Raw genomic sequence first — 144,179 nt, forward strand, 5'->3', positions numbered from 1 at the left:
TTTTGTAGCCTAATTTTATTTCCTACTTTCTTATTATTCTCTCTTTTTTTTCCACTCCATGTGGCTTGCAGATCTTGGTTCATGAACTGGGGGTCAGGCCGAAGCTCCTGCAATGGGAGCTCAGAGTCCAAACCACTGGATTAACAGAGAACCTCAGACCCCAGGGAATATTCATTGGAGTGAGGTCTCATGGAGGTCCTCATCTCAGCACCAAGACCCAGCTCTACCCAACAGCATACAAACTCCAGCGTTGGAAGCCTTAGGCCAAACAACCAGTAAGACAGGAACACAATCCCACTCATAAAAAAAAAAAAAATGAAAGAGCAAAAAATTATGTCACACATGAAGGAACAAGGTAAAAATCTATGAGACCAAATAAATGAAGAGGAAATAATAGGCAATTTACTTGAAAAATAATTCAGGATAATGATAGTAAACATGATCCAGAACATTGGAAAAAAACGGAGGCACGGATTGAGAAAATACAAGAAATGTTTAACAAAGATGTAGAAGAACTAAAGAACAAAGAAACAGAGATGAACAACACAATAAATGAATAATACACTAGAAATGAATAATACACTAGAAGGAATCAATAACAGAATAACTGAGGCAGAAGAACGAATAAGTTAGCTGGAAGACAAAATGGTAGAAATGACTGCCAAGGAGCAGAATAAAGAAAAAAGAATGAAAAGAATTGAAGAAAATCTCAGAGAACCCTGGGATAACACTAAACGCACCAACATTTGAATTATAGGGGTCCCAGGAGAAGAAGAGAAAAAGAAAGGCTCTGAGAAAATATTTGAAGAGATTAGAGTCAAAAACTTCCCTAACATCGGAAGGGAAATAGTCATCCAAATCCATGAAGCACAGAGAGTACCATACAGGATAAACCAACACACATATTAATCAAACTAACAAAAAGTAAATTCAAAGATAAAATATTAAAAGCAGCAAAGGAAAAGCAAAAAATCACATACAAAGGAATCCCCATAAGATTATCAGCTGATTTTTCAGCAGAAACTCTGCAGGCCAGAAGGGAGAGGCAGGATATACTTAAAGTGATGAAAGAGAAAAAGCTACAATCAAGATTACTCTACTCAACAAAGATCTCATTCAGATTTGACAGAGAAATCAAAAGCTTTTCAGGTAAGCAAAACTAAGATAATTTAGCACCACCAAACCAGTTTCACAACAAATGCTAAAGACACTTCTCTGGTGGGAAACACAAGAGAAGAAAAAGATGCACAAAAACAAACCCAAAACAATTAAGAAAATGGTAAAAGGAACATATATATCGATAATAACCACGAATGTAAATGTATTAAATGCCCCAACCAAAAGACACAGACTGGCTGAATGGATACAAAAACAAGACCCATATATATACTCTCTAAAAGAGACCCACTTCAGACCTAGGGATACATAAAGACTGAAGGTGAAGGGATGGAAAAAGATATTCCATGCAAAGGGAAATCAAAACAAAGCTGGAATAGCAATACTCGTATATGATCAAATAGACTTTAAAATAAAGACTACTACAAGAGACAAAGAAGGACACTACATAATGATCAAAGAATCAATCCAAGAAGAAGACATAACAATTATAAATGTTTATGCACCCAACGTAGGAGCACCTCAATACATAAGGCAAATTCTAACAACCATGAAAGGAGAAATCGACAGTAACACAATAATAGTAGGGAACTTTAACACATCACTTACACTATGGACAGATCATCCAAACAGAAAATAAATAAGAAAACACAAGCTTTAAATGACACAATAGACCAGATAGATTTAATTGATATTTATAGAACATTCCACCCCAAAATGGCAGAATACACTTTCTTCTCAAGTGCACATGGAACATTCTCCAGGATAGATCACATCTTGGGTCACAAATCAAGCCTCAAAAAATTTAAGAAAATTGAAATTGTATCAAGCATCTTTTCTGACCACAACACTATGAGACTGGAAATCAATGACAGGAAAAAAAAACTGTAAAAACCACAAATACATGGAGACTAAACAGTGTGCTACTGAATAGCCAAGAGATCACTGAAGAAATCAAAGACAAAATTTTAAAATACATAGAAACAAATGACAATGAAAACATGATGACCCAAAACCTATGGGACACAGCAAAAGCAGTGCTAAGAGGTAAGTTTATAGCAATTCAATCTCACCTCAAGGAACAAGAAAAATCTCAAATAAACAATCTAACCCTACACTTAAAACAGCTAGAGAAGGCAGAACACAGAAAACCCAGTCAGAAGGAAAGAAACCATAAAAATTAGAACAGAAATAAGTGAAATAGAAATGAAGAAAACAGTAGAAAAGATGAATAAAACTAAAAGCTGGTTCTTTGAGAAGATAAACAAAATTGATAAACCCTTAACCAGACTCATCAAGAAAAAATGGAAAAGGATGTTAATCAATAAAATTAGAAAAGAAAAAGAAGAAATCACAACTGACACTACAGAAATACAAAGGATTATGAGACTACTACAAACAACTATATGCCAATAAAATGGACAACCATGAAGAAATGGACAAATTCTTGGAAAGGTACAATTTTCCAAGACTGAACCAGGAAGAATTAGAAAATATAAACAGACCTATCACAATTGATGAAATTGAGACCATAATTTTAAATCTTCAAATAAATGAAAGTCCAGGACCTGAGGGTTTCACAGACAAATTCTATCAAACATTTAGAGAAGAGCTAACATTGATCCTTCTCAAACTCTTCCAAAAAATTACAGAGGGACAAACACTCCCAAATTCATTCTATGAAGTCACCATCACCCTGATGCCAAAACCAGAAAAAGACATCACAAAAAAAGAAATTTAGAGACCAATATCACTGATGAAGATAGAGGCAAAAATCCTGAACAAAATACTAGCAAACAGAGTCCAACAACACATTAAAAGGATCATACAACATGATCAAGTGGGATTTATCCCATGGATGCCAGGATTCTTCAATATATGCAAATCAATCAAAGTGATACACCACATTAACAAATTAAGGCACAAAAATCATATGATATACCAATAGATGCAGAAAAAATCTTTTGACAAAATTCAATACCCATTTATGATAAAAACTCTCCAGAAAATGGGCATAGAGGGAATCTACCTCAACATAATAAAGGCCGTATATGACAAACCCACAGCAAGCATCATACACAATGGTGAAAACTGAAAGCATTTCCATTAAGATCAGGAACAAGACAAGGATGTCCATTCTCGCCACTCTTATTCAACATAGTTTTGTAAGTCCTAGCCATGGCAATCAGAGAAGAAAAAGAAATAAAAGGATTACAAATTGGAAAAGAAGTAAAACTGTCACTGTTTGCAGATAACATGATACTATACATAGAAAATCCTAAAGATGCCACCAGAAAACTACTAGAACTAACCAATAAATTTAGTAATGGTTCAGGATACAAAATTAATGCACAGAAATCCCTGGCATTCCTATACACCAACAATGAAAATTCAGAAAGAAAAATTCAGGAAACAACCCCATTTACCATCGCACCAAAAAGAATAAAATACCTAGGAATAAACCTGCCTATGGAGGTGAAAGGCTTGTATGCAGAAAATTATAAAACACTGATGAAAGAAATCAAAGATGACATAAACAGATGGAGAAATACACCATGTTCTTGGATTGGAAGAATCAATACTGTGAAAACGACTATACTACCCAAAGCAATCTACAGATTCAATGCAATCCCTATCAAACTACCAATAGCATTCTTCACAGAATTAGAACAAAAAATTTTACAATTCTTATGGAAAAACAAAAGACCCCGAATAGCCAAAGCAATCTTGAGAAAGAAAAACGGAGTTGGAGGAATCAGGCTCCCCGAATTCAAGCTATACCACAAAGCTACAGTGATCAAGACAGTATGGTGCTGGCACAGAAACAGAAATATAGATCAATGGTACAGGATAGAAAGCCCAGAGATAAACCCACGTACAAATGGTCACCTAATTTATGACACGGAATGCAAGAACATACAATGGAGAAAGAACAGCCCCTTCAATAAGTGGTGCAGGGAAAACTAGACAGCTACATGTAAAAGAATGAAATTAGAGCACTACCTAACACCATACACAAAAATAAACTCAAAATGGATTAAAGACCAAAATGTAAGACCAGACACTATAAAACTATTAGAGGGAAACATAGGAAAAACACTCTTTGACATAAATCACAACAGGATATTTTTTGACCCACCTCCTAGAGTAATGGAAATGAAAACAAAAATAAAAAATGGGACTTAATTAAATTTAAAAGCTTTTGCACAGCGAAGGAAACCATAAACAAGACAAAAAGACAACCCTTAGAATGGGAGAAAATATTTGCAAATGAAAAAACAGACAAAGGATTAATCTCAAAAATATACAAACAGCCCATGGTGCTCAATATCAAAAAAACAAACAATCCAATTAAAAAATGGGCCAAAGACCTAAATAGACACTTCACCAAGGAAGACATACAGATGGCCAAGTGGCACATGAAAAGGTGCTCAACATCACTAATTATTAGAGAAACACAAATCAGAACTACAATGAGGTATCACCTCACGCCGGTCAGAATGGTTATGGTCAAAAAAATCTACAAACAATAAATGCTGGAAAGGGTTTGGTGAAAAGGGAACCCTCATGCACTGTTGGTGGGAATGTATATTGATACAACCACTATGGAAAACAGTATGGAGGTTCCTTAAAAAACTAAAAACAAAACTACCATATGACCCAGCAATCCCACTCCTGAGCATATACCCTGAGAAAACCCTAATTCAAAAAGAGACATATGGGGCTTCCCTGGTGGCGCAGTGGTTGAGAGTCCGCCTGCCGATGTGGGGGACGCGGGTTCGTGCCCCGGTCTGGGAGGATCCCACGTGCCGCGGAGCGGCTGGGCCCGTGAGCCATGGCTGCTGAGCCTGCACATCCAGAGCCTGTGCTCCACAACGGGAGAGGCCACAGCAGTGAGAGCCCCGCGTAACGCAAAAAAAAAAAAAAAAAAAAAAAAAAAAAGAGACATATGCTACAATGTTCACTGCAGCACTATTTACCATAACCAGGACATGGAACCAACCTAAAAGTCCATCAACAGATGAATGGATAAAGAAGATGTGGCATATATATATATACAATGGAATATTACTCAGCCATAAAAAGAAACGAAATTGAGTTATTTGTAGTGAGGTGGCTGCACCTAGAGTCTGTCATACAGAGTGAAGTAAGTCAGAAAGAGAAATTCAAATACTGTATTCCAATGCATATATATGGAATCAAAAAAATCGGTACTGATGAATGTAGTTGCAGGGCAGGAATAAGGATGTATACATAGAGAATGGACTTGAGGAATAAAGATGTAGACATAGAGAATGGACATGAGGACATGGACTTGAGGACGTGGGAGGGGGAAGCTGAGGCAAAGTGAGAGTAGCATCAACATATATACACTACTGAATGTAAAATAATTACCTAGTGGGAAGCAGCCGCATAGCACAGGGAGATCAGCTCGGTGTTTTGCAGTTACCTAGAGGGGTGGGATAGGGAAGATGGGAGGGAATATTGGGACATATGTGTGCATATGGCTGATTCACTTTGGTGTACAACAGAAACTAACAGAGTATTGTGAAGCAATTATACTCCAATAAAGATCTATTTAAAAATTTTAAAGGAAAAAAAACACAAACAACAGAAAACAATGTTGTGTTAGTTTCAGGTGTACAGCAAAGAGATTCAATTATACCTATACGTGTATCTATTCTTTTTCAAATTCTTTTCCCATTTAGGTTGGTACATAATGTTGAGCACAGTTCAATGTGCTATACAGTAGGTCCCTGTTGGTTATACACTTTAAATATAGCAGTGTGTACATGTCAATCCCAAACTCCCTAATTATCCCTCCCCACACCCTTCACCCTTGATAACCATACGTTCTCTAAGTCTGTGAGTCGGTTTCTGTTTTGTAAATAAGTTCATTTGTATCATTTTTTTAGATACTGCAAATAAGTGATATCATACAATATTTGTCTGACTTACTTCACTCAATATGACAATCTCTAAGTCCATTTATGTTGCTTCAAATGTCATTATTTCTTTCCTTTTTATGGCTGAGTAATATTCCAGTATATGTATGTACCACATCTTCTTTATCCATCTGTCAATGGACATTTAGGTTGCTTCCATCTCTTGGCTATTGTAAGTAGTGCTGCAATGAACATAGGGGTTCATGTATCCTTTTGGACCATGTTTTTCTCTGGATATATCCCCAGGAGTGGAATTGCAGGATCATATGGTAGCTCTATTTTTAATTTTTAAGGAAACCTCCATACTGTTCTCCACAGTGGCTGTACCAATTTACATTCCCACCAAAAGTGCAGGAGGGTTTCCTTTTCTCCACACCCACTCCAGCATTTATTTTGTTATAGTTATTTTAAATACTTTGTCCTTTAACCTTTATACTAGAGTTAAGTGATTAACACACCACCATAGTACAGTATCAGAGTAGTCTGAATTTGACTGTATACTTACCTTTACCAGTGTGTTATATATTTTCATATGTTTCCATGTTTTTAATTAGCATCCTTTCATTTCAGCATTTCTTATAATGCAGGTCTAGTGGTGACAAAATCCCTCACCTATTGCTTGCTTAGCAAAATCTTTATCTCTCCTTCATTTCTGAAAGACAACTTTGCCAGGTAAAGTATTCTTGGTTGGCAGCTTGTTTGTTTGTTTTGCTTTCAGCACTCTGAATATATTATGGTATTATCTGCTGGCCTGCAAGCTTTCTTCCCTTATATGTGAAGAATTTTCTTCTCTTGCTACTTTTAAGTTTTTTTTCTTTTTTCTTTGATTTTAGACATTTTTATTATAATATGTCTTGAAGAAGATTGCCTTGGGTTGAAATTTTGGCATGACCCATTATTTTCATGAACTTGGATATCCAAATCTCTCCCCAGATTTGGGAAGTTCTTGGCTGTTACTGCTTTAAATAAGCTTTTTCATTCTTTCTTCTCTCTTCCCCTTCTGGGTCTCCCATAATGCATAAGATGTTTCATTTAATGCTACCCTGTAATTCAGGTAGGTTTTGCTCACTCTTTCTTCCTCTTTTTTTCTTTTTGCAACTGTGACTGGATGTTTCAAATGACCTATCTTCTAGTTCACTATTTTTTTCTTATGTTTTGTTGAATCTGCTGTTGTCTATTAAAATTTTCAGTTTAGTCATTGTATTCTTTAACTCTAGGATTCTGGGTCTTTTTTATGGTTTCTATGTCTTTTGTTGAACTTCTCATTTTGTTCATGCATTGCTTTCATAATTTCAATACTTTGTCTTTTAGTCTTTGTACTAGCTTATTTAAGTGGTCAATCCTCAGCCTTTACTATGTATTTGCCTTTACCAGTGGGATTTATTTCATTCCTGTAGATACTTACTTCTTGTTATATAGCCTTTTCTTTTCCACTTAGAGAAGACCCTTTAACATTTCTTTTAGGGTTGGTTTAGTATTGATGAACACTTAGTTTTTGCTTGGCTGAGAAATTCTTTATCTCTCCTTCAATTCTTTTTTTTTCTTTTTTTTTATTTTACAAATTTAATCAGTTATACATATACATATGTTCCCATATCCCCTCCCTTTTGCGTCTCCCTCCCACCCTCCCTATCCCACCCCTCCAGGCAGTCACAAAGAACCGAGCTGATCTCCCTGTGCTATGCGACTGCTTCCCACTAGCTATCTACCTTACGTTTGGTAGTGTATATATGTCCATGCCGCTCTTTCACTTTGTCACAGCTTACCCTTCCCCCTCCCCATATCCTCAAGTCCATGCTCTAGTAGGTCTGTGTCTTTATTCCTGTCTTACTCCTAGGTTCTTGATGACATTTTTTTTTCTTAAATTCCATATATATGTGTCAGGATACAGTATTTGTCTTTCTCTTTCTGACTTACTTCACTCTGTATGACAGACTCTAGGTCCATCCACCTCATTACAAATAGCTCCATTTCATTTCTTTTTATGGCTGAGTAATATTCCATTGTATATATGTGCCACATCTTCTTTACCCATTCATCCGATGATGGACACTTAGGTTGTTTCCATTTCCGGGCTATTGTAAATAGGGCTGCTATGAACATTTTGGTACATGTCTCTTTTTGAATTATGGTTTTCTCAGTGTATATGCCCAGTAGTGGGATTGCTGGGTCATATGGTAGTTCTATTTGTAGATTTTAAGGAACCTCCATACCGTTCTCCATAGTGGCTGTACCAATTCACATTCCCACCAGCAGTGCAAGAGTGTTCCCTTTTTTCCACACCCTCTCCAGCATTTATTGTTTCTAGATTTTTTGATGATGGCTATTCTGACTGGTGTGAGATGATATCTCATTGTAGTTTTGATTTGCATTTCTCTAATGAGTAAAGATGTTGAGCATCCTTTCATGTGTTTGTTGGCTGTCTGTATATCTTCTGTGGAGAAATGTCTATTTAGGTCTTCTGCCCATTTTTGGATTGGGTTGTTTGTTTTTTTGCTATTGAGCTGCATGAGCTGCTTATCAATTTTGGAGATTAATCCTTTGTCAGTTGTTTCATTTGCAAATATTTTCTCCCATTCTGAGGGTTGTCTTTTGGTCTTGTTTATGGTTTCCTTTGCTATGCAAAAGCTTTTAAGTTTCATTAGGTCCCATGTGTTTATTTTTGTCTTTATTTCCATTTCTCTAGGAGGTGGGTCAAAAAGGTTCTTGCTGTGATTTATGTCATAGAGTGTTCTGCCTATGTTTTCCTCTAGGAGTTTGATAGTGTCTGGCCTTACATTTAGGTCTTTAATCCATTTTGAGCTTATTTTTGTGTATGGTGTTAGGGAGTGATCTAATCTCATACTTTTACATGTCCCTGTCCAGTTTTCCCAGCACCACTTATTGAAGAGACTGTCCTTTCTCCACTGTACATTCCTGCCTCCTTTATCAAAGATAAGGTGACCATATGTCCGTGGGTTTATCTCTGGGCTTTCTATCCTGTTCCATTGATCTATCTTTCTGTTTTTGTGCCAGTACCATACTGTCTTGATTACTGTAGCTTTGTAGTATAGTCTGAAGTCAGGGAGCCTGATTCCTCCAGCTCCATTTTTCGTTCTCAAGATTGCTTTGGCTATTCGGGGTCTTTTGTGTTTCCATACAAATTGTGAAATTTTTTGTTCTAGCTCTGTGAAAAATGCCATTGGTAGTTTGATAGGGATTGCATTGAATCTGTAGATTGCTTTGGGTAGTAGAGTCATTTTCACAATGTTGATTCTTCCAATCCAAGAACATGGTACATCTCTCCATCTATTTGTATCATCTTTAATTTCTTTCATCAGTGTCTTATAATTTTCTGCATACAGGTCTTTTGTCTCCTTAGGTAGGTTTATTCCTAGATATTTTATTCTTTTTGTTGCAATGGTAAATGGGAGTGTTTCCTTGATTTCACTTTCAGATTTTTCATCATTAGTATATAGGAATGCCAGAGATTTCTGTGCATTAATTTTGTATCCTGCAACTTTACCAAATTCATTGATTAGCTCTAGTAGTTTTCTGGTAGCATCTTTAGGATTCTCTATGTATAGTATCATGTCATCTGCAAACAGTGACAGCTTTACTTCTTCTTTTCCCATTTGGATTCCTTTTATTTCCTTTTCTTCTCTGATTGCTGTGGCTAAAACTTCCAAAACTATGTTGAATAAGAGTGGTGAGAGTGGGCAACCTTGTCTTGTTCCTGATCTTAGTGGAAATGGTTTCAATTTTTCACCATTGAGGACGATGCTGGCTGTGGGTTTGTCATATATGGCCTTTACTATGTTGAGGAAAGTTCCCTCTATGCCTACTTTCTGCAGGGTTTTTATCATAAATGGGTGTTGAATTTTGTCAAAAGCTTTCTCTGCATCTATTGAGATGATCATATGGTTTTTCTCCTTCAGTTTGTTAATATGGTGTATCACATTGATTGATTTGCGTATATTGAAGAATCCTTGCATTCCTGGAATAAACCCCACTTGATCATGGTGTATGATCCTTTTAATGTGCTGTTGGATTCTGTTTGCTAGTATTTTGTTGAGGATTTTTGCATCTATGTTCATCAGTGATATTGGCCTGTAGTTTTCTTTCTTTGTGACATCCTTGTCTGGTTTTGGTATCAAGGTGATGGTGGCCTCGTAGAATGAGTTTGGGAGTGTTCCTCCCTCTGCTATATTTTGGAAGAGTTTGAGAAGGATAGGTGTTAGCTCTTCTCTAAATGCTTGATAGAATTCGCCTGTGAAGCCATCTGGTCCTGGGCTTTTGTTTGTTGGAAGATTTTTAATCACAGTTTCAATTTCAGTGCTTGTGATTGGTCTGTTCATATTTTCTATTTCTTCCTGATTCAGTCTTGGCATGTTGTGCATTTCTAAGAATTTGTCCATTTCTTCCAGGTTGTCCATTTTATTGGCATAGAGTTGCTTATAGTAATCTCTCATGATCTTTTGTATTTCTGCAGTGTCAGTTGTTACTTCTCCTTTTTCATTTCTAATTCTATTGATTTGAGTCTTCTCCCTTTTTTTCTTGATGAGTCTGGCTAATGGTTTGTTAATTTTGTTTATCTTCTCAAAGAACCAGCTTTTAGTTTTATTGATCTTTGCTATCGTTTCCTTCATTACTTTTTCATTTATTTCTGATCTGATCTTTATGATTTCTTTCCTTCTGCTAACTTTGGGATGTTTTTGTTCTTCTTTCTCTAATTGCTTTAGGTGCAAGGTTAGGTTGTTTATTCGAGATGTTTCCTGTTTCTTAAGGTGGGATTGTATTGCTATAAACTTCCCTCTTAGAACTGCTTTTGCTGCATCCCATAGGTTTTGGGTCGTCGTGTCTCCATTGTCATTTGTTTCTAGGTATTTTTTAATTTCCTCTTTGATTTCTTCAGTGATCACTTCGTTATTAAGTAGTGTATTGTTTAGCCTCCATGTGTTTGTATGTTTTACAGCTCTTTTCCTGTAATTGATGTCTAGTCTCATAGCATTGTGGTCAGAAAAGATACTTGATACAATTTCAATTTTGTTAAATTTACCAAGGCTTGATTTGTGACCCAAGATATGATCTATCCTGGAGAATGTTCCATGAGCACTTGAGAAAAATGTGTATTCTGTTGTTTTTGTATGGAATGTCCTATAAATATCAATTAAGTCCATCTTGTTTAATGTATCATTTAAAGCTTGTGTTTCCTTATTTATTTTCATTTTGGATGACCTGTCCATTGGTGAAAGTGGGGTGTTAAAGTCCCCTACTATGATTGTGTTACTGTCGATTTCTCCTTTTATGGCTGTTAATATTTCCCTTATGTATTGAGGTGCTCCTATGTTTGGTGCATAAATATTTACAATTGTTATATCTTCTTCTTGGATTGATCCCTTGATCATTATGTAGTGTCCTTCTTTGTCTCTTCTAGTAGTCTTTATTTTAAAGTCTATTTTGTCTGATATGAGAATTGCTACTCCAGCTTTCTTTTGGTTTCCATTTGCATGGAGTATCTTTTTCCATCCCCTTACTTTCAGTCTGTATGTGTCTCTAGGTCTGAAGTGGGTCTCTTGTAGACAGCATATATATGGGTCTTGTTTTTGTATCCATTCAGCCAGTCTGTGTCTTTTGGTGGGAGCATTTAGTCCATTTACATTTAAGGTAATTATTGATATGTAAGTTCCTATTCCCATTTTCTTAATTGTTTTGGGTTCGTTATTGTAGTTTTTTTCCTTCTGTTGTGTTTCTTGCCTAGAGTAGTTCCTTTAGCATTTGTTGTAAAGCTGGTTTGGTGGTGCTGAACTCTCTCAGCTTTTGCTTGTCTGTAAACATTTTAATTTCTCCATCAAATCTGAATGAGATCCTTGCTGGGTAGAGTAATCTTGGTTGCAGGTTTTTCTCCTTCATCACTTTAATTATGTCCTGCCACTCCCTTCTGGCTTGTAGAGTTTCTGCTGAGAGATCAGCTGTTATCCTGATGGGGATTCCCTTGTGTGTTATTTGTTGTTTTTGCCTTGCTGCTTTTAATATGATTTCTTTGTGTTTAATTTTTGACAGTTTGATTAATATGTGTCTTGGTGTATTTCTCCTTGGATTTATTCTGTATGGGACTCTCTGTGCCTCCTGGACTTGATTAACTATTTCCTTTCCCATATTAAGGAAGTTTTCAACTATAATCTCTTCAAATATTTTCTCAGTCCCTTTCTTTTTCTCTTCTTCCTCTGGAACCCCTATAATTCGAATGTTGGTGCGTTTAATGTTGTCCCAGAGGTCTCTGAGACTGTCCTCTGTTCTTTTCATTCTTTTTTCTTTATTTTGCTCTGCAGCAGTTATTTCCACTATTTTATCTTCCACCTCACTTATCCGTTCTTCTGCCTCAGTTATTCTGCTATTGATCCCATCTAGAGTATTTTTTATTTCATTTATTGTGTTTTTAATCGATGCTTGATTCATCTTTAGTTCTTCTAGGTCCTTGTTAACTGTTTCTTGCATTTTGTCTATTCTATTTCCAAGATTTTGGATCATCTTTACCATCATTATTCTGAATTCTTTTTCAGGTAGACTGCCTATTACCTCTTCATTTGTTAGGTCTGGTGGGTTTTTATCTTGCTCCTTCTCCTGCTGTGTGTTTTTCTGTCTTCTCATTTTGCTTATGTTACTGTGTTTGGGGTCTCCTTTTTGCAGGCTGCAGGTTCATATTTCCCGTTGTTTTTGGTGTCTGTCCCCAGTGGCTAAGGTTGGTTTAGTGGGTTGTGTAGGCTTCTTGGTGGAGGGGACTACTGCCTGTGTTCTGGTGGATGAGGCTGGATCTTGTCTTTCTGGTGGGCAGGTCCACGTTTGGTGGTGTGTTTTGGGGTGTCTGCAGACTTTTTATGATTTGAGGCCACCTCTCTGCTAATGGGTGGCATTGTGTTCCTGTCTTGCTAGTTGTTTGGCATAGGGTGTCCAGCACTATAGCTTGCTGGTCGTTGAGTGAAGCTGGGTGCTGCTGTTGAGATGGAGATCTCTGGAAGATTTTCGCCGTTTGATATTGTGTGGAGCTGGGAGGTCTCTTGTGGACCAGTGTCCTGAAGTTGGCTCTCCCACCTCAGAGGCACAGCACTGACTCCTGGCTCCTCAATTTGGGATGATTTGTTGTCTATTCATGTATTCCACAGATGCAGGGTACATCAAGTTGATTGTGGAGCTTTAATCCGCTGCTTCTGAGGCTGCTGGGAGAGGTTTCCCTTTCTCTTCTTTGTTCTCACAGCTCCTGGGTCTCAGCTTTGGATTTGGCCCCGCCTCTGCGTGTAGGTCGCCGGAGGGCGTCTGTTCTTCGCTCAGACAGGACAGGGTTAAAGGAGCAGCCTCTTCGGGGACTCTGGCTCACTTAGGCAGGGCGGGAGGGAGGGGCACGGAGTGCGGGGCGAGCCTGCAGCGGCAGAGGTCGGCGTGACGTTGCACCAGCCCGAGGCGCGCCGTGCGTTCTCCCAGGGAAGCCGCCCCTGGATCCCGGGACCCCGGCAGTGGCAGGCTGCACAGGCTCCCGGAAGGGCGGTATGGACAGTGACCTGCGCTCGCACACAGGCTTCTTGGCGGCGGCAGCAGCAGCCCCAGCGTCCCACGACCGTCTCTGGGCTCCGCGCTTTCAGCCGCGACTCGCGCCCGTCTGTGGAGCTCCTTTACGCGGCGCTCTTAATCCCCTCTCCTCGCGCACCAGGAAACCGAGAGGGAAGAAAAAGTCTCCTGCCTCTTCGGCAGCTCCGGAGTTTTCCCGGATTCCCTCCCGGCTAGCTGTGGCACATTAGCCCCCTTCAGGCTGAGTTCTCGCCGCCAGCCCCAGTCCTCTCCCTGCGCTCTGACCGAAGCCCGAACCTCAGCTCCAGCGCCGCCCGCCCCGGCGGGGGAGCAGACAATCCTCTCGGGCTGGTGAGTGCCACTCGGCACCGCTCCTCTGTGCGGGAATCTCTCCGCTTTGCCCTACCCAGGTATGTGGGGAGTTTCTTGCCTTTTGGGAGGTCTGGGGTCTTCTGCCAGCGTTCAGTAGGTGTTCTGTAGGAGTTGTTCCACGTGTAGCTGTATTTCTGGTGTATCTCTCCTTCAATTCTAAATGATAAATTTGCTGGGTAGAGTATCCTAGTTTGCAGGTTTTTCCATTTCCACACTTTAAATATATCATGCCACTCCCTTCTGGTCTGCAAAGTTTCTGCAGAAAAATCAGCTGATAGCTTTATGGAGGTTTACTTGTATATGACTTGTTTTTCTTTTGCTGTCTTTAGAATTCTCTCTTTTATCTTTAACTTTTGCCATTTTAATTATGATATGTCCTGATGTGGGTCTCTTTGTGTTCCTCCTGTTTGGGATCCTCTGTGTTCTTGTATCTGGATATCTGTTTCCTTCTTCAGGCTTGGGAAGTTTTTGGCTATAATTTCATTAAATACATTTTCAACCCCCTTCTTTCTCTCTTCTCCTTCTGGGATCCCTATAAAGTGAATGTTGGTATGCTTGATGTTATCTCAAAGATTCCTTAACCTGTTTTGTCTTTTAATTTTTTTTTCTTTTTACTATTCTGATTGAGTGATTTCCATTATTTTATCTTCCAGATCACTTATGCTTTCTTCTGTATCACCTAGTTTGCTGTTCATTCCCCCTAGTGTGTTTTTCATTTTATTTATTTTATTCTTCGGTTCTGACTGTTCCTTTTTATATTTTCTTGTTCTTTGTTAAAATGTGTTCATCTATTCTTTCCCCTAATTCAGTTTCTTATTCTTATTACTAATGCTTTGGACTCTTTGTCTAGTAAATTGTTTATTTCTGTTTCATTATTTTTTTCAGGGTTTTCTCTTGCTCTTTCAATTGAGGCAAGTTCCTCTGTCTTCTCATTTTGCTAATCTTTGTCTGTCTCTGAAATTAGGTGAAACAGTTGCCTATGATGATCTTGAAGGGGCGTTTTTTTTTTTTTTTTTTTTTTTTTTTTTTTTTTTTTTTGCAGTATTCGGGCCTGTCACTGTTGCGGCCTCTCCCATTGCGGAGCACATGCTCCGGGTGCGTAGGCTCAGCAGCCATGGCTCACAGGCCCAGCCACTCCGCGGCATGTGGGATCTTCCTGGACCGGGGCACGAACCCGTGTCCCCTGCATCGGCAGGCGGACCCTCAACCACTGTGCCACCAGGGAAGCCCTTGAAGGGGTGTTCTTATGTGGGAGTATCCCTATACAGTCTGTGTGTGCCTAGTGGCTTTGGTGGGAGTGCTGGATTTGAAGTGAACACAAGTCAAATCTTTCTTCAGGGAGCTGGCAGCTATCACCTTGGTAGATGGTAGGGCTGGAGATAGAAGGGCTGGAGCTGGAGCTGGGTGTGAGATCGGGCTTCCCCTCAGTGGCCATCACCACCCTACTGGGGGTGGGGGCTACTCCCAAGTTGCTGGAGCAGAAGCCCTGAGGGTCGGGTCCAACCTGGCTCAGTTCCCTTTAAATGTGTGCTCTTTCCTGTCCCAGCACCAGCGCCCTTAGCCCCAGAGGGGAGCAGTGCTAGAGTAAGAGGGGCTGGTGTGGGTATTCAGCAAGGGTCAGGGTGTATGCTGTGGTGGTCTGGCTGCTGTCAGAGATCTGCCCTGCCTCTGATGCACTGCCTGTACAATCACCTGTCATGGCGTCCCACTTCCTGCTCAGCTGTTTCTTAGGGTTTGAGCTATCACAGCATCTCATGGTTGGTCATGGTTGCCCATGCTCCAGTGTGGAGCTGCAATGCAAGGCAAATCGTGCTGGAGGGTTTGTTGGGCTCAGATTGGGGTGCATGCTGGGGGGGTCAAGGGAAATTAGTCAGCCAGATATATGGTTTCTATCTGCCCTTTCCACCCTGCTTAGAGAGCAAGCAAGCATTTGTGTGTTCCTCTTTAGCAGAGTCCAGGATTATTCTAAATTCTTTGTCAGACAGCTCATAGATCTCCATTTCTTTAGGGTAAACTGTCATAGTTTTATTAGTTTCCTTTGGTTGTGTCATGCTTCCTTGATTATTTACAATCCTTGTGGCCTTATGTTGGTGTCTGTGCATTTGAAGAAGTAGAGATCTCTTTTGGTCTTTACAGACTGACCTGGGCAAGGAAAGCTCTTCACCAATCAGCTCATCCAGAGATTCTGCGGGGTTCATCTAGTGTTGTCTATAGGTAGGCTTTCCCCTGGAGTCCTTGGGTGGGCAGGTCTGGTGCCTGGGTCAGCAGGTGGGACATTCTGTTGCTTAGTTCCATGGGGCTATGTGAGAACTTTCTTCTTTGTTAATGTAGGCATTTGCCACTATATACTTTCCTCTTAGTACTACTTTTGCTGCATCTCATATGTCTTGGTATTTGTATTTGTTTTCATTTTCATTTTCCCCAAGGTATTTTATAGTTTCCCTAGATTTCTTCTTTGATCCAGTGGTTGTTCAAGAGTATGTTGTTCAATTTCCAGATATTCGTGAATTTTTCCATTTTCTTTTGTTACTGATTTTTAGTTTCATTCCATTGTGGTTGGAAAAGATACTTGGTATGATTTCAATCTTCTTAAATTTGTTAAGACATGTTTTGTGGCCTAGCATGTGATCTGTCCTGGAGAATGTTCCATGCACTTTAGAAGAATGTGTATTCTGATGCTGTTGGGTAGAATGTTCTATATATATCTGTTAAGTACATTTGGTTTATACTGTTGTTCAAGCCTGCTTTTTTCTTATTGATTTTATATCTGAATGATCTGTCCATTATTGTAAGTGGGGATATTAAAGTCTTCTACTATTATTGTGTTGCTGTCTATTTCTTCCTTTAGATCTGTCAATGTTTGCTATATATACTTGAGTGCTCTGATGTTGTGTGAGTATATATTTGTAATTGGTTTATCTTCCTGTTGAATTGACCTTCTTATCATTATGTAATGACCTTCTTTGTGTCCCATGACAGTTTTTTAACTTAATGTGCTTTTGTCTGTTATAATTAGAGCCACCCATGTGCTCTTTTGGTTACAATTTGCATGGAATATCTTCTTCCATCACTTAAATTTCAGTCTATGTGTGGCCTTAAATGTAAAGTGAGTCTCTTGTAGACAGTATATAGTTGTTTTTTTTAAATCCACTTAACCATTGTATATGTTTTTTTTTATTTTTATTGAAGTATAGCTGATTTACAATATCATGCTCATTTCAGGTGTACAGCACAGTGATTCAGATATATATATATATATATATATATATAATATATATACATATATATATATATATATGTGTGTGTGTGTGTGTGTGTGTGTGTGTGTGTGTGTGTGTATACACACAAATTCTTCTTCAGGTTATCTTCCCTTATAGGTTATTACAAAATATTGAGTATAATTCTCTGTGCTATACAGTAGGTCCTTGTCAGTTATCTATTTTATGTACAGTAGTGTGTGTATGTTAATCCCAAATTCCTAATGTATCCCTCCCCCCACCTTTCTCCTTTGGTAACCATAAGTTTGTTTTTGAAGTCTGTGAGTCTGTTTTGTAAATAAGTTCATTTGTATCATTCTTTTAGATTCCACAAACAAGTGATATCATATTATATTTGTCTTTCTCTGTCTGACTTACCTCACTTAGTATGATAATCTCTAGGTCCATCCATGTTGCTGCAAATGGCATTATTTCATTTTTTTATGGCTGAGTAGTATTCCATTGTATATATGTACCACATCTTCTTTATCCATCTGTCGATGGACATTTAGGTTGTTTCCATGTCTTGGCTATTGTAAATAGTGTTGTGATGAACACTGGGGTGCACCTATCTTTTCAAATTATGGTTTTCTCTGGATTTATGCCCAGGAGTGTGATTGCTGGATCATACGGTAACTCTATTTTTAGTCTTTTAAGGAGCCTCCATACTGTTCTCCATAATGGCTGTACCAACTTATATTCCTACCAACAGTGTAGGAGGGTTCCTTTTTCTCCATACTCTCTCCAGCATTTATTGTTTGTAGGCTTTTTGGTGATGGCCATTCTGACTGTTGTGAGGTGCTACTTCTTTGTCATTTTGATTTGCATTTCTCTAATAATTAGCAATGTTAAACATCTTTTCATGTGCACTGTATATGTTTTAATTAGTGACCTTAATCCATTTACATTTAAAATAATTATTTTAAGGACTTACTATTTATCTTCAGGTCTCATACTCACCACCCCTATTTTCTTCTAGACCTATAACTAGACTGAAGTCCCAGCAGGGCCCTAAAGATGAGGTACAATGTGTGATCCATGAGAAAGTGCACTACACTCCAAAAGAACTATATGATTTTTCCAATATATACAGACAAAAATCTGTGGAATATGTGTGGGAATGGATATTAAGGGTGTACGGCAATGGAAGGAGAATAAAATTTGATGGCTTAAATTTATTGATATGGGCTCACTAAACAGAGATTCTAGATTTAATATTATAGCTTAAGGGGTTAGAAAGGACTCTAAAAGTCTGTTTGTTTGTTTGTTAGTTTGGCTGAAAAAAGGACCAAAAGGTCGCCTACACTAAATGAAGTTGAAATGCCAGGCCTGCCTTGGTATATTATAAAAGAAAGAATCCTAAGGCTTATGAATACTGTAATGTTTGTAGTGTTAGAGTGAATTTTTCATTTAAGACCTGCTCACCCACCCTGGGAGGGTACAGAACACACATCTTTTACCACGAATGTGAGAAATAAATTTGTAAGAAGAGCCCCAGCATCCTTGAAGTGCTCTGTAGGTCTGAAATTACAGTGGGAACTGCTACCACTGAGTTGAGTTACCTAAATACAACAGAAGTAATTACATCCAAGTGTGGCAGGGGCCAAGAGGTGGCGCTTAATCATCAAAGGCAAGGTGAACATGATTACTGTAATGGGCTGCAGAATCAAAGCAGCAATCAGAATAGTATGACTAGAAAAGACCTATGGCATTGGCTAGGTGATCATCGTATTCCTAGAAGTGAAATAGATGGGAAGACTACTAAGTTCTTACTTGATCTGTATAAGCAGAAGAGTTCTAGATCAAGTGAACAATTTTAACTTGAATCATAAAAACAATGTCACAGCCCCTCAATCAATTCCCAGATTTGAGCCAGTTTATAGACTCCGAACCCCTTAAACGAAGGGGAGGCTGGGTTCCCTTAAGGAAAGGCCTAGGTACACTGCCAAAAATTTATACTGTTTATCTTTCTCCTAGCCTTCCCCAAAGGGATCTATGGCCTTTTACCAGGGTGACTTGCGTATTGGGGAAAAGGAAATAACCAGACCTTTTGGGAATGACTGAACATGGTCTCTGAGCTGATACTAATTTCAGGAGGCCCAAAATGTCACTGTATTCTACCAGTCAGAGTAGGGGCTTATGGACATCAGGTGATCAATGGAATGTCAGCTCAGGTCTATCTTATAGTGGGTCTGGTGGGTCCCCAAACTCATCTTGTGGTTCATATTTTCCCAGTTCTGGAATACATAATTGGAATAGTCATTTTCAGTAGCTGGTAGAATCCCTATATTGGCTCTTTGACCTGTGGAATGAAGTTATTATGATAGGAAATGCCAAGTGGAAGCCATTAGAACTACTTCTACCTAGTAAAATAGTAAACCAAAAGCAATACTGCATTTCTTGAGGGATTACAGAGATTATTGCCACCATCAAGGACTTGACAGATGCAGGGGTTGGTGGTTTCCACCACATACCAATTCAACTTGTCTATTTAGCCTGTGAAGAAAACAGATGGATCCTGGAGAATCACAGTGGATTATCATATGCTTAATCAGGCGATGACTCCAATTGCAGCTGCTGTACCAGATATGATTTCACCACTTGAGCAAATTAACACATCTCCTGGTATCTGGTATGCAGCTATTGATCTGGAAAATGCTTTTTAAAAATCCATACCTATTAAAAGACCACCAGAAGCAGTCTGTTTTCAGCTAGCAAGGCCAGAAATACACCTTTACTGTACTACCTAAGAGGTAAATCAACTCTCTAGCCCGTGTCATAATTTAGTTTGAAGGAGTCTTGATCACCTTTCTCTTCCACGAGACATCATACTGGTCTGTTACATTGATGATACTATGTCAATTGGACCTAGTGACCTGGAAATAACAACTACTCTAGACTTATTGATAAGACATTTACATGTCAGATGGTGGGAAATAAACCTGACAAAAATCAGGGGGCTTCTACCTCAGTGAAATTTCTAGGTATCCAGTGGTATGGGGCATGTCGAGATATTCCCTTTAAGGTGAAGGGTAAGTTGTTCCATCTGGCCTCTCCTACAACCAAAATAAACAAATAGGCACAATGTCTAGTGGGCCTCTTTGGATTTTAGAGACATTTTCTGCATTTGAGTATGGTACTCTGACCCACTTACTGAGCCATCTGAAAAGGTTTTAGTTTTGAATGGGGCCATAACAAGAGATGGCTCTGCAACAGGTCTAGGCTGCCATGCAAGCTGCTGTGCTGCTTGGACCATAGGATCCAACAGATCCAATAGTTCTTGAAATGTCAGTGGCAGAGAGCAATGCTGTTTGGAGCTTTTGGCAGCCCCCCATAGGTGAATCAGAGCACAGGCCCTTAGGATTTTGGAGCAAAGCCCTGCTATCCTCTGTAGATAACTACTCTCTTTTTGAGAAACAGATTTGGCTTGCTAATGGGCAGCCTTAGTAGAGATGGAATGCTCAACTATGGGCCACAAAGTTACTCTGAAACCTGAGATGCCCATCATGAACTGAGTGTCTGACCCACTAAACCATAAAGTTGGGCACACACAGCAGTACTCCATTATCAAATAAAAGTGGTGTATATTAGATAGGGTTCAAGCAAGCTTTAAAGCCTTATAAGTTACATGAAGAAGTGGCACAAACGCCCATGGTTACCACTCCTGCTACACTACCATCTCTCTCTAAGCCTGTACCTAGAGCCTCATGGGAAGTACCCTATAATCAGTTGACAGAGGAGAAAAGACCTGGGCCTTGTTGACAGATGGTTCTACATGATACGCAGGCACCAGCCGAAAGTGGACAGCTGCAGCACTAGAGCCATTTTTGTGGGACATCTCTGAAGGACCGTGGTGAAGGGAAATCTTCCCAATGGGTAAAATGTCGAGCAATACACCTGGTTGTTCACTTTGCTTGGAAGGAGATATAGCCATACATGCGATTATATACCGATTCATAGGCTGTGGCCAATGGTTTGCCTGGATGGCAGGGGACTTGGAAGGAACATTATTGGAAAACTTATGACAAGAAAATTTGGGGAAGAGGTATATGATAGACCTCTCTGGCAAAAATCTTGAAGATATTTGTATTCCATGTGAGTACTCACCAAAGTGTGACTCCAGCAGAGGAGGGTTTTAATAATCAAGTGGATAGAATGGCCTGTTCTGTGCATTGTCAGTCTCTTTCTGCATCCACTCCTGTTATTGTCCAATGTGTTCATGAACAAAGTGGCCTTGGTGGCTGGGATGGAGGTTATGCATAGGTTGAGCAACATGGACTTCCATTTACCAAGTGACCTGGCTACAGCCACTGCTGAGTACCCAATTTGCCAGCAGCAGAGACCAACACTGAGTCCTGATATGACACTATTTACCATGGTGATCAGCCAGTTACCCTGTGGCAGATTGATTACATTGGACAACTTCCATCATGGAAGGGGCAGCATTTTGTTCTTAGTGGAATAGACATTACTCTGGATATGGATTTGCCTTCCCTGCATGCAATGCTTCTGCCAAAACTACCATCCATGGGCTTACAGAATGCTTTATTCACCATCATAGTATCCCTCACAGCATTGCTTCTGATCAAGGGACTCATTTCACAGCAAATGAAGTGTGGCAATTCGCCCATGCCTGTGGAATTCACTGGTCTTACCATATTCCCCATCATCATGAAGCAGTTGGCTTGATGGAACAATGGAATGACTTTGGAAGTTAAAGTGCCAGTTAGGTGGCAATACTTTGCTGGGCTGCGGCAAGATTCTTCAGGATGCTGCATATGCTCTGAATCAGCACCCAATATATGATGCTATTTCATGAGTCCAGGAATCAAGGGGTGGAGATGGGAGTGGCACAGCTTGCTATTACCCCTAGTGACCTACTAGCAACATTTTTGCTTCCTATCCCTGCACCTTTATGCTCTCTGCTGGCCTAGAGTTCTTAGCTCCAAAGGGAGGAATGTTTCCACCAGGAGACCCAACAATGGTTCCATTGAACTGGAAGTTAAGACTGACACCTGGTCACTTATCAACAGGCAAAGAAAGAAGGAACTTACTGTGTTGTCTAGGGTGATTGATCATGATCACCAAGGGGAAATCAGACTGATACTCCATAATAGAGGTAGGAAAAGGATGCCTGGAATACAGGATATCCCTTAGGGTGTCTCTTAGTATTACCATCCCCTGTGATTAAGTGAACAGAAAACTACAATAATCCAATTCTGGCAGGACTACTAATGTCCCAGACCCTTTAGGAATGAAGGTTTGGGTCCCCCAAGTAAAGAACTACAACCAGCCAAGGTGCTGGCTGAGTGAAACGGGAATATGGAATGGGTAGTGAAAGAGGGTAGTTATAAATACCAGCTATGAGTACATGACCAGTTACAGAAATAAGGACTGTAATTGTCATGAGTGTTTTGTTATGAATATGTTTCTGTGTGTATATATACACACACATATATATAATATAATAATATATTTTATATATATATATATATATATATATATATATATATATATATATATAATGGTTAAATTTATGTGTCAACTTGATAGGGCCATGAGGTGCCCAGATACTTGGCCAAACATAATGAGATTAACATTAAATCAGTAGACTGAGTATAGCAAGCTTCCCTCCTTAATGTGGGTGGACCCCATCCCATCAGTTGAAAGCCTGAATAGAACAAAAAGTTCTCCCTGAGGAAGGGAGAGTTCTTCCTGACTGACTGCTTTTGAACTGGGACATTGTTTTCTTCTCTGCCTTTGGATTTGAACTGAAATATCATCTCTTCCTAGGTCTAGAGCCTATCAGTCTTCAGATAGGAAAGACAACTTTGGTTCTCCTGGTTCTCAGGCCTGTGGATCCAGATTAGAACTAAACCATTGGCTCTTCTGGGTCTCCAGCTTGCCAAGTCACTCTGCGTATTATGGGACTGGTCCGCCTCCATAACTGTGTTATTTCCTTATAATAAACCTCTCTATATATTGGGTTGGCCAAAAAGTTTGTTTGGGTTTTTCCGTAAGATGTTATGGATGTTGTTTTCTTCCCTCTCTTTTTCCCTTGTTATATAACATAAGATATATTGACTTTACAACATAGTATTTAAGTATTATTGTTAACTTTATTCTTTTTCCAGTTTTATTGAGATGTAATTGACATATAACATTGTATAAGTTTAAGGTCTACAGCATAATGACTTGATGATATATGTATATATTGTGAAATGATTTCCACAGTAAGTTTAGTTAACATCCATCACCTCACATAGTTACAACTTTTTTCTTGTGATGAGAACTTTTTAGATCTACTCTCTTAGCAACTTTCAAATATACAATGCAATATAACAATAGATGTCATGCTATATATTATATCAGAACTTATTTATCTTATAATTGGAAAGGTGTACCACCTCCCACCCCTAAATATTGTTAGCTTATATCATAGTATTTAAGTTACAGGATATAAAGGAGAAGAGTGCACATCATCACCCAAATATTTTGCTTCCTTTTCTGGGGAAAGGGTTAGTGCATTTTTGGTTGTATGCAGATTGGTTGTATCATGTTAGGCAGAACTATGACCTTGTTCTTGTCATTATTTGGAGATTAAGGAGATTTATATGGGTGCCAAGTTGACAAGGGCTGGACATATGATGGCCCATTTTATGTGTCAACTTGGCTAGACCACAGTGCCCAGATATTTAGTCAAACATCACATATCTCAGTGAAGGTTTATTTTTATTTATTTTTTTTTCCGGATGTGCAGGCTCAGCATCCATGGCTCATGGGCCCAGCCACTCTGCGGCATGTGGGATCTTCCCAGACTGGGGCACGAACCCATGTCCCCTGCATCAGCAGGCGGACTCTCAACCACTGCGCCACTAGGGAAGCCCTGAAGGTTTTCTTTTTAGAAGAGATTAACATTGAAATCAGTGAACTTTGAGTAAAGCAGGTTATCTTCCATAAATGTGAGTGGGTCTCATCCAGTCAGTGGAAGGTCTTAAGAGAACAAGGCTGAGGTCTCCAAGGAAGAGGGAAATCTGCCTCTAGACTGCCTTCAGACAGTCTGCTGCAGCATCAACTATTTCCTGGGTCTCCAGCCTGCAGACATGCAATCACATTGGCCAATTCATTAAAAATTATTTTTCTTCCTCTCTCTCTCCCCCCTCACCCCTGCCATCCCACTCTTCACTCTCTCTCTCTCTCTCTCTCTCTCTTCATATACACATATGTCCTATTGGTTCTGTTTCTTTGGAGAACAGAATACACAGTATATAAATATACTGTAAGGGGAGTATACAGTGGATGAGTTGCCTGATCACATCAGCCACTTCACCTGGGATATTCCACTTTGTACTTATAGGAAGAGTAGAGAGTTCCATTACTCAGGGCAAATAAGCTTTACAGCAACTTATATCCAGCCCATGTGGCTAACTGTTTCCTTGGAATAACCTACTGTATATCTGTATCACGTACAGTTGTATGTGATTGTTCAATAGTGAGCTGTGAATCCTGTATCAACCCGAACATGCTCTTTCACTCTGCAGCATTCAAAGCAAAGACACCACCCCTAAATTAGTAACAATACACAGTCTACTCTAGTGAAGGTTCTTCAGGAAACTGATGATACTGATCCATAAAATGAAAATTCCTTCACACTATATCCCCTGTTTTCAGTAGTTTTTTTGGTTTGCCTTCCCTCTACCTGGACTACTTTCTTAGTGACCAGAGGTCATAGACAACCAGAAGACTATTGGTTTTCTTAATAAAAATTTTCCATTTGGGGGCATCTCTGAGGCTAGCATCTTAGCTCAAACTGATGAAAATCTGAGGTTGGCCCAGTGTCAGGGTCTACCCCAGCACTCTCTTTTACTTTTACTTTAATCATTACAGATGACAGTAATCAAAGAATCATATATGTAGTGTGTTTCCTTTTGTATCTAGTTAGCCAACTCTTTGAAAATTGAGTCTATCATTTCTAGATTCCATTGGTAAGTGTTATCTTTAGTAACCAGTAACAGTGCAGCTACAGTTTCCTGCCTTGCGTGAATAGGAAGCCGTCCAGGGAGGTTTAGAACCAAGATGACGGAGTAGAAGGATGTGCTCTCATTCCCTCTTGTGAGGACATCAGAATCACAACTAGCTGCTGGACAATCATCGACAGAAAGACACTTGAACTCACCAAAAGAGATACCCCACATCCAGGGACAAAGCAGAAGCCACAATGAGACATGTACCAAAATGTTCATTGCAGCTCTATTTACAATAGCCAGGAGATGGAAGCAACCTAAGTGTCCACTATCCAATGAATGGATAAAGAAGATGTGGCACATGTGTACAATGGAATATTACTCAGCCATAAAAAGAAACAAAATTGAGTTATTTGTAGTGAGGTAGACGGACCTAGAGTCTGTCATACAGAGTGAAGTAAGTCAGAAAGAGAAAAACAAATACCATATGCGAACACCTATGCATGGAATCTAAAAAAAAAAAAACTGGTCATGAAGAACTTAGGGGCAAGACAGGAACAAAGATGCAAACCTACTAGAGAATGGACCTGAGGATACGGGAGGGGGAAGCGTAAGCTGGGACAAAGTGAAAGAGTGGCATGGACATATATACACTACCAAACGTAAAATAGATATGTAGTGGGAAGCAGCTGCATAGCAACGGAGATGAGCTCGGTTCTTTGTGACCACCTAGAGGGGTGGGATAAGGAGGGTGTGAGGGAGGGAGATGCAAGAGGGAAGAGACATGAGGACATATGTATATGTATAACTGATTCACTTTGTTTTAGAGCAGAAACTAACACACTATTGTAAAACAATTATACTCCAATAAAGATGTTAAAAAAAAGACACAGATGAACAACACAATAACTGAAATGAAAAATACATTAGAAGAAATCAATAACAGAATAAGTGAAGCAGAAGAACGAATAAGTGAGCTGGAAGACAAAAGGGTGGAAATTACTGCTGTGGAACAGAATAAAGAAAAAAGACTGAAAAGAATTGAAGACAATCTCAGAGACCTCTGGGACAACACTAAATGCACCAATATTCTAATTATAGGCGTCCAAGAAGAAGAAGAGAAAAAGAAGGGTCTGAAAAAATATTTGAAATGATTATAGTTGAAACCTTCCCTAATATGGGAAAGGAAATATTCACCCAAGTCCAGGAATTGAAGAGATTCCCACACAGGACAAACCCTAGGAAAAGCACTTAAAGACACATAATAATCAAAGTAACAAAAATTCAATTCAAAGAAAAAATATTAAAAGCAGCACGGGAAAAACAAAAATGACATACAAAGGAATCCCCATAAGGTTATCAGCTGATTTTTCAGCAGACACTCTGCAGGCCAGAAGGGGGTGGCAGGATATCCTTTAAGTGGTGAAAGACAAAAACCTACAACCAAGATTACCCAGCAATGGTCTCATTCAGATTTGACAGATAAATCAAAAGCTGTTCAGACAAGCAAAAGCTAAGAGAATTCCGTGCTACCAAATCAGCTTTACAACAAATGCTAACGAAACTTCTCTAGGTGGGAAACATAAGAGAAGAAAAAGATCCACAGAAATGAGCCCAAAACAATTAATAAAATGGTAATGGGAACATACATAATAATAACCTTTAATGCATATGGATTAAATGCCTCAACCAAAAGACACAGACTGGCTGAATGGATACAAAAGCAAGACCCATATATATGCTGTCTACAAGAGACTCACTTCAGAGCTAGGGACACATACCGGCTGAAAGTGAAGGGATGGAAAAAGTTATTCCATGAAAATGGAAATCAAAAGAAAGCTGTAGTAGCAATATCCATAGCAGATAAAATAGACGTTAAAATAGACTGTTACAAGAGATAAGGAGGGACACTACATAATGATCAAAGGATCAATCCAAGAAGAAGATATAACAATTATAAATGTTTATGCACCCAACATAGAGCACCTCAATACATAAGGCAAATGCTAATAACCATGAAAGGAGAAGTCGACAGTAACACAATAATAGTAAGGGACTTTAACACCCCACTTACACCAAAGGACAGATCAACCAAACAGAAAATAAATAAAGAAACACAAGCTTTAAATGACACAATAGACCAGATAGATTTAATTGATATTTATAGAACATTCCACCCAAAAGTGGCAGAATGCACTTTCTTCTCAAGTGCACATGGAATATTCTCGAGGATAGATCATATCTTGAGTCACAAATCAAGCCTTGGAAAATTTAAGAAAATTGAAATCATATGAAACATATTTTCTGACCACAACACTATGAGAATGGAAATCAACTACAGGAAACAAAACTGTAAAACACAGAAATACATGGAGGCTAAACAGTGCACTACTAAATAACCAAGAGGTCCCTGAAGAAATCAAAGAAGAAATAAAAAAAATACATAGAAACAAATGAAAATGAAAACATGACGACCCCAAACCTATGGGACACAGCAAAAGCAGTTCTAAGAGGGAAGTTTATAGCAATTCAATTTCACCTTAAGAAACAAGAAAAATCTCAAATAAACAATCTAACCATCTACTTAAAACAACTACAGAAAGAAGAACAAAGAAACGCCAAAGTCAGTAGAAGGAAATAAATCATAAAGATCAGAGAAGAAATAAGTGAAATAGAAAAGAAGAAAAGAGTAGCAAAGATCAATAAAACTAAAATTTGGTTCTTTGAGAAGATAAACAAAATCGATAAATCCTTACCCAGACTCATCAAGAAAAAAAGGGAGAGGAAACAAAGCAATAAAATAAGAAATGAAAAAGGAGAAATCACAACTGACTCTGCAGAAATGCAAAGGCATTAAAAGACTACTGCAAACAAATATATGTAAATAAAATGCACAACCACAAAGAAATGGACAAACTCTTGGAAAGGTACAATTTTCCAAGACTGAACCATGAAGAATTAGAAAATATAAACAGACTTATCACAAGTAGTGAAATTGAAACTGTGATTAAAACATCTTCCAACAAACAAAAGTCCAGGACCAGATGGCTTCACAGGCGAATTCTATCAAACTTTGAGAGAAGAGCTGACACTGATCCTTCTCAAACTCTTCCAAAAAATTGCAGAGGGAGAAGCACTCCCAAATTCATTCTATGAAGCCTCAATCACCCAAACACCAAAACCAGAAAAAGATATCACAAAGAAAGAAAATTATAGACCAATATCACTGATGAACATAGATGCAAAAATCCTCAACAATATACTAGCAAACAGAATCCAACAACACATTAAATGCATCATACACTATGGTCAACTGAGATTTATCCCAGAGATGCAAGGATTCTTCATTATATGCAAATCAGTCAATGTGATACACCACATAACAAATTAACACAAAAAAAAATCACATGGTCATCTCAATAGATGTAGAAAAAATTTTTGACAAAATTCAACACCCATTTATGATAAAAAATACTCTCCAGAAAATGGGCATAGAGGGAACCTAACTCAACATACTATATCTCATATAGGACAAACCCACAGCAAGTATCATTCTCAATGGTGAAAAACTGAAAGCATTTCCAATAAGATCAGGAACAACACAAGGATGTCCACTCTCACCAACTAGTAGAACTAATCAATGAATGTGGTAAGGTTGCAGGATACAAAATTAATGCACAGAAATCACTGGAATTCCTATACATCAACAATAAAACTCAAAAAGAGAAATTAAGGGAACAATCCCATTTACCATTGAAACAAAAAGAATAAAATACCTAGGAATAAACCTGCCTAAGTAGGGTAAAGACTGGCACTCATAAATCTGTAAAACACTGATGATAGAAATCAAAGATGACATAAACAGATGGAGAAATATACCATGTTCTTGGATTCGAAGAATCAACATTGTGAAAATGACTATCCTACCCAAAGCAATCTACAGATTCAATGCAATCCCTATCAAACTACCAATGGCATTCTTCACAGAATTAGAACAAAAATTTTTACAATTCTTATGGAAACAAAAAAGACCCTGATTAACCAAAGCAGTCTTGAGAAAGAAAAACGGAGTTGGAGGAATCAGGCTCCCCAACTTCAAACTATACCACAAAGCTACAGTAATCAAGATGGTATGGTACTGGCACAAAAACAGAAATATAGATCAATGGTACAGGATAAAATGCCCAGAGATAAACCCATGCACATATGGTCACCTAGTTTATGACAAAGGAAGCAAGAACATACAATGCAGAAAAGATATCCTATTCAATACATGGTGCTGGGAAAACTGGACAGCTACATGTAAAAGAATGAAATTAGAACACTTCCTAACACCATTCACAAAAATAAACTCGAAATGGATTAAAGACCTAAATATAAGAGCAGACACTATAAAACTCTTAGAGGAAAACATAAGAGAAACACTCTTTTACATAAACCACTGGAAGATCTCTTTTGACCCACCTCCTAGAATATCAGAAATAAAAGCAAAAATAAACAAATGAGACTTAATTAAACTTAAAAGCCTTTTAATAGCAAAGGAAACCACAAACAAGACAAAAAGACAACCCTCAGAATGGGAGAAAATATTTGCAAGTGAGACAACAGACAAAGGATTAATCTCAAAAATATACAAACAACTCATGGAGCTCAATATCAGAAAAACAATCCAATTAAAAAATGGGCAGAAGACCTAAACAGACATTTCACCAAAGAAGACATACAGATGGTCAAGAGGCACATGAATAGATGCTCAACATCACTAATTATTAGAGAAATGCAAATCAAAACTACAATGAGATATCACCTTACACCAATCAGAATGGCTATTACCAAAAAATCTAGAAACAGTAAATGCTGGAAAGGGTGTGGTGAAAGGGAACCCTCCTGCACTGTTGGCGGGAATGTAAATTGATACAACCACTATGGAAAACAGTGTGGATGTTCCTTGTAAAACAAAAAATGGAACTACCATATGACCCAGCAATCCTACTACTGCGCATATACCCTGAGCAAACCATAATTCAAAAAGAGTCATGTACCACAATGTTCACTGCAGCACAATTTACAATAGCCCGGACATGGAAGCAACCTAAATGTCCATCAACAGAGGAGTGGATAAAGAAGGTGTGGCACATATATACAATGGAATATTACTCAGCCATAAAATGAATGAAATTGAGTTAATTTTAGTGAGGTGGATGGAGTATGTCATACAGAGTGAAGTAAGTCAGAAAGAGAAAAATAAATACCATATGATAACACATATATATGGAATCTAAGAAAAAAAATGGTCCTGATGAATGTAGTTGCAGGGCAGGGATAAAGATGTAGACATAGAGAATGGACTTGAGGGCACAGGGTGGGAAGGGGAAGCTGGGGCAAAGTGAGAGTAACATCAACATGTATACACTACCTAATGTAAAACAGTTAGCTAGTGGGAAGTAGCAACATAGCACAGGGAGATCAGATCGGTGCTTTGCGATGACCTAGAGTGGTGGGATATGGAGGGTGGGAGGGATGTTAAAGAGGGAGGGGATATGGTGACATATGTATGCATATGGCTGATTCACTTTGGTATACAAGAGAAACTAACACAGTATTGTGAAGCAATTATACTCCAATGAAGATCTATTTAAAAAAAAAAGAGTGGAGTCTCTTTCCCACAGCCCTCTGTCTGTCCTGAAAATAAGCCCTGTTGGCATTCAATGACGGATACCTGGGGGTTTGTCTTCCCAGTGCAGGACCCCCAGGCTTGGGAGCTTGATGTGGTGCTCAGACTCCTCACTCTTTAAGAGAACCTCAGCAATTGCAACTGTGGGTCGCCTACCCAGGGGTATTGGTCTTGACCATATTATGTTTCCACCTCTCCTACTTGTCTCATCGTGGTTCCTTCTTTATCTTTAGCTGTAGAAGTTCTTTTCTTCTAGTCTTCAGGTCACTGTCATGGATAATTGCTCTGGAAATAGTTGCAATTTTGGTGTGCTTGTGGGAAGAGGTGAGTTCAGGATCTTCCTACTCTACCATCGTGGTCACTTTCCCAAGAGCCAGTGTTTTAGTTTTAGTCTGAAGGCAGGGAAAAAAACGCTGTCTCAGATCAAAGGGAGTCAGGCAGGAGGAGTTCCCCCTTTCTCAGCCTTTTTGTTCTATTCAAGTCTTCAACTGATTGGGTGAGTCCCACCCATATTAGAGGGGACAATCTACTCTACTCAGACAGTTCAAAATATTAATTTCATCCACAAATACCCTCAGAAATATACCCAGAATAATGTTTGACAAAATATCTGGACACCCTATGGCTCAGTCAGGTTGACACATAAAATTAACCCTCATACTACTGAAAGCAATCTATAGATTCAATGCAATTCCTATTGAATCTCAATGTCATTTTCTGAAGAAATAGAAAAAAATTCTACAATTCGTATGGAATCTCAAAGGATTCCAGACAGCCAAAACAATCTTGAAGAAGAAAGTTTGAGGACTCACAATTCTTTGTTGTTGTTGTTGTTGTTTCTGTGGTACGTGGGGCCTCTCACTGTTGTGGCCTCTCCCGTTACGGAGCACAGGCTCTGGACATGCCGGCTTGGTGGCCATGGCTCACGGGCCCAGCTGCTCTGCGGCATGTGGGATCTTCCTGGACCGGGGCACGAACCCATGTCCCCTGCATCGGCAGACGGACTCTCAACAACTGCACCACAAGGGAAGCCCCAGGACTCACAATTCTTGATTTCAAAACTCACTATAAAGCTACAGTAATCAAAACAGTGTCATATCATCATAAAATCAGACATATACACCAATGAAGCAAAATAAAGTGTCCAGAAATTAATCCTCATATATATAGTCAAATGGTCTTTCACAAGGGTACCAATATACAATGGGCTCCCAACAAATGGTGTTGGGAAAACTAGATATCTACACCTGAAAGAAAGAAGTTGTACACTTACCTTACATCATATGCAAAAATTAACTCAAAATGGCTTAAAGGCCTAAACATAAGGCCTAAAAGTATAAAACTCTTATAAGAAATCATAGGAGAAAAACTTTATGACATTGGATTTGGAAATGATTTCTTGGATATGACACCAAAAGCATAGGCAACAGCAACAACAAAAAATAGACAAATGGAACTACATCAAACTTAAAAGCTGTTTATCAAAGGAAATAACAGAATAAAAAGGCAAACTATGAAATGGGAGAACATATTTGCAAATCATATATCTGATAAGGGGTTAATATCTAGAATATAAAAAGAACTCATGTGACTCAACAACAAAAAATAACCCCATTAAAATATGGGCTACAAAGAAGATATACAAATGGCCAACAACAAGCATATGAAAAGATGTTCAACATCACTAACCATTAGAGATATGCAAATCAAAACCACAGTGTGATTGCCTTATTAGGATAGCCACTATCAAAGACTGACAAACAAACAGAAAATAACAAGTGTTGGCAAGAATGTGGAGAAATTGGAACCCTTTTGCACTGTTAATGCTATATAAAATGGTGCATCTGCTATGAAAACAGTACAAACATTCCTCAAAAAATTAAAACTGGAACTACCATACAATCCAGCAATCCCATGTATGGGTATTTAACCAAAATTAATTGAAAGCAGGATCTCAACAAGATATTTGCATACCCATGTTCATTGTAGCATTATTCACAATAGCCAAGAGGTGGAAGCAACCCAAATGTCTACTGACAGATGAATATATAAAGAAAATGTATTATATATATGCAATGGAATATTATTCAGCCTTACAAAAGAAGGAAATCTTGTCACATATACAAGATGGATGAATCTTGAGAACATTATGCTATGTGAAATAATCTAGTCACAAAAAGACAAATACAGTATGATTCCACTTATATGGGATAAAGTAGTCAAATTCATAGAGATTGAATGTAAACAGAAGGCCCCTGGTGATTTCTAGGGTCTGGGAGAGGGGGAAAGGGGGAGTTGTTCTTTAATGTGTGTAGAGTTTCAGTTTTGCAAGGTGAAAAAGGTATGGAGACTTATTTTATAACAATATATTTAACGCTACTGAACTATACATTTAAAATGGTTAAGATGGTAAATTTCATGTTCCATTTTATCACAATTTAAATAAAAAAATTTAAGGAACTTATATTGTTCTATGAAGAGTCACTATGGAGGTGCAGGGGGTCTTGACACCCCCAAAGGAGCCCAGACTTAATTGGCATATTGTACAATTATATTGTTGGGGGTTGGCCTTTGGGTTAGAGAGGGATAGTAAAACTTTAATCCTGGTGGAGTTTTAATTTTAGTTTTGTTATTCATGGGTAATATAGAATTAATGTGTTATCAAAAATAAAGCTCAAACCCCTTTAGAATTTATTATTAGAGGATCATGTTTAATGGTATTCACCTTTGCTTTCAATCTAGCCTCATTTTTAATGGGATGGGATAAGATTGAAACTGTGGAAATTTTATTGAGTCCTTTATTCAAGAGCCTAGCATTTTGTATTTTGTCAGACGGTAGGTTGAAATATGAATCATTTTTCACTGTATATTAGGAAAACACAATCCATTTTATAATGCTGTTTTTATAGGAGACTAACCCATTAGCACAGCACAGGAGTCAATAAAAGGTGTGGACAAGGACCATGGATACCCAAAGCATTTTCTGGTACTAAAACAATAGCTTGTAGTTCAGCTAACTGAGCTGACCCTTGGTTCCATACTTGGTCAGGGATGTCCCCATGAAGGGATAGAAAACAGCTGTCTCCAGTGCGCTCTATCACTTGTGATAGTGACTATACCATATTTAAATTTACAAACTCCTTTTCTTGTAGGGAGGAAGATGATCTCCACGTCTTACTCCTCACCATCTTGAAGGTCTCCCCCTAGTTGACTTTAAAATAGGGAGATTATTCTGGAGTATCTGAGCAAGTCCTTTGTAATCACAAGCATCCTTAAAAGTCAAAGGGGTTGGCACTAGAGAGGTCAGAGTAATGTGAGGATGTGAGAAGTACTCAATTATTATTTTTTACTTGGAAGATAGAGGAAGGGGCCACCAGTGTAGGAATGCAGTGGCCTTTATAAGCTGTAAAGGCAAGGACGTGGAGTCATTTCTAGAGTCTCCAGATGGGAAGACAGCCCTGCCAATACCTTGATCTTAACAGTGAGACCCATTTCAGACAAATCTACAGAACTGTAAGATGATTAGTTTGTCTTGGTTTAAGTCATAGTTTGTGGCAATTTGTAGCAGGAGCAATAGAAAACTAACATAGTGGGAAAGTGAAGAAGAAAACCCAGAATAATATCTGTATATTTATGTGTACATTTTCTTATGTACATTAAATGATCCCATCTTTTCTTTTGTGTCTAGGATTAGCTCCCAAACGTATATTACACAAATCCCCTTAATAAGAACAATGCTGATCAAAGGTATTAAGGCAGTCATATACACAGCTGTTTCATAATGACAATGATATTCTACTCCATAGAAGTAATCAACTATGGCATAAATTATTCCAGATTCATAGGCAAGATTATACCACAATAAATATATTCTAATTTATTTAAGCTCCCATTAACTAATATAATAATTCACTAGTGGTTTTTGCCACTATAATGGATGTATTACTTCTACATGATCACCAAACCTGTTATGTTCACTGTTTTTTAATCAAGGTTTAGTGCAGTGTCATCAACATATTGTTAATGAAGGTAATTAAAAACTTTTGTGCACCTCAGTATCAAATACATTAAAGGAGAAATATTACACCTACATAAGAAATCTTATCTCTCTCCTATGTAAGGGCTTTCCTTTTCAAATCTTTTGTAATTCAAAGGCCCGAGAAATATATAAAAGGAGCTGTCTAGAAATTCTATATCTAGTCAAGTAGATGAGAGAGGTTAAACCTTTTAGGATGATTGTTTTCAAGTAAGAAAAATAGATGATGATATGATCGTTCAGAGCTTTATTTTTAGCTGCTAAGATTCAATTAATTTGCAGTGTCTATATATATATATATGTATGCTTTGATGATTAAATCAATATATTCATTTAGGCTGTTTGTCATTATGGCTGGTGAAGAATTCTAACAGTGGCCAGCATGATGTGATGAAGAAAGTCCCCTGGAAAGCTTAGTAATTGTCTCAAAGGAGGCCTTGCATTTTGTTTGGTTGTTTGTTTGTTTTGTTTTCCTTTTTTAACATCTTTATTGGAGTATAATTGCTTTACAATGGTGTGTTAGTTTCTGCTTTATAACAAAGTGAATCAGTTATACATAAACATACGTTCCCGTATCTCTTCCCTCTTGCGTCTCCCTCCCTCCCACCCTCCCTATCCCACACGTCTAGGTGTTCACAAAGCACCGAGCTGATCTCCCTGTGCTATGGGGCTGCTTCCTACTAGCTACCTATTTTATATTTGGTAGTGTATATATGTCCATGCCACTCTCTCACTTCGTCTCAGCTTACCATTCCCCCTCCCCATATCCTCAAGTCCACTCTCAACTAGGTCTATATCTTTATTCCCATCTTGCCCCTAGGTCCTTCATGACATTTTTTTCCTTAGATTCCATATATATGTGTTAGCATGCGGTATTTGTTTTTCTCTTTCTGACTTACTTCACTCTGTATGACAGACTCTAGGTCCATCCACCTCATTACAAATAGCTCAATTTTGTTTCTTTTTATGGCTGAGTAATATTCCATTGTATATATGTGTCACATCTTCTTTATCCATTCATCTGATGATGGACACTTAGGTTGCTTCCATGTCCTGGCTATTGTAAATAGAGCTGCAATGCACATTTTGGTACATGACTCTTTTTGAATTCTAGTTTTCTCAGGGTATATGCCCAGTAGTGGGATTGCTGGGTTGTATGGCAGTTCTATTTGCAGTTTTTTAAGGAACCTCCATAGTGGTTGTATCAATTTACATTCCTACCAACAGTGCAGGAAGATTCCCTTTTCTCCACACCCTCTCCAGCATTTATTGTTTCTAGATTTTTTGATGATGGCCCTTCTGAATGGTGTGAGATGATATCTCACTGTAGTTTTGATTAGTATTTCTCTAATGATTAATGATGTTAAGCATTCTTTCATGTATTTGTTGGCAATCTGTATATCTTCCTTAGAGAAATGTCTATTTAGGTCTTCTGCCCATTTTTGGATTGGCTTGTTTCTTTTTTTTTGATATTGAGCTGCTTGTAAATTTTGGAGATTAATCCTTTGTCAGTTGCATCATTTGCAAATATTTTCACCAGTTCTGAGGGTTGTCTTTTGGTCTTATTTATGGTTTCCTTTGCTACGCAAAAGCTTTTAAGTTTCATTAGGTCCCATTTGTTTATTTTTGTTTTTATTTCCATTTCTCTAGGAGGTGGGTCAAGAAGGATCTTGCTGTGATTTATGTCATAGACTGTTCTACCTATGTTTTACTCTAAGAGTTTGATAGTGTCTGGCCTTGCATTTAGGTCTTTAATCCATTTTGAGTTTATTTTTGTGTATGGTGTTAGGGAGTGTACTCATTTCCTACTTTTACATGGACCTGTCCCGTTTTCCCAGAACCAGTTATTGAAGAGGCTGTCTTTTCTCCATTGTATATCCTTGCCTCCTTTGTTGTACATTAGTTGACCATAGGTGAGTGGGCTTATCTCTGAGCTTTCCATCCTGTTCCATTGATCTATATTTCTGTTTTGGGGCCAGTACCAAACGATTACTGTAGCTCTGCAGTATCGTCTGAAGTCAGGGAGCCTGATTCCTCCAGCATCATTTTTCGTTCTCAAGATTGATTTGGCTATTCGGGGTCTTTTGTGTTTCCATAAAAATTCTGATTTTTTTTTGTTCTAGTTCTGTGAAAAATGCCAGTGGTAGTTTGATAGGGATTGCATTTAATCTTTAGTTTGCTTTGGGTAGTACAGTCATTTTCACAGTATTGATTCTTCCAATCCAGGAACATGGTATATCTCTCCATCTATTTGTATCATCTTTAGTTTCTTTCATCAGTGTCTTATAATTTTCTGCATACAGGTCTTTTTTCTCCTTAGGTAGGTTTATTCCTAGATATTTTATTATTTTTGTTGCAACGGTAAATGGGAGAGTTTTCTTGATTTCACGTTCAGATTTTTTATCATTAGTGTATAGGAATGTTGGAGATTTCTGTGCATTACTATTGTATCCTGCTACTTTACCAAATTCATTGATTAGCTCTAGTAGTTTTCTGGTAGCATCTTTAGGATTCTCTATGCATAGTATCATGTCATCTGCAAAGAGTGGCAGCTTTACTTCCTCTTTTCTGATTTGGATTCCTTTTATTTCTTTTTCTTCTCTGGTTGCTGTGGCTAAAACTTCCAAAACTATGTTGAGTAATAGTGGTAAGAGTGGGCAACCTTGTCTTCTTCCTTATCATAGTGGAAATTGTTTCATTTTTTCACCATTGAGAATGATGTTGGCTGTTGGTTTGTCATATATGGCCTTTAATATGTTGAGGAAAGTTCCCTCTATGCCTGCTTTCTGCAGGGTTTTTATCATAAATGGGTTTTGAGTTTTGTCGAAAGCTTTCTCTGCATCGATTGAGATGATCATATGGTTTTCTCCTTCAATTTGTTAACATGGTTTATCACACTGATTGAATTGCATATATGGAAGAATCCGTGCATTCCTGGAATAAACCCCACTTGATCATGGTGTATGATCCTTTTAATGTGCCATTGGATTCTGTTTGCTAGTATTTTGTTAAGGATTTTTGCATCTATGTTCATCAGTGACATTGGCCTGTAGTTTTCTTTGTGACATCTTTGTCTGGTTTTGGTATCAGGGTGATGGTGGCCTCGTAGAAGGAATTTGGGAGTGTTCCTCCCTCTGCTATATTTTGGAAGTGTTTGAAAAAGAGAGGTGTTAATTCTTCTCTAAAAGTTTGATAGAATTCGCCTGTGAAGCCATCTGGTCCTGGGCTTTTGTTTGTTGGAAGAATTTTTATCACCATTTCAATTTCAGTGCTTGTGATTGGTCTGTTCATATTTTCTATTTCTTCCTGGTTCAGTCTTGGCAGGTTGTGCATTTCTAAGAATTTGTCCATTTCTTCCAGGTTGTCCATTTTATTGGCATAGAGTTGCTTGTAGTAATCTCTCATGATTCTTTGTATTTCTGCGGTGTCAGTTGTTACTTCTCTTTTTCATTTCTATTCTATTGATTTGAGTCTTCTCCCTTTTTTTTTCCTGATGAATCTGGCTAATGGTTTATCAATTTTGTTTATCTTCTCAAAGAGCCAGTTTTTAGTTTTATTGACCTTTGCTATCATTTCCTTCATTTCTTTTTCATTTATTTCTGATCTTTATGATTTCTTCCTTCTTCTAACTTTGGGTTTTTTGTTCTTCTTTCTCTAATTGCTTTATGTGCAGTGTTCGGTTGTTTATGTGAGATGTTTCCTGTTTCTTAAGATAGGATTCTATTGCTATAAACTTCCCTCTTAGAACTGCTTTTGCTGCATCCCATAGGTTTTGCTCATCATGTCTCCATTGTAATTTGTTTCTAGGTATTTTTTACTTCCTCTTTGATTTCTTCAGTGATCACTTGGTTATGAAGTAGTGTATTGTTTAGCCTCCATGTGTTTGTATTTTTTACAGATGTTTTCCTGTAATTGATATCTAGTCTCATAGTGTTGTGGTTTGTAAAGTTACTTGATATGATTTCAATTTTCTTAAATTTACCAATGCTTGATTTGTGACACAAGATATGATCTATCCTGGAGAATATTCCATGAGCACTTGAGAAGAATGTGTATTCTGTTGCTTTTTGATGGAATGTCCTATAAATATCATTTAAGCCCATCTTGTGCAATGTATCATTTTAAGCTTGTGTTTACTTATTTATTTTCATTTAGGATGATCTGTCCATTGGTGAAAGTGGGGTGTTAAAGTCCCCTACTATGATTTTGTTACAGTTGATTTCCCCTTTTATGGCTGTTAGTATTTGCCTTATGTATTGAGGTGCTCCTATCCTGAGTGCATTAATATTTACAATTGTTATATCTTCTTCTTGGATCGACCCCTTGATCATTATGCAGTGTCCTTCTTTGTCTCTTCTAATAGTTTTTATTTTAAAGTCTATTTTGTCTGATATGAGAATTGCTACTCCCGCTTTATTTTGATTTCCGTTTTCAAGGAATATCTTTTTCCATCCCCTCACTTTCAGTCTGTATGTGTCCCTAGGTCTGAAGTGGGTCTCTTGTAGACAGCATATATATGGGTCTTGTTTTTGTATCCATTCAGCCAGTCTGTGTCTTTTGGTGGGAGCATTTAATGCATTTATATGTAAGGTAATTATCAATATGTATGTCCTAATTTCCATTTTCTTAATTGTTTTGGGTTCGTTATTGTAGGTCTTTTCCTTCTCTTGTGTTTCTTGCCTAGAGAAGTTCCTTTAGCATTTGGTGTAAAGTTAGTTTCGTGGTGCTGAACTCTCACAGCTTTTGCTTGTCTGTAAAGGCTTTTATTGCTCCATCAAATCTGAATGAGATCCTTGCTGGGTAGAGTAATCTTAGTTGTAGGTTTTTCTCCTTCATCACTTTAAATATGTCCTGCCACTCCCTTCTGGCTTGAAGAGATTTTGCTGAAATTTCAGCTGTTAACCTTATGGGGATTCCCTTGTGTGTTATTTGTTGTTTTTCCCTTGCTGCTTTTAATACGTTTTCTTTGTATTTAATTTTTGATAGTTTGATTAATATGTGTCTTGATGTGTTTCTCCTTGGATTTATTCTGTATGGCACTCTGTGCTTCCTGGACTTGATTAACTATTTCCTTTCCCATATTAGGGAAGGTTTCAACTATTATCTCTTCAAATATTTTCTCAGTCCCTTTCTTTTTCTCTTCTTTTCTGGGACCCCTATAATTCAAATGTTGTTGCATTTAATGTTTTCCCAGAGATCTCTGAGACCATCCTCAGTTCTTTTCATTGTTTTCTCTTTATTCTCCTCTGCTGTAGTTATTTCTACTATTTTACCTTCCAGGTCACTTATCCGTTCTTTGCCTCAGTTATTCTGCTATTGTTCCCTTCTAGAGAATTTTTAATTTCATTTATTGTGTTGTTCATCATTGTTGGTTTGCTCTTTAGTTCTTCCAGGTCCTTATTAATCATTTCTTGTATTTTGTCTATTGTATTTCCAGGATTTTGTATCATCTTTACTATCATTATTCTGAATTCTTTTTCCGGTAGACTGCCTATTTCCTCTTCATTTATTAGGTCTGGTGGGTTTTTTACCTTGCTCTTTCATCTGCTGTACGTTTTTCTGTCTTATCATTTTGTTTAACTTACTGTGTTTGGGGTCTCCTTTTCAAAGGCTGCAGGTTCATAGTTCCCGTTGTTTTTGGTGTGTGTCCCCAGTGGCTAAGGTTGTTTCAGTGGGTTGTGTAGGCTTCCTGGTGGAGGGGACCAGTGCCTGTGTTCTGGTGGATGAGGCTGGGTCTTGTCTTTCTGGTGGGCAGGTCCACGTCTGGTGGTGTGTTTTGGGATGTCTTTGACCTTATTATGATTTTAGGCAGCCTCTCTGCTAATGGATGGCGCTGTGTTCTTGTTTTGCTAATTGTTTGACATAGGGTGTCCAACACTGTAGCTTGCTGGTGGTTGAGTGAACCTGGGTCTTGGCTTTGAGATGGAGATCTCTGGGAGATGTTTGCCATTTGATATTATGTGGAGCCGGGATGTCTCTTGTGGACCAGTGTCCTGAAGTTGGCTCTCCCACCTCAGAGGCACAGCACTGACGCCTGGTTGCAGCATCAAGAGCCTTTCATCCACACGGCTCAGAATAAAAGGGAGAAAAAATAGAAAGAAAGAAAGAAAGACGATATAGTAAAAATAAAATAAAGTTATTAAAGTAAAAAATAATTATTAAGAAAAAATAATTTAAGTAAAAAAAAAAAAACGGACTGACAGACCCCTAGGACAAATGGTGAAGTCAAAGCTATACAGACAAAATCACACACAGAAGCACACACATGCACACTCACAAAAAAGAGAAAAAAGTGGGAAAAATAATATATCTTTGCTCCCGAAGTCCACCTCCTCGTTTGGGATGATTCATTGCCTATTCAGGTATTCCACAGATGCAGAGTACATGAAGTTTATTGTGGAGATTTAATCCACTGCTTCTGAGACTGATGGTGGAAATTTCCCTTTCTCTTCTTTGTTTTCACAGCTCCCGGGGCTCAGCTTTGGATTTGGCCCTGCCTCTGCATGTAGGTCGCCGGAGGGTGTCTGTTCTTTGCCCAGATAGGATGGAGTTAAAGGAGCAGCTGGTTCGGTGGCTCTGGTTCACTCAGGCCGAGGGGAGGGAGGGTTACGGAGTGTGGGGCGAGCCTGTGGCAGTAGAGGCCGGCAGCACGTTGTACCAGCCTGAGGCACGCCGTGCATCCTCCCGGGGATGTAGTCCCTGGATCCCGGGACCCTGGCAGTGGCGGGCTGCACTCCCTGGAGGGGAGGTGTTGATAGTGACCTCTGCTCGCACACAGGCTTCTTAGTGGCGGCAGCAGCAGGCCCAGCGTTTCATTCCCGTCTCTGGGGTCCACGCCGATAGCCATGGCTCAAGCCCTTCTCTGGAGCTCCTTTAAGCCACACTCTTAATCCCCTCTCCTTGCACACCAGGAAACAAAGAGGCAAGAAAATACTCTTGTCTCTTTGGCAGCTCCAGACTTTTCCCGGACTCCCTCTTGGCTAGCTGTGGTGCACTAGCCCCCTTCAGGCTGTGTTCACGCAGCCAACCCCAGTCCTCTCTCTGCGATCTAAGCTCCGAAGCCTGAGCCTCAGCTCCCAGCCCCCGCCCGCCCTGGCGGGTGAGCAGAGAATCCTCTTGGGCTGGTGAGTGCTGGTTGGCACCGATCCTCTGTGCAGGAATCTCTCCTCTTTGCCCTCCACACCCCTGTTGCTCTGCTCTCCTCTGCAGCTCTGAAGATTTCCCCCTCTGCCACCTGCAGTCTCTGCCCGCGAAGAGGCTTCCTAGTGTGTGGAAACCTTTCCTCCTTCACGGCTCCCTCCCACTGGTGCAGGTCCCAACCCTATTCTTTTGTCTCTGTGTTTTATTTTTTCTTTTGCCCTACAAAGGTACGTGGGGAGTTTCTTGCCTTTTGGGAGGTCTGAGGTCTTCTGCCAGCATTCAGTAGGTGGTCTGTAGGACTTGTTCCACGTGTAGATGTATTTCTTATGTATCTGTGGGGAAGAAGGTGATCTCTGCATCTTACTCTGCCACCATCTTAAAACTCTCTCCCAGGCCTTGTGTTTTGAAATTTTGAGTGGGTTATATAATTATTATAGAATAATATAGTTATTATAAGTGTCAGGTCATATAGTTATGATGTCTTTAACACTGGAAGGGATCATAAAGATCATGTAGTTTATTGTAAGATGAGATTGCTGAGGTTTCAATTCTCTGGAAGATATTTGATCAGATATTTTGGCATTTATTCATGATGTCTAACTGGTTTCTAAATGGCTTTCTTAGAGTAGATCTCTAAGTCTCAAATCATTCAGGGTTCTAATGGTTTTGGATAGTTTTGGAGGCCTAGAAATCATTCTAGATTCTAGCAGTGTGGATTGGAGAGACACTGGCATAAGTACCTGTAGGGTTTAGAGTGTACCCATTAGCCTCATGCAGTTTGATGGCAAGTTTTTATAAACTTCAATGTTGGCACACCCCAGGAGGATCAAAAGTAATTCATTTTTTCTTTACTATGTCATTGTAGCAGAGAATAAAAAGATCCTATTTTAACCAAGAATAATTAGGCCTCTCCATTTCCAGCCTTGGAAATTAGAGTAATTCTGAGAAATGCAACATTTTGGCTTCCTCAGCAAATGACTTGGCAGCACACAAATAATATACCAGTGAGAGTTAAGCTTCTCAGGATGAATCATCTCTATTTTCAGCATTAGGAATCCATATCTCTGATACTCCCCAGGGTAGCCTACTAGGAGCCAGCTTAAAAAAAAGATAAGTTAAGGATTTCACTTTCAATTTTATCTACTGCTGTGCTGTATCCTTTCAAAAGACAGGGTACTATTTTAAGTAGCGAGAGTATGGCAGGGACATATGTTCATTCCACAGCTCACACAAGCTTGAAATTACACTTTATATGTCTATTTAAATCCATACCAAAATGTATAAAAGGGTTCATTCTTTATTTGACAGTTAGCTTTGGAAAGGCTGTCTCCTTAGGAGCCATCACTGTGATTGATATTCAGATGTGTGTATCAGTTTGAACAGATCAAGAGATAACTCTCATACTTTACAAGATAGCTATTAAGTAAGACTACCGCAAATAACCTCTAGTGTAAATACATGAAAATGTAAGTATTTCTCTTGGATTCACCCTTCTTTTGATTTCAATGTAGAAGTTTTAATCATGTCATGACATGCATGAGGAAATTTATGTATTTGATTACTCTGGAAGAAAAGGTTATTGAAGAATGCTTCATTTTATGCCATGTATGCCTTCTGTAAGAATTTATCAATTGTATCTTTAATTTGGACACGTTTTTGGTGTAAAAAAAATACATGATTGGGGCTTCCCTGGTGGCGCAGTGGTTGGGAGTCCGCCTGCCAATGCAGGGGACGTGGGTTCGTGCCCCATTCTGGGAGGATCCCACGTGCTGCAGAGTGTCTGGGCCCGTGGGCCATGGCCACTGAGCCTGCACATCCAGAGCCTGTGCTCCACAGCAGGAGAGGCACTAACAGTGAGAGGCCCGTGTACCGCAAAAAAAAAAAAAAAAAACATGATTTCATGCAACCCAGACAGAATATACCATATCAATATTATTGTGAAGTGAGATTCTTCAGGGCTCGAATAAGTTCAGAAATACAGAAAATTTTTCAGGCCATATTATACAAAAAAAATTGATCATATGGTGACCATATGTAAATAAATTTTTTTAAAAAACATTTAAATCAATTGTGTATTATGTAGGCACTTAATTTGCCATTTGACTAAGTTTATTATTACAAATGAATGTAATTCAACAGAAATTTATTGAATATAATGTTTTCTGAATATTTTTCTCTCGATTTTAAATAAATTAAGCCTATTTCTTCTTGCATCCAGAGCCCTACTATCTTTTCAGGTAAAAATAGTCTGTAAATTTTCATTTTCTTACTAGTATCATTCTTCTAAAATAGCTATACTTTAGTCCGGGGTGGACAAGGATATGAAGATAAAGCAGGCAAAGAACCAAGATGAGGTAAGAAATAAAATGAATTTCCTGAAAGCTCTTAAGAGGAAGGGGCTGTTTCATATACTTTATTATAGTCAGAAAGCAAGTGATCAGTAACTGTGACTGCATTATTATAATATTTAATTTTCCTATGAGGTCAGAATATGATTTATCCTTATTATCCTCAGTTAACAGATAAGGAAACTTTGGTTATTCCCAGACACTCTTCCATATGAATTTTAAAACTTATTTAGTTCAATCCCAAGGGAAGTCACATCCAGTTTCTGATTGGAACTCAACCTAAAAATTACTGACTTGTTATTGGTAGTAGAGGGAAAAAGTACCACTACATAAGTATGCATATATCAGGATATTGTAGGCAGCCTGACTTTTAATTGTACAAAAATTGGAAGTGATCTGAATGACCACCCAATAGAGGAATACATTGTGGTGTATCCAAACTACAGATTTTTGTGATTCTAGTAAAAAGAATTCATTATATCTCTATATATTGACCTGGATGGAAGTACAAGATATTTTATTAAGTGAAAATGCAATTTAAAGAATAATGTGTATACTATGATCCCATGTTTGTAAGAGAAAGGTATGGAAAAGCACATACCAGACTGAGGACATTGGTTATGTCAGCAGAGTGCATATGGAGAGGAGTTGGTGAAAGAATAGTGTTTATTTTTTATATTTATTTTTTATATGTATTACGATGATAGTATATTATTTTTGTAATTAAAAAGAAATAAATCATAATGTCTTTCCAAAAACAAAATCAAGCAGCCATATATTATAGTGATTTTTCTCTAAATGATGGATTATGGTTGCTTGTATTTTACACATTGTTTTACTTTTGTGGCATGAATAAAATTTATTTTATTGAGGGAATAAGAGTTGCCTCACAGCATAGTTGTAAAGATGAAATGAAATATGAAAATGAAGCCCCTGTCATATACAATACTCTTAATGATAGTAGCTGCCTTGGTCATAGGGGCAGTAGGTCAGAAGAGAAATAATTTGTATTTAGTTGCAGAGATAAGGAAGGTAGTACTTGAGATGGGCTTTGAGGAATGGGTAGGATTTCCACACATGAATGTGGGGGTGATTGGCAAGTAGATGACAAACACAGAATGTGTTCAGAGAAATTGATTACAAGAAATGTGTTTTCAAAAATTGACAAAAGAAAAGAAGAGAAGGTGATGGTGCTTTGAAAGAATTACTGGGTCTAGGAAATGTGTTTTGAGATAGGGAGAAACCTAAGAATATTTGCAAGCAGATGAGGAATAGAGATTGAAGATCAACTTTGAGAATCAGTAACTCCTTGATGGAACAAAGTATAGAGAATGTAGGTAGGGATGAAATCAGGACATGAGTAGAGGTGTGGCTTTGGCAAAGGGAGGTATACTTTATTAAAGACAGAACAAAACAGAGGGATGCAAAGTAATTTTTAAGCTGGATAGAAAGAAAGTTGAGAGAACTTTCATATTGGAAATCTTTAATTAAAAAAAAATAAAGAGTCAATAAAAGAATAAGAAGGCTAGGGTGGGGTTGTGTACTTTGAAGAAAGCTTGGAAAACTTAAAATGGAGAAGAACACAAGAGAGTTACTAAAGATATTTAAAGGGTTTGGTAATCAGTAGCAAAAGCCTAGCTGAGATCAAAGCACATTATCATCATGGTTTTGCAACTTTTTCACTGAAGCCCTGTGCCTAAGAAGTAAGAGTGAACAGCAGCCATCATCCACAGCTGGAAATTAGTCTAGCAGGGACTGCTGGTGGTCCCCCAATATCTACTCTCCCCTTTTTCTACAGTAAGAGAACCTATAATTTTTTATCTGGACACATGAATACCCAGAATAAAACTACATTTCCTTGTTTTATTTCCAATTAGTTATTGCCATGTGACTCTGTTCTGACTGATAAGATATGACCAGAAGCAATGCACACAAATTCCAGGTTATGCATTTAAAGAGAAAAGATACCACTTGCCTTCCTTTTTTACTCCTTCAAGCAGGTACTAGATGGAATACAGATTTAGAGTGGGTCATTTTGGACTATGTGGAGGAGGAGAGCATCCTAAAGATGATGGATCACGAAAATAGAAATAATTTGGAATCCACATGAATTCACAGAGTAAGACATACTAACTTAAGGGGAGTGAAGTCACCAAGATGGTGGCATAGGTCATTCCTGACTTTGCTTCCCCTCTCAAGAACAACTAACGACTATTCAAGAACAAGACACCATTGAGCAAATTCTAGAACACAGAGGTGAGGCTGAAGCACCCCTGTGCAACAGAGACCAAGACAAACTACATTAGAAGGATAAAATAAGTGGCTACACATTTACTGCACTACCCCTCCCCCAGGCCAGTGTAGCACCACATGGAGAGGTCTCATCTGAACCTCTGATTCCTCCAGTGGGAAAAAGAATCCAGGGGAAAACAACCAGCCCCCCACCCCTGAGCATTGTGGGTCACTTTGTGGAAGTCCCTACTCGGATCTTGCCTCATAAGAATTGCAAGGGAATCTGTGGGGCTCAAACACTAGGAATCTGATGGTGATGGAGAAGGGAGAAGGGCTTGCACTAACCAGTACACAGATCGTTGCAGACCAAGTTCATACCTGCAGTGCCCAAGTGGTAATCCAAATCAGTGGGTGGCTTTGCTCATCTGCTGAACCAAGCTGGTAGTGCACTCTCACCAGGGAACTTGGTTGGGTGCAGATCTGACTGATTCAGATCCTTAAATAAGGAGTTTTTCCAGCCCTGGAGCCTGGTTTGCCCACACGCAGGTAAGGAGCTGAGTCACAGCCACACCTGCTATGGAGAGTGACTCCCAGCCACATGTGATCAAGAGGATAGTGAAAATACCTGGAAGCTATATAGCTCAGTAAAGCTCGACCTGAGAAGCAAGCAGGTAGGCAGAAATGATTGCCCTCAGAGCAAAACCAGTACTGGGCATATAGAGTTCCCCTGCTATGAATAGGCAGGAGGATTAATTTATAGCCATGGCTGAGGGTACTTCCTAGCCCCTCCCAACCAGAGACTCTGTTTGGGAAATTGAGAGTTGCCTGGAGCAGCCCCCTCCCCTTACTACACAGGCAAAGAAGTTGAGACACAGCCCCACCTGCTTTGTCTCCTGGTCCCATCTGACAAGAAGGGTTGGCAAGAACACCTGAAAGATGTATGGCCCAGTGGTGGTTGAGCTGGGAGAAAGGCAGGCAGAGTTGATAGTTTACAGAGTAAATCCAGTGGGCCTGTTTGGCCAGGGAACTTGGGGCATAGGTCAGCTTGAGTTAAAACCAAAAGAGAGCCTTACCAAGCTTTACAAACACAGAGTTGCTTCTCCCACTGCACTTAGGGAAACTAATTCATAGTCCCACTCATTGCTGAATACAGCCTCCAGGCTGTTGGACAAGGGAACCCAGCCAGAGCATGCATGAAGCTGTGTAGCCCATCCAACTGTCCTACCTACAGTGGTACTTGAACAGAAGGGCACAGCCTATGGTTTTCCCTGTCTGCAGAACGAAACCAGTGGCTTCCCCTGACCAGGGAATTCAGTGCACTCTTGCTGATTCAGGTCCCCAAACAGTGAGCTGTATAGGCCCTTGTTCCTGTCCTGCTGCCTGGCCAGAGCAGAAAAACTAATTCATAATCCCATCTACTGCTGAATGTAATACCCCATCAATCTAGGAAGTCTGACCAAGAGAATCCAGACAACCACAGAGCCCATCCTACAGCTTCACTTGGCTAGGGAAGCACACCAGCAGTCCTATCCAACAGTTCTCAGCCAATGGCACACCTCTCCATCCCCATCCTCAGAGCTTGAAGAGTTGTCTGACCCCAAAATAGAAAATAAATATCAGGCCCCACCTGTCCAAGGACATTATCAGCAGACACACGCAGAAACCCAAACTGAGCTGATGGGTGATGATGTGTCTCTGCCAAAGCAAAACCTGTAAAATCCAGAAGAGGAGCTCAATTGCTCAAATGGGAAGATACTAACATAAGGAATCAAGGATAATGAAAAACTAGGTAAATATTACACAACCAAAGGCAACTAATAAAAGTCTAATAATGTAAAAAAATGGAGATCTATGGACTATCAGATAAAGAATTCAGAATATTCCTCTTAAGGAAGTTTAATGAACTAAAAGAAGACTCAGACAGACAACTAAACAGAATTAGGGAAACAATGCAAGAACAAAATGGTAAGTTTGACAAAGCTATAGAAACCATTAACAACAACAACAACTACAACAAATCCGAACAGAAATCCTAGAGTTTAAAAATACAATAACTGAAGAATTCAGTAGCAAATTTCAAAAGCAGACTTGACCATGCAGAAGAAAGAATCATTCACTTGGAAGATAGCACATTAGAAATTATTCACTCAGAGGAGCAAAAAGAAAAAAGAATGAAAAAGAGTGATGAAAGCCTACAGGACTTATGGGACACAATGATAAGGAACAATATTTGCATAATGGGAATTCCAGAAGGAGAAGAGAGGGAGAAAGGGAAAGAGAAAGAAAGTATATTTAAAGCAATAATGGCTGAAAACTTCTCGTACATGGGAAGAGAAAAACACATCCAGATCCATGAGGTCCAAAAGACCCCAAATAGTTTGAACCTGAATAGGGCTTATACTGAGAAACATTATATTGATAATTAAATTGTCAAAAGTCAAAGAGAAAGAAGGAATTTTAAAAGCAGCAAGAGAAGAGGGAGAAGTTACATATATGAGAACCTCCATGAGATTATCAGCAGATTTTTCAATAAAAATATTTCAGACCAGGAGAGAATGAGATGGCACATTCAGAATACTGAAAGAAAAAAATAATGACAAGAGAAGACACCAGAGTAGAAGGACATTCTCTCACTCCCTCTTGCAAGAGCACAGGAATCACAACTAACGGCTGAACATCGACAGGAAGACACCGGAACTCACCATAAATGATATCCCACGTCCAAAGAAAGACAAAGGAGAAGCCAAAATGAGACAGTAGGAGGGGCACAATCACAATAAAATCACATCCCGTAACTGCTGGGTGGGTGACTTACATACCGGAGAACACTTACACCACAGAAGTCCACGCACTGGAGTGAAGGTTCTGAGCCCCACATAAGGCTTCCCAACTTGGGTGTCCAGCAAAGGGAGGAAGAATTCCTAGAGAACCAGACTTTGAAGGATAGCAGGATTTGATTGCAGGACTTTGACAGGACTGGGGGAAATGGAGACTCCTCTTTTGGAGGGCACACACAAAGTAGTGTGCACATTGGGACACAGGGGAAGGAGCGGTGACCCCATAGGAGACTGAACCAGACCTACCTGCTGGTGTTGGAGGGTCTCTCCAGTGGCGGGGGGTGGCTGTGGCTCACCATGGGGACAAGGACACTCGCAGCAGAAGTTCTGGGAAGTACTCCTTGGCGTGAGCCCTCCCAGAGTCTTCCATTAGCCCCACCAAAGAGACCGGGTAGGCTCCAGTGTTGGGTCACCTCAGGCCAAACAACCAACAGGGAGGGAACTCAGCCCCACCCATCAGCAGACAAGCAGATTAAAGTTTTACTGAGCTCTGCCCACCAGAGCAAAAACCAGCTCTACGCACCACCAGTCCCTCCCATCAGGAAACTTGCACAAGCCTCTAAGATAGCCTCAGGCACCAGAGGACAGACAGCAGATGCAAGAAGAACTACAATCCTGCAGCCTGTGGAACAAAAACCACCTTCACAGAAAGATAGACAAGAGGAAAAGGCAGAGGGCTATGTACCAGATGAAGGAACAAGATAAAAGCCCAGAAAAGCAACTAAATGAAGTGGAGATAGGCAACCTTCCAGAAAAAGAATTAAGAATAATGGTAGTGAAGATGATCCAGGCCTTGGAAAAAGAATGGGGGCAAAGATCGAGAAGATGCAAGAAATGATTAACAAAGACCTAGAAGAATTAAAGAACAAACAAACAGAGATTAACAATACAATAACTGAAATGAAAAATGCACTAGAAGGAATCAATAGTAGAATACCTGAGGCAGAAGAATGGATAAGTGACCTGGAAGACATAATGGTGGAATTCACTGCCACAGAACAGAAAAAAGAAAAAAAAATAATGAAAAGAAATGAAGACAGCCTAAGAGACTTCTGGGACAACATTAAATGCAACAACATTCATATTATAGGGGTCCCAGAAGGAGAAGAGAGAGAGAAACGACATGAGAAAATATTTCAAGAGATTATAGTCGAAAACTTCCCCAATATGGGAAAGGAAATAGCCACCCAAGTCAAAGAAGCGCAGAGAGTCTCAGGCAGGATAAACCTAAGGAGAAACACATTGAGACACATAGTAATCAAATTGGCAAAAATTAAAGACAAAGAAAAATTACTGAAAGTATCAAGGGAAAAAGGACAAATAATATACAAGGCAGCTCCCATAAGGTTAACAGTTGATTTCTCAGCAGAAACTCTACAAGCCAGAAGGGAGTGGCATGACATATTTAAAGTGATGAAAGGAAAGAAACTGCAACCAAGATTACTCTACCCAGCAAGGATCTCATTCAGATTTGACGGAGAAATAAAAAGCTTTACAGACAAGCAAAAGCGAAGAGAATTCAGCACCACCAAACCAGCTCTACAACAAATGCTAAAGGAACTTCTCTAAGTGGAAAACACAAGAGAAGAAAAGGACATACAAAAACAAGCCCATTATAATTAAGAAAATGGTAAGAGGAACATACATATTTATAATTACCTTAAACATGAATGGATTAAATACCCCAACTAAAAGACACAGGCCTGCTGAATGGATACAAAAACAAGACCCATATATATGCTGTCTACAAGAGACCCACTTCAGACCTAGGGAAACATACAGAGTTAAAGTGAGGGGATGGAAAAAGATATTCCATGAAAATGGAAATCAAAAGAAAGCTGGTGTAGCAATAATCATATTAGATAAAATAGACTTTAAAATAAAGAATGTTACAAGAGACAAGGTAGGAGAAAACATAATCATCAAGGGATCAATCCAAGAAGAAGATATAACAATTACAAACATATAAGCACCCAACATAGGAGCACCTCAATACATAAGGCAATTGTTAACAGCTCTAAAAGAGGAAATCAACAGTAACACAATAATAGTGGGGAACTTTAACACCTCACTTACACCAATGGACAGATCATCCAAACAGAAATTTAATAAGGAAACACAAGCTTTAAATGACACAATAGACCAGATAGATTTGATATTTATAGGACATTCCATACAAAAACAGCAGATTACACTTTCTTCTCAAGTGTGCACAGAACACTCTCCAGGATAGATCACATCTTGGGTCACAAATCAAGCCTCAGTAAATTTAAGAAAATTGAAATCATATCAAGCATCTTTTCTGACCACCATGTTATGAGATTAGAAATCAATTACAGGGAAAAAACCGTAAAAAAATACAAACACATGGAGGCTAAACAATATGTTACTAAATAGACAAGAGATCACTGAAGAAATCAAAGAGGAAATCAAAAATTACCTAGAGACAAATGACAACGAAAACACAATGATCAAAAACCTATGGGGGGCTTCCCTGGTGGCACAGTGGTTGAGAGTCTGCCTACTGATGCAGGGGGCACGGATTCATGCCCCGGTCCAGGAGGATCCCACATGCAGTGGAGCGGCTGGGCCCGTGAGCCATGGCCATTGAACCTGCGCGTCCAGAGCCTGTGCTCCGCAACGAGAGAGGCCACAACAGTGAGGGGCCCACCTACCACACACACACACACACACACACACACACACAAAACTATGGGATACAACAAAAGCAGTTCTAAGAAGGAAGTTTATAGCAATACAAGACTACCTCAAGAAAAAAGAAAAATCTCAAGTAAACAATCTGTTACACCTAAAGGAACTAGAGAAAGAAGAACAACAACAAAAAAACCACACAGGGCTTCCCTGGTGGCGCAGTGGTTGAGAGTCCGCCTGCCAATGCAGGGGACACGGGTTCATGCCCCAGTCCGGGAAGATACCACATGCCGCGGAGCGGCTGGGCCTGTGAGCCATGGCCGCTGAGCCTGCGCGTCCGGAGCCTGTGCTCTGCAACAGGAGAGGCCACAACAGTGAGAGGCCCGCGTACCGCAAAAAAAAAAAAAAAAAAAAAAAACCCACAGAGTTAGCAGAAGGAAAGAAATCATAAAAAGCAGAGGAGAAATAAATGAAATAGAAATAAAGAAAACAATAGCAAAGATCAATAAAACTAAAAGCTGGTTCTTTGAGAAGATAAACAAAATTGATAAACCATTAGCGAGACTCGTCAAGAAAAAGAGGGAGCATACTCAAATTAATAAAAGTAGAAATGAAAAAGGAGAAGTTACAATAGACATGGCAGAAATACAAAGCATCCTAAGAGTCTACTACAAGCAACTCTATGCCAATAAAATGGACAACCTGGAAGAAATGGACAAATTCTTAGAAAGGTATAACCTTCCAAGACTAAAACAGGAAGAAACAGAAAATATGAACAGACAAATCACAAGTAATGAAATTGAAACTGTGATTAAAATTCTTCCAACAAACAGCAGTCCAGGACCAGATGGCTTCATGGGTTAATTCTATCAAACATTTAGAGAAGAGCTAACATGTATCCTTCTCAAACTCTTCCAAAAAATTGCAGAAGAAGGAACACTCCCAAAACCATTCTATGAGGCCACCAAAACCCTAATCCCCAAACCAGACAAAGATACTAAAAAAAAGAAAATTACAGACCAATGTCACTGATGAATATAGATGCAAAAATCCGCAACAAAATACTAGCAAACAGAATCCAACAACTCATTAAAAGGATCATACACCATGACCAAGTGAGATTTATCCTAGAGAAGCAAGGATTCTTCAGCATATGCAAGTCATTCAATGTGATACACCATATTAACAAATTGAAGAAGAAAAACCATATGATCATCTCAATAGAGGCAGAAAAAGCTTTCAACAAAATTCAACACCGGTTTATGATAAAAACTCTCCAGAAAGTGGTCATACAGGGAACCTACCTCAACATAATAAAGGCCATATATGACAAACGCACAGCAACTTCATTCTCATTGGTGAAAAACTGAAAGCATTTCCTCTAAGATCAGGAACAAGACAGGGATGTCCACTCTTGCCACTATTATTCTACGTAGTTTTGGAAGTCATAGACATGGCAATCAGAGAAGATAAAGAAATAAAAGGAATACAAGTTGGAATAAAGGAAGTAAAACTGTCACTGTTTGAAGATGACATGATACTATACATAGAGAATCCTAAAGATGCCACCAGAAAACTCCTAGAGCTAATCAATGAGCTTGGTAAAGTTTCAGGATACAAAATTAATGCACAGAAATCTCTTGCATTCCTATACACTAATGATGAAAAAGCTGAAAGAGAAATTAAGGAAACACTCCCATTTACCATTGCAACAAAAAGAATAAAATATCTAGGAATAAACCTACCTAAGGAGACAAAAGACCTGTATGCAGAAAATTATAAGACACTGATGAAAGAAATTAAAGATGATACAAATAGATGGAGGGATATACCATGCTCCTGGATTGGAAGAATCAATATTGTGAAAATGACTCTACTACCCAAAGCAATGTACAGATTCAATGCAATCCATATGAAATTACCAAAGGCATTTTTTTACAGAAGTAGAACAAAAAATCTTAAAATTTGTATGGAGACACAAAAGACCCCAAGTAGCTAAAGCAGTCTTGAGGGGAAAAAAAAACATATCTAGAGGAATCAGAGTTCCTGACTTCAGACTATACTACAAAGCTAATCAAGTCATCAAAGACAATATGGTACTGGCCCAAAAACAGAGATATAGATCATTGGAACAGAATAGAAAGCCCAGATATGAACCCATGCACCTATGGTCAACTAGTCTATGACAAAGGATTCTAGGATATACAATGGAGAAAAGATAGTCTCTTCAATAAGTGGAGCAGGGAAAACTGGACAGCTACATGTATAACAATGAAATTAGAACACTCCCTAACACCATACACAAGCATAAACTCAAAATGGATTAGAGACCTAAATGTAAGACCGAACACTATAAAACTCTTAGAGGAAAACATAAGAAGAACACTCTTTGACATAAATCACAGCAAGATGTTTGATCCACCTCCTAGAGAAATGGAAATAAAAACAAAAATAAACAAATGAGACCTAATGAAACTTAAAATCTTTTGCAAAGCAAAGGAAACTACAAACAAGACGAAAAGACAACCCTCAGAATGGGAGAAAATATTTGAAAACCAATCAACAGACAAAGGATTAATCTCCAAAATATATAAACGGTTCATGCAGCTCAAAATTAAAAAAACAAACAACCCAATCAAAAACTGGGCAGAACACCTAAATATACATTTCTCCAAAGAAGACATACAAATGGCCAAGAAGCACATGAAAAACTGCTCAACATCACTAATTATTAAAGAAATGCAGATCAAAACTACAATGAGGTACACCTGTTAGAATGGGCATCATCAGAAAATCTACAAACAACAAATGCTGCAGAGGGTGTGGAGAAAAGGGAACCCTCTTTCACTGTTGGTGGGAATGTAAATTTATACAGCCACTATGGAGAACAGTATGGAGGTTCCTTAAAATCTAAAAACAGAATTACCATATGACCCAGCAATCCCACTACTGGGCATATACCCCCGAGAAAACCATAATTCAAAAAGACACATGCACCCCAATGTTCATTGCAGCACTATTTGCAATAGCCAGGTTATGGAAGCCACCTAAATGTCCATCAACAGAGGAATGGATAAGATGTGGTACATATATACAATGGAATATTACTCATCCATATAAAGGAACAAAATTGGGTCATTTGTAGAGACGTGGATGGATCTAGAGACTGTCATACAGGGTGAAGTAAGTCAGAAAGAGAAAAACAAATATCGTATATCAATGCATATACGTGGAACCTAGAAAACTGGTACTGATGATCCTTTTGCAGGGCAGAAATTGACACACAAATGTAGAGAACAAACGTATGGACACCAAGGTGAGAAAGTGGTGGTGGGTGGTGGTGGTGGTGGTGTGATGAATTGGAAGATTGGGATGGGATTGACATATATACACTAATATGTATAAAATGGATAACTAATAAGAACCTGCTGTATAAGAAAATGAATAAAATAAAGTTCAAATATTCAAAGAAAGAAAAATGACAACAATACTATACCCAGCAAAGCTGTCCATCACAACTGAAGGAAGGATAAAGACTTTCCCAAGCAAACAAAAGCTGAAGGAGTTCATTACCACTAGATCTGTGTTACAAGAAATGCTAACAGTAGTTCTTTGAGTGGAAGTAAAAAGACAATAATTAACATCATAAAAACTTTAAAAGGTAAGGCAATTCTCACCAGTAATTGTAAATACATAGTCACAATTAGATTCTGTCATTTGCTAACAGTGGTGCAATATTCACTTACAACTCCAGTTTAAATGTTAAAAAGTATAGTGAAAATAACCATAAATACAATAATCTGTTACCAGTTACACAATATAAAACATATGTAAACTGTAACAACAATAACCTAAAATGTGACATTGTAGAGAAGTAAAAGTATAAAGCTTAGTCATTGAAGTTAAGTTGCTATCAGCTTAAAATAAAGTGTTACAATTTTAAGTTATTTTATATAAGCATCATGGTAACCACAAGGGAAAAACCTGTAGGAATTACACAGAAGAGCATAATTAAGAAGTCAGAGCATGCTGATACCTAAACATGAAAAAAGAAAGCAGGATAAGAAACAAGGGAAGAGAGGGAACATATCTCAACATAATAAAGGTCATTTATGACAAACCCACAGCCAACAGGGGGAAGGGACAAATTAGGGGTATAGGATTAACAGATACAAACTACTATATATAAAATAGATAAGCAACAAGGATATACTCTATAGCACAGGCAATTATATGCATTATCTTGTAATAACCTATAATGGAGTATATAATCTGCAAAAATACTGAATCACTATCCTGAAACTAACACAATTTTGTAAATCAACTATACTTCAATTAAAAAATACTAAGTTGGCCCAAGACAATGAAGTAAGATCAGAGGGAAGTGCTGACTTAGAAGACCATGATGGGCTGTCACTCTAAATATCCTCTGGACCAGTAACTTGGACTTCTCCTCAATCCCAGGGCGAAGAAACTACTCTCAGTGCAAACATTCGTGACCACCAATCTATTTGATGAAACTATTAGAACTGTCATTGGTGGTTACAAGAAACATTACCACAGCAGGCCTAAAGAGGGAAACATCTTATTAATTAGCTACCCCCAATCCATTTCTCCCTTGCTGCTTCCCATTGTAGAAGCTAGAAAGCCAAAAACTCAATTTCCTATACTCATTTGCAGATAAGAGTAACAATATGTCTTGGTTCTGTTAGTGCAACATTAAGCAGAAGTCTACTGGCACTGACCCTTTAATCTTCCTCCTTCTTTCTGCCTTGAATGTAAACATGATGTCTGAAGCTTCAGCGGCCATCTTATGACAGTAGGACAACAGACATGAAGATGAAAATCAACATAGTAAGAAGAGAAGATCAGAAAAAAATAGAACTTCCTTGGGTCCAGATGGCATTGTTGAACAACTAAATCAACACCAGCAATGACATACCTCTAGACTTGTTTTTATGTGAAAAAATAAGCCATTGTTTGCTTAAGCCCCAATGTTTTGCTATGTAACTTGCATCTGAACATATTCTTAATATAGAAGCTAATAGCAGCTGCCACTGAGTGGCCAAAAGTTCTACTTTGTAGAGCATGTGATCTACCACCCACCCACTCCTCATTCTTTACAGAGAATTCAGAGTATCTTGGGAGAAAATGATGGTCTGGAGTTCCTGCTGAATGGCCATGGATATTCATTATGTATTCTCTAAGGAAATTTGGGAAGGCATTATGTTAATCTGTGCCATTTGAAAACATGAACAGGTCTATATAATGAAGTAAGGTAAGTATGGACTAGGTTTGCAAACAATAAAAGTATTTGTAATTACATGGCATTTCTTTGAAAACTGGCCCTCAAAATACTCTCTAAATGCTTTCACAAATAAAAATAACTCTGATTTACTTAATGTTTCCACTTTCACATCTCAGAGATAATTTATTATTTCAGGAGTATGTTAATTACAAGGTGCACAGATTTGCATTTACAATTCAAAAAATGTGCCAACAGTCTTCTTACACAGACAGCTTTGAAAACGTGGCTTGTAACATACCTTGGAAATTGAGGAGCACTGCTGAGCTGGGACCATTTCTGCCAGTTATTGCCTGCTGGGGCAGGAGAACAAATTTAATGGCATTCTGCAACATGCCACTACCAATGGAAAAAAATCCTGCCTCTCTGGATAAAATTCTAGCTTGAAATAGCCTAAAATCAGCAGATTAATATTCCATTGTAGACCACAATGAAGATTTGTTTTCAAAGTATCTTTTATATAAATTACATTTGCGTAATATTAGTTTTCAAAGGTATAAAAGACTGGAGATCCTATGGTTTTAAGCTGTGCTATAGCACAAACATGTCAAACATCTAAAAGGTGAGATAAAACAGAAATTCAGGAAAGAAGTTTAAAATGACAAAGAAACAGACAGCTCTAGATATCGTAACATATAAATATCATCACCATCATCATTCTTTATTTATATATGGAGCTTAGGTGAATTCAGTCTTAACAAAATAACACGTGAACAAATACATTACAAAAATCTATTGTTTGTATAGAAATCTCCTTATAGTTTGACATTTATCTCTTTCTGAAATGATAGAAAGTATCTCTTTCTGAAATGATATTCAAACAAGATAGATCACCAATGCAAGATATCTACTATATAAGAAATGAGCCCCTGGGCTTCCCTGGTGGCACAGTGGTTGAGGGTCCGCCTGCCGATGCAGGGGACGCGGGTTCGTGCCCCGGTCTGGGAGGATCCCACGTGCCGCGGAGCGGCTGGGCCCGTGAGCCATGGCCGCTGGGCCTGCGCGTCCGGAGCCTGTGCTCTGCAGCGGGAGAGGCCGCAGCGGTGAGAGGCCCACGTACCACAAAAAAAAAAAAAAAAAAAAAAAAAAGAGAAAAAAGAAATGAGCCCCTTCACTGAAAGAACTAGTTTTAGTCTGATAATCCTAAATTCCTAGTTTTACTTTTCTCCTCTGCCATTGTCTGATGCATCTTTATTTAGTATTTCTCATAGTTGTTTGTGATATTTCTATTTTCTTTCTATTTCTTCCCAGACCACTGAATATGTGGTTTTGATTTTAAAAAATAATAATCAGTATATGACAGAAAGGGGATGATATTTGTAGACTACATAAAATGTCTCCAAATAATTCAGGTTTTTTTTCTCCAAGAGATACAGTATGAAATAAATACTTAATGGAGCAGAGAGATGTGACTGTGTTTTAAAGTTAGTCTTGGTTATAAAGTGATGATATTACCATATCTAAGGAAAGGATTCGCCAAAGAGAGAATTGGTCCACAATGGAAGTTTAAATTATTCATAATTCAGTTACATTTTAAAAAATTTTATTGAGCACCTAGAAGGTGATTTATGCACAGAATCTGTTATTGAGGAGCTTATATTTTAGTAGGGAGTGCAAAAAAGGTAAAAGAGAGAGAAAGAGAGAATATCAATGGGTTAAATATTATGACCAATATAAACCCACAGCACTGGGGGAGTACAGAAAAAAAGTACCTAATCCAGCCTGGGACATGCATGGGAGGAGTCTTGAAAGATATGACAGATGAGACACATGCACTGGATCTTAAAGGTAGAGTTAGAATAATTCAGGTGATTGAACGGAAGAGGTGGGAATAGGAGTAGATGGAGGGTTTCTTGGCAGAGAGTTCAAAAATGGCAAGATGTGGGCATAGAAGTACACCTGAGTCAGTGCTACTGGAGCAAAAAGAGGGAGGATGGAGACAAGCAGAGGCCAGATCATGAAAGCCCTGGAGGCCAACTTGGATTTCACCCTTTGCCAATTTCTGACACTCAGGTTTTCCTAGATGTGTTAACAAGTATGCCAAGGCAGAGGACAAACTTACGAGGCATTAATTTTAACTTGATGGTATGTAATTTGAAACAATATTTCTATATTAAAATGAACATATGTTATCATTTACAATTCAAAATTGCCAGTGCACAAGTTTAGGATAAAATACAAGACTTCAAAGAATTTTCAAACTTGTACTCCTTGTCACCACCCTCCAACCTTTCTGCCTTTCAGGGTTTTTGTGAGAGGTCATCTTTCTTTCATGGCACTTCAGAAGAAAAGTTTTAGAACCACAGTTCTAAATTATGGGCAGTCATTGAAGGATTTTAAGTAGAGAAATGATAAGGTGAGATTTGTGTTTTAGATCACCATGGCAATTCTGTGAAGGATGGAATGTAGGGTGGAGCAGGGCAGGACAATAGCTTAGGAAGCTATTACAGCAGTGCTGATCAGGGGTTAAACAGGGCCATGGTGAATGGAGAGGAGTGGCAGAGACCAGAAAAATTAGCAGAATTTAATGACTAAATATTAGAAGTTGGGAAAAGGGAGAAATCTAGAAAGTGTTCCGGTTTCTGCCTTTAATATATGGATAGATAGGTTATAATGGTTAGAGAATCTGGCTTTAAGGAAGAGATAATCACTTCATGTAGGACAAGTCGAGTGTGCGGTGTTTGGTGAGACATCTAGGTCAGAACTTTGTCTGACCCAAATGGATTACAATATATGGAACCATGGATCTCCTCAGCCTTCAGCATGGCTGGGTTTTTCCAGGAGCAGCTAGAGTCCCCAGCTAGTCAGGTTACAAACCTCAGGCTGTGCACTACCAACGCATTAACTCCAATGTGTTATAATTATTTCCATTTTCTATGTGTGCCATGCCATTAAAAAATTTGGGAAGCACCAGTCTAGTTGATGGTGCCCAGTTGGCTACTGAATATATGTGTGAAACTCAGAAGGGCTAACAGGGATGCAGATATAGATTTGGGCATCATTCACACAAAGATACTAGTTAAATCCAGGGAAGAGGATAAGGTAAAGAAATGCACCAGAAGGAGTCCATAAATGACTAGTAAGAGAGGTCCAGTGGAGTGAATTCAGGGTATTTATGTTGTGCAAATGGCATATTAGATAATAAAAATAATAATAGCTAACATTTTTGAGAATTTAATATGCGCCAGGTATTGTTCTAAGCACTTTGCATTTATTAATTAATTTAATCTTAACAGCAATCCCATGAAGTAGTAAGCATTATTGTTATTCCCATTTTACAGCGGAGGAAATTGAGGTAATGGGAAGTTAAGTGGGTCACCCAAAGACCCATAACTAGGAAGCAGAAGAGCCAGGGATTGATGTTATTGACTCTTCAAATCATGCAGCTCACTCCTCTTGTTCTATATCTGTGATCCACAAGCAAGCTTCTGATTATGTTTTGACTTCCCATTTAAGCTACTGAAAGAGAATGGGCTGATCAGAGAATGAGTGATTATGATCCCTTTGACAATTATAACTATCATTATAAAATAGTGAGCTAATGCTCTGGTTTAGATGCCAGTCTTCAGTAAAGTTGGTGAGTGTAAGTCAGCTCTTTGGAGACTAATCAGCTTTAGAATACAGACAGAATTGAACATTTGTCCTCGAAAGGCTAAGGGCCAGACCTTACACTGTGATAATTCTCAGAAAAAAATGCTACCCGTTGAGGTCTCTGGGCAGCCAAAGGACTTCTGGTAAGGCCTGACATAATTTTCTTTTGTACTTCAAACGATAGAAGCAGGAAAAAGAAAATAAAAGGCAAATTAAATGAAAGAGATATAGGTTCAGCTTTCTATATGCAAAAACGGTTGAATGCAGTGATCCTGCTCACCAGGATCTACACAAGGTAAGGAGGAGGCCAGCCTTCAGTTCAGTAAATAGAGCAAATTGTTTGGCTCAGGTTATATGAAAAAGACTGCATTTACAACCGTGTGTTGACAAAAAGCAAACCCAGTATATTTATACACGTAGTTTGCATTTGCTGTTTTATATCTGTCAATCAGATCTCCAATCAGTTTGAAAAGCCAGGAGCCCAGGTCAGAGAAAGGTAAATCACAAATAATTGAAACTCAGGAAAAAAAATGCCATTGTTAACTGGCAAGTTGGGTAGCTCAGAATTGTTTTTCCTTTCATCTGAGAATGAAGAGGATATCTTTCTCTTGGCAATGCTGTAAAAACCTATGCTGTCTCTGTTACACGTTCTTAAGTAAACATACTTTCAAGTAATCAAGAATTAAGGACAAAAGTACCAAAGGAAGAGGTCAAAAATTATAAAGAAAAATAACAAAATGTTAGATGGGATTTTTGTATCTCACGTGTAAATATTTTCTGTTAGGCAAACTATTAAATTCTCTAAACTATAAAGTTCTAATCTATAAAATTTGGATAATGGTAGTTACTTCAGAGGATGAAGGTTAGTTGCAATAATTTGTGTATATAAGTACCAGCACATAGTGCCTGACACATGTCAGACAATGAATAAAAAGTAAATATCATAAACTCTGTGCAAGTCTTCCCACATGTGATATGATTAGAGCCTTACTTTGAAAATGTAAGTTATCTCACTATTAACCACACACAGTGTTGACTTCTTAGAGGTATTTAGAAAAAAGTTTTCAGGGTGTATTTAATCTCGGCATTTTCTTTGAAATGCTCTGTGGCCATTGCCTGTAAATCTCACACTGGTGGCCTACATGAACTTGTCACATCAGTGCCTGTTGTTTGTATACAGGTTTTAGTTGGTGGCATGATCCCATCTTAAAACCACTCCTATGAAATGAAAAGTTGCTTTTTCCCCCCCTTTTCTACAATTTTCAATTCCCTTTGAATCCAGACCTGCCTTATACTGCCATCTCCTGGAAGTATCTGGTCTTGAACAACTTCTTGATTTATTTAGTAATATTTTGCTGGTCAGTGGCTTGCTATCAGAAATCAGTACCTACATGTTGGTTTTGATCTTCCCAGTGTCCCTTCTTTTAGATACCACTCTGAGTAATCACTGGGCAATAAGCATGCAGATTTTCTGGAGTGATTCATGACTTCATCATAGGGCAGTGGGATCAACAGCAGCATTGTAAATGAAAATGGCCAATAAAGATAGAGCTTTTTTTTTTTTTTTTTGCTACAGCGATTTCAGCTGGCTATATGGCTGAATGAGACAAATTTAACTTTATATATTATCAAACCTAACACAGCTATCATATGCTAGATAATTTCCTTAGAGGATCGATCATAGGTGGGGAAAGTCAATGAAAGTGGGAAGTTAAATATTCATCCCATTTGGAATTGTTTTCAAATGATAATCCATAGCAGTGTGGCAACATAGAAGAATATAAAGACTTGGAGTCAGGAGACTGTGATTCTAGGTCTTATTGTAATAGTTGTAACAGCTGTGTAGCCCTGTACAAGCCAATTCCTCTTTCTGGTCTCAGTTTCTACATATTGTAAAACAACATAGTGGAACTAGGTGATCTATAAGTTCATTACAGGGTCTCACATTCTGTGGTTTTATGAAAGGTCAAGAAGACACTGTGATTAATCATATCCAGTGGAAGTAGACTGATTTATTGAAATGGTGTTGCTGAATCTTACTGAGATGGGGGAAGTGACACATATAGGTTTGCCCATAATTGCTATTGAAAGAAAAGATATTGATAATAATGGGTGTATATATGAAATCTGACTGTGATTATGTCTTATGTCAAATACAAGTTTTCTGGTTCTCTTTAGATGTTACTATCCTTTTTGTTGCATTCTAGTATCAGGAGCCCCAATGCTACTATTGGAACACAGGTCAGGTTATACACTAATAGCCAACTAGGAGACAAGATTTGGGGATCACAGATCTAAGAGACCTGTGGGTTGAAACATTGTTGGTCCCTGATAAAACATGCTTGCTAACATGGATATGAAGACCTAATATCCAACTTAAACCTTAATTTGAGATTATTTATTATTTCCCTAACAGAGCAGGGTTCTAGTGGAATTGGGTCATTGGACTACAAGGTTTGAGAGCCAGCAGAAAAGAGTCATTTAAGGTACACTGCTATGGAGGAAAAACAAATGACCACAACCAGCTAGTTGCAGAGGTTAGAGGAGTCAAGATTGTGAATATAGACAGTTATCATTTCATGAAGCTTGAGTGTGAAGGGAAAGAGAGGGAATCCAGACTGTCGGATACAATGGAGAATGCCCCATTTTTTAGAGTCATCAAGCCCTAAGACCTTTGCAAAAATCCCACCCCACGATGTAACCTGGGCAGGAGACAAATAATTCTGTGTAAGATTACCTAACTGAGAACCAGAGCCATTAGAGGGCAACACTGAGAAGACATATTCGCTGTACAGTAGAAACTAACATAACACTGTAAAACAAGTATACCCCAATTAAAAAAACAAAAACAAAAACATGTGCTCCACGTTAATGGGATGCTCTGCATCCAAGCCAGGATCTATGCTAGTTGCTGGTAACACCGAGTAGATACATCCTGAACTCAATTTCAGTGAGCTCAAGGTCCAGTTTCATTTCTGTATCACTCTTCATTAACATTACTTAGAGTCAGACCTTACATATTCAGACCTTCCTGAAATATGTCTTACTGCTTCAAAGCCATTTGCTTACTCTACCTAAAATATTATCCTTGTTTCTTTAGATTTTGGTTAATTCTTTACAATTCAACTCAAACATCACATCCTCATGAATACTTTTCTTGTTTAAATGCCCTTTCTCTGTCTTCCCATAGCATTCTGTGCTTACCCCTATCATAGTACTTATCACACTGTACTGACAAAATTGATTTATCTGCCTTCTCCAGTGAGAGTTTGAGTTCCTTGAGGAATTATGTCTTCTTTATCTTTGTATCCCGGCCACCTATTCTAATGCTTCATATATAGTAGGTACTCAAGATAAATGTTTGAAAACATTTATGGATGAAGGCAAATACAGCATGCTTTACTTAATCTCATTAAACTTTTACCTGTAGAGAGCTTTATGGATCCTGATTCTTTCGTTCTGTATTTCAACTTTATTTCCACGTCTTTTATAACCTACAAATCTGATCTGCTTGTCTTTTAGTAGTGTCACACTACTAGAGACTCCCCTTTAAGTTTAACATCGATCCATTTATCACCACTCGTTAGTAAAAAGTTTTCCAGTTATTAACCTCTGGGTAATGCTGTTACCCAGATCAGGTTATCCCAGGACCTTAACAAATATCTTGCTGAAATCCAGACTTTTTTTAATCTATAGCATTACTATCATCTATCTGTCTAGTGACACCATCAAAAAGAACATGAAGGTAAACTGACCTCTAAATTGGTCACCCTTACTAAAGCCTACATTCCTCTTCAGTGTTTATCCCTAATCCATCCTTTTCTTCTATTTTTATTTTTTATTTTTTTGCAATACGCGGGCCCTTCACTGTTGTGGCCCCTCCCGCTGCGGAGCACAGGCTCCGGACGCACAGGCTCAGTGGCCACGGCCTACGGGCCCAGCCGCTCTGTGGCATGTGGGATCTTCCTGGACTGGGGCACGAACCCGTGTCCCCTGCATCGGCAGGCGGACTCTCAACCACTGTGCCACCAGGGAAGCCCCTTCTCTTCTATTTCTAAACACAGGGAAGATTATGTTTTCCCAGCAATACCTCGTATACATGCCTTTTCTCAGACTATTCCCTTTGAAAATACCTTCCCCCTTCTTCACTTGTTCACATTATTATTCAAGATTCAGTTCAAATTCAACTTCCTCCAAGAACCCCTGTAAGAATCCCACCCCTCATTTCACCTTTTATGATGAGGTGACATGGGATATTCCCTGATATGTTTCTGTAGTCTGTGAAGAAAATGAGCAATTTGAGGGTAAAAGTTTGATCCTGGTGTCCTTCACAGTCAATTACAGAGCAGTGAGTAGGACAGAGATCTCTTAGTATAATAAAGACAAAATTAATAGTTCACATAAAATATGTTTACAATATTTACATTTGTCATATAATGTTTGGAGGGAGAAGATTCATTTTAATGTGTCAGATATGATCTACATTAAATATATTAGGAGAGAACATACTTATAGTTCTAACCCTACCCCTACCCTTACCTATATCCACAGAAGATATCCAGAGATGAATCCTGAGGGACAGAAAGGAGTGATCGAAATATATCATACGGACTATAACATTATATCCTATAAGCTACATTGCATCATAGTCAGTTATCCTTATGCTAATTCCACACCCCACCACCCTACACTAGAATATGCACTGCTTGAGTTCCAAGACTGTGTCATAATCATTGTTGTGGAACTAAATTATTTCACTCCTGTGCGTGTTTCCATGAGAACCTAATTTCTAAGTAATTCTTAAAGCTTATATTTTATATAATGTATAAACTGATGAAAGTTTTCAGTTTGGAAGATTGATTACTGTTATGTCTTCTGTATCATTAGCAATGTCTACAATCATCTAATGAAACCATTAAATAAAGGACTGAGTTCCCTTTAAACTTTAGTTCCTACTTCAGTTTCTACTTGATAGTTCTACCCTCATATATCCTTACACATTAATACCTGGAACTTTCTTCCTCTAAGTTTAAATCTTGGTTCTACTACTTATTAATGGTGTGCCTTCTGACAAATTACATAAGATCTCCAAGTCTCGTTTCCTTATCAGTAAAAGAGGGATCATAATTCTTACCTCAAAATATTTTTATAAAAATGAATAAAATAATGTATGTATATCAAGGTGAAAAACTTATTTAAACACCGCCCTAAATATAGTGTCTCTTGCCTCCTAAGGTGTGCGTGGTCGGGGAGTGGAGTTGGTGGTGGCATAAATTTCCATCAATAAGAAAACTGGGCATTATTCTCTTCCCATCTGTATTAGTTTCCTGTGACTGCTGTAACAAATGACCACAAGCTTGATGGCTTAAAACAATATACATTTATTCTCTCACAGCTCTAGAGATCAGAAGTACAAAATCAGTATCAGTGGGCTAAAATCAAGATGTCAGCAGGGCCTCACACCTTCTGTAAGCTCTAGAGTAGAATCAATTTTTTGCCTCTTTCAGTTTTTGATAATTGCTGGTTTTCTTTGGCTTGTGGCCATATCACTTCAATCTTCAAATCTCTCTCTGCTCCATCTTCATATCACCTTTTCCTCTATGTGTGTCAGATCTCATTCTGCCTTCTTCTTATGCAGACACATATAATTACATTTAGGGCCCACCTAGATAATCCAGGATAATTTCCCCATATAAAAATCATAAAGTTAACCACATCTGCAAAGTATATTTTTCTAAGTAAGGTAACATTCACAAGTTCCTGGGATTAGAACCTGGTATTTAGGGGTGCCCATTATTTAGTCTACTACATCATCCACTGTTAGGCTAGAGAGAGAGAAAGAGAGAGAAGATGGAGAAGGAGAAGAGAAGGAGAGGAAGGGGAAGGGGAAGAGGAAGAGGAAGAAGAAGGAGAATAAGGAAGAGGGGGGGAGGAGGAGAAGAAGGAGGAGAGGAGAAGTGAATGGAAAGAATGAAATCTCAAAGCATCACCTTCTAATCTGTAGGTTCTTCTGAAGAGTGAGCCCCCAGCATGTGTGGACTTATGTTTTTCATATTATGTTAATTTGTCTTTGGATACAAAATGATAGGTCTTAAGATGAGTGTTATGGACTGAATTGTGTCCCACAAAATTCATGTTAAAGCTCTAACTTCCAATGAGACTGTATTAGGGGACAGGGAATTTAAGGAGACAATTAAGGTAAATGAGGTCATAAGGGTGGGCATTAATACAACAGGACTAGTGTCCTTATAAGAGGAAGAAGAGATACCAGGAGAATGTGATCACAGAGAAAAGACCATGTAAAGACACAAATAAAAGGTGACATCTGCAAGCCAAGGAGGGAGACAAACCCTGTTGGCACCTTGATCTTGGACTTCCAGCATCCAGAACTGTGAGAAAATAAGTTTCTCTTGTCAAGCCATCCAAGCTGTGGTATTTTGTTATGGCAGCAGTAGCATACTAATACAATAAATAGTAAATAGATAGAGAACCATTGTTTTATGTAACAAAATAAGAGAATTAAATTCGGGGAGAGTGGCTCTGGAGGAGCTTGGCAAACAGAGTAGCAGGGAGATATAAGGGGAGCCTTGAGGGAGAGAGGGCTGAGCAATATGGAATCATGCTGGAACCTGTGGAATATGATGACTGGTGAGAAATTCCTCATAGCAGTATGGCCAAAAGACTTGCAAAAAGAGGCATGTCTAAAATTAAGTTCAAAGTTGCTCATTTTGCATCAGTGGAAAATCTCTCTTTGATTCCAAATTGCAAGTCAAGTGTGCTCTTTGCTGCACAATGCTTCTATGAGCAATTTGGGAGGATATCAAGGGATAGGAGCAGAGTTCCATAACTGGCTGGATGTTAGACAGAAAAACTATGCAATAGAGAGATTAGTGGAAGCAGGGACTCAAAAACAGATGTGATTATGATACCATAATTCCTTGAGGATTCACAGAAATTACAGGGAGAACAGTAGACCTCACAATGTATATTAGAGGACTTGTGCCAAAATTATGGAAATTTCAAAGCACAGGATAATATCAGCTGACATCTGGATAGCATATGCAAATTGTCCAGTACAGTGTCTGATGTTTAATAACCACCCAGAAAATGATGGTTTATTTTTCCACTTCCTTTTCTTACTACTGATGAGGAAAGGTAGGTGTGTCTAAGAGTTGAAATAAGAGAAATTTTTCAATAAGTTATAGATGGCCTAATATTCAGCTTAATCCTTTGTGGAGTCTCTAACACTCTAGTGTTCATAAAGAAAAAGGGACACTATATGTAAAAATAGTGAGGTACAGGGGCCTCAAAAGAGCAGTGTGAACATTTTGTAGATTTTAGGGAAACTAACAGAAGAAAAAGAATACTTTTCTTTTTGGCATGGAAATTAGGAACCTCAAATTTAAAAATCACTCAAAAATCATAAAATGAAGCCTTGCCACTGAAGAGTTCTTCAGGTTTTCTCTGTTTTCAATAGCACAGCACCATACCACAGGGAAGAAGTAAGCGCTTTTTTCTGATTTGGCAGAACATGAAGCATCTTCAAAAATGATATGAAGCAATCATACATATTTAGACTCTTTGAAGTTTAACAGCCATGAAAGCTCCACAAACTTAAGATTGTGGACATTAAAAACAGATTCCAGAAGCCTCAGGTCTTCTCTAGAATTCTTTTGAATGGGAAGACATATGCAGTATCTCATATGAAGACTGACAGTCCAGGATTTGGGGAATGTTTCTCTAGCAAAGCCTTGAGGAATCACAGCCAGTAGGCCCAGAATCCCAAGAAATGTCAGTATAGGTAGTTAGTAAGTCCTCCATAAGAGCCTATGTCCTCTTTGGCAGTTACATGGGTGTCACTCAGTAGTTCTATCATTTCAAAGGTTCTGCCTTCTCCCCATCCCCATTCCCACGGAAGTGGAAATCCTTCCAGCTATTTCTAAGTGAAGTTTTATTACAGAACAGAAAATTATTATGAGCACCTCCAATATAGCTACTGCTGAGAGAGATGTTTCTTAACTGAGTCATTACCCCCTGAAGGGATGAAGCAAATTCTATTTTTTTATGCTTACTTTTGAAAAATACTTCAGGATTGCTGAAGGCAGCAGAAAGAAGACCACTTACACTTGGGAAGCTCATACCTCCTTAATACTTAGATTTCTCATTTGACCAAAATCAGTTCTGTAGTGTCCCCCTAGTTAAGTAGCAAAATTGACTGATTGCAGATATTGCAGCTAACACAAAAATGAAGTTTCCATCAGGCATTATTAAAGGATTCCTCCAGCCTGAAACATTGCATGAAAAAAGTAACTTTATAAAAATAAGCTTTTAAGATGCTTAGAACTTTTATCATGGACAGATACTAAAGATAGATATAAGTGAAAAACCACAAAGAACAATGAATAATATCCCATTTTTGTTAAAAAACTTATTTATTCATTTATTTAGCATATACACACATGCACACACACACATGCACACCTGAGAACATCTGGAAATCCATATACCAAATTTTTGAGAAGGGTAATCTCTTATTTAAATAATGATTGAAAATTTTTTCCTGCTTATGTGTGTTTTCTATATTTTCAATAATGAGCATGGATTATACATATAATAATGTAATAGCAATAATATTTTTAAATAACTAAATTAACTGCTCAAATCCACTACCCATTTCAGGCTCCAGGTTTTACTAAGAAATTGATTAATGTTTTTCTATAGGATTTGCATATCTTTTCCACAAAGGACCACATTTGTCAAACCCTTGGCTCCTTTCCCCACTTTAAAAAATATATTTGGGGGCTTCCCTGGTGGCGCAGTGGTTGAGAGTCCGCCTGCTGATGCAGGGGACACAGGTTTGTGCCCCAGTCCAGGAAGATCCCATATGCCGTGGAGTGGCTAGGCCCGTGAGCCATGGCGACTGAGCCTGCACATCCAGAGCCTGTGCTTTGCAACGGGAGAGGCCACAACAGTGAGAGGCCCATGTACAGCCAAAAAAAATATATATATATATATATATATATATATATATATATATATATATAGAGAGAGAGAGAGAGAGAGAGAGAGAGAGAGAGAGAGAGAGAGTTGGTCAGTTGAAAAATATTCACTGAAGACCTCTACCATCTTGGTCCAAGAAATGGACAAATTCTCTCTATCCTCATTTCCTTACACATGGAATTTTTAAAAAATGGACACTTCCTTTGCTCACTAGGATAGGTTGGTGTAGCAACTGCTTTGAGAGCTATTCTCCTTGTCTCTAGATGAAAGGTTTTAACTAGAGTTTTGAAGCAAAGGAGAGGCATTGATCTCAGGAAGAAGAAAGGGCTTTTCAGCATGCAGTGGCTTCTTTGAATGATAACTAACATTGATTAAGCATGTATCAAGCACTTTACAAGCTTTATTTCATACAATTCTCAAAATAATGCTTTTGAGGTAAGTGCAATTGTTCTTATTTTCTCGATTAGGCATTGAGCCCTTACTCTATGCCTTTCTTACCATGCTAAGGGAGCATCAGAGGGGGAGCAAGAAGCATTGGACTTCATTTCTAACAACTGTAGGGATAAATTTGGGGTGCCTATCTCACTGTGCCCTGTGAGGTAGTCTAATTAAGTCATTCCCATTTTCCAGCTGAAGAAACATATACAGAGGTTATTGCTGTACAATTAGAGAAGCAAAGAATTGATTGAAATATATTTGAAGAATTGCCTAAGAGGGACAAACAACAGTTTGCAAATTGTATAGTAAGGTCTCTAAATATATCCAAATATAAATTAGAAAAAAAAATTAATTCCATGATATAGTATTAATTTACATGATTTATCTTTACAGTAATGCTTTTGGGGTAAGTACAATTGTTTTTATTTTCCAGGTTAGGAATTGTGCCTTAGAGAGGTTAAGTGACTTGATAAATAAAATAAAATAAGAAAGATTAAAATAAGGTAAAAAATTAAAATATAACAAAATTTTAAATAAAAATAGAGAGATGACATCTGCAAGATGGAGGGCTAGGAAGTCACAACACTTGTCTCTCACACAAAAAACTATGTAAACAATAAATACAATTAAAACTGACAAAAATAGCCCTAGAAACTCTGTACTACAATGAAGAATCAGTAGAAACTCTGAGGAGCTAAAAACCTGAAGGTTGCTACATAGAAAAGCATAGGAAGCATTTTACCCGTGTCACTGCAGCCACCAGTCCAGAGAAGTTTGGCACCAGGAGGGCCTCCCCTTGGAAGGGTTTCACCCCATCGGTAAAAAAGAGCAGGAGAACCCCAACAAGCCTCACACCATGGATGTCTGAAGCACTTGCTACTAAGGACTCCAAACATCTTCACCAATACTAAATTGAGTTGATGGAGCTGCCTAGAGTCCCCAGTGTTGTGTCTCCTCCCTGGGGCTGGAGCTGTTGTTGCGGTGAGACCTGCTCCCAAGTGTCCCAGTCACTGCTGTGCCCAGCCCTCCAGGATCAGGGCACTGTAATGCCTTGAATCTATAGGACAAGAGCTGCTGATGCTCTTTACTCTGCCTCCAGGTCCTAAGCTGTGGCTTTGACCCACCATGATCATAGTTGCACTGCTGCTGCTCTGCACCCTGACTCCAGGTAGTAAGTCAGGACTGTGGCCCCATCCACACTGCTGCTGCTTTGCACCCCATCCTCTGGGTGTTCCCAACATGTGGCTTTAATGGAACATCATCAGGCCCAGCTGCTGCTGTTCTGCACCTTACCCACGTGTTCTAAACAATGGTTTTGACCTACCATCACTGGGCTGCACTATAGCAGCTCTGGGCCTTGCTCCTGGGATTCTAAATCACAGCTTTGATCTGCCACCACCAGAACCAAGCTGCTGCTATTCTACGACTACCTCCCTGGGGCAAGAGTCTGACTTTGACCCACCTTCCCCAGGGTGTGATGCTACTGCACCTTGTCCCCTGGACCCAAGCCACTGCTGCATCCTGTCATCCTAGAGTCTCTGCCACTGCTGCATCCCAATCCCCCAGGACCAAGTCACTGTTTCAAGACCCAGAGAGATGAGACCCAGTTCTATGGGACATCTCTACATGCTTGCACCTCAGAAAACTAGTACCATTGCCATAGCAAGTACACCTGTGCCCCAGGACCCAGGGGCTATGGTACTTCTACGTGTGCCTAATCCCAGGATCCCAGTTCTGATGCCACTCAGAGTGCAAGCACACAAAATCTGGTGCCAAGAGAGAACTTCTCAACTAGAACTTCCTCCCATAAGCCAAAAAAGAACAAGAGAACCCCAGTAGTCTTTGCCTCTGAGGACCCCAATCGCCTTAGCCACCACTGCCACCTTCAAGATCTCTGCAGTCTTTGCCAACATTGACCTCAGGTGATGGAGATGCACAGAGACCATGCTGTGGCCCCCCAGTAACTAGAGACTGTGCATAACCCAGTCAGTGCCCTTCAGCCACCTTCAGGTGAAAGTCTTTGCCTACTGAAGCCGGTATGAAAAGGCTGGAAGAGGTGACTGCTCCCTCAAATGTACAGACATCAATGTAAAGCCATTAGAAACATGAAAAAGCAAGAAAACATTAACACCACTAGAGACACAATAATTTCCCAAACTGACCCCAAAGAAATGGAAATGTGAGAGTTAACTGAAAAATAATCCAAAATAATTATTTTAAAGAAGCTCAGCAAGAGTCAAGAGAATATAGACAACTCAATTAACTCAGGAAAGCAATGCATAAATAAAATGAGAAGTTCAACGAAGTGATAGGAATCATAAAAATGAACCAAACAGACATTCTGGAGCTGAAGAATAAAATGAATGAAATGAAAATGAAATAGAGAGCTTCAATAGTAGGATCAACCAAGCAGAAGAAAGAATATGCAAATTTGAAGACAGATCGCTTGATATTATCCAATAAGAGGAGAAAATAAATAAAAATATAAGAGTGAAGAAAGTCTGCACGAATTATGGGACACTATCAACTGAAAGGAAACTCACATTATGGGAGTATCATAAGGAGAAGAGTGAGAAGAGAAAAGGACAGAAAACCTATTTAAGGAAATAATGGCTGAAAAGCTCTCAAATCTGGGGAAATCTTGTACCATCCAGGTCCAAGAAGCTCAAAGATCCCCAAACAGATTCAACTCAAAAAGATCTTTAACAAGATACAGTATAATCAAACTCAAAAACCAAAGGCAGAATTCTGAAAGCAGCAAGAGAAAAAAGATTTATCATTTACAAGGCAGCCCTAATAAGATTATAGGCAGATTTCTCAGCAGAAACCTTGCGGGGCAGGAGAGAATGGAATGATATATTCAAAGTGCTCAAAGGAAAAAAAAAAAAAAACTACCAACGAAGAATACTTTATGAAGCAAAGTTGTCCCTTAGAAATGAAGTAAGGGAAAAGACTTCCCCAGACAAACAAAAGCTTAGGAAAATTATCATCCTTAGATTTGTCTTACAAGAAATGTTAAAGTGAGTTATTTAAGTTGAAAAAAAACAAGGAGGCTTACTAGTAACATGGAAACATATGAAAGTATACAATTCACTGGTAAAGGTAAGCATATAGTCATATTCAAAATAATCCAATACTGCAATGGTGGCATGTAAATCACTTGGAACTCTATGATATAGATTTAAGGACAAAAGTATTAAAAATAACTATAACTCCAATATTTTGTTATTGGATACACAACATAAAAAGATGTAAATTGTGGCATCAATAACATAAAACATCAGGGGAAACAAATAGAAGTGTAGAGTTTTTGTATGCAATTTAAGTGAAATGGTTGTTTTAAAAAGATTGTTAAAATTATAAGATGTATTATGAAAGCCTCAGGTAATCACAAAGCAAAAACATAATATATACCTAAATGATAATGAGAAAAGAATCAAAGCATACCACTACCAAAAAACAAAAAACAAACCCACATCAATTCAAAAAGAAAGATAGCAAGAGAGGAAGAAAGGAAGAAAGGAACTACAAAACAATAAGAGAGAAATTAACAAAATGTCAATAATTACCCTAAATGTAAGTGGTTTAAATTCTCCAGTTAAATGATGTAGAGTAGCTGAAAAATAAGACCCAAGTATATGCTGCCTAGGAGCGACTCACACAAGCTTTAAGGACACACACATACTCAAAGTAAAGGGTTGGAAAAAGATATTCTATGAAAATGGAAACCAAAGAAGAGCAGAGGTGGCTATACTTATATCAGACAAAATAGACTTTACCTCCAAAGCTGTAACACGAGACAAAGAGATCATCATATAATGATAAATGGGTCAATTCATCAAGAGGATATACCAATGTAAAAGTTTACACATCCAATATAGAAGAACTCAAATATATCAAACAATTATTAACAGATCTACAGGTAGACACAGACAACAATTCCATAATAGTAATAAATGTGTGCAGATGACATGATCTTATGTATAGAAAATTGTGAGACTCTACCAAAATAATGAATGAATCAGAAAAGTTGCTGGATACAAATTCAACATACAAAAACCAGTGTGCTTACAGTATCGTTTTTCTCTTTCTGACTTACTTCACTCTGAAGGACAGACTCTAAGTCCATTCACCTCACTACAAATAACTCAATTTTGTTTCTTTTTATGGCTGAGTAATATTCCATTGTATATATGTGCCAAATCTTCTTTACCCATTCATCTGTTGATGGGCACTTAGGTTGCTTCCAAGTCCTGGCTATTGTAAATAGAGCTGCAATGAATATTGTGGTACATGACTCTTTTTAAATTATGGTTTTCTCAGGGTATATCCCCAGTAGTAAGATTGCTGGGTCATATGGCAGTTCTATTTTTAGTTTTCTAAGGAACCTCCATACTGTTCTCCATAGTGGCTGTACCAATTTACATTCCCACAAACAGTGCAAGAGGGTTCCATTTTCTCCACACCCTCTCCAGCATTTATTGTTTGTAGATATTTTTAACATCTTTATTGGAGTATAATTGTTTTACAATGGTGTGCTAGTTTCTGCTTTATAACAAGGTTAATCAGTTATACATATACATATATTCCCATATCTCTTCCCTCTTGCATCTCCCTCCCTCCCACACTCCATATCCTACCGTTCTACGTGGTCACAAACCACCGAGCTGATCTCCCTGTGCTATGCAGGTGCTTCCCACTAGCTATCTATTTTACACTTGGTAGTGTATATATGCCCATGCCACTCTTTCACTTTGTCCCAGCTTACCCTTCCCCCTCCCCATATCGTCAAGTCCATGCTCTAGTAGGTCTGTGTCTTTATTCGCGTCTTACCCCTATGTTCTTCATGAACTTTTTTTTTCTTAGATTCCATATATATGTGTTAGCATACGGTATTTGTTTTTCTCTTTCTGAGTTACTTCACTCTGGATGACAGACTCTAGGTCCATCCACCTCACTACAAATAACTCAGTTTTGTTTCCTTTTATGGCTGAGTAATATTCCATTGTATATATGTGCCACATCTTCTTTATCCATTCATCTGTTGACGGACACTTAGGTTGCTTCCATGTCCTGGCTATTGTAAATAGAGCTGCAATGAACATTTTGGTACATGACTCTTTTTGAATTATGGTTTTCTAAGGGTATATGCCCAGTAGTGGGATTGCTCAGTCATATGGTAGTTCTATTTGTAGTTCTTTAAGGAATCTCCCTACTGTTCTCCATAGTGGCTGTATCAATTTACATTTCCTCCAGCAGTGCAAGAGTGTTCCGTTTTTTCCACACTCTCTCCAGCATTTATTGTTTCTAGATTTTTATTTATTTATTTTTTTATTAGTTTCTGCTTTATAACAAAGTGAATCAGTCATACATATACATCTGTTCCCACATCCCTTCCCTCCTGCATCTGCCTCCCTCCCATCCTCCCCATCCCACCCTTCCAGGCGGTCACAAAGCACCGAGCCGATCTCCCTGTGCTATGCGGCTGCTTCCCACTATCTATCTACCTTACGTTTGGTACTGTATATATGTCCATGCCTCTCTTTCACTTTGTCACAGCTTACCCTTCCCCCTCCCCATATCCTCAAGTCCATTCTCAAGTAGGTCTGTGTCTTTATTCCTGTTTTACCCCTAGGTTCTTCATGACACTTTTTTTTTCTTAAATTCCATATATGTGTGTTAGCATACGGTTTTTGTCTTTCTCTTTCTGACTTAGTTCACTCTGTATGACAGAATCTAGGTCTATCCACCTCATTACAAATAGCTCAGTTTCGTTTCCTTTTATGGCTGAGTAATATTCCATTGTATATATGTGCCACATCTTCTTTATCCATTCATCCGATGATGGACACTTAGGTTGTTTCCAGCTCTGGGCTATTGTGAATAGAGCTGCAATGAACATTTTGGTACATGTCTCTTTTTGAATTATGGTTTTCTCAGGGTATATGCCTAGTAGTGGGATTGCTGGGTCATATGGTAGTTCTATTTTTAGTTTTTTAAGGAACCTCCATACTGTTCTCCATAGCAGCTGTACCAATTCACATTCCCACCAGCAGTGCAAGAGTGTTCCCTTTTCTTCACACCCTCTCCAGCATTTATTGTTTCTAGATTTTTTGATGATGGCCATTCTGACCAGTGTGAGATGATATCTCATTGTAGTTTTGATTTGCATTTCTCTAATGATTGATGATGCTGAGCATTCTTTCATGTGTTTGTTGACAATCTGTATATCTTCTTTGGAGAAATGTCTGTTTAGGTCTTCTGCCCATTTTTGGATTGGGTTGTTTGTTTTTTTGTTATTGAGCTGCATGAGCTGCTTGTACATTTTGGAGATTAATCCTTTGTCAGTTGCTTCATTTGCAAATATTTTCTCCCATTCTGAGGGTTGTCTTTTGATCTTCTTTATGGTTTCCTTTGCTGTGCAAAAGCTTTTCGTCCTCAATGGTGAAAATCTGAAACCATTTCCACTAAGGTCAGGAACAAGACAAGGTTGCCCAATCTCACCACTATTATTGAACATAGTTTTGGAAGTTCTAGCCACAGCAATCAGAGAAGAAAAAGACATAAAAGACATCCAAATTGGAAAAGAAGAAGTAAAGCTGTCACTGTTTGCAGATGACTTGATACTCTACATATAGAATCCTGAAGATGTTACCAGAAAACTACTAGAGCTAATCAATGAATTTGGTAAAGTAGCAGGATACAAAATTAATGCACAGAAATATCTGGCATTCTATACACTAATGATGAAAAATCTGAAAGTGAAATTAAGAAAACATCCCCATTTACCACTGCAAAAAAAAGAAGAAAATATCTAGGAATAAACCTACCTAAGTAGACAAAAGACCTGTATGCAGAAAATTATAAGACAGTGATGAAAGAAATTAAAGATGTTTCAAATAGATGGAGAGATATACCATGTTCTTGGATTGGAAGAATCAACATTGTGAAAATGACTATACTACACAAAGCAATCTACAGATTCAATACAATCCCTATCAAACTACCACTGGCATTTTTCACAGAACTAGAACAAAAAATTTCACAATTTGTATGGAAACACAAAAGACCTCGAATAGCCAAAGCAATCTTGAGAATGAAAAATGGAGCTGGAGGAATCAAGTTCCCTGACTTCAGACTATACCACAAAGCTACAGTCATCAAGACAGTATGGTACTGGCACAAAAACAGAAATATAGATCAATGGAACAGGATAAAAAGCCCAGAGATAAACCCACGCACCTATGGTCAACTAATCTATGACAAAGGAGGCAAGGATATACAATGGAGAAAAGACAGTCTCTTCATTAAGTGGTGCTGGGAAAACTGTACAGGTACATGTACAAGTATGAAATTAGAACACTCCCTAACACCATACTCAAAAATTAACTCAAAATGTATTAAAGACCTAAATGTAAGGACACACACCATCAAACTCTTAGAGGAAAACATAGTCAGAACACTCTCTGACATAAATCACAGCAAGATCCTTCTTGACCCACCTCCTAGAGAAATGGAAATAAAAACAAAAATAAACAAATGGGTCCTAATGAAACTTAAAAGCTTTTGCACAGCAAAGGCTGACCAATGTATTTTAAGAGTGTTAACATCACCACAACTGCTCCAGAGCTCCTCCAGCTAGCATTTTATTCTTTACTAGGGTGTTTTTGTTTGGTTTTAAACTGCCAGACGGAAGCTTTTCCTCTCAGAACTGCTTTTCAACACATCAGTCTGAGGCAGAGCAGCAACTCAGTTGACACATAGTCTTCACAAAATAGCGCTATGAATCATACATAGATTCAATTTCTTCTATTGAGGGCATAGACCCAAGAGACTCTCACAAATTGTGGGAGAACATTTTAAAGGGTGTACTGTGTCAGTCCCAATCTCCCAATTCATCCCACCCTCCTTCCCCTCTTGGTAACCATAAATTTGTTTCCTACATCTGTAATATATAAAATAGATAACTAATGAGAACCTACTGTATAGCACATGGAACTCTACTCAGGATGCTCTGTGGTGACCTAAATGGGAAGGATATATAAAAAAGAGTGGCTATATGTAGATGCATAACTGATTCACTTTGCTGTACAGAAGAAATTAATACAACATTTTAAAGCAAATATACTCCTTTAAAAATTAATTTTTAAAAAGGATTATACTGTGCATACTTGCTTAAATGCTCTCCTTTTCATAATGTCCCCAGATTGGGGCCTGTGGCCATGAATCTCAGTTAGGCCAAGGGCTGTCATTGGGCCTTGTACTGCCTCTACTATTGTATTAAATGTCTGTACTCCAAGACGGAGGAGTCCTAATCTAGCTATATACCAGAAACTGCAGGAAACTGTGAAAATGTATATTTCCAGGTCTTATCCCAGTCCTTCTTAATCAGAATACTCATCTTAAAAAAAAAAACTACCTGGGTTGGAGTTTAGAGTGACATAAGCAAGATGTGAGACTAGGCAGTTCCAGGCCCCCATTGTCCTATAGAAATATTTTTTTTAAAAAAACACAACTAGATACTGACTAAAATAACTTTATAGGAGCTCTAAAAATCATTCAAAGATTTACAGTAACCAAGTGAATGTCCAATCAAGAAAAAGCCACATTCAAAATGGTGAGAAATTTTGTAACATTTTTACTTGTGCTTGTCCACTCCCTCCCTGGAAATGGTTCCAAATCCCTTTCCCAGAACTGGAGAGTATGGAGCTGACCAACTTTTGAAACTTTCTAACCTGTCGGTGGGCTGCCTGAGAGATTGGTCTCTGTGTAACCTAACTCAAATCTTAGGATAGGAAAAGCCACAGGAAGCAGCAGGCACAGCTTCAAATGTCAACTAATGGCTGCATGGATAAACAAAATGTTGTATATACATATAAGGGAATATTATTCAGCCTTGAGAAGGTAGGGAATTCTGACATATGCTACATCATGGATGAATCTTAAAGACATTATGCTAAATGAAATAAACCAGTTACATAAGGACAAATGAAGTATGATTTCACTTACATGAGGTACTTAGAGTAGTCAAATTGTAGAGACAGAGAGTAAAATGGTTTCCAGAGGCTGGGAGGAGAGGGAAATGTGGAGTTATTGTTTAATGGGTACAGAGTTTCCAATCTAGGGAGATGAGAAAAGCTCTGGAAATGAACTGTGGTGATGCTTTCACAACAATGTGAATGTATTTAATGCTACTAAACTATGCACTCAAAATGGTTTTAAAATGCTAAACAAACTCCCTGGATGATTCTGAAACAGCCAGATGTTTAGGAATCACTGCTCTAAAGTTACCCCTCTTAAATCGCCTCTCCTCGGAAACTTAAGTGCAAAAAGGAAGATCGTGAAGAGTGGCAGGAGAAGGTTAGTAGGGAAATGTGAAAGAAAGACATCTTTTGCCACCAAAGACTCAAATGAATGCCTTCTGCTTAAGAGCCACGTGGTATTCTAAAAGTCACTGGTGAGAAGGCTATCTCAGCTGGAATGAAAGTTGACATTTTGTGTCTTGTAGCACTAGTCAGATCTGACAGATGCCGTTCTGGATTTCCCAATGAAAGCTATTTGCTATTTGCAACCCTACAGATCCTGGTTCTGCCCTGAAGCATTCTCTGAAAAGGTAGTGTATGGCTTGGATCCAAAATTGTTTACTAAGCACTTTGAAAGCCAAGCAGTGATTTCTCTGCCAGTTGCAAAGTATTTTCAATAATGTTAAATAGCCGCCTTTTCAAATCACTGTTAACTTACATAAACTAGAAAAGCTTTTCCTCTAATAAGCAAATTTCACGTCAAATAGATTGGCAAAGCCCTGACACAAGATAAAACAATGTGAAGACAAAACTAGTTTTTTTCCAATCACTGCCCCAAGCATTCTGTCTAATTTAAATAATCCATTAACAAGTTTACCTAGTACCAACAGCTATCCCTACACAAAACTGTAAAGTAGTCATAAATGTAATTTTATTTCTTCCTCGTCTCATTTTCTGGTTGTTTCCTCTTTTTCGGGTCCCCCAACTCCACATGCTACATTAGAATCTACTATTTAGAACGTCATATATTCACAACTGGCAAAACTATTTCATGTTACCAGATACTCAGGAGCAGTATATAAAACTAGTATTTGAAAAGAGGACTCTCTGGACATTTTAATTAATTAAGAGGAATGATTTACTAATGGTTGAATTTTAGATACCCCAAGAAGTCATTAGGAAGGGAAAGAGTTAAGGAATGAGAAATATTTTGTCAGTATTTTTCAAGTCACACCAAGCAGCCTAACTATAACATGGCCCCACTATCATTTTCTTTAACCACAATTTTACTTATCTCACACTCATTTAAGATGAGCAATCCCTTAATCAAGTTCTTACACGCTTTGCTAATTAGAAGTCTTTATTGGCAAAAAAAAAAAAATCCAAAACTCCTTTTACTGCTTGGCTCACAGGGGAAAAGAAACATGCTTTTATCTCCTCTCCCATTTATTATTTGAAATCTCATCTCCTAAGCAGGGAGCATTCTATCCTTTTTCAAGGTAGCCAAGAGGGCAGATGGATGAACTAAATGAGTCTTGGAGTCTCATCAGAACTCTATGTAACACTACATCATATTTTGGAATACTATGGAATTTTTCTAGGCCACTAAAAAGAACCACAGATTTAATTTATAACATAAGACAACCTGATCAAAATATGATACCTGTGATGGCAAAAGATTTAGTGAAAATCCAGTTAGGGCACAGAGTTGAACCACATGCTTATGCTCATTTCCTTTGACAGAAATTTTAGTTGTGTCAATAAAAAGCAAAGAACTTGTTTAGTTCAGAACGTTTTTATATCATTGAATATATATTTTAACTGCTGCTAGAACACTCAATATTGTTCCAATAAATCACTTTATTAATATACTTTCACTCTTGTTTAATTGAGGTGTAATTTGTATACAACATTATATTAGTTTTAGGTATACAACATTATGACTCAATATTAGTATATATTGTGAAATGATCACCACAGCAAATCTAGTTAACATCAGTCACCATACATAGTTACAAATTTTTTTCTCATGATGAGAACTTTTAAGATCTATTCACTTAGCAACTTTCAAATGTGCTATACAGTATTATTAACTACAGTCACCATGTTGTACACTACATCCCCATGACTTATTTATTTTATAACTGGAACTTCGTACCTTTAGACTCCCTACACTCATTTGGCTAACCCCACCCCCTACTCCTGACAATCACCAATATGCTTTCTGTATCTACGAACCTTTTTTTTTTTTTTTGCTTTTTTGTTTTTGTTTTAGATTCCACATGTGAGATCGCAAAGTATTTGTCTTTTCCTGTCTGACTTATTTCACTTAGCACAATGCCCTCAAGATCCATCTATGTTGTCACAAATAGTAAGATTTCATTCTTTTTTGGGGGGGGGTGTGGATAATATGTATATCTCACATTTTCTTTATCCATTCATTCGTTGATGGACACACATTATTTTCATATCTTGGCTATTGTAAATAATGCTACAATGAACATGGGGATACATATATCTCTTCAAATTAGTGTTTTCATTTCCTTTGGATAAATACCTAGAAGTGGAATTGCTGGATCAATGGTAGTTCAAACATTCATACTGTTTTCCATAGTGGCTGCACCAATTTACATTCCCACCCACAGTGCACGAGGGTTCCACATCCTTGTCAAAACTTGTTATTTATCGTTTGTTTGATAACAGCCACCTTAACAGGTGTGAGGTAATATATCACTGTGGTTTTGATTTGCATTTCCCTGATGATTAGTGATGTTGAGCATCTTTTCATGTACTTGTTGGCCATCTGTATGTCTTTTTTGGAAAAAAAATGTCTATTTAGATCCTCTGCCCATTTTTAATCAGATTGTTTGTTTTTTTTGCCATTGAGTTGTATGAATTATTTATATTTTTTGGAGATTAACCCCTTATCAGATATACAATTTGCAAATGTTTTCTCCCATTCAGTAGGTTATCTTTTCTCTTTGTTGATGGCTTTCTATTTATTTTCTTTATGTAACTCTCGATCTCATTTGATGCCAAACTAGCTAAGTGACAGGGGGAAAATATCGTGAAAGAAAACTAATCACACACACCCAGCCCCACAGGGTGAAAGCTGCCTTACAATGCCTCTAAAATACCATAGCCTAACCCTTTCTTCTTGCAACTTTATTATTTTATTTTTGTCTGGGATACTGTGTAATGGTTCCTCCCAAAAACAGTTTGTTATTTGACAAGTGCCAGTCCAGCGAAATGAGAAAAATAAGGACAATATATTGAGCTTTTCATAATGCTAATCATATTACATTATTTAATAGGCTGTCTTTTATTCTAAAATTGTGTCATTTTCATGCATGTGAAATGACAATAAAAGTGAATTATAATTGTAATTATCTTAATAAGGAAAATTAAAAGCTGGCAACCTTTTGTTGGTCACTATAATTTGGGGGGAGGGGCATGGATTTTACTGGCCCATGAAATCCCAGAATCTCAAAACCATTTCAGAAAAGTACATTATGATTTTTTCTTTCCCTTTGGATCCCTGGAGATAATCACATTTTAATTAGTGATTTATTTATGTCCAAATAAATGTTTTCTTATAGTTTTTGACCCACCCAGACTCTCAACCTTAAGTTCCACTTTTTATTTAAATTTTTCTGTGTTTAGTAAAAACTCCAAATCTCTTCCAATCATTTAAAATTCCAAATCTCTTGCAATCATTGTACAACTGGATTTTTTCTTTAAAATACTTGTAGAGGGCTTCCCTGGTGGCGCAGTGGTTGAGAATCTGCCTTCCAATGCGGGGGACAGGGGTTCGAGCACTGATCTGGGAAGATCCCACATGCCGCGGAGCAACTAGGTCCGTGAGCCACAACTACTGAGCCTGCGCGTCTGGAGCTTGTGCTCCGCAACGAGACGCGACAGTGAGAGGTCTGCGCACCGCGATGAAGAGTGGCCCCCGCTCGCCGCAACTAGAGAAAGCCCACGCACAGAAACGATGACCCAACACAGCCAAAAAAAAAAAAAAAAAAAAAACCTTGTAGTAAAACAATACTATTTCAAAATAATTCCAAATACTAACAGTAGGTGGTGCTAGTGACTTAGTGACTTTCTAACAAAATCGTTTTACCCTTAAATTTATTAATACTACAAAATGGGGGGAAAATTGGATGAGTCACAACTTGAACAAATGTCCAAAGTTTTAAGATTTTAAAACGCCTTAAGGTTAAAGTACTAAATTAACTGGTTAAAACATCAACATTTATTACTTGGACTACAAAAAGGTGGCATATCAAATCTCTTTTCTCTGACTTCAGTGCCATTTTGAACTTGAAAATGTCATGAAAATACTTTTAGATAAAATATGGATCTAAATGTAAATTCCTGACTATTTTTATAGAGAAAAAAGCTCTTAGAATATTGCTAAGGTAACTCTCGGAAGGGCCTTTGTGGCATGTTGAAAAGTGTACATTCAAATCATTAGCATGCTCTGAATAGAAGAAATAATACTATGAATCACAAGCATTTGCAGTTTAGTGTGACCACTGAGAAATAATCAAGCTACTTTTTTTCATGTGAAATGGCTAACAAAAATGTAACTTCCATTTATTGTTATCCTTAGGAATAACCCGTTTAAAACTTGTGAAATTTCCATGGAAATACACCACATAAAAAAGAAACTCCTTTGGGATTCATAATGCATTAAATTTGTGTGATAATATGATAATAGCAATGGCTATTACCATTTGGTGATTGTGCTTCTGAAAATATTTTTGGCTGAGATATATTATAATGGAGTCATAAGTTACAAATAATCTCATTCTTTCCATTTCTTTTTTATTCACATCCTTGGAAACTGGATTTCCCAATGCATTTCTAAAATTAAACACATATGGTCCTGGGGAGTTTGAGCTAGTCTAGGCTAGGAGGGAGATGAAGAGACATGAAATAGCTCATTATTTTCTTCCAGCGTTTTTCAGCATTTAAATGTTGAACTGTTTTTGTCCCCCCTAGGGAGAACTAAACTAATGTGCCTCCATGGAAGTAGTAGAATGTTAATCATGTCAAAACTATTTAGTGAAGTTTTAAAAAACAAAGTTCTAAACATGTTTTAAACATTTAAACTTTTAAAACGATCATAGTCTGTCAAAATCCCATCCACGTCTCAATAAGGTACACTTATGGAAACTATTATAAGTTGATTCTTGCCTGTCTACAAACATTATACTCAAGAGGAAAAAAAATGAAGGAATACATTTACACAAGTTTATTAAAATGAACTAGTTAATCCTCTGCCAAAAACCAGTTGCTTCACTGAATTTGTTTTTTTTTAAGCAAGCAAGTTTAAACAGTCGAAAAAAAATCAAGATTCTATAGTCTATCTTGATTTGTGAAAAATCACTAAAGCATTTTCCACATAATAAATAGAGCCATTAGGACATAATTTGTCAGTACCCTTGGGAACTTAAGACTTTTTACACTGGCAAAGTGAAACATTCAAATTTATAAAACTTGGGAGAATGCCATCTTTTCTTCCTAAGCATTTTGGACTATTTGCAAAATGAAAGCTCTGTTCTCAAGACACTTTTGTAAATAATCCACCGAGCCCATATGGAAAGCATCATGAATTTGGAGGTGTTGCATATAATTTATTTTAATTCACCATTACAGAAACCACCATAATGATTTAATTAGAATACAGGGTTTTTTTTTGTCTTGTGTTTCTCTAACTGCTTTACCTGAAACCCTTAGTTCCAGACTAATTCTTGAAATTGCCCTGAACTGTAATATGTAATGGAGTGAATTAAGTGTACAATTCCTCCTGTTACTAGAAAATGTATAACGTTTTATGTGAGAATTCTATCAGAATTGAAGGTTCTAATTTTTTCTAACTTGCAAAACTGACTATTGTGTTTAAAGTAGTAAAGCCTCATTTATTTCAGATTATTATCTGTTTATTCTCTGAAAGTCCACGTTGGAAATATAACACAGAGGGAATAAGAGTTAACCTAAATACTGTCATATAGAGCTCAGAGCAGGCACTATACCATTACTGTTAGGTTGTATGACTATGAAAATTTCAAGACCTCAGTATATAAAATGACTTAGAATATTAAGAATAACAATAGTAAGAATTTACATTCCTAGCCCTGTGAATTTTAAGCAGGAGTAAAATAGCCAAATGTCATGCTGTTGTTTTTTGTTTCTTTTTTGCGGTACGCAGGCCTCACACTGTTGTGGCCTCTCCCGTTGCGGAGCACAGGCTCTGGACGCACAGGCTCAGCGGCCATGGCTCACAGGCCCAGCCACTCCGCGGCATGTGGGATCTTCCCGGACCAGGGCATGAACCCGTGTCCTCTGCATCGGCAGGGGTACTCTCAACCACTGTGCCACCAGGGAAGCCCGGGGATGGATATTTTTGAGCACCTATTGTGTACCAGTTTCTTTGCTAGGTGCTTTATATCTATTATCTCACTTATAGATATCTATGGTTGTTATTACTGGAAAACAGTACCCTGAAAGAGTTTAAGAAAATTGATTTTTATGTTCCTGTTTTAAACAAGAACCTCAGATACTACTAGGATATAGGATAAGTGGATTTATGTAATAGGGAAGAACAAATTTGACTCCATATTGGATCTGTTTATTTTTCTTTAACCTTTGTATTCGATTGCTTTCATTACAGGTTAAGAATATTGCCTATAGCCTGAAATATATAGGATAGCCCTTTCTCAAGGCTCTGACCTTTAAAGGTATGACACTTTTCCATTCATATAGAGATAAAAAGTTGCAGAACAGAGAATAACATTTGTCTTGGAGGTTTATAGGAACATTGTGACTGGACCTATGTGGACAGCTGCTAGAACAAAGTATTCCAGCACCAAGAAGTTTGTAGCAACCCTCCCTTTTTAATATAAAATAAGCCTAGGTTCTAAATTGGGTAAAATGGTTCTTTGGGATGCTAGTCCACCACTTCTCCATCTGCTGGCTTTCTAAATAAAGTCACTTTTCCTTGCCCCAACAATTCATCTCTAGATTTATTGGCCTGCCCTGCCTCAAGAAGAGCCTGGACTCTTAACATTTACATTGATACTAGTGTATCAAAGTAGCTAATCTGGAGTTTAAAATAGCTATAGTTTAAGATCAGAAAATAATCCCCTTGGTGAATAATATGTTTTATATGTGTCAAATCTGAAAGGTAAATCCTACCTGCTTAGGACTTTGAAGAGGTAGGCATACCGAGTTCAAATGGGATACATTCTAAGAAATTAACCATTTACATATAAAAAAAAATTGTATCAACCAGTATTATCAAACCCTATGACAACACTGAAGTATACAGTCCTGTCTCTGCTTAATGGGACACAAAATTGAGTTTAAACAAAGCAAACAGTGTTAAATAGAACTATATCACAATTCCTTTAGTGCAACTGCTGTTGAGTTGGATTTAATAAGTGAAGGGGAAAGGGAGAAATATAATATATTATTTTCTTTTTTATCTAAAGGGAGCATATACAGAAGGGTCATTTTAATGTAGTTTATCACTTTAAGCTAGTTCAGTCAAAAGGGTTCCAAAAAATTAACATAATCAAAATGCCATTTAGTCTTGGTGTTCTTATGCACACATGGGCATACAGTTAAACACAGATGGAGATGACAAGGAACATTCTCATGTATTAAAGTCACCGTTTAGATGTCACTTTAATTACGAAATTATGTCTCATCCTTTGTTAAACTTAAGCCAGTAAGCCCTAAGCTCATTGTTTATTGGACTAAAACTGACACTGGGTTGGGCATCTCAATTTGAAGTTAAAGTAACAAATGAAGAATGTAATGATTGTGACTGATACCTGGTTGATGCCCAGGATATAAGTTTTACTAGAAAAGCCAGGGCTGGCCCAGTATGTGTTGGTCATAGACCTAAAAAATAAGTATTGGTGGGTGCCTTTGACAGAAAATTTTGTTGACTGAAAAATCAACATTTATAACACCCTCTTATTTATGTGAATTCTTGGCTCTGGCCTGGAGTAGGAAGGATAGCAATGAGATGTTCCAGAACGTGGGAGGGAAATGGGAGGCCAAAACCAACTGGCTAAGGCACGTGTCATTTCAGGATTCTGTGGGCTATAAGTTATTCAAGAGCAAGGGCCATACTTAACTTGTCGTCTGTAACCCCACATTGCCTAATACAGTAATCTGCACCAGGTACAGGTGCAATAAACATATGTTGATGATGAAAATATTGTCTCTGAAGGGTTAAGATGATCTGAAACACAATGAGAAGCAGATGGATGATCACAAACTTTGAGAGAATGGAAAATAACCCCTTTACTGAGTCAATTGACCTACTATTGAAATATTTAAGTGCTATGTGTCATTCAAGACTGCTGCCCTCTAGGAGTCAGCCTGCTCAAATAATAGCACACATTACACAAATCCAACAAAACATTTATTCCAGTTCCTTAAACAGATTATCTCTTATTAGGCAGTATCTTAGGTATAAAAAAAATTGAAGTGTATTATTATCAGAGCAACGGGAATTCTTAGAAAGATTTCAGGGAAACAAAACTCTATATATTCTACCCGTTTCGTAAGGGAATATCAATATTGTATTTATTTTTAATAAATAGTGACTATCCCAGCAATAATGATGTTCCAGAAACTACTCCTCATGCTGCACAGTGAGATCAAACATAGGCAAATGGAACAAATGACAAGACAGTAGGTCCTCCTCAAACATTTAATCACCAATGATGTGAATCTAGTTCATGTCTGGCCATTGAGCAGAGGCAATGCAGTAATTTTCCAGAGAAGGCTCATCAGAAAAAGCCAAATTGAATCCAAGTTTTCTAAGATTTCAATTCTTTTTGAAGATGGCCAATTCCCATTATAAAATCATCTACCTTAGGGATTGTACAAGATGTTAATAGACTATGTTGTTACTCTATTATGTGGTTTGAAAATTAATCTAAGAGAATAATCAAAGAGGTTGGATAAATAGAAAAATAGGAAAGCTCACTGGAGCAAACTTTTATGTAGATGGGAAACAGAAAGATATCAAGAGGAAAGAATAGCTACAAGAGAGAATGCATTAATTGGAAAGTAAGTAGGACCTGGGTAGAAGAGAAGTCTTGCGTTATTGGGGTATTGTGGGAATCATAATTGTGTGGTTAAGGAAAAGTATGATCATTGTTTATAGTGAAGTAGTAGAGATTTTTAAAAGTCATGGTCATAGAAAAAATAATATTCTAAGGTGCCAGTATACTATGAAATAATCAGTTATACACAACTTTTTCTAAAGCTGATCTTAGGAAACATCTCATAAATTGAGACAACTTTTTTTTTTCTTTGTGGTACGCGGGCCTCTCACTGTTGTGGCCTCTCTCGTTGTGGAGCACAGGCTCCGGATGCACAGGCCTAGCGGCCATGGCTCACGGGCCCAGCCGCTCCACGGCATGTGGGGTCTTCCCGGACCGGGGCACAAACCCGTGTCCCCTGCATCGGCAGGCGGACCCTCAACCACTGCGCCACCAGGGAAGCCTGAAACAACTTTTATGCAAAGGAAATTGCAGGGAAATAAATGTTTCATTCTTCCAAATCTACAGAAGACCATGTTCTATTCTTTATATCTGAGGAAGTGGTGTTTATCCTTTCCAGGCTTTTTCACTTATGCCCTTGATCATATTTCATCTCAACATCTCTGAAGCCTTCCTCCATCAATTGCCTTCTCTCTGTCTGTGATCTTTTATTTCATCTTTTCTACCCCTTCCTTTCTCTTAACCCACATGCATGCTTTGGTTTCCTCACCCTCAAATTAAAACAGGCAAACAAATACACTCTTGTCTTGATCTGCTGACTTCTTTGAGCTCTATTTCTCTTCCTCTGTCCCATAATTAAACTTCTCAGTAATCTACACTTACCGTTTTGCAATTTGGCTACCATCCCACTTCATTTTACTTCCACTTCTTTCTTGTAACTGAAACTGCATTCTAAGCAGGGGCTCCTAAGATGATATTCACCCACAAGAATTCAGGGTTCTCAGAACTTGCATCAGAAAAAATTAAATTTTGATTTTCACTAACCTCTAACTGAAAATTCACATGTGCCTCTATTATGAATATAGGTAGAAAATCACAGTAGGATTAGTAGTATCTGTGAGTCTGTCACCAACAGGAGCCACAGATATTTTCATATCACATACCTGTCATTAAATATATCTTAAAATGCCATTTATACTCATCTGTACTTTGGAATTAGGGTAGCTATTAGATTGTACATGATTGCAGTCTTCCTGTCTACAGATGCTTTGTCCACATAGATAGCCAACTATTGGACAATTCTGCTCCTACTGGTCATTCAGATGCCAAACACTGAAGTCACATGTTCTCACACTGGTGAGCCAAGTACATGAGTCACCTTCTGATATTCACTATCTATAATTGATAATTGATCAACACACAGAAGGAAGTGAGCCAAAGACCACTCCAAAGTTTAGTGTTTTTATTCAAGCTAAGCAACAGCAACCTTCACACTGATATGTCTTTTGGAAAATAAAACCTAATTTTAAATTGCCTGTATTTTAAGTGCATTGTCTTATTATTCAGTCCATTGATAAATTAGACATATGTTACTGTATCACCAAATTTTAAAATATTTTGATAACTACAGTTCTATATAATTGACTTCTTTTAAAAGCCTACATATTTTATTGTATGCATTTAAATACATTACTCTGAGAAGGGATCTCTAGGCCTTACCAGACTGCCAAAGGATCCATGGAACAAAAAAAAGTTAAGAACCACTGCTCTGGAGGGTCACAAATAATGCTACATCCAATAGCTTTTTCTCCCAGTCAATAATGAAAACTCTTCTTGTTCTTCTGAGATTTCAGCTAAATTGAAGAATGATGAGAACTTTTTTTATTTCTAGACCTTTTTCTTCCATAGCCTCTGACACTGTTGTTCATCCCCTACAACTTGTCAATCTCTCCTCCACTCGTTCACATGATATTGCAACACCCTGATTCTCATTGTATTTCTCTAGTTGTTTCTCCTCAGTCTCCAACAGACTTCTCATTCATCATACTGTCCTTCAGTTTTGAAATCTCAGCGTGATCTTTGACTTTTCTGTCTCCTGCAAAGCTAATGCCAAATCAGTATCTAAAACCTGTTCTTTCTTATTAATAATGTCTCTCATACATATCTCTTACTTCTCATTATCACTGCTACCACCTTAGTCCAGGTCCTCAGTGCCTAGTTCTAAAACTACTAGAACAGCCTCCTAACTGGTATCCTTCACTTCAGTCTCTCTCTCAATCCATCCAACATAGTGTTTCCAGAATACTGTTTCCAATGCGCCAGTTTGATTAGATAATTCCCCCTCCTTAACTTTGCTTTCAAGGTTTCCTTCAGTGTAAAACCAGTTTGCCTTCAAGGTTTCATCGGGTTCTTTGGTATAAGCAACAAAATTCGCTGAGGAGGAAAAAAGAAAGAAAAAAACAAATACTTATTGGAAAGAGAGAGGGTAGCTCACAGAATTGAAGGACCAACTGAAGAGGGTCAGACTTAGAAGTAACATAAACTAGGAAAGATCCAGAATTTCAAGTAGAAGAAGAAAATGGATGAACCAATCAACTGTTTTTCTCTCATTATTTTACTCTGCTTAAAACCCAGCCTCCAGGAGAACATTAAATGGACCTAGTTTGGTTTACATGTCCACTCCTTAGCTAAGAAGGGTAGGACACTTTGACTTAAATATCTATCAAGACTACCCATATTAGAGGAAAATTAATTTTGCCACAGAATTTCTAAAAGAGGTAAAACATGCTGGACATCCCTACACAATAAATGTCCACTACAAAGGTTCTTTTCTTATATAGCCCCAACATACTTTTCAGACATGTCTCTACTCTCATACATGCTCAGTGCTCCAGCCAAACTGCTCCACTTACCTTTTCATGGGTCATTCCTAATACTTTTCTAACTTGGTAACTCTGTTCATACCATTCCTTCCCTCAGGAAAGTCTTGGTCTTTCCTCTTCTGTTGAAATCCTGTTCACTCTTTAAGACCTAAATCAAACATCTCTAAAGCCTGTCTGACTGAATTTAGACAAAAATCATCTCTCACTTTGTGGCCTTTGTTACTACCATTTTCTGGCAGTTATCTCATACTGCCTGTATTGTGATTGTGTTTGAACAAGTTTTACCTCCCCTACTAGCGTATAAACTGTGAGGATAGAGAATCACAACATTCAACACAGGCTTTGCATACAGTAGATGGTCAGTAAATACTTTGGGGGGAGGGGAGGGGAGGGGCGAGGCCTTCGGGCCCCACGGCTGAGGCGATGGCGCCGGCAGCGGGCCTCGGGGTCTCAGCCCTCCGGGTCTCGGGCGCAGAGGAGGTAAGCGTCGTCGGCTGCTGCCCGACCGGACCCGAGGTAACGCCTCGGGCCCTGCGACCAAAGGAGGCGGGCGGGGGAGAGGGCGCCAGGGCCCGGGCCCGGCCGAGGGTCGGGGACGCTGGGCCGCGTCGGGGACCCGGCGCCACGGGTTGGCTGAGGCGGCCTGGGTTCCCTGGACGAGCCAGAGCTGGGTTTCTCCCCGTCACACCCCGAACCCCACTCCTGACGGGGGCCTGTGCTGCCCGAACGAGCCTGGCTCCCCTCCCTCTCGAGACCCTGACGACAGCCTGTCGTGACGTGTCGCACATTCTTACGTCTTCCTTGGCGGCCGCCCCGCCCGCCGCCAGAGGAGCGCGGGGAATGAGGGCCGCCCGGTGGAGGCGCGGAGCCGGGAGACGCTAATTGCGCCTGCCTTGCTCACACCTGGGCGCCGTCCTCCCGGCACAGCCACCGGCTCACCTTCGCGGGACGCCTGGAGGACAAAAGAGGGAGAGAAGAAGTGAGGCCGTGATAGACTCACAGCCTGTACAAAGTTTATTTGCAGGCCCACAGCGAATCCTAGATCAGCCCTCTTTGGTGAACTGTAAGACTGTGGCCTCACCCTGACGTTGTTGAGAATTGGTTTGAGAACTGGAAAAGGAATATGAATCAGGCCCACAATTTCCTCCCCAACAGTCTTAAGTCATTACCCACTGTTACTGTTACCTGCTAAGCAGACAGCCATTTTTAAGTAAATGTGAGTGAAATTGGTTTTAAGATAAGAGGAACCTTTCAAAGTGACTATGGCCTTCTAATATAACATTAATTCATTTTTGCAGAATGTTTGAATTGGCCTTTGTTCTATCATTTTTTAGTCTATGATAATAGAGAAGTTCTGGAAGTAAAAGTTGATGTGGCTGGTTAATTGATCAGGATGTAATGTAATGTACACTGGCTGTTTTTAATCAGGTGAATACAGTTTTGATTGTCTTTACATTTGTGTGTGCGTAACAAGAGATTTTGTATGGACAGAAAGCACACATTAAGCCTTTTAAGTATACTTATGTCTTATCAGTCTAAAAAAATACTTTTGTAAAGAACAAATGAATGTGAGTGAAAAAATGAAAGTGAATCTATAGTCTGGGTTCCTGGAATCTTACCAGCAAAATTATATTGCATTTAGAAATACGAAGTTGTGCCTCTGTTTTAAGTATAGAAGAGACATTTTAAAATTTGGCCAATAGATCCATGTGGGGGTTTTTTTGTTTTTTTTTTTTAAAACTTTATTGGAGTATAATTGCTTCACAATGGTGTGTTAGTTTCTGCTTTATAACAAAGTGAATCAGTTATACATATACATCTGTTCCCATATCCCTTCCCTCTTGCGTCTCCCTCTCTCGATCCATGTGTTTTGTTAATCAGCACTAGCATGTCTGTTTGACTGATTGGATTTTTCTTAATGAATCAACTTTTGCCCCAGATCCATCAATTATTTCACCGTCATCTCCCAAAACCTAAGAGCAATTCTAAAGAACTTCAAAACCATCCTTTCATTCAGTGAGAATCTGAATCTCAAAGCTGTAGTGTTCCAAATAGTAATCACAGAAAACATGAAACTAACTCCTCACTCAAACAATTACAAATATTTTTTGTAATGATATGTGGGGGTGGTTATGAGTACTCAGCAATACAAACACCACTGCAAGAATTTGTGACTCATCTGAATATAACTATTGATTTCCACCTATACCGCTCAGTCCAGAGCTGTGAATTTTAAACACCTAAGCAAATGAGTAAGGGTAAAATCAAATAAGATTTTATAAAGGAGTGTCCTTCCAACTTCTAGAAATGTTTTTTCCATACTGGCTGGAATATTTTTAGGGCTCTCATACTACACAGACCATTGGAAGTTTTGCAACATCTTAAGTTTCTGGATACATATGGCGTGAGTTACTATACTAATGACTGGATATAAAGGTTACACAACAAATATCTTACTGTAGAAACATATTTTACAATGTTTGAATTGGATGTCTTAAGTTTTTCAGCCTTTATTTTTTATTTTAATTGGTAATAATCTTTCTATCCCTTTATCCTGATGCCTAAAAAATTTACTATTTTAAAGGATTAACAAAGACAAGGGAGTTTGGAGGTAAATTGCAATTGGCTGTTACCAGAGCGAAAATTGAGAGGAACTAGGAGGTTCCCCTAATCACAGCAGGGATTATGTAGCAATAGAAATAACACTGAAATAAACCTTTTGTAACAAAGATCATTTTCTTGAACGTCCCCAGCTGGTTAGGGTTGGTTTCGACTGAGGTGGAGCTGGCTCTGCCATTGCATTGTTCTTGTTATTACTGATAATTACTTTTATTGTGCCATGAAATATCTACATGGTATTTTATAGCTTCACACATAAAAACCAGGTCTCTTTCTACCAGTTCCTGAAGTATTACTTGGGGGAAATACTCAGGTGGGTGGAATTTTTTAAAGTAGAATTTCATGTTAATTTTTATATGCATCGCATAGTCCTCTTGAACTTCATAGATGTTTACTATGCACTCTTAATACTCAGACGAAATATGTGACAAGACCTCCCAACAGAAATATAACAGCTGCCCCAACATACATCTCTCTTGAGGGAAACAGTGTTTCTTCCTCCATTCTACTCATTCATTTATCTGTTTATTCATTTCTTCACAAAGTTTCATTTGGCCTACCAGAAGAAAACAGAGCGATCTATTTTGGATGTTTCTAGACTGCAAAACTTTTTTCAGATGATAACCAGATTTTGAGCAATATTCACTTATACTAATGCTTCTGTCAGTAGCTTTTAGATGGTGCTTAGTATTAGTGACAATTAAGAGAAATGTAAAATATTATAGCCTTTTCTATGAAGCCATCCATGATCCACAGGCTTTTCTGATATTTACATAGACGGATAAATTAATTAAGCCCAAAGTATTCCCTTCTACTCAAGGTCAAACTAGAAATATTCCAAATAGAGATGCTGATTCAGGGAACAAAACACCTATTATGAACCCTAAACTGACCCTAGGAATGTCACCAAAAAAATGAGGAAACCCCACACATGAAAACACTTCACAATGGTTCATCACAAGATTGACATTTTTGTGGGTCAACACGGCCCTGCTTAGTATTGAAGAATAAAGACCACAGCATTACATTTTTCATGTCTGGCTTATTAGAAATGTCAAGATGCTTTTGTAGTGTATATGTACGTATCTATTATGTCAGGAACCGTCAAATTTGAAAGAACTGTATTGCTTCAGGACTCCCCCTCTTCCTCTCTCTCTCTCCATAGATAGATAGATACATATAGGTATAGGTGTGTATACATATAATTTACTAATGCATTTATTCACTGTTTCCTGGGGTTTCTCCACATATTATTCTCTTGGCATATAAAGCCTAAAATTAAATACAAATTACAAGGTTTTAGAAATCATTATTTTAATCTCCTTCATGAAATCCTCTGAATTCTCTGAAAGGATTTACATTTCCTTATAACAATTTAATGCCTCTAATTAAATCTTACAGGAGAATTGTAGACTATTCCAATATATTATGTATTAAAAGTTTTTAAATTTTGGCTCATTGTTCTATTTTATTTCTGTGACATATTGCATATTATTTACAAATTAGGGTTTTGAATCTGCAATTGGATTTAGGTGTTAAAATACAAATTTTAACTTAATGATTTGATTTATAGTTCCCTGACCAAATTCCCCTTTGGTGTTCTGATTTAGCAGTGTCATAAGTAGAAAATCATGAATTCTCTAAAATATTATAGTGATTTTGCATATTATTTTTGGATTAGATGACGAGGTAAAGGTTCTATAAATCCTGGGGTATTTCATAAGAAGTCACATCCACAGTTTTCTTCTTATAGTGAAATTTAAATTATTATTGGTAAAAGAAAAAGCTTTTTATTTACAATGAAAATACTTTACTAGAACCCAATTCCCAGATTCAGTTCCCACCACAAGATATTTGGACTAAAGATCTTAATTTCATTGCTCAGCATGTGAGTAAAACTGTTTTCATGAATGTCAGACACACCCAACTAAACAGGTTTTGAATTTGTACACACTTGTGTTGCTCATATTTACAAATTGCAGCATGCTCTAGTCTCTAGTACATCCGTGAGTCATCAAAAATTTTTGAAAAAGACTACTTCCACCTTCTCAGCACAGATGATAATTAGAAAGGTAATTGATTTATTCAAATGTCAGATCACTTTAAATTACATCTCATCTTTATCATCAGTTGCACTACTTCAAATATGCTTGCCTGTAAGAAATAAATGCTTTTTTTATCTCCACCTGCATGAATGGCTCTATTGTCACAAGATAATCCTTTATCCTCCAAGCATATTCTCACAAAACACCTTCTTGTTCAGAGTTTTACCATTAAGTAGAATAACTGATTTCAACAGTAGACTTAGATGTCACCCTTAAGCCTTGCAAAATATTTTTCATTACATAGTTAAACTAAGCAGCCAGTTTTGACACCCAAATCTTCTAAACCACTGAGTTTGGGTTAATTCTACAAGACATGGTGAGTACAGAAAACACTACACAGAAACAAGCAAGATGATTTGAAAAATTGTTAACACTTCACAAGTTTTTGTTCACCAAGTTGTTTTGCAAATGAAAATGGATTGGAGCACATTATTGAAATCATCATCCATTGATTTTTACTGAGAAAAAAGAGTACAAGATAATGGGATAAGTCTTCTCAAAGGTCTGGGCATACTCCATCCAGTCATTCATCTGTTCATTTATGCAGCCAACATATTCTGGAATCAACCACCTCTGTATGATTCCCTGTTCTAGGTTTTGAGAACATCCTGGTAAGAAAAACTCAACAGTTACAATGCAGTGTGGTAAATGTTATGATGGATTTAATTATGGGGTGCTGTTGACGCATGCAAGGGGAGAATTTAACCTAGTCTTGAGAAGTCAGGAAAGGCCTTTTAAAGGAAGGGACATCTAAGTTTAGATGTAAGCCCAGGAGTAATGAAATGAGTTGGATGTTTCAGATGCAGGGAGCAAGCACTGTGTACAAAGGACTGTAAGAAATGATTTTGAAACCTAGAATTCATCATTGCCTGGGTGTTCTCCACATATTTTAGTCTCTACTAATGCAAAAGCCCTCCTACTCTTTTCATCTTGTGACAGAGCTCAGTTAGGTATTGTATTTTGTTAAACCTTAAGATGAAAATGCAATTGCAACAAAATGCCTGTAAATACAGAATACAGATAAAGTGTTTCAAGAGAGTGAACCAGCATTCATGGAACATGTATTCCTTCACAGGGTCCCCAATCCAATTAACTATGTGGAATAAACAAGAGCCAGAGTGTGAGAAAAGTTGGTTAAATCAGAGAAGCTGATTTATTAAACAAGATACTAACCAGATCTTTATTTTTATTTTTTTATTTTTTGTACGCGGGCCTCTCACTGCTGTGGCCTCTCCCGTTGCGGAGCACAGGCTCCGGACACGCAGGCTCAGTGACCATGGCTCATGGACCCAGCCGCTCTGCGGCATGTGGGATCCTCCCGGACTGGGGCACAAACTCACGTCTCCTGCATCGGCAGGCGGACCCTCAACCACTGCGCCACCAGGGGAGCCCTAACCAGATCATTTTTAATGTTCTTGATGCCATTGTCTAGTATTCCATCAAACAAATTTTCAAGTGATTGATAAGATAGCCTCTCTCACTTGTCTAGGTCACCTAATCATTTCCATTTTCAGTCATGTTGATTGTCGAGGGGCTTCAGAATGGCTTTAGGGAAGAGGCAGAGATGAGAGAGAACAGGGGAATCATCTGACACAAATGTATTCAATCTTTAAATATGAGTCATTCTATAGGACGTATCTATTGAAGTATCTATAGATGTTTTTATTGGAAAATAAAATATTGTTCCATTTACTATCTCCCTGATAAAAAGCATGTACTATATTTTTATATGAATGATATTCATTAAATGTCAGCATCAGCTTGAGACCCAGCCTTACCCTGAGTAATTTCACCCCTAAAGCTTGAATCTTTCTGCCACAGAGTTTCTGTAACTCTGAGTGCCTGGAGTGAAAGCTGCATGAATGGCTCTATTGTCACAAGATAAGCCTTTATCCTCCAAGCATCTTCTCACAAAACACCTCCTTGTTCAGTAATAAAACACCAGCTACTTCATTTACTTACCATGAGAAAATCTTGTTCCAAACTGTTTGAAATCTCCAGGGAGGGAATTAGATGCTATCAATGGAATTCCTTTTGCCATAAAGTGGGACCATCTGGGAAGGGCCTGTGGTTATTGTGAGGACACTTTAGTAGGAGACCCAAGTTTTTATATGAGTTATTTTACATTTTAGTTCATAACTTTGCATTTATATTATGGGTGTGTGCAGTTATTTTGGCCTTTACGTTCCTCAAGTAATTTTAAGAAAATGCTAAAAGCTGAGACATGTTTGAAAAAAAAAAAGATACAGCTTGTGTTTTGGAGGGGTTGTTTGGAGGAGTTGTTAGAGTAGAATGAATTTAGTTGGAATCAGTCTTACCTATAAATCAGACAAGTGCATTTTTTTCATTATGAGAACTTTGATGAAGAGTTTAATAACATGAACAAGTAATCAAGTTGCTGCCTCTCCACAAATTATTATAATAACATCTTCTACCATAGTTGCACAGAGACATTTCCCTAAACGCTCAAACTATACTGACATTATCTAATTTAAAATCTGAAAACTCCATTGACATAGTGAGCACTTAGGAGTTAATGTCAAATAACTCTTTGTGCGGCTTTCATAAAGATGAACACAGAAAGGGGAATTGAAAAAAATCCAGGAAAATAAATTTGGAGAGAAACTTCAAATCTCAAAATTGAGTAGCTATGAGACAGCAAATTGTGGTCTGAAGAGCATTAAATGGGAGCCATGAATTCTGGGTTAAAGTTCTGGCATTGCCACTAATCAGCTGGATGAATTTCTGTTGGTCTTTGTCTATAAAATGACAGATTAGAATAGATTATCTCTAAGGTCCCTTCTGGATCTAACAGGCTCTGATCAATCTATTACTTTTTTTTTTTCTTTTGCAATACGCGGGCCTCTCACTGTTGTGGCCTCTCCCGTTGCGGAGCACAGGCTCCAGACGCACAGGCTCAGCGGCCATGGCTCACGGGGGCCAGCCGCTCAACGGCATGTGGGATCTTCCTGGACCGGGGCACGAACCCGTGTCCCCTGCATCGGCAAGCAGACTCTCAACCACTGCGCCACCAGGGAAGCCCCCTATTACCTTTTTTGAGAGCTTGAATTGTTCTAATTTTTCTTGAAACATCAAATGAATAGGGCTTTATTTACCACCATGTTTTATAAAGCATCAGAAGGTGTATCTGTTCTGAGACTGGGTAGTGAGGCAAAGGATAGTTTAAGGGACATTGCTTTATTCAGTTTATATAAAATACAGCATTGCAATATAATTATTTTTTTCTTTTTTGCAATATAATTCTAGGTATGTAAAATTTCCACACAGTTTTGGCTTACTTAAATCCTTTGGTATTCTAGATGTGGGTATGAAGGCAAACCTATTCCTAATTTGTTAACTAAATACCATGTCTAACCCCTTCCTCCAGCAACCACTAGGGAAAGGCTGGTGTCACTTCAGATTTATGTACTACTATTAACACACACACAAACACACACAGACACACACACACAGACACACACGAAGAAGCCACAAGCACTTTGGCACCAAGATTTGAATGATAAGGTTTCTCTTTCTTCCTCTTCTCTCCTTTCCTCCCTCTCTCCTTCCACCCCATCTTTCTCACAAGCACAGGTTTGGCGAGAGTAGGGGAAGGGTAAGCCAGCAGTTAATTGATTGAGCAACAGAGGAGCAGTGCCCTCTAATTAGCCCTTCAGCTATCTTGTTTGAGGGCACCATTAACGATTAGAAATTGATGGTAGAAGTGTCTGCAGAAACAAAAAATTCAGTCTTTGGCAACAATTGGTAAATGATAGAAAACAGAATGAAGTATTTGGTTCTTCAAAACAGGAGCAAAATAGCACAACTTGAAAAATGGTCAATTATCCTCCCTAGAATATATCAAAAGAACAGCATGGCCTCAGAAAATAATGTAGTCTGATAGGAATTGGTAAATTTTTCTCTTTGTGTAAGTTTAAACTTCTGTTGAATGCCTGGTGGGGAGGGGGAAAGAGTAGAGTTTTTTTAGTTAAATCTCAGAAAATGTTTTGATAAAATGTTAATGATGGATTTAAACTGAGATTTTCTAAAAAAGCCTGATTCCCACTGTTGTAAATAAAATATTGACAGGAAATCGTGAAAAAAAATATATCTATGGCAACCATACAAATGTTTTGCATGCACTAGGCTCTCAAATATGTATTAGTCAATGTACAGATTAAATTTTAGAAGTTTATAAGTTGAAAAAATAATTAGAGTCTAGTCTAGTTTAAATTTCCACATTTTACAAATGGAGAAACTGAGGTCCAGAGAAGTAAAGTGACTTGCCAAGATTCATGTAGCTATGAATAAGTTCATGCATTGCATTTCTTATGTGAAAGATATCAAAGGCCATATTCTATCAATATTGTTTCTAAAAGATGATTTTATAATAATAGATACATGTAATTATGGAAAGTTATGAAGAGCCTTGCTACAAAAAAAACCCACTAATGAAATTATATAATTACTGGGATAAGTGCTTTCTAGTGATAGTTTCTTAAAGAGAAAGAGTGAGAGTGGACTTGTGGTCAGCAATGTCTACTCTGAAAAAAATATTTCTCTTAAACTAAAAATGGAAACAATAAAATTAAGCTGTATAATTCAGATATCGCTCCATTAACTGCTATGAAAACTTCACTTTGGTTAAGTAATTCAATTTTAAATCAATAACCAAAGTTTTGATTCCCAATAAAAGGTGGGGAGAAAAGGACTGAAAAACTTAGCAATTACCTGACCTTTGGTTCTGAGGTCAAAGTTTATTACTAATTATTTTCATTTTTCTCAGTGTCTCTCTACCACCACAATGTGCATATGTCCACCTGAGTAAAATGATAACAGCTAACATTTATCAAGTGCTTACTGTGTGGTGTCAGGCACTATCTACATGCATACTTTGGCTAATTCTCACATTAGTTTTATGAGATTAGGTACTATTATTGTCAGTCTATTGAGGAAATTGAGGCACCGAGAGAATAATTTGTCCAAAGTTACACAGCTCATAACTAGTGGTGTTCAGAATTAAACCTAAACAGTCGGTTTCCAGCACTTCCATGTTTAATCATTTATGTGAATAAAGTAGAGATAAGTAGAAACGAGTCTTTATTTTCTATTCACTTTCTAATATGCTGGGCTTTCATGATAAATTAAAAATAAACAAATGTATATAAAAATGTTCATTTACATTGTAAATTGTGAAAAGAGTAAAGAATCATGATCAAAGAGAAATATTATCTTCTCCCTAAATGATATTTTATCATGAAAAGAGTGAAATTGTACATTTCACTTGTAAAAATCAAGACATGAATCTCTTCATCTACTGTGAAGCTAAAAGTTTCTACAGCAGAAAAATATTTTCATTTTAAAAATGATTTATTCATCTGGATGGGAAAAATAAGGTAGAACAATTGAATATTTGGTCTTATTTAGTGAACTAAGCTAAATCAAAGCATCAGATACTTGACAAGATTGCACAAGAAATATAAAGAGAAAACACCACAAAAATAGAATCTATGATCTTTTACAATGGTCTTTAGTTACAGTATAAGAGAAAAAATATACTAAGAAAATTTCTCCCCTTGCAATCTTTTTTCATTGTGGAGCACAGGCTCCGGACGCGCAGGCTCAGCGGTCATGGCTCACAGCCCTAGCCGCTCCGCAGCATGTGGGATATTCCCAGACCAGGGCACGAACCCGTGCCCCCTGCATCGGCAGGCAGACTCTCAACCCCTGAGCCACCAGGGAAGCCCTCCCCTTGCAATCTTAATTATGCCAATTAAGAGCACAAAATATTCAAGCATTTTAAAAGCACTCATTTACATATAAAATATTTGTACGAATTATAAAATGTTCTCATTTATTCATTCAATTAAGCTAAATGAACTAATTCAAGATAACACACATTCCAATATATAAATATATTATAAAATATAAGATTTAAAAAATAAAACTGGATACTGGAGAACCTCTTCCTAGTTACTTTGTTGGAAACCTGTCTATTTGCAAGCTTGAGATAAGAAATTATGGTAAAGTTGTCCCTATTATCTCCCACATTCAGGGGCTAGTGAAAATAGTTAGCTATCCTTTCCCCCTCCCCCTGCATTTCTATTTGCCTTCTGAAGCACTTTAATCCTAAGGCTTGGTCTGAGCACCCAAATGACTTACTCTTCCTGTTACCTCTACCTGAGGGGTTTGCAAGTGAATTAAGATGACTAAATACCTGTTAAATGGGGATAAGCTACTTTCTGGCTACAGAAGACCCATATGGTACTCTTGGGTGGCTCTTATTTAGATTTAATAGGTGGTCCTTTCTTCTGGTTCACCCTTGCCTCCCAAGTGGGACCCAAACAACCCGCTAAGGCACTCGTGTCAGACTGCTGAGGCTTTAAACAAGCTCTTCATTTAACTTTTTCAAGCTTCAATTTCCCTATCTCAAAAATAGAGCTCTTGATGATATCTACTGGATAGATTTTTGTGAAGCGTAAAAATGAGATTATAAATGTAAAAGCATTTAGAACCATGCTTGGCACATTGTAAGCAGTACATTTTAACTAAAAATATAAAATGATAAAAAAAATAAGGTGCCATTCCCTGTTGACAAGGAGCTTATAATCTACTAGGGAGACATTTATGAGAACAGTGTTCATAAGATAACAAAATAAAAGTGATGGTTGAAATAAGTATAAAGTGCTGCGGAAGTAGGTGAGGGAGAGGCAAATATTTTAAGTTGTAAGTAAGCAGATGATTTCTTGAAAATCATCAAAAGGAATTTGAACATTTATATTTTGTTCCTCTATTTTCCCAAGCAAATCCTTTCTTCATAAATAAATTTCATTCCAACCTCCATATGAATCAATGCATACTTTGAATTTGAGGAGTATAAAATAATATATAGCTTTATTGTGTTTTGAAAGCTGGAACTTGATGGAATAATACTGTTTTATTATGATGTTGCCTTAAACTCGTCTTGAAAACAGAAAGTAGTGGCAGAGTGATCTGACTATGCAATAGGCATATGGAAAATAATGTCACTAATTGAAAGGGTTTTTTTTTTTCCCTTTGAACTAGCCTTTCACCAAAATATCAGATTTTAAGCATTTTGTCAAAACACTCTCTTTATCTAAGCATCTGCATTAACATCCAGTTGAAAATAGCAGAAACCTAGGATTGGTGTTTGATTTGCAACAGAAGTTTGTGCCTCCTCTTTTGAGATATATGTATGTACAGTATCTCTTTGTATGTATAACCCATATACTTGTTTTTAAGTGATGCTGTTGATTCACTGAGTAGGTAAAAACAAAACACAGAAATCCTTTAGTCATTTTATCTACTCTTGACTAGAACTTTGTTATCTCAAAAAAAGGTGCGTTAGAGAAAGATGACACTGATAAACTGAAATTTAAAAATGTAACATTTTATAACTTATTTTGAATATGTTTGGGATATGCATGAGTTGCTAAACACTGAGCTGAAAGTAGACCTCAATGTGTAGGTACTTTGGAGAAATGGCAAAATATATGATCCAATATATTGATATATTGGGTTTCCTTGCATAGGAAGGACTCTAGTTCAAGGAGTGACCCTTTGTTTAGTAAATACGCTTTTTGCAGAAGTAGTACTTGGAATGTGTCTTGGACCATTACTCAACTACCTGCTTTGATGGTATAATTCCAACCCTAATAACAGCTGGTCTGTGCAAGGTCCATACCTGAACACTAGAGGCTTTATTAAGAACAGTTGACCTTTGGAAAGCATTACTAAAAGTTTCCACTCTAATGCTATATGTTCCTCTAACTAAAAATGAAAGAACAAACTTTTCAAAGTTAACATGTAGTTCTGAAAAGTCCCATCTCCACATTGTGGCTGGTGTTCATGACCTTTCCAATCCTGAGATCACCTGACATTACTATAGTGTGATCATAGGCCAATTAGTCAATGGTAAACAACAACAACAAAAATTGTGGGTGCGAAATAGGAAATCATGTTTCTGAGACCACTCTGCTAAATCAGTCTATAAATTGTTTAAGCATAAAAATGTTTGGAAAAATAAAATAACTGTTTCTAGAAAATAATTAATTTCTATTGACAGTCATAGGTAACAAAACACTGACACCCATTTTCCTTTCCTACACAGCACCCCCCCACCTCAGCATTTGATTGCATCAAATTCTAGATAAAGTGTTAATGTGTTATTTTTATTTTTGCCTTTTAAAATTCTGTTCCTTAGATTTGACTGTTAAACCATTATCTTTATTGCTACTCTCAGTTTTATACTTTCAGTGAATAAAACCATTTGCCTGATTGTATCATAAGGCCCGGTTTACTTTCATAAAATTGACACTATATAGAAGTCCATATACCTCCAGAATTTGGGCCTGAGTGAAGCCATTTAGAATGGATAACAGGACATTGGAATAAGAGTTACAAGACCTGAGGGTCTTCAGACTTTGCCAGTGACTTATTCTGTAACCTTAAATAAATTGCCTAGTTACTTTTAGTAGCTTAAAAGTAAAATTCCTCTTACTTACCTCACGTTGATGCCACACTAATTAAACAGAAAGCGTTGTAAATGTCTTTGGGAGAAATACCCTATGAATGCATAGGATATTATTTTTCCCTTTCTCTCAGCTCCATTAGGCATAGTCTGCTGATTCCCAGTTGCTATTGGTTGGTAAATGGTTAAGGGATTTTTATAGCTAAGGTTTACTGAGAATTTACTCTTTGCCAAGCACTGTGCTTGGTTCTTTACATTCATTATCTCACTTAGTCCCATGATAACCTTATGAAATGGATATTTAACTACAGGTCTATGGCAGCAGAGGAAGAGGAAATATTCCAAATTGCAACATATTGCAGAGTAAAATTGTGAAGGAAGGCCTCTATGATAACTTTTTATTTTTTCTTCTATATAGCAACATCCCCCCCAAGCTCCAGTGCCTAAAATACCAAAGTGTAAATGACAATTGACAATTTAAAATGCTACCTCATCTCAGGGAATTTATATTTTAAAGAGAATAAACTTTAAATTAAAGAAATGACACTCTATCAATGACATTTTCAATACCATATAGTATGGACACTTTGCAATGGGTATCAGGAAATAGAGAGAGATCAAAAATCACATCACATTAGAACTATCCACTGTTGTTGCGATTAATTTTGGGGGGAAATTGCTGTAAATATTCTCTCTATCTCTCTCTCTCCACAGTAGCCCAAAGATTCTTCTCATTTTCAAATATCGAGTTGTGTCAGAAATATGGGGTGGACATCAAAGGATTGATTGCTTGTTAATGTTGAGGCATGTCTGAGGCAAGGTTCCTTTCTCTTAGGAACACATATTCCAATGAATTTGGTTCTTCACACTCAATAACCTTCAATTTAGCTAAAATCTGAGAAGAACCTGCGTAGTCCTCATCCTCGACTAGGAAGGAAGTTGCACGAGCAGTCAAACTATGAGCAACAAAAAAGTTGTGTTATATAACTTCTTTAGGAAGTCTATCCATGTACTCACTCACCATGTTCTCCAAACTGCTCCCCACCTGCTCCCCCTCAAGCTTCAAACTTCTTATCCATAGTCTAGAGAAATAGCTTTTGCATGGTATGATGGCATCTAATGACTTAATTCATCTGTTACAAAGTCATTCATATGTGTGTGCATCACAGGCTGTACACATACCTAGGGAATTACTTAACACAATTTGGACATTGTTTCCCACTTTACATATTTCCAAGATACACACTTACCAGGATGTCATTAGATTTCATATCCACATATTTAAAATCTGTTTGCATAGTCTAGTGTAATTGCCTGGAAAACATGATATGCTTGATTTGAGAGTATGACTAAAACAAATGTCTAGATTTCATATTATTTGCTCTTAATTATGGGGATATTGTTTTAAATTCACTTTAGAAAAAAGCGAAGGTGATTTGGCTCATATATGCTAACTAATAAAATTGCTACTGACATAACACATGATCATCACAGGCAAATAACCAGCTCAAAGTTTCTTCTAACCTAAATTTATATGCCCCCAATACTGAGTTTCAGAAAGTTCCATTTAACCACTATCTTTGATTCTAAAGTCCATATAATTTATTGACCACTTTGTAACAGAAATAGTACCAGTAACACCCAGGAAGAAGAATTCTGATTATGAGAGAAACACCATTGAGTCTTCTTTTTTATTTTTAATTTATTTTTATTGAAGTATAGTTGATTTACAGTGTTGTGTTAGTTTCTGGTGTACAACAAGGTGATTCAGTTATATTATTTTTCATATTCTTCTTCATTATGACTTATTACAGGATATTGAATATAGTTCCCTGTGCTATACCATAGGAACTTGTTGCTTATCCATTCTATGTATAATAGTTTGCATCTGCTAATCCCAAACTCCCAATCCATCTCTCTCCTTACCCCCTTAACCTTGGCAATCACAAGTCTGTTCTCTATGCCTGTGAGTTCTGTTTCATAGATAAGTTCATTTGTGTCATATTTTAAATTTCATATATAAGTGATATCATATGGTATTTGTCTTTCCCCTTTTGACTTAATTCAGTTAGTATGATAATCTCTAGGTCCATCCATGTTGCTGCAAATGGCATTATTTCATTCTTTTTTATGGCTGAGTAGTATTCCATCGTGTGTGTGTGTGTGTGTGTGTGTGTGTGTGTGTATTCATCTGTTAATGAACATTTAGGTTGCTTCCATGCCTTGGGTATTATAAATAGTGCTGCAATGAACATAAGCATGCATGTATCTTTTCAAATTATAGTTTTCTCTGGATATATGTCCATGAGTGGGATTGCTGGATCATATGGCAACTTTGTTTTTAGTTTTCTGAGGAACGTTCATACTGTTCTCCATAGTGGCTGCACCAATTTACATTCCCACCAATAGTGTAGGAGGGTTCCCTTTTCTCCACACCCCTCCAGCATTTGTTATTTGTAGACATTTTTTTTTTGGCCATGCCTCATGGCATGTGGGATCCTAGTTCCCCAACCAGGGATTGAACCCGTGCCCCATGCAGTGGAAGCGTGGAGTCTTAACCACTGGACCACCAGGGAAGTCCTATTTGTAGACTTTTTAATGATGGCCATTCTGACCAGTGTGAGGTGGTACCTTGTTGTAGTTTTTATTTGCATTTCTCTAATAATTAGTGATGTTGAACATCTTTTCATGTGCCTATTGGTCACCTGTATGTCTTCTTTGGAGAAATGTCTGTTTCGGTCTTCTGCTCATTGTTTGACTGGGTTGTTTGTTTCTTTTTGTTATTGAGCTGTATGGGCTGTTTGCATGTTTTGGAAATTAAGCCCTTGTCAGTTGCATCATTTGAAAATATTGTCTCCCATTCCATAGGTTGTCTTTTTGGTTTTTTTTTTATGGTTTCCTTTGCTGTGCAAAAACTTATAAGTTTGATTAGGTCCCATTTTTTTATTTTTGCTTTTATTTCTGTTGCCTTGGGAGACTGACCTAAGAGAACATTGGTATGATTTATGTAAGAGAATGTTTTGCCTATGTTCTCTTCTAGGAGTTTTATGGTGTCATGTCTTATATTTAAGTCTTTAAGCCATTTTGAGTTTTTTTTGTGTGTGTGTGGTGTGAGGGTGTGTTCTAACTTCATTGATTTACATGTGGCTGTCCAGCTTTCCCAACAATACTTGCCAAAGAGACTGTCTTTTCTCCATTGTATATTCTTGCCTCCTTTGTTGAAGATTAATTGACTACAGGTGTTTGGGTTTACTTCTGGGCTCTCTATTCTGTTCCATTGATACATATGTCTATTTTTATGCCAGTACCATACTGTTTTGATTACTGTAGCTTTGTCTGAAGTCTGGGAGGGTTATGCCTCCTGCTTTGTTCTGTTTCCTCAGGGTTGCTTTGGCAATTCTGGGTCTTTTATGGTTCCATATAAATTTTAAGATATTTGCTCTAGTTCTGTGAAAAATGTCATGGGTAACTTGATAGGGATCACATTAAATCTGTAGATTGCTTTGAAAAGTATGGTCATTTTAACAATATTAATTCTTCCAATCCAAGAGCATGGAGTATCTTTCCATTTCTTCAAATCATCTTCAATTTACTGTATTAATGTTTTATTGTTCTCAGCACATAAGTCTTTCACCTCCTTGATCTGGTTTATTCCTAAGTATTTTTTGATGTAATTTTAAAACGTATTGTTTTTTACTTTCCTTTTCTGATATTTCATTGTTAGTGTACAGAAATGCAATTGATTTCTGTATGTTAATCTTGTATCCTGCTACCTTGCTGAATTTGTTTATCAGTTCTAGTAGTTTTTCTGCATAGTCTTTAGGGTTTTCTATATATAAGTTTATCATAAATAGCTTTTGTTATGTTGAATTGTGTTCCCTCTATACCCACTTTAATTAAGAGTTTTTATCATGAATGGATGTTGAATTTTATCCAATGTTTTTCTGTATCTATTGAGATGATCATGCAGTTTTTGTCTCTTCTTTTGTTGATGTGGTGTATCATATTGATTGATTTGTGTATGTTGAACCATCCTTGTGACCCTGGAATGAATCCAACTGAGTCTTCCTGAATTCAGAAACAGACACAGCAAAGCAGAGAAAACAAGGAAATATAAATATTGGTCATTAACTGAGATAATGTCCACATCATGGCACTCATTCAGTCTTCTTCATTTTGAATGGTAGTTTGAGGTGTTATTTAGTGTTGAACAAATTGATGTCATGCGTTTCATTTGATTTCAGCATCAGAATGATCACAATGACATGGCCAGGTGTTGTCATAAAACTGATAGAAATAATTCATAGTGGCTCAACAGGGAGTCCGGTTCTAGTAATGGTAAAATGTTTCTATTGTATAGCACATTTCAATGAAAAGACATGTGCATTATCTCTTTTAATGCTCAGCACAATTCCCTAAGGTTTGTCTTTTATTTATGGATAAAGAAACTGAGGCTCGAAGAGAATAGGGGACTAGCTTGAGAACTGTGCTTCAAGTTAGGTCTCCTAGCAAGTATAAAACTTTGTCCTTTTCCCTACAGCTCTGCTCTCCTGTCCCAGTACTGATGCTAACTAACACCCTCAAATCACTCAGCCCATTTGAATGTAAATTTTTCTACCTGCAAAATTGGCCATGGAATGTAGAAAGAATTGAATCTTAGTGATTTGAACCTGTGAACCAAGGAGTCTTTGAGGTAGGAGTGGGGGAGGAGTACATGAATTCATATGTCCATTGAACATAGTTTGTATAGTACATAAATAACAGGTATTGCAATATGTGTATGTAAATGCTGTTGAGATTAATAAAATACACATTCACTCAAAACCGGTATTGAATCCATTGTAACTTTTTGTTATTATGTATTTTCTCAATCAACAGCTACTAAAAGTGCCACCATTATCTTGGGAGAGCCACCACATTTTGCAAAGTTAAAAAGGGTCTCTATATGCAAAAAGGTTGGGGATCTCTAAACTAGATGATTTCCAAAGCACCTTTGAGCTTGAAAATTCTATGAAATTATTACTCAATTCAGGCCTTATTCGATCATTAAGACAGGATAGGACTGATTAATTGTACGCCAATTGGCTGAGTAATGATTGACCCATAGTACAATTGATCTGAGAAGTCATGTAAAAACAACTTGAGTATATTATCATCTAATAAACTAATCAGGGGAGGGTGGGAGAGTTGATAGGACAGTGGTTTCAAAACAGAAATATGCCTTTATGTTCCTAATTCCCATAAACATTTATTATCTTGTGATTATGAGTTGTGATGGTATAAGTTCTGTTAACTATATTGGTACTGAGCTTTTAGAGGCTTGTAATATAAGGTCTTTATTATTCTACTACCGTCCATCCTTTTAAAAATATGTCTAGAATATGACAAATTCTCACCACTTCTTCTGATCCAAGCTACCATAATCTCTTGCCTGTAATATTACAACACCTTACAAACTGATTTCCTCCTTCTGCCCTTGTCCTCCTTCTGCCCTTCTGCCCTTGTTGAGAATACACTATAGTGCATTCTCAACAAACAAGCCAGAATAATTTCTTTAAAACAGGAATCAGATCATGTCATTCCCCTTCTCACAACTCTCAAATGACATAACATTCAAAGTAAAAATCCAAGTCTTTCAAATGGTCAAATGCCCTCATGATTTTCCCCTTACCGTCTACCTCTCTATTTATTGCTCTCTCCCTCCACTTGATCCTTACATTTCAGCTATGCCTACCTCCCATTCTGGAACTTTAGTTTCCAGGAGGTGTTGTTACTTTGTGCTGCTTGTTCTCTATAGCAACCCTTCAATAAGTTAGAGTGGTCTGAACAAGTGAGGGCACTTTCTAAGTGCCAGAGCTCATATCTCAGGAAAGGGCATTAACTCTTTGATAAGAATGCTCTCTTGGCTATGGCTTGACTAGAAGTGGATCTGACTTCCCAGGTAACCAAGTAGTGGTGAAATTAACTAACAAGTCTCACCTGTTCATTTTATCTAGTATTACCCAGGCACCTTTGACTTTTATGTTTTATGTTGATTTTTATTGTTTTATGATTTGAGGGTCACACTACTCTTAATATCAGGGAAATTCAACAGATATAATGAAAAACATAGGTCTTAATTTTATGCTTGGATATTGCACATTGTTCAAACTGGTATGTACAATAGTTAGGAACAAGTTACAACATGCACTGAATTATGTGCCATGCAAACACATTACAAGGGCAGTTTCTGTAGGCACAGTTCCAGTAACAATGTGAGTTCATGCTAAGTCATATTTACTACAACACAGTGAAGTGTGAAAAACTCCTAAGCAAAGATTTTTCCATTAACATTTTGCTGCCATCACGTGCATATAAAAGAGAGATTTCAGTCATTTTCCAGGTTCACAATTCTTACCTCAGAGAACTGTCGAGTATTCAAATATCAAATCAGGTATACTTCTGCAAATAATGTATTGTACAGGACACCTTCCGAAAACCGATCATCAAAATATAATTTAACATAAAATAAGCAGGAATTGAGAGGGAGTGGTTGGAAAACCCAAGAATATATGTAATGATACGACTTTGAAGAACCTGTTTTTACATGAAACTTGATTTGAATCATCAAAGCTCAGCTATACTTAAGGGGAACAAAGGTAGTGGCAGAAGATGATGAGAAAAGTTTTGGATATGAAATGAGCCAGCTTGAATGATCACATTCTTGTGACTTTTATTTTTTTTATTTTTATTTTTTTTTGCGGTACGCGGGCCTCTCACTGTTGTGGCCTCTCCCCGCTGCGGAGCACAGGCTCCGGATGCGCAGGCTCAACGGCCATGGCTCACGGGCCCAGCCGCTCCGCGGCATGTGGGATCTTCCCAGACCGGGGCATGAACCCCTGTCCCCTGCATCAGCAGGCGGACTCTCAACCACTGCGCCACCAGGGAAGCCCTCTTGTGACATTTTGTGTACAGAAATAGATTCATTGGGTGTTGATCTTTTAAAAGGGACATTTTATACAATTTCCTCAGAGCCATTAGAAAGAAAACAAATGCCATGACAAAAGAAAAAAGAAAGGAAAGAAGGAAGGAACAAGGAAGAGAAAGACAGAGGGATAAAGGAGGAAGGAGGGAAGAAAATAAAGGAGGCAGAGGAAAGAAAGTAATATTTGTTTTCTGCTAAATGCTATGTTCTTTCCATGCATGTTCTCACTTAATGCTCACAATAACCCAACAAGTTAGGTATTACTCCTTTATTTTAAGAAAGGGAAACAGGCTGAGAAAGGTTAAGTGATTTGCCTAAGGCCTTGCAGTTACTGAGAGGCTCAAAATTCAAGCCTAGGTTTGCCTGACTCTATGCCTATGTGATAATTCCCAGTATGTCACACTTCTGAGATCACTCTGACACAGAACTTGGGTTTGCAATTCATGGTCCATATGGGTCCTCTAAGTGGCCCATAGGCTATCTTATACCATTAATAAAAATAATATAACAATTCCTATTCTTCAGTTAGTGTTATACATTCAGAATTTCTGTTTTTAATAAAAATACAGGCATTACCTCATTGCATCTCATCAAAAGTAGGGCTTTTCCTAATTCTGTGGAGATTTGGTTGGGTTTTCTGGAGAAAAGCAGGAGCAAATGGAGTGGGTGGTTCTTTTGCCCCATTAAATGGGCCAACTGACTGAAAATATTTTAGAACAACTTCCCCAGGTGTATTTTTAAACTACATAAAGGGGTCATTTTAAGCTCTAAAAGTGTTTTTTAGAAATAGAGGCAAACTTACTACTGAAATAGTGTAATTTGACACAGTGAGCCAAGTTTTAAAAGTATAATTTTGCATGGTGGCATTGTTTTGGAAAGAAGCAGTCATAGTTTATTAATTGACTCCTAGGTTTACCATCAGCTTCTCTTTTATTATATTTTTTTCTCTCTTGATTTTTTGAAAATTAAAAACAATGAAACATGCACATGAAATAGAATAGTTTGCTATAGCAAATGAGTATGATGTTTCTCTTAGGGGTGATGGAAATGTTCTAGAGTTCGATTGTGGATTTCACAACTCTGTAAATGTAATGAAACTCATTAAATCATACACTTAAAATAAACAAATGTATGGTATGTAAGTTATATCCTAATAAAGCTGTATAAAAAATAATTGAATGTAAAAAATCCAAGTTATACAGAAAAGTACAGAGTGAAAAGTAAAAGGTAAAATTTAAGATTAATTAATAAGTATATTAAATGAGAGCTTTAAAAAGAATGAAAGAATGTCACTGTATAATGCTATGCTACACAGAGATTGGGCAATTCAATATTTCTTTCATCACAGTGATAATCTATATAGAAATAGCTAAGAGTTATCAATTATGTACTATATACCTAGTACTAAGTGTTTTACAGGTATTATCTCAATTTATACTCACCACAATCTTATGAGGTAAGTAGTATTATTAACATCTTTATTTTACTGATGAGGTAACTGAAGCAAAAAGATTAAAAAGTACCTTTCCAAGGTCACATGACCAGCAAATTTTGAAACCAGGTATGTAATCCAGGTAGTTGGATTCCAGGAACCTTGCTTTTAACATTTCTAATAAGCTAATTAAATTCTACCTACCTAATTTTAAGCCCTAGCCCATGTGCCACTGCCTCTGTGAGGCCATCTCCGGGTACCTATTTTGCATTGATACTCAATAACACAGTTTTGTTTTTAGCTTTTTTTATGTATTTGTGCTTTATCTTACCAGCTAGACTCACTGAGGACAAAGAGAATGTGAATAAGTGACCCCTTTGCATCCCCCACAATGCTTAGCTCATGAACAAGCATATAGCACATGCCTAATAAATACATGTTTATTAATTGACTCTTCAGGAAAATTCACTATTATTAATATATAACCTATCGATCCAACAACAGTAAAGAAGAGGGTTGAGGCAGTTTTGTAAATTCCTCACACCAACAGCTCAGCAATTGAGGGTTTAAAACATTTAATTTGAGAACCAACATTAGTAGTGAATTGATTAAACTCATTAGGTATTTGATCTTCTACACTCTGCCTGAGTAGACTTACTGTGAAAAATATATTTCTGGTATCAATGAAAAATATGTGTTGTGCCCACTTAATTCAGAATATGTATGTTGAAGCCTATAATAGTGCACTGTTCTTCTGGGTCCAAGTGAAATGGTTTAATAATTGAAACAGCCTTCTGTGGAGATCCTCTTGGTACTTCGTTGCCTGATAAACTAGGATAAACATGTCTTTTGTAAAATTCCTCTGCAAAATGAAACCAAAAGCTTTATGGGATTGCAGTGTATGAAGTTCTGGGTAAAAATAAAAAGACACGTAAACATGGTCCTTGCTTTTTGGAAGTATAATATTTTTTAAGATTTAAAAATGTTTTCTAAGGTGGATAGGAAAGATAAACATCAAACTGTTAGCAATAGCTACTACTGGGGATTGGATTCAGATGGGGTGGGCATGTCTAATGGACCTGCCACTTTTTACAGCATATACGTCTGTAGTGTTTAAATTTTCTAAAATAAGAATACGTTCATACATTATTTGTGTTCCATTAAAAAAAACTAAACCAGTCATTTAAAATAAAAAGAAACTTTCTAGCTTTGTAATTCTTACTTTAAATGGTGACAGATTTTGATGAAAAGTAGTAAGTAGAAAGTACTGCTAGGAAAAAGTGAAGGGAAGCCTTGCTTCCCTGGCAAACTAACTCACTTTCTCTCCTCTCTCCTCTCTCTCTCTCTCTCTCTCTCTCTCTCTCTCTGTCTTTCTCTTTCGCTTTCCTCATTAAACATTCTTTCCTCTTCTCAGTCCCTCCAGTCAGATTAACCGCACTTTGGAAAAAAAGAATTGAAACAGATTTTGCAAGACAAAAGACTTGCTGGTTAAATAGCTGAGCTTTTCAGTTGAACCAAAACTTTAACTGTGAAAGTTGTTCTACGGTTTATGTACTTTTGAGCTTGAAAATGGTGTTTAAATAAATCAAGATTTGTAGTCAGAAAAGGAATGGGAAATTTTTTCAAGTAAAAATTTAAGAAAGACACTTTCAAGTTTTGTTTCTTGAAATTAAAAAAAAGGTAGGGAATCTCTATTGTCAGACTAATCCAGATGCGAAGTTCCTATGGTCTTCATTTTTTGAATTTATTTATTCACATTGACTGGTCTTCTCTGCTTGAATTATTTTTATGGACAGGTAGAATCTGCCATTTTCTAGCACCTGGTGAATACTTTCTATGTGGTTTTGTAAGAAGTCCTCACTTCAAGGCTTATTTTGTTGGGGCACAAAGCCAACTTGAGGCTCCAAGTTGATTATTTTCAGATGTTCCTTCTAAAGAATGCGGTATGGCCAGGAGTAACAAAAAGAAGAGAAACAAAACCATCCTTATTGTAGCAAAGCTACATAATTCTAAATTCCCTTTCCCTAAATAAGATAAACAAGCAACTCTCTCTTATTTGCTTTCTGGAAATGAAAGAGTTAAGAAGTCATTCTCTTTCTCTCTCATCCCCACTTTGTCTCTGACCTGCCCCTAAACGATATCATGACATATCATAGGCTTTGTTTGTCGGGCTCTAGGATGTGACCTTTCACCATGTTTACTACAAAAATCAGGGGTCCTTGTTTAGGAAACATACTTTAAACATATAATTTGCATAAATGTAAAAGTACAAGAAGCGCCAATCACAGAATAGCCATGTAAAGTGATAGAACAAACTACAAATATAGGCCTTCATAGCCAACATGAATCATTCAATAGACTTCAAAACTAATCAACTTAATGACACCCTGGATTAGGAAAGTTAGGAACCCAGCTAGGACTCTCTAGCCCTTGCTGGAGAGAGACAAAGAGCAGACGCACTCATCACTCCAGATCAAAAGGATGACTATCATGATACAGCTCTTATGGCACATCTTGGCTTCCAATATACTAAGATTTTGCAGCTATTATCTTGACTTGGAATTAAGAACAAAACACAGCAAGAACAACAACAATAAATAAAACCTGTGTCCTCAGTCAAAAATGTTTTCTCCAGAATACCTACCCATGTCTCATCCCACTCTTAAATGTATTATGAAAAGCCTCTTCAAGATGGCGGAAGAGTAAGACGTGGAGATCACCTTCCTCCCCACAGATACATCAGAAATACATATACATGTGAAACATCTCCTAAAGAACACCCACTGAACGCTGGCAGAAGACCTCAGACCTCCCAAAAGGCAAGAAACTCCCCACGTACCTGGGTAGGGCAAAAGAAAAAAAAAAAAAAAACAGAGACAAAAGAATAGGGACGGGACCTGCACCTCTGGGAGGGAGCTGTGAAAGAGGAAAGGTTTCCACACACTAGGAAGCCCCTTCGTGGGCGGAGACTGCGGGTGGCGGAGACTGCGGGTGGCGGAGAGGGGAAGCTTCAGAGCCGCGGAGCAGAGCACAGCAACAGGGGTGTGGAGGTCAAAGCGGAGAGATTCCCACAGAGAGGATCGGTGCCGACCAGTACTCACCAGCCCGAGAGGCTTGTCTGTTCAACCACTGGGGCGGGCAAGGGCTGGGAGATGAGCCTCGGGTTTCTGTCGGATCGCAGGGAGAGGCCTGGGGTTGGCTGAGTGAACACAACCTGAAGGGGATAGTGCACCAGAGCTAGCCGGGAGGGAGTCCGGGAAAAGTCTGGACCTGCCGAAGAGGCAAGAAACTTTTCTTCCCTCTTTGTTTCCTGGTGTGCAAGGAGAGGGGATTAAGAGCGCTGCATAAAGGAACTCCAGAGAAGGGCGTGAGCCACGGCAATCAGTGTGAACCCCAGAGATGGGCATGAGCCGCTAAGGCTGCTGCTGCCGCCACCAAGAAGCCTGTGTGCAAGCACAGGTCACTCTCTACACCTCCCCTCCCGGGAGCCTGTGCAGCCCGCCACTGCCAGGGTCCCGGGATCCAGGGACAACTTCCCCGGGAGAAAGCTCAGCGCGCCTCAGGATGGTGCAATGTCACACTGGGCTCTGCCGCCACAGGCTCGCCCCACATCCATAACCCTCCTTCCCCTCGGCCTGAGTGAGCCAGAGCCCCCATATCAGCTGCTCCTTTAACCCCATCCTGTCTAAGCGAAGAACCAATGCCCTCAGGCGAGCTACACGCAGAAGCAAAGCCAAATCCAAAGCTGAACCCTGGGAGCTGTGTGAACAAAGGAGACAAAGGGAAATCTATCCCAGCAGCCTCAGGAGCAGTGGATTAAATCTCCACAATCAACTTGATGTACCCTGCATCTGTGGAATACCTGAATAGACAACGAATCATCCCAAATTGAAGAGGTGGACTTTGAGAGCAAGATAGATTATTTTTTCCCCTTTTCCTCTTTTTGTGAGTGTGTATGTGTATGCTTCTGTGTGAGACTTTCTCTGTATACTTTTGCTTTCACCATTTGTCCTAGGATTCTGTCCATCCGTTTTTGTTTGTTTGTTTGTTTGTCTGTTTGTTTGGTTTGCTTGTTCATTTTTAGAATAAATTTTTAATAATTATTTTTTATTTTAATAACTTTATTTTATTTTAATTTATCTTCTTTTTTCTTTCTTTTTCTTTTTTCTCCCTATTATTCTGAGCCGTGTGGATGACAGGCTCTTGGTCCTCCAGCCAGGCATCAGGGCTGAGCCTCTGAGGTGGGAGAGCCAAGTTCAGGACCCGCCAGTTCCACATAATATCAAACGGCAAAAATCTCCCAGAGATCTCCATCTCAACGCCAAGACCCAGCTCCAATCAATGACCAGCAAGCTACAGTGCTGGACACCCTATGCCAAACAACTAGCAAGACAGGAACACAGCCCCAAACATTAGCAGAGAGGCTGCCTAAAATCATAATAAGTCCACAGACACAACAAAACACACCACCAGATGCAGACCTGACCACCAGAAACACAAGATCCAGCCTCATCCACCAGAACACAGGCACTAGTCCCCTCCACCAGGAAGCCAACACAACTCACTGATCCAACCCTAGCCAATGGGGACAGACACCAAAAGAAAAAAAAAAAACAGGAACTACGGACCTGCCCCCTGCGAAAAGGAGACACCAAACACAGTAAGTTAAGCAAAATGAGAAGACAGAGAAACACACAGCAGATGAAGGAGCAAGGTAAAACCCACCAGACCTAACAAATGAAGACGAAATAGGCAGTCTACCTGAAAATGAATTCAGAATAATGATAGTAAAGATGATCCAAAATCTTGGAAATAGAATGGAGAACATACAAGAAAAGTTTAACAAGGACCTAGAAGAATGAAAGAGCAAACAAACAGTGATGAACAACACAATAAATTAAATGAAAAATTCTCTAGAAGGGATCAATAGCAGAATAACTGAGGCAGAAGAATGGATAAGTGAGCGGGAAGATAAAATAGTGGATAAAACTGCTACAGAGCAGAATAAAGGAAAAAAATGAAAAGAATTGAGGACAGTCTCAGAGACCTCTGGGACAACATTAAATGCACCAATATTCAACTTATACGGGTGCCAGAAGAAGAAGAGAAAAAGAAAGGGACTGAGAAAATATTTGAAGAGATTACAGTTGAAAAGTTCCCTAATATGCGAAAGGAGATAGTTAATCAAGTCCAGGAAGCACAGAGAGTCCCATACAGGATAAATCCTAGGAGAAACATGCCAAGACACATATTAATCAAACTATCACAAATTAAATACAAGGAAAACATATTAAAAGCAGCAAGGGAAAAACAACAAATAACACAGAAAGGAATCCCCATAAGGTTAACGGCTAATCCTTCAGCAGAAACTCTGCAAGCCAGAAGGGAGTGGCAGGACATATTTCAAATGATGAAGGGAAAAAACTACAACCAAGACTACTCTACCCAGCAAGGATCTCATTCAGATTTGACGGAGAAATTAAAACCTTTAAAGACAAACAAAAGCTAAGAGAATTCAGCACCAACAAACCAGCTTTACAACAAATGCTAAAGGAACTTTTCTAGGCAGGAAACACAAGAGGAGGAAAAGACCTACAATTACAAACATAAAACAATTAAGAAAATGGCAATAGGAACATACATATCAATAATTACCTTAAAGGCAAATGGATTAAATGCTCCAACCAAAAGACATAGACTGGCTGAATGGACACAAAAACAAGACCTGTATATATGTTGTCTATGAGAGACCCACTTCAGACCTAGGGACACATACAGACTGAAAGAGAGGGGATCGAAAAAGATATTCCATGCAAATGGAAATCAAATGAAAGATGGAGTAGGAATTCTCATATCAGACAAAATAAACTTTAAAACAAAGACTGTTACAGGAGACAAAGAAGGACACTACATAATGATCAAGAGATCAGTCCAAAAACAAGATATAACAATTGTAATTTTTTATGAACACAAAATAGGAGCACCTCGGGACATGAGACAAATGCTAACAGCCATAATAGGGAAATTGACAGTAACACGATCATCGTAGGGAAGTTTAACAACCCACTTTAACCAATGGACAGATCATACAAAATGAAAATAAATAAGGAAACACAAGCTTTAAATGATATATTAAACATGATGGACTTAACTGATATTTATAGGACATTCCATCCAAAATCAGAAGATTACATTTTCTTCTTAAGTGTTCATGGAACATTCTTCAGGATAGATCATATCATGGGTCACAACAAAAGCCTTGGTAAATTTAAGAAAATTGAAATCATATCAAGTATCTTTTCTGACCACAATGCTATAAGACTAGATATCAATTAGAGGAAAAAAAATCTGCAAAAAATACAAACACATGGAGGCTAAACAATACACTACTTAATAACCAAGAGATCACTGAAGAAATCAAAGAGGAAATCAAAAAATACCTAGAAACAAAAGACAATGAAAACACGATGACCCAAAACCTATGGGATGCAGCAAAAGCAGTTCATGAACGAAGCCCATGCAACACAATGAAGAGTAACCCCCGCTCACCGCAACTAGAGACAGCCTGCACGCAGCAATGAAGACCCAATGCAGCCAAAAATAAATAAATTTTAAAAGAAAGATAGAATCAACCTGAGTCAGCAGTTGATTAAATGTAGGAGATGAGGGAGAAGGAGGAATCAAAGATGACATCCAGATTATTAATTGGATAATTAGATAGACAGAGGTGGCATTTGTTGGGACAGGGAACACAGAAAAAACGATTTGAGATGTGAGAATGGAGTTGAGTTCAAATACAGATGTGTTGTATATGAAATGGGAGATAAATATCCAGGTGGAAGTGTTCAGTAAGCAACTGGATAGTTAATCTGGAACCTAGGAGAAATATCTAAGGGAAGTGATAGAGATTTGAGAGTCACAAACTGAGATAATTGTTCCAATTATGAGAGTATATGAGATAATCTATGGAGAATGTGCACAGTAAGAAAAAACGATCCAGGATACCAACATGGACCCAACTAATATACTAGCCAATTTACAGGGGTGACACATCTCCCATGCTGTATATTTTCATCTGAATCCTTAATAGATTATGTACCCATTCATTCAGTGAGCTTTTATCAAGTGGCTACTATGGGCCATACATAGACAAGTATAAAAAATACACATGCAGTCACCATGACAGAACGCATGGGTACTGAGAAAATGAAACCAAGGGCTATCATGAATGTGCTCATTTGTCTTCAGCACAAGTGCTTGACAAATGGTCCAAAATAATATTTTTAAAAAGAAAATCAAGTGTTGCAATCCAACTCTTTTATCAAAATTAATAAAGAAAAATGCAACCTAAGTGTCCATCGACAGATGAATGGATAAAAAAGATGTGGCACATATATACAAAGGAATATTACTCAGCCATAAAAAGAAGCAAAAGTAAGTTATTTGTAGTGAGGTGGATGGACCTAGAGTCTTTCATACAGAGTGAAGTAACTCAGAAAGATGAAAACAAATAGCATATGCTAAACATATATATGGAATCTAAAAAAAAAAAAAAGTTTCTCAAGACCCTAGGGGCAGGACAGGAATAAAGACACAGACGTAGAGAATGGACTTGAGGACACGGGGAGGGGGAAGGGTAAGGTGGGACAAAGTGAAAGAGTAGCATTGACATATATAAACTACCTAATGTAAAATAGATAGCTAGTGGGAAGCAGCAGCATAGCACAGGGAGATCAGCTCAGTGTTTTGTGACCACCTAGAGGGTGGGATAGGGAGGGTGGGAGGGAGACGCAAGAGGGAGGGGATATGGGGATATATGTATACATATAGCTGATTCACTTTGTTATACAGCAGAAATTAACACACCATTGTAAAGCAATTATACTCCAATAAAGATGTTTAAAAAATAAATAAATACAAAAGAATTTTTAAAAAATGAAAATATAAAAATGATTTCAATGGTATTGCCTGCAGTAGAATATAGAGATTTCATGATACAGTTTTTTGTAAAAGACAAATTTCAACTCAGGTCTTGTATCACAGTAGGTAGAGAAAACGAAACCTAGCTTGTCTGTGCCATTGCATCAGATTGCTTTTGGCTCCACTCATGGCATCCTTCATGTCATCACTGAGAGGGTGTTTGAAGAACTTGTCTGCACTGATTAAGCACTATTCTTCAAGAAGTTTCCTGTAGCCATCCTACACAATGATGATGATAATGATAATTTAGCCTTCAATTGATGGCCCAGAGTCACTATATTAATCATGTCTAAAACCCTTCATACTGGGATAAACTTTGTTCAGAGAATTTTGCCTTTTTTTATTAGTTAGGATGTATACTGTTCAAGATAAAAGACAAAGTGATGACTGGAAAGTATTGTTAGCACTATTCTGTACACAGATTACCATTTTAACATCTATTTTGCTGGGTAGTCATTTGTGAACATAAATATTACATTGTACCTTAAGTATAAGAAGTGTTCTGCTATAAAATATGTAAGAAATTAAAACTTTACAAAGCAAGCTGTGCATACAAATTAACAAACATGGTCATTGTTTTCTGATAAATGTTAGTGATTCTAAGGAAATCAAAGGAGAACTTAGTTCAAGTTAATCATTAGAATAGGTAATAGAAATATAGACAGATTATTTTAAATAACACTTTAAAAATAAGTATCAATAGGGCCTTAACTTTAATACACATTGTTGTTGATTTTGACACTTTAGTGTAAGAATTTAGGAATTTTTTTTGTCCTTAATCATTTCATAGACTGATTTTATTTTAAAAGGGAACAGGAACATATAGAATAGGCAACGTGCTACAATGCAGTCTCTATAAAAATCAAAGTTGGGTACTTAAAAGAGGAGGAAGAAAGTTTCTGAAGTGGGATATAACTTCAGTATGTCATGCTCTGAAGAGCTGGCCCATCACTGTCAGCAATACCTAAAATCTGAGTGGGTAGTCTGGATTAGGTTTTGCATTACTGTATAATTTAATAACTTAGTATGACTATTATGCTATGAAGATGACCTCTTTGGGGTTCATTTATAGTAGCACCATATACAAGCACTAATTTTAATTGAATTATTCTTTTTTATGAGATCAACTTTTTCGGTGTATTGTTCCAAGTCTCAGATAGATCTTGGTTTGAATTCTAGCTCTGCCACTTAAAGCTGTGTGGCTTTGGACAATCAATTTAATCTTGCTTACCCTTGGTTTGTTTATCTGTAAAATGCAGACAATTACATTATCTACCTTATATAATTGTTTTGAAGATTAAATGAGACATAGAGTGTCAAGGTTTTGTATAGTACAAAAACCTGGAATACAGTAAGCACTCGATTCATCTTATCATATCATCTTCTGTGATCTCTGTCATTTCTCTTTTCGGGGGCAAAGAATTTTGAGAGTTAGCACAGGTTCAATCAGTAGTTCTTTCTATATATACAAAACAGAGACTCCATCTGAAACGAAGTAAGATCATACAAGAACTAAGCCCTGAAATTAAGCAACTAAACAGAAAATGAGGCAGCAGATGAATTAATTGGTTTGATGCTTTCTGACTCCTATATCTGGGTTTACACTGAAGTGTTAAAATTATGACACATTCCTATGTTTCCAGTTGTTACCTGCACTCAACATTTTTCACGCATTACCATCATGGAGTACCTTTGGCAATTGGACCAGTTTATATTTCAATATGAACCCCATGGTGAGTGAGGGAGCATCTTAGAGACTTAGAGACTCCAAAACTATGTGAAAATCTATTAGGGCCTTTTGTAATTCACCTTTTGTTGTTTTTGAAAGAGATGGGGAAAAAACTATATTAGAGAAGATGTAGTAGCTCAGATATATTTAATGTCACAGTATGAGCTTTAATGGGCTGGCAGAAATGTCACCTGGAATTCTCATGATCACAGAAGCAGCAATAATTAATTATTTCACAATGCATGATGCAGACATACCCTTAATGTCCTTGTTTTCTCCACTGCATCTCATTTCCTAATGCCGGCTAGGCAGGAAGCTCTGCATGTGGAGGTCCATTAGTTGGTTGTTCAGTAAAGTTGAAGTAAAACTGGATGGAATTATGATGTGTATAACTTTTATGTTAGAATTCATAACCTTTTCTTTTCCTTTTAGAAAACTTCCCTCAGATAGCTTATGTTTTTTTTTTATTGGAGTTGATTTAAAATGTTATGTTAGTTTTAGGTGTACAGCAAAGTGAATCAATGAAACATATACATATACCCATTCGTTTTTAGATTTTTTTCCTATATAGGCCATTACAGAGTATTGAGTAGAGTTCCCTGTGCTGTACAGTAGGTCCTTATTAGTTACCTATTTTATATATAGTAGTGTGTATGTCAATCTCAGTCTTCCAAGTTATCCTTCCCCTTCTTACCCCCAGGTTACCATAAGTTTGTTTTCTATATCTATAACTTTATTTCTGTTTTTTGGTAAGTTCATCTGTAGCCTTTTTTTAAGATTCCACTTAGAGGCAATATCATATGACATTTGTCTTTCTCTGTCTGACTTACTTCAATCAGTATGACAATCTCTATGTTCATCCATGTTGCTGAAATGGCATTATTTCATTCTTTTTTGTAATTAATTTTTATTAGAGTATAGTTGCTTTACAATGCTGTGTTAGTTTCTGCTGTATAACAAAGTGAATCAGCTATACATATGCATATATCCCCATATCTCTTCCCTCTTGCATCTCCCTCCCATCCTCCTTATCCCACACCTCTAGGTGGTCACAAACCACTGAGCTGATCTCCCTGTGCTATGTGGCTGCTTCCCACTAGCTATCTATTTTATATTTGGTAGTGTATATATGTCCATGCCACTCCCTCACTTCATCCCAACTTAACCTTCCCCCTCCCCGTGTCCTCAAGTCCATTCTCTACGTCTGCATCTTTATTCCTGTCCTGCCCCTAGGTTCTTCATAACCACTTTTTTTTTAGATTCCATGTATATGTGTTAGCATACAGTATTTGTTTTTCACTTTCTGACTTACTTCACTCTATATGACAGACTCTAGGCCCATCCACATCACTACAAATAACTCAAATTCGTTTCTTTTTATGGCTGAGTAGTATTCCATTTTATATATGTGCCACAACTTCTTTATCCATTCATCTGTCGATGGACAATTAGGTTGCTACCATGTCCTGGCTGTTGTAAATAGTGCTGAAATGAACGTTGGGATGCATATATCTTTTCAAATTATGGTGTTCTCTGGATATATGCCCAGGAGTAGAATTGCTGGATCATATGGTAGTTCTATTTTTAGTGTTTTAAGGAACCTCCATACTGTTCTCCAGAGTGGCTGTATCAACTTAAATTCCCACCAACAGCGTAGGATGGTTCCCTTTTCCCCACACCCTCTGTAGCATTTATTGTTTGTAGATTTTTGATGATGGCCATTCTGACTGGGATAAGGTGATACTTTATTGTAGCTTTGATTTGCATTTCTCTGATAATTAATGACGTTGCCCATCTTTTCAACTGCTTTTTCAATACAGAGAAATGTCTATATAGATCTTCTGCTCATTTTTGGATTGAGTTGGTTTTTTTTTTATATTGTGCTGCATGAGCTATTTGAATATTTTGGAAATTGATCCCTTATTGGATGCTTCATTCGCAAATATTTTCTCCCATTCTGAGGGTTGTCTTTTTGTCTTCTCTATGGTTTCCTTTGCTGTACAAAAGATTTGAAGTTTCATTAGGTTCCATTTGTTTATTTTTGCTTTTATGTCCATTTCCCTAGGAGGTGGGTCAAAAAGGATCTTGCTATGAATTATGTCATAGAGTGTTCGACCTATGTTTTCCTCTAAGAGTTTTATGGTGTCTGGCCTTACATTTAGGACTTTAATCTATTTTGAGTTTATTTTGTGTATGGTGTTAGGGAGTGTTCTAACTTCATTCCTTTACATGTAGCTGTCCAGTTTTCTCAGCACTACTTATTGCAGAGGCTGTCTTTTCTCCATTATATATTCTTGCCTCCTTTATCAAAGGTAAGGTATGTGCATGGGTTTACCTCTTGGCTTTCTATCCTGTTCTACGGATCTATATTTCTGTTTTAGTGCCAGTACCATACTGTCTTGATTACTGTAGCTTTGCAGTATAATGTGAAGTCAGGGAGACTGATTCCTCCAGCTTTGTTTTTCTTTCTCAATATTGCTTTGGCAATTCGGGTTCTTTTTTGTTTCTATACAAATTGTGAATTTTTTTGTTCTAGTTCTGTGAAAAATGCCATTGGTAGTTTGATAGGGATTGCATTGTATCTGTAGATTGCTTTGGGTAGTAGAGTCATTTTCACAATGTTGATTCTTCCAATCCAAGAACATGGTGTATCTCTCCACTGGTTTGTATCTTCTTTAATTTCTTTCATCAGTGTCTTATAGTTTTCTGCATACAGGTCTTTCGTCTCCCTAGGTAGGTTTATTCCTAGGTATTTTATTCTTTTTGTTGCAATGGTAAATGGGAGTGTTTTCTTAATTTCACTTTCAGATTTTTCATCATTAGTGTATAGGAATGAAAATGATTTCTGTGCATTAATTTGTATCCTGCAACTTTACCAAATTCATTGATTAGCTCTAGTAGATTTCTGGTAGAGTCTTCAGGATTCTCTATGTATAGTATCATGCCATCTGCAAACAGTGACAGTTTTACTTATTTTACGATTTGGATTCCTTTTATTTCTTTTTTGTCTCTGATTGCTGTGGCTAAAACTTCCAAAACTATGTTGAAAAATAGTGGTGAGAGTGCGCAACCTTGTCTTGTTCCTGATCTTATTGGAAATGGTTTCAGTTTTTCATCATTGAGAATGATGTTGGCTGTGGGGTTTTCATATATGTCCTTTATTATGTTTAGGTAAGTTCCCTCTACGCCTACTTTCTGGAGAGTTTTAATCATAAATGGGAGTGGAATTTTATCAAAAGGTTTTTCTGCATCTATTGAGATTACCATATGGTTTTATCCTTCAGTTTTTTAATATGGTGTATCACATTGTTTGATTTGCATATATGGAAGAATCCTTGCATTACTGGGATAAGCCTCACTTGATCATGGTGTATGATCCTTTAAATGTGCTGATGGATTCTGTTTGCTAGTATTTTGTTGAGGGTTCTTTGCATGTATGTTCATCAGTGATATTGGCCTGTAGTTTTCTTTTTTTGTAACTTCTTTGTCTGGTTTTAGTATCAGGGTGATGGTGGCCTCATAGAATGAGTTTGGGTGTGTTCCTCCCTCTGGTATATTTTGGAAGAGTTTGAGAAGAATAGATGTTAACTCTTCTCTAAATGCTTGATAGAATTCGCCTGTGAAACCATCTGGTCCTGGGCTCTTGTTTGTCGGAAGACTTTTAACCACAGTTCAATTTCAGTGCTTGTGATTGGTCTGTTTATATTTTCTATTTCTTCCCGGTTCAGTCTTGGAAGGTTGTGCATTTCTAAGAATTTGTCCATTTCTTCCAGGTTGTCCATTTTATTGGCATATAGTTGTTTGTAGTAATATCTCATGATCCTTTGTATTTCTGCACTGTCAGTTGTTACTTCTCCCTTTTTGTTTCTAATTCTGTTGATTTCAGTATTCTCCCTTTTTTTCTTGATGAGTCTGACTAATTGTTTATCAATTTTGTTTATCTTCTCAAGTAGTCACTTTTTAAATAAATAAATAAATAATTATTTGTTTACTTTTGGCTGCATTGCATCTTCATTGCTCTGAGCAGACTTTCACTAGTTGCAGCCAGTGGGGACTACTGTTCATTACGCTGCTTGGGCTTCTCATTTCAGTGGCTTCTCTTGCTGCAGAGAATGGGCTCTAGGCACGTGTGGTTCAGTAGTTGTGGCATGTGGGCTCAGTAGTTTTGGCTTGTGTCCTCTAGAGCACAGGCTCAGTAGTTGTAGTGCACTGGCTTAGTTGCTCCACGACTTGTGGGACTTTCTCAGACCAGGAATTGAAACCATGTCCCCTGCATTGGCAGGCAGATTCTTAACGACTGCATCACATTGGGAGTCTCTATAGTTTGCTTTTTAAGTGATTCTCTTTTAGGAATATAGGGACTTGGGACAAATTACATCAAATAAAGCAATTTTATGTAGGCCAGTATAGTACATTACCACAGCAATAAACATAATTATAAATAACTAAAAACTGTGGGTTGGAAAAAGCCTACTTTTTACAGTAAACTAGAGATCCATCAAGAATTTAAGAGGTCCAACTATTTCATAGCACCCTGTCTCCTCTTCAACCACAAAAGTGATAGGGTGAAACCTGACTTATGTTATATAAAAATAAATTTCTGAAAAAAACTCTATTTTGTCTCAGAGTAAGTGAACATAAATTCCTCTACATACCCACTGTCTCCCTATAATGCCATCATGCCATGACTAGCAAAACTATAATACATTGAAAGGACAGTTCCCTTCCCAGCTCATCCACAGAATTTCTCTTACATTTTCTACCTTTTTTCTTACAAAGCAGTCATAACTTAGATATCATCGCAATTCATCAGTCATCTAGTAAACCATCAAAACTCATTCTGTGGGAAATGAAGGAAAAGCAAACAAGCAAGCAAAAGCTGAGCTTTTTGCAAAATTTTATCTTTTAATACCTCTAAATAAAATCTTTAAGATGATCATTTAAGCTCAAAAGAAGCTATCTTCAGACTATGTTAGGGATTCTAATTTGTTCACGAATTCTACTACTACTGCTATACACACATACATACACACACATACTCACACACAAAGTACTATTTTTTAGCCCAGTGAGAATGAAAGGGGAAGATTCTTTTCAATTCATATTTGGTACATATTTTCCAACTTCAGGGGACACACATCAAAAACTGAAACTGTGATAAAAATTAAAGAAAATAAAATCAAGGTTGATAGAATTTTTTAATTTGCATTGGAAGTTCATTTGTTCATGTTACAAATTACACTCCAGAACTTAAGTTCTGGGAGCGATCATACAGTAAGGCTGCTGGTCCTACCACATCCTCAAACTAAAGAAGCCAGTTGCTAACAGTGCAGGGTATGAACGCACCCCATATCTACTCTTATTTTCCCATCTGTTTTCCCATGGTGCTCTCCTCTACTCATTTGTTCTTCAACCTGAAGTGGACCTAAGTGCTCTCAATGAATAGTCCCTTTGCAGAACTCTTGTTACTGCTCAGTTTCATATCTTTAAGCAGGGATGCTAGGTAGAAGGAAGACCATATATTAGACATCAGAAACCCTGGATTTGAAGCCTAGTTTGATTTTTAAAATTTACTCTTTGTTTTTATATAGACTTCAATTTTTCTCCTGTATAACTAGATGGTTTAGATAATTGTTATATTTCCTTTAGACTCTTAACATTCCAAGATTTGCAAGTATTTGCCTCATTTGCTTTCTGTGGTTTTATTTCCAGTTTTCTCTTTTTTCCCTTTTCATAAATGGATAGGTTAAATAATAGGATATCAGGAATTGAAAGCCTACTTAGTTGCTTAATTATGAAGTAAGGAGGGTTCGTATTCTGAATAAATGAATCTGAAAAACAGACAACTGCTCTGCAGAGTAAAATAATATCATCACCTCAGTAAAGACAGTAATAATGATGACCTTTAATTAGAGGCTCTTGATTAAATAACTCACAAAGCCAACACACACACACACATATACACACACATGAACATTTGCTCACTCACAAATATGAATTACAACAGCTAACAAATATAAGGAGAAAATATTTCTTAGGGAGCAAATGAACAATACTTGACAGTTGTGCTACACGAGAGTGTCCCAGGATAACTCTCACCCGATCTAGTTTTTACTCCTTGTTGGAAAAGAATTGTGGTTTTAAGGACAAGATAACTGTCATAGGGGTCAGTTTAGGGGGCATTCCAGGTAACTTCGTGTTGATGATGGTGATGATGGTAATACCAGCTACCATTTATTGAACAAGTATTATTGAACTAGGAAATGTTACTATACCAGGTCGATGAGAATATCCTTATTTTACAGATAAATAAACTAAAACTTAAGAAGACCAAGTAACGTTACTGAAGGTTATAAAGCTATTAAGTGACTCTGATATTACTGCAGTTCTGGTGAAAAATTATATGTTGCTTCTGCTTCATATCTAAGACTCAGTGTGGCGGATACAATGGAATATAAAACAGCCAATTGTGGGCTTCCCTGGTGGCGCAGTGGTTGAGAGTCTGCCTGCCGATGCAGGGGATGTGGGTTCGTGCCCCAGTCCGGCCGCAGAGCAGCTAGGCCCGTGAGCAATGGCCGCTGAGTCTGTGCGTCTGGAGCCTGTGCTCCGCTATGGGAGAGGCCACAACAGTGAGAGGCCGTGTACCACAAACAAACAAACAAACAAAAACAGCCAATTGTTCCTCAGGAATCTTCCCCATGCCCCTCATTTTTTGTCTCTCAGTTGACTTTACATTACGAAGTTTATCCATTTTCTTGAGAGTTTTCGTGTAAAGTCTGCATGAACCTTTCCAATCCATCTGTCTCTCCTATCACTTTTGTTGTCCCTTTGACTGTCCCACTCTGTCAACATGTCTCTGTGTCTCTCTTAGTCACTCTCTCTCTCTCTCTCCCTCTCTCTCCCGATTTCTCTCTAGTGAGAGAGAAAATGAAGTCACTAGACTGAAAAGATACAAAAATGTGGAACCCAACACTACATTAGTTTACGAACCCAGTGAGAAACATCTGTGAACATGCAACTGTATGCAACTTGCTTTCCATTGGCTGTTAAAAACTCATAAATGCAGAGTTTAGAATGGTGGTTGCCAGGGGCTGGAGGTGAGGGAAATGTTAGTCAGAGTACGATGTTTCAATTACACTGGATGAATAAGTTTGGAGAGCTAATGTACAGCATGCTGACTATCCTTAATAATACTGTATTGTATACTTAAAATTTGCTAAGAGAGTAGATCTTAAACTTTCTCACCTCCCAAAAAAGTAACTATGTGAGGTGATGGATATGTTAATTCAGTTGATTGTGGTAATCATTTTTCAGTGTGTACATGAATATACAGTGTATACCAAAATATCACATTTTACACATAAAATATACACAATTTTAATTTGTCAATCATACCTCAATAAATCTAGGGGGAACAGTAAAAACAAAGAAACAAAAAAAGGTGGTCAGGAAAGGTCTTTCTGAAGAGGTGATAATTGAGCAGAAATCTGATAGAAGAAAGTTATCAAGCCATGCAAAAGTCTGAGGGGAGAGTTTGCACAGCATAAAGGAAAGCAAGTAGAAAGGATTTAAATCAGAGAATGAGTTTTTGTGTTCTTGGAACAGTACGAATGCCATGGGGGTTGGAGAAGACTGAGTGGTGGGGGCTGATGGGAAATAGGTCAGAGAGCTTAAATAATGTAGTCTTGTAAGCCATGGTAGACGAGTTTGGAATTTATTCTCAGTGCAATGGGAAGTGATTGGAGTATTTAAAGAAGGAGAGTGGCATGACATGGTGTGTGTTTTTAAAAGATTGATCTAATTTCTGTGTAGTGGATAGAATGTAGGGGGTCAAGAGTATAAGCAAAGAGACCTGTGAAGGGCTACTGAAAGTACATAAGCAAGTCTAGGCAAGAGTTGATAGTGGCTTGGACTAGGGATATAGTAGTGGAGATGGTCAAAAGTGTCTTGATTTTGGATAATTTTTGAAGGTAAAACTGACGCATCTTGTTGATGGATTGGATTAGATTAAGGATGTGAAAAAAACAGAAGTGTCAAAAATGACTCCTAGATTTTTTAACTTTAGCAGTTTAGTAAATGGTAGTGACGTTTATTGACACAGGAAGTACTGGAGGTGGAGCCAGTTTGAGATGGGGAGAATTGAAAGTTCTATTTGTCCATACTAAGTTTGAGTTGCCTCCAAGCAGAGTTTTCATAGGCAGTTGGATATATGAGTCTTGGGGACAGGGGGTGAGGCCAGAGATGGATATATATTAAGCAACCACTTTTTGATAGACTCTAGATTAAGAACCATGAGGTACATACTAAAAATATAGTAATAAAAGGCACTGCCAATCAGGAAACCTCAATGGAATTCATAACATACAACATAGGTCTGCAGGACAACCTTTGGAACGTTTACAAATATAAAGATTGGTACAGGTGATTATAAATTAATATAAATTAACATGTTTACCAAGGTGGTAAAAAATGAACATTTATTTGAAGACAAGGTGAGGCTAATGTAGAGTTTCCTGAAAGGTCTGGGAAAGTAAGATTAAAGAAAAGGCATGATTTGCTTCTTCTTGATAAAGACCTTATAACTGAGATTGTATTGTGTAGATTTAATTTAAATATTTGCCATTTCATACATTTAAGATCACAAAAAGGAAGTGAGTGGTACATTTAGTGTTTAGGTTGTTTTTAATGTACTTGCCATTCTGGTTTCACTACCTTTGTTAAAGGGAAAATAGAAAGCAGGTAACTCGTGTAGTCTTATTGCAATTATACAGATTCACAGAAAGCTAACTCAGGAAACAGGAACAATAAAGCCTGTCATTAATTTAGTCAAGTGCATGAGATCATGGAACCAATGAGAAGTGTGGCTTGAGTAAGAGTTTCGGAACTACACCAATTAGATAGAGGATGCTTTACATTAAGCACTGTTCCACAGTTTTGCTTAAAAGTGGCTTCAGCTGCAACTTAACTGTTTCCTATGGGAATCAAATTTTCTCCTTTAACTTTGCCTCCATTCTCCCTCACTCACACCATGGTGCAGATAAGTATGGACATACATAAAGATATCTCTAGCACACACAACAAAAATAAGAATAAATTATACTAGAACAGTTTCTTCAATAAATGATGTTGAGAAAACTGGACAGCCACATGCAAAAGAATGAAATTTGACCACTATCTTAACACCATACACAAAAATTAACTCAAAATGGATTAAAGACTTGAATGTAAGACCTGAAACCATAAAATTCTTAGAAGAAAACATAGGTGGTAACCTCACTGACATTGGTCTTAGTGATGTTTTTGTGGATCTGACTCCAAAGGCAAGGGAAACAAAAGCAAAAATAAAAAAGTGGGACTACATCAAACTAAAAAGCTTCTGCACAACAAAGAAAACCATCATCAAAATGAAAGCGCAACCTACTGTGTGGGAGAAAATATTTACAAATCGTATATCTGAAAAGGGGTTAGTATCCAAAATATATAAAGAAGTCATACAACTCAAAAGCAAAAAAACAACAATCCAATTAAAAACTGGGCAGAGGAGCTGAATAGATATTTTTTCTGAAGAAAACATACAGATGGCTAATAGGCACATGAAAAGATATTTAACATCACTACTTATCAGGTAAATGCAAACCAAAACCATGAGATATCGCCTCGCACCTGTTAGAATGGCTATTATCAGAAAGACAAGGAATAACGAATGTTGGAGAGGATGTGGAGAAATGGAACCTTTGTGCACCATTTTTGGGAAGACAAATAGGTGCATCCACTATGAAAAACAGTATGGAGGTTCAACAAAAAATTAAGAATAGAACTACCATATGACTCAGCTATTCCACTTCTGGATATTTATCTGAAGAATACAAAAACACTAATTCAAAAAGATATATGCACCCCTATGTTTATTGTAGCATTATTTACAATAATAGCCAAGATATGGAAAAATCTAAGTGTCCACTGATGAATGAATGGATAAAGAAGATTGGTATATATATATATATATATATATATATATATATATATATATATATATATACACACACACACAATGGATTATCACTGTCATAAAAAAGAACGAAATCTTGTCATTTGCAACAATGTAGATGGATTTGAGGCTATTATGTTAAGTGAAGTAAGTCAGATGGAGAAAGATAAATACTATATGATTTCATTCATATGTGAATAATCTAAAAATACAAAATGAATAAACAAAGCAAAGCAAAACAAAAATATACTCATAGATACAAAGAACAGAATGGTGGTTACCAGAAGGAAAAGGTGTGAAAAGGGTCAATTATATTATGATGGAAGGTAACTAGACCTTTGGGAGGTAGGTGATCACTGTGCAGTGTATACAGATGTTGAATTATAATACTGTAGTTTACACCTGAAACTTGTATAATGTTATATACCAATTTACCCTAATTTTCAAAAGTATACTAGAAAGTGCTTTAGTGTGTTGAAATGAAAATATGCAATCTCTTGCGATTTACAAATTTATAGATGCCTGAGAGTAACAGATTAATTTCAAGAGATCAAGGATGGGAAGGATGTCTTCCTCTGTACCATGTTTTTTTTTTCTTTGAGAGAAGGGTGGGAAGCAGTGGGGATAAAGACTAAAGGCCTGGGAAACACTAGCATAACACCAGGAACCCCAATCTGCTTCCTTGATGAGCATTATAAATCAGTAGCCATGGCTTAGTCTTTAGTTGCTATCTTAACATCTACTTCGTTTTCTGCCACTCTCCAGGCAGTGTACTCAACTCTGTGCTACTCTTGGTTCCTTGCTGCTGCTTATAGTAAGGACCACATCTTATTCATCTCAGTAGCTCCAGCACTTAGAACAGAGATCTGCCTTGAGCAAGTATTCTAATGCTTGTCTTGAGTCCTACTTTGTGCCAGGAATTATTCTCAGTGTTACAAACAGGGGACAAGACAGACAAGGTCATTACCCCCAAAAAGCATAAATTCCAGATGGAGGGTGGAGTAGGGGGAATGAACAAACAAATAAGTATAAAATATCTCAGTGAGTGATATGTTATGAGAAAACTAATGTAGGGTATTGAGGTAGAAAGAAAGAAGCTTATCATTTTAAGTAGGATAGTTAAGGAAAGGCTTCTCTGTGGGGAGATTTTAGCATAAACCTGAATGAAGTAAGAGGAGGAGTCATGTGGAGATCTGCAGAGATGGTTGTGAGGTTGTATTATAGGCAGAGGGAACAAGTCCAAAGGCCCTCAGGCCCCTAAGGTATGCATACTGTGCTCTTAGAACAGCAGGGAGCTCAGTGCAGTTGAAGCACAACCAGGACAGGAAAAGTGCTAGGTGGTAAGGTTGAAAAGGTGGGGGGTCAGATCATGTAAGACTTATAGGCAAGTAAGTGTAATGGGAAGGCAGTAGAATATTGGGCTTTGAGAAAAGGAGGGAGGGAGCATGAGCTCATCTAATTTGTATTCTGGCCAATGTGTGAGGAGCTGACAAGAGTCGGGGATAGGGAGTGGGCATAAGAGGAATCCAAGAGATCAACTAAGAGGCTAGTGCTGATGGTAGCTTGGACTAAGTAGTTGTGGTGAAATTGGTGAGAAATGGTCTGATTTGAGATATATTTTGAAGGCTATCCAGCATCTACTGAGATTTCACAGTTTTTTATTTCCCAGCTCTCCTTATTACTGCCACATCTGCTGATCAAACCATGGACTCATCTTTGCCTACGAATGCTTGACTCCTAAAATTTTAAACTTTATTATCCCACTCTATGACTATAATAACCTCTAACCTTTCTGTTCTCTCCTTTCCTTCCTTCTGCAACACTCATATTCCACCTTATGAATATCTCTAGTCTTTTGTCTCACCATAGCTTTTCTATCAGGTTACCAGACTCCTTTGATCTTTCCTTCCTCCATTCCTCTGCCCAGACAGCACCATCCACCATCTCATCTAATATCTGACATCCATCCACAAGACTCTTCCTTCTATCAATCCCTCCTTTCAAGTCACCTACAAACTCCCATGTCTCCAGTCTCAGCAAAATATCTCACCTCCTTTGTAAGCCACTAGGCTATAATCTGTAAGTAAATCATTCCATAATTATGGACTTATCTACATCCATACGCATTTTCCCCTGTTTTCCATCTTCCTGTTCCAGTCTAAATAATCCCTTTGACTGTGCTTTGTATATTATCCTCTCCCATTATTTTAGAACCCAAAGTCCATCACACATCCCCTCCCTCGTTTCCCCAGAGAATTCCCCCCACCCAATCCTCTATTCTCTCTTATGTCATATGTCTTACTTTCTCTATAGCCATTGTGTAGAAATAGTACTTTAAATTCACCACTGCTTCTCTCTCATTGTCTGTCCACTCTTCAGCCTCCTTGGATTTGGCTTCCACATTGTAACTCCACTGAAATTTCTTTCTTTTTTTTTTTTTCAGGTGGAGACTTTTTATTAGAGTATATGGTATACTCAGAAAAGATGCAAAAATCATAGGTCATTAGATTTTCACAAAGTAAATACATCCTGGTACCCAGAACCCAGATCAGGAAACAAAATAGTACCAGAATCCCAGAAAGCCCTTCATGTCTCTATCAATGTAGTAACTCCTCAGCAGTTATCCTACCCACACTTTTAATATCACAGATTGTTTTGCTTCTATCTGAACTTTATATAAATGGAATCCTACACCATGTGCCTTTATGTATCTGTCTCCTTTTCTCAACATTATTTTTATGAAAACCATCCATGTTGTTGCAAGTAGTTGTAGTTTGCTCATTTCCATTGCTGTATAAAATTCCATTATGTAAGTATCATCATAACTCACTTATGCATTTCTACTGTTGGTAAGACATTTGGGCTGTTTTTTGTATTTATTTTTTGTGGTACGCTGGCCTCACTGTTGTGGCCTCTCCCGTTGCGGAGCACAGGCTCCAGACGTGCAGGCTCAGCGACCATGGCTCACGGTCCCAGCCGCTCCGCGGCATGTGGGATCTTCCTGGACCGGGGCATGAACCCGTGTCCCCTGAATCGGCAGGAGGACTCTCAACCACTGCGCCACCAGGGAAGCCCTGGGCTGTTTTTGATATTTGTGTATTACAGATAGTGCTTCTGTGAATACTCTCAACTGGGTCTTTTGGTGAACATGCCTATATTTGTGTAGGATAAATTCTAAGAATAGAATTGGTGAGTCAAAAGATGCATGCTTTCAGCTAAGCAGGCATTTGCCCAAAGTGGTCTCCACCATCAGTGTCCCAGAATTCCAGTTGCTCCTTATCACCATACTTCATGCCATGTCTTTGACATTTTAACCATTTTGGTAGACCTATTCATGAGTGCAATGTGGTCTTAGTTTGTATTTCTCATGACTAGTGCTGTTGAGCACTTGTTAATATATTTGTTGGCAATTTGGATAAAGCGAGTCAATTTTCATGAATATTAAGTAGGTAACATAGGTGGTATGTGAAGATGGCAGATATCCTACAGGTGATAATTAAATGACTAAAATTGAGTAAACACTGCTTTCATTAAATAATCTTTTACTAACTGAAATATTCTATTTCTTTAACAAAGCTTTTGATCTGGTAAATTCAATTTAATAAAAGCTTATTGAGAGCTCATTATGAATAACCGCCTATGCAGAATGGTGTCAGGCCACCAAGGTCTATGTCATTGAAAGCTACTCAGAGGAGACCACATCTAAGCTGAGTCTAGAAGCAGGAGCAGGGTCTGACCGTGGGGCAGAAAGTGGAAATTAATGTACTGGAAGAGCTTGAGTAAAACTTGTAGGTGTGAAGGTGTATGAAACTTTTAGGAAATTCCAAATGTGCAGGTGTGGCTACCATAACTGATAAAGAAAATTGCCAACTAGCTTTCTGTAGGGAATTAAGACTTGAAAAATGACACTTAACGTTAGCCTCCAGAAGAACCAAGGGCCCAGAGTAAGCTGGGCTTAGGGTTCTCCACTGAAATTTCTTTTGCTAGGGTCACAATGGGCCTTCCAGCTGCCAAACTGAATGGAGAAATTTTAGTGTTTCAGTTAAAAAACATACTTCTTTTGTCCAGCATACAAGTCCCTTGATGCTGTGGCCCTTATTTACATTTCTAGGTTCATCTCCCTACCTCATCTACAAACCCTACTCTCCAACCACGCTCAACTATTTGCAATTCAAGTGTACAATGATTTTTTTCCCCAACATTTTTGTATATGCTGTTTCTCCCTACTAGAAATCTCTTGTGTACCTGATGAACTTCTGTTTCAAGACTGGACTTCATGTAACAACCAGATGAAAGCTTATGAGATCTCCCTAGTCAGAGATTAACACTTCTCCTGTACTACCATAGTGCTTCATACATACAGCACTCATCATATCACTGTAATATTTCATTTACAAGTCTTTCTTCCTTCCACTCTGTGAGACCCTGGGGGCAGGGAGGAGACAACATTCTAATTATCTTTATTTCTTCAGAACCTACAATGACATATATTTGATGTTTAGTAAATATTGATTAATAAACAAATGAATTACTATTATTAGTAAAAATTTATTCAGCATCTACTATTCTCAGGCACTGTGCTATGTACAGGGTAAGTCAAACAAAGTATATGACATGGTTTTGGCCTTCAAGTGGACTCTAATCTAATTAAGGTTACAGAATGAATAAAAAAAAAACAGATATACAAATAAATAACAACATAGGTACCCTGCAGTAAGTGCCAAATAGGTGATAAGGACAAGAGCTATGGGACTATGAATGAAGGAGGGCTATGAAGAAGGAAGAGGTAGTCTGGGCTGGAACAGTCACAGAAAGCTTGAACATGGTCTCAAAGGATTGACAGAATTTGTTAAATAAAGTGAAGAAATGACCGTTTTGACAGAAAATATGGAATGAACAAAGACACCAAGGCAAGGATTCATGTGCTATGTTCAGGGAACTGGAAGTAGAAATAGCTTATAAGAGTGGAAACTTCAAGACATAGTTCTACCACTTTCTCACTGTGTTATCTTGACCTTTCTCACCAGTAAAAGGGGATTATAATGCTGCTTACCTCATAGTGTTGGGAAATTATATGTGTGTGTGTGTGTCTGTCTGACCCATAGTAAGCACTAAATAAGTACTGACTCTAAATGCTGGAGTGGTTTTTACTTTATTCACTAGTTCATGGAACATTCCCCCTTGAACAGAGGAATGCCCCATATAAAATACTGTTTTAGGAAGATTGACGTGAAAGTGTTGTATAGGATAGATTTAAAGGTAGAAAGACCAGTTAACAAGAAACTGCAATAGTCCAGAAGTGAAGTTTTGAGGCTCTAAATAACATTCTTTCAGTGGGAATGAAACATAATGAGACACTGCAAAGAGTCTAAATGACTTGGTGATTAGATATTGGAGGTAAGGGAAAGAGAAGAGTCAGTGGGATGCTAACATTTTTAAGACTGAATGGCTGAGATAATGATAGTGATACTGACAATATTGGTTTAGTTGACAGTGGAAAACAATATCCTATTTTTGGTTTAATTTTTACCTTTGATTTCCAGTGAGGATGATTTTTTTCCCAGATATTCACTAGTTATTTGTATTTTTGTGGATTATTTGCTCAAGCATTTTACCCATTTTTAAGTATTACCATATTATTTGATGTTTTAAATCAAGGCCCTTTAAAAAACCCTCATCAACCAACATTTCAAAACTCATATCTTATTTCTACAGTCTTTGTGGAGGAAGAACACACATTGCTGATCTTCATGTTATATGCAATTTGTAACCTTCTAACCATTAACTTTTCTCCTCTCTGTTGGCCATAAAGCTCTATGTAGCTGACTGATTATACTCCCTTCTGTTTGTTTACTGTTCACTCAAGGAGACAAAGTTATGCCAGTCATACTACCCTCCCACCAAGGACAACTCCGTTATATCATCCTAATATTTCTCCTGGAACAGAATGATAGGATCATTTGGTCCTTCGTACAAGGGACAGAATAAGGGGCAGTGTTAAGCCATTTCATTTTGTTTTATGCTAGAAAGTTCTGCATTGTTGACTTATTTTAATATTTCTAAATTGATAACCTTTCACTTTGCTGCCTTTCTTGGAAATGATGACATTAAACGTTTTGCTGAGTGGATACAAATGTATACCCAGTTTTTAAAAATGTATTAGAATAGCCTTGCAAATAGTTCCTCGACCAGGGCAAGGAACAACTTATTCCAAGCAAATAGAGAAGAATGACAATTGCCATTATTTTACTATTTATGTGTGTGTGCATAGAAAATGGTCTGAGAGTGTGGTGGGGAGAGAAGGTGTGAACTGTTCACAATATTTTCTATTTATTTTAATGTTTTACACTTACATTAAAATTTGTTAAATTTCTTACTTGTCTCCTTTGAAAAAAAGAACATGCACCAACATTTAAACTACTTCCAAGTCTCTCTTGGGAATAAGAAGTCTTATTCTTATAAGACTGTTATAAATCTTATAAGAACAGTCTGCAGCTGTTTCTTATGCTTCCATTCCACTGACTATTTTTGTCACATTCTTTTCACCTCTGTGCTATCCTGTTACTCCTAAGGCATTTTGTGTGTGTTCAAATTGCTCTTACCGATCACCCAGTGCCGTGTTCTTACCTTGTGTGTTTGGGGCTTTGAGGGGGGTTGTTTTGCTTTGTTGGCTAGGAAGTCTTGGACAAGTGATTTTCAATTCAAGTGCTTTGCTGTTCTAGTGCAGCAAGCTGCATTTGTGATGTAATTATGAAAGAAGCATGCTTTTCTTGACTAGCCGAGGCTGCTGAGATGTGGCATCGAAGATTATATTGTTTATCAACTCAAGGTCAGGCTAAAGCAGTTAGTGGATTTGGCAGCAAATATTGCTGACAGCAGCAGGAAGAATACCTCATCTGGAACACAGTGTGTGAATATCGTTTATGATTTCTAAGCTAGCTCTCCTTTTACAGAAAGTGAATTTCTGTGTTCTAACATTGTTTCAAAAAAGGATTTCACCCAGCAGTCTAGGCATAGCTATTCTGCTACATTTGTTACACTGAAATCTCCTCACCCTGTTTCTAAAAATGTTTACATTGAAAAGAATATGTCATTTTAACATGAAACATCACACAGGAGCAGCAAAACTTGAATTGGAAACTATGGATGGCCCTTCTGGCATAGCTGAGTTGGAAAAAACAGTCACACTGCTGAAATGGCAAAGTTTTCAACTTGATGTGATTTGTGAGGCATTGGTTTATAGTGCAGACGTTAGGGGCTGTTGGGGGTAGGGGACAAAGGTAAGTTCTAAGAAAAGTAGCCCCTACATGGAGCTTAGGTGTCTCTCTGTGAAAGCATAAGATAACATGTTTCTTCAAAATCATGTAATCATTACCTTGGAAAGAACTTAGATGTCCGCTAGAGCTTATCAGAATACTGACCTACTGTAGGGGCTCCTTAACTATCTGTTTCATGATGTACTTGATAAATGGATGAATGCATAAATACACCACATGCAAGAATCCCTTCTACAGAGTTTACTGCCAGGTGGTTATCCAGCATCTGTCTGACTACTTCAAGTGACAAGAAACTCACCACCACCTGAGTAATCCATTCCAACTTTGAATAACTCTGATTATTAGAAAGCTTGTCCTTATAGAACTAAAATGAGCCTCCTTGTGCCCTCTACCTATTTATTTCTCCTACTGGTAATGCTTGGAGTCATGAAAAGTAAATTTAATTATTATTCACTAGCTCTTAATATTTTGGAAGGCTATCATTATCTCATCTTCCCCACTGCAAGTTTTCTCCAGTCTTCGTATTGGTTACAATATTTCTACCCTCCTCAGTAACTTTCATATGGGCATACTGTTCCAGATGTGATTTGACACAAGTAAAGTAGGACTATCGTATTTCTTGTTAATAATAATAATAATAATAACTAGTGTATGAATGTTTATACCTAACCCAGTGCCAAGCGTTTTACATGGATATTCTCATTTTGCAAGAGCCCTATGGGAAAGGTATCATCATCATCATTATTATTTATTATTATTATTATCCCAATTTTACAGATCTAGACACTAGGCTCTTACTAGTGCCACCTAAAATTCTATTCACTTTTTTGCTTTGTTTCATTTTGTTGTATTAGTTGGTTCAAAGGATGCTTGTGATCAATAAAATTCTATATCTTTTTCCCCATGAATTGCTGTCAAGTTTCTCTCAGGTCTCTGATTTTCTAAACTAAACACAGAACTTTACATTTATACTTATTACATTTATTTTTATCAGTTTCATATCATTTTTCTTCCTCTTCTTTTTTTCTGGATGGGGGTGCACTTTTTCTAGCATTTTCATAAAGTTCTATTTTGATCTAAACATTCAACACCTTTTACAATATTGAGTTTATCATTCAGAATGTTTACTATCCTTCCCAGCTTTGTTACTTTTACATACATGAAAAACTTGCTTTCTGCATCTTCATCCAAATAATAATAAAAATGCCAAAGAGAACAGCGTTCTGTACCACAATATTTTAGAGGTATTTCCAGAATAACACAAATCAACCCTGTTGAATTTCAGTTGTTCAATCCAGCTTTTCTTTTGTCATCTTATTTACTAGGACATCATGAGACACTTTGTCAAATGACTTGTTAAGAATAAGATATACTATATCTGGGGCATTTCCTTTACTACCTATCTTGTCACCCCATCAAGAAAAGAAATTCAAGAAAAGAGACTCATTTGGTATGACTTGTTACCAACAGACTTTTGCTGTCTCCTAGAGCTCTTCTAAGTATGCATAAATCATCCACAATATTATATTCTTGACTTTTTTTAAGGACCAAGGTTAAATCTGGTTGTCAATAATTTCCAGAATCAAACACTCCAGGCTTTTGGCATCTACAGATTTTCACGATTTGCTCAAGATTTCTAAGAATGGTTCAGCAATCCAATCAGTAATTTTTTATTCTATTTAATTGGTCTGAGTTGAGTTTAACCTACAAAAGGGGGCTCAGTGATACCTTGCTATTGTCTCCTATGTCTCATTCTTCACTTCTTTAGTTACTTCAAAGATATAGGCCGATTTTTGGTATTGACTTCCTAATTCTCTTCCTGTCCTATCTTGTTTTTCACTGGGCAAGATAAATATATACGTTGTTGGCAATTATCTAAACAAAAATGGATTTTAAATGAGAATGTTCTCAAGGTAAGAGGAATTTTTTTTAATATTTAGATGGTGCTATCCTCTCTCACTTTTACTTACAATCAAGAGAGAATAAATCTAATGTCATCTAATCACATAAGCACATTAAACAAATTTGATTCTATGAACCATTGTAAATCAAAATCTATGTTTATAAGAAAGGAAAACATTGGAATGGGGGAAGTCACCAAAGTAAAAAGTGAGACACCAAAACAATGTGACATAAATCCAATAAAATAACAAAAGAAGTCTCAAAAGCAAGCAAAAAAATCTATGAGACATAATAGAGACAAAGATCTTACAGTTGATGATGAATGGACACTGGAAGGAGCAACACTCTAATGAATTAAAAGTCAAAAATAATTGAGTTATTGGACATCTCAGAAATCACAATGCTGGACTTGGGAATAATGAAGGTAAATTTTTATAGAAATTGAGGGAAAACCTGGAGTGACTTCTTGGCCATACAATTTCCATAGTAGCAATAATAGTATTTCTTCTCCCTGTAATTCTTTTTTTCCAAATTCTAAAGGGATGAATAATGTCTTGTATCTGAAAACGATTTTATTTATCTTGCTCTTAATTCATCTGCAAAAGAGTCCCAATCAACAAGAATGTGGTAGGATTGAGCCTGTCATAAGGATGAATGCCTGGAGTGTGAAGAAATATATAATGAGAATGTGGTCCCAAAGCTAGAGAGCAGGCAGTTCTATTCCATTTGGCCCCAGACCACCAGTGAAAACCCAAATCATGGTATCTTAATCCTTCTAACACACAAATGCATAAATACATACACTTCTAATTCTTCCCTGACTTCCAGGGACCCCATCAGCTTTTGGTCTCAGTTACAGGACCTGACATCCAATTGACTGAGGTTTACCCTCCTCACCAGTTTCTCAAAATTGTCTTACCCTAAGTTATTCACACTCATGTAGAGAAGCTTTAATTATCTTCTATTTTTTTGGAATCTGCATCATTCTTCTTCTTCCATGAATAGGAATATTTGAGAACTGACTGTGCTATTTAACTACTAATCCATGTCTGTCTCCTCCCATCTTAGGCTGTACTTCCACAAAACCTCTTTGCTGAGCTCTGACGTCAGATAATCTTTTAAAAAAGAGATGGCATGACCTTTCATAAAATACATGATTATGGTTGTACCTATCTGAGATAAATGTCTGATGTGTGACTGTTTGCACAAACCCAGAAAAAATTGGCTGAAAACATGCTTGGGTGTGGCACACCATCAGCTGATTACTAACACTTTGTCTGTAAATTCCCCTTAATGTGGTAGAACATTCCAGTTGGAAACAAATTTCTAATGAAGTGTTTGGTAGGACAAAGGCAGTTCTTAAATTTAGGAACTCACCCTAAAGAACAGTGCCCCACCTAGTTCCTTAGTAAAAGCTTTATTTGCTAACTCTTACACAGGTTCTGTGTTTATCTTTTAACCAGTAAGAGAATATGCCAGTTTCTCATAATTTGGTAAGCTGTTCCAGGAGCTATTATGAACATTGAGGAAATATTATGTCTTATTTCAAAATTTAGAGAAATGAGAAAATACCTAGACATATAGAAATAACTGTGAATGACCTTTGGTGTTAACTTTAATAGTAACTGAGTCAAAGATAATTTCTTAATGTTCAATTTTCAGTACCCTTATGGGCAACCATTCTACTCAATCCATGTTACTGTAACAGATAAGAATAATTCTAAAATAGCCTACAGTCAGCTTCCTTTTTCAAACCAAATAGGTTTGTTAATTAAAAATAAAACATCTTTCACCCATTTGTGAGGTTGACTTTTATTTTTTAGAATAGATTTCTTTCAAGCTTTTTCTGACTAAGCACAAAATTTGATTACATTTGTGCCTTTAATTGGTGTGTCAGTGCAGAAATGAACCAAATAGGCCTTTGTCCTCTTTCAAAATAATTACATTTTCGGTGATTTTAAGAAGTTAATAAAATCATGCTAGAGATAAGGCACTAGGAAAAAGGAGAGGCTAGATAAATACTATCTTCAGAATTGAGTTCTTTCAGCAGCTCCTAAAACTGCAACCTCCATGATGTGGAAAATTAATAGTCATTTATTTCCCTTCTCATTAAGTAAAGCATATGAAGCACTTAATTCAATAACATGTGCCTGGTGATTACTTAGGTAAAGATGATAATAATGACTATTCCTTATGCAGGAAGCTTTCCCTGCAGTAACCTTCAAAGTTAACTTTCATCTTGAGCTGTTTCTCCTAGTGAACACATATAATTAGCATAGATTACAATATATGTTTTTCACTA

Source organism: Mesoplodon densirostris, chromosome X, assembly GCF_025265405.1.
Source record: "Mesoplodon densirostris isolate mMesDen1 chromosome X, mMesDen1 primary haplotype, whole genome shotgun sequence".
NCBI classification, from domain to species: Eukaryota; Metazoa; Chordata; class Mammalia; order Artiodactyla; family Ziphiidae; genus Mesoplodon; species Mesoplodon densirostris.